The sequence below is a fragment of the Centruroides vittatus genome, unplaced genomic scaffold, assembly GCF_030686945.1.
Source record: "Centruroides vittatus isolate TY-2023 unplaced genomic scaffold, ASM3068694v2 contig_941, whole genome shotgun sequence".
Taxonomy (NCBI): domain Eukaryota; kingdom Metazoa; phylum Arthropoda; class Arachnida; order Scorpiones; family Buthidae; genus Centruroides; species Centruroides vittatus.
Window position 1 is genome coordinate 724,162 of NW_027122625.1, and position 122,435 is coordinate 846,596.

At 32.9% G+C, this 122,435-nt stretch overlaps 1 protein-coding gene across 1 annotated transcript; it reads right to left on the reverse strand.

The window, feature by feature from the left end:
- Window positions 1-22,529: 22,529 nt before the first annotated feature.
- Window positions 22,530-113,313, reverse strand: LOC136984942 (phospholipid-transporting ATPase ABCA3-like). The gene is given in 23 exon segments (XM_067282087.1): window positions 22,530-22,834; window positions 22,907-23,120; window positions 23,194-23,367; window positions 23,459-23,646; window positions 30,847-31,352; window positions 36,242-36,368; window positions 36,370-36,479; window positions 41,473-41,598; window positions 42,078-42,941; window positions 44,943-45,028; window positions 55,180-55,426; window positions 55,510-55,720; window positions 57,149-57,304; window positions 60,549-60,703; window positions 61,509-61,638; window positions 70,279-70,404; window positions 73,228-73,412; window positions 74,466-74,657; window positions 77,145-77,382; window positions 80,255-80,410; window positions 85,766-85,884; window positions 89,876-90,076; window positions 112,845-113,313. Coding segments are annotated over 23 exon segments (5,022 nt in total). The 5' UTR covers window positions 113,176-113,313; the 3' UTR covers window positions 22,530-22,654.
- Between the last annotated feature and the right edge of the window lie 9,122 nt (window positions 113,314-122,435).

Genomic DNA, 122,435 nt, shown 5'->3' on the forward strand with positions numbered 1-122,435 from the left:
TTATTTAAAAAAAATTTCTATTATAAATAGTTTAAATTAGAAATTGAAAGTAGTTTTTAAGGAAAATCCGCAAGAAAAAAAAAGCAGAGGGCGTTAGTTGTTCTTCTTTTTCGAAACAAAGAAGATTGCCAAACAAAGAAAGATGCCTAGTCATTGTGTCTAAATGTAACTGTTGCTTTTTGACTTACAATTGTTTTAAATATAAGAGGCAATCGATAGAATTATCCGATGCATCGCTATCGACCGCGTCTATAAGAACCGCGAAGGTAAGAAGTTTAAGATTGAAATTATAAAAAAAGCGAATTAAAACCTAGAGTATAAATACTTTCATTTTTAGCCAATTTTTTAACCCCAAGATGAGATCTCCTTCGAATGTAACAATCTTAGAAACAAGTATTTTACCAAATATACGTTAAATTATGATGGACATATCTACACAAGTAATCACATAGTAAGCGAATCGTGGGATTCGGTACATATATTGCAAAATTTCGAAGACGAGGAGCGGAGAATATGTATTTGTATTTGTAATTGTAATGTAATATAACTTTTTTTTATTTGCAATAAAAATAGAGAGAGAAAAGTGTGTCAAATTAATTTGTCGACAGATGGCGCCGGCTTAACAAAAAAACTTATATATAAAAATAAAATAAAAAATATTGATTCTTTTAAGATGAGTTAACAAAAATGAGTTATGAGTTATACCCATAAAAAAAAGAGGAAAAAAAATATATATATATATATATCATAAAAGAATCGATAAAAACCAAATTCGCGTTTTTCATGAACTATAGAGGGCGCTGAATTTTTACAAAATGGCTACTTTATCTGGGTCGCTTGTAACTAGTAATGTAAAATTAATCATATATTACTGCCCGATATAATGATATATGCTGCTTGTAGCTGTTTATCGACAAATTTTATAGTAGAACAATTGTTGCTAGCGGGATACGTCATTATGTGGTATCGAAGCAAGTGAGCGAGATCGTTCTATGCATATTTGTGCCCTTTGTGTTAAAAACATCAGCTTTGACATTGTCCTATCAGGGTTTTTTTTTTTTTTTTTTAATTCTTTTCGCCCTGTGGGCACTAAGAGGGCCTCTTTTAGTAGGCCCATTATGGGTTCGGCCAGGCCCACAATGAGGCGACCGGGTGGTGAGGGACGGGGCCCGACATATCCGAACGGACCACCCCCCGAAAAATTCCTGGGATTATTCGACCCGTTCGGATTCGATCCCGGGTCCCCAGAGCGGTAGGCTGCTACCTTTACCGCTCGGCCATCCGGCCGTCGTCCTATCAGGGTTAGATTTACAAGTAAAAAGCTATGTAAATTGTTGCTTAGGCTTCGACTTTCAAGGAGCCTCAAACATTTGTACAAACAAAAAAAAAAAAAAAAATTAAAGTCGAATTTTGTAATAAACATTTTTTTGCAAACCAACAAAACATACTTTACTTTTTATTTTGTGTAGTATTTCGTTAATTTTTTTCTAAGAATTAACGTAAGGTTTTTTTTAAAAAAATGATAAAACCAATTTTAAAAAGATTTTTAAAAAATGGGTATAAAAATTTAATTAAATTCAGTTATAAAACAGAAGATTAGTGAAACCTCACATCTTTTTCTTCCAATAACCATATTGAATCAGAGAGATAGTCTGATTTAATTTTTTTCTTTTTATGATTGACTTCTAAAATTGTGAAGGGTTGGTAAGGGGACTTACATTCAGCTTAAGGCTTCGAAATGCTTAAATCCGACCCTGTGTCCCACACAAAATAACTGGCATTTTAATTTTAAGAAAATATCTTTTAAAATTGACAGCATAACTTGTTCGTGTAAAGTTGGACAATCGGGAAACTGCCAATCTTAAGTGTAATTCACTCTTTCACAATTCGGAGAAGCTCATAAATATAACCGACCGATTTCCGAATAATCATCTGTTTTTCGTGTGAGAATAGACGAAAACTTATATTAGGCTCCCGTAAATCTTTGAAATTGCAATTTGGAACGCAACAGAAAGCTTTGCTTTTTCTATTGTTATTCATATTTACTGCTGATAATACGCAAGAATTAATCAAACGACCCAGATAGAATAGTTTTGTTTTTAAACACCAGAGGGCGAGCATCCGGTGAAAAATGCGAATAGCAAATGGCACGATCCATTAGCGACGGACGGTTCGTGCTGTTTGTTAATTTTTTAATCACCTTCGTAATTTCGAAAGACCAAAAAAATAATTAAAAAAATGAAGTTTAATATTTTGCCAACAGATGGCACCAGCTTAACAAAAAAAATACTTTTATATAAAAATATCTTAAATATTAAAGTTATATATATATATATATATATATATATAATAATATTAATTCTCTTAAATAAAGAAAATATTGATTCTCTTAAGGTCTATATATATAAACAAAAACATATATACAGTCAAACCTGTTTTTATGCGCTCTTTTTATGTGCGATTTTTTTTAATGCGAATTTTTAATTTGTGCGATTTTTTATTTGTGCGGTATAGTTGGCGACTAGTCTCGTGCGATTCGTCATGTCTCACGTTGACTTATTATAGCTAAATAAACTTATTATAGCATAAATGCACTTATTATAGTAATATTATTGCATGAATATGCGAAAAATGAAATAATTTACTTTTTAAGTCAACAAAACACCACCTGGACAAAAATATGTAAAACAGACGATAGACCAGACGATGCAGTCAAGTGCTGACATCTGTTGTCAATAAATTCTATTTCGTACGGTTTTGAGTTATTTTCTATGTGAGACTTTTTTTATGCGGTCCCTGTTGACCGCATAAAAAAAATAGTTTTTAATTGTGTTGCGAAAACTATTATTTACAGCCATTCGTGAAGTTTCGTGAGATTTTTTTTATGCGTTTTTTTTAATGCGGTCCCTATCCCCCGCATAAAAACAGGTTTGACTGTATATCATATATATATATATATATATATATATAATCTCTTAAAATTTTATATATATATATATATATAAAAATATTGATTCTCTTAAGATTATTTCAAAGTCCTATTCTACAAACGCTTGCTCAAATTTCGCGGTGAAGTATATCCGAAGGGGCAACAAAAATGGGCGTGGTTTTAATGTCTATGAGAGCTTTTGGGATTCAAATATCGTAGAACCGCTCGAGTGATTCAACGGTTTTTGCGATTTTTAGCCCCTGGTCGACGTCTTTCCCCGGAATGTTGAGCGATACTGAAATAAAAGTTATAAAGTCTTGAAAAGTTTAACAATTTATCCCAGAGTCTCTTATTTATACTACTACCGTACGACCATTGACGGTCATTACAATGCCGGCTGGGGACACATTAATTGCCAACGTCCTCCCAAAGGCACTCAACCGGCCATCGCAAACCCGGCAAGGCGTATATATATATATATATATAAAGAAACAACAACTAACCTGTTATATATAAAGACCAACAACTGCCGAATTATCGGGCTAGCAAATGGCTATAGTAATATTAATAATTTAAGTTAATTTGGTACTAGAGTTCGGCGTTAGGCGCCATCTCTTGCTAAATTTAATAATTAGAATTTTAATTAAATAATTTAAATAAATTTGGATATTATATTGTAAAATAATTAGTAGTCTTATAAATAAATACTAAAAGTTTGACCCATTAACTGGATTGAAAACAATTAGCTTCTTCCAAATATTCCACTGATAAAGGTGCAGTAATTAATCTATGTGTTTTATTTAAAGAGAGAATAAAACCTTTCAGCCTGCCCCCATAATTTTATAGAGCTTTTTCAAATATAATAATGAACATAGATACTGGATTGATATTTTTTACTAACCTTGAGGTTTTGCTTGCAATTGACACTAATCATAATATTTCAGTGCAATGTCAAGTTACTGGCCATTTTGACTTATTACAATATATTTATTCTTTAGTAATGTTTATATTGAGTTATTTAAAATACATATTTTTGTTTTATTAAATATCTACTTTATCTTAATGATGATAATTGTAACAACAATGAATTATGGTAAAAAAATTCAAAATTGTGAATCAAACTTGTCCAACTGCTTTTAATTTCTTAAAAAATAGAAAAGCATCAATAATGTTTAATTGGGCTGTTTATAATTATTAGGTAAACATGTCTCCAGTTAGTTAACTTATGAAAGAAAATTTTGTGGCTATTTTTGTTTCCTGTGAGATGAAAATCTGAATTACATTATGTTCCTGAAATTATAAAACAATAATAGGACCCTGATGAGGCCTGTACGAGGCAAAATGCATATGGATTAAAAACGTAAAAATAAATGTTTAGTATTTAATTGTTATTTGGTTCATTTTGCTGTAAGAAATCTCTCAAAGTCAAATTAGAACTATATAGAGTATAATATACTTGTTAAATATTCTAAAAATGTTTTATTTTTAGACTTATATTTTTTTTTAGATATACTTAACGTGACCATTTATTTTTTGACTCAAAACGGGACATTGGTTTATTTAGGTTAATTAACAGGTAGTCAATAAAAAAAACACTTTTTTAAAGTTATTTATTCAGAAAAAGTCAGTTAGCTTAAAAGTTACGAATTAAAAAATATATATACCCGAAACGTTTAGTTATGTTTATATTTATCAGAGGAACAAATTTGCTTTAATATAGCTGGTGATGATTTTAAGTAAGAATGAAACTCTTGGCACGTTTTTTTTTTTTATATTCACCTTAATTATCAACATCGCCTTTAGAACTGAAATTTGTAACTGGGTCTTCTCAGATGGCCACAATTTGTTCATCATAGAAAATACTCTTTCTACTGGAGCATTTGTAGCAGGCAAACGTAAAATATATTCAATTAAAATAGAAAAGTTTTCATGCTGAAGAATTGTTGACTTGAAGAGGTTGTTAAAGAAAAATATTTAATTTTTTGTTATGTCGGGTTCCACCACCAGGGTGCGCTATGTAGTCTACACACCGGCAACACTGCCACGTGTTTCTTACCCTTTCTCTTTTGTTACTGCTTTCACGCTGTATAGTCTGTTAAATAAAACCTCTCTTTGTCTTCCAGTTTGGAGTGTCTTTTATCAGGTTATGGGCCCAGGCTACGTCAGAACAAGTCATTTTTAATCGAAGAATTAAGTATCTGAACTTTATTGATCAAGCCGTCTTACTGAAAATGGAATCTGTAAGTAATAATTTTACTATTGCTAAACTGAACGGTGCTGAAAACTGGAACTTATGGAAGTTTAGAGTAGAAGTTCACATGCGGTCCAAAGGATGGATAGACGTGTTGCGTGAAACACCGACAGACAAAGAAAGATTGAGACTAGACGAAAGAGTGCAAGATGTTATTGTATCTCTTGTAGAAGACAGAGTTTTGTCCCATCTAATAAGTTGTAAAACAGCATCTGAAATGTGGAAGAAATTGACTAGTCTATTTGAACCCAAATCATCTATCGGAAAGTATCTTTTACAAAAGGAATTCTTTGACTACGAATTTCAAGCCAAAGGACTAGGAACGCATATCTCTGATTTAGAGAATATTGTAGCAAAATTGAAGGCACAAGATGATGAGATCTCTGAAACCATGCTTATGACTAAAATAATTTCTTCCCTGCCACCTGAATATGCACACTTTGTAACTGCCTGGGAATCTGTCGTTGAAAAAGAACGTACTTTGCACAATCTAACATCCAGACTGCTTCTTGAAGAGAGTAGACTTACAGAGAATAACTCCAACAAAGAAAAACTGGACAATGTTGCACTTCCATCTCATAAAATCTACAATACCAAAGCCAGGTCGAGCAATAAGAGATTTCCATGCCATTTTTGTGATAAAATTGGTCATTTCATAGCTCAGTGTCCAGCTAGACTACAAAAAGAAAAAGAAAAGAGGACAACAAGAAAGAATGATAGAAGGAAAGCAGCATTCATCGGTGTGAATATGGCGGAGGTAGCACCAAGTGAAAACTCGTGGATTGCAGACAGTGGAGCCAGCGATCACATGTGCGCAAAGAAAGAATGGTTCCTTAGTTATTCAGAATTTGATAAACCAAAGTTGATAAAGATTGGTGACGGATCATATCTGAAAGCTTATGGATCAGGCAAAGTCGAACTTTTAGCTAACAATGGCAAATCAAACATTTTATCAAGTCTCAACAACGTCCTATACGTTCCAGATCTGAAGTTTAATCTATTCTCAATCAGCTCAGCATCAGACAGAGGCTTCAGTATGATTTACAACAAAAGAGGTTGTAGACTTGTTCGAGACAATGAAGTGTTTGCTATCGGAACAAAGAAAGAAAAGCTATACTATATGCATTTTGAAAAATACCTGAAAAACACAGCTTTCGTTGGAACACACAGGAAGAAGGAAAACATAAGAAAATTCCATGAACGATTAGCTCATCAAAACATTAAACGAGTTCGAGAAATTTTAAAGAAATGTGGAATAGAGTACGAAGATGACCCTGACTTCTTTTGTGAATCCTGTATGAAGGGAAAACAACATCGAATTCCCTTCAAGTTAAGTACTTCAAGAGCAAAAGCACCAGGTGAATTATTACACATCGATCTATGTGGACCTATGGAGGCAGAATCTGTAGGAGGAGCTCGCTATTTCCTGCTTGTAAAAGATGACCTAAGTCACTTCAGAATTGTATACTTCTTAAAAGGAAAGAATGAAGCCAAAGATAGAATCCGAAAATGCATCAAATACATCAAAAATAACTTAAACTACAAAGTCAAGATAATAAGGACAGACAATGGTAAAGAAGAAGTTAACCGTTTAATCAAAGAAACCGAAGAAGAAGAAGGAATTGTTCATCAGTTATCCTGTAAATACTCACCACAACAAAACGGCAGAATAGAAAGAGAAATGCGAACAATCGTTGAAGCAGCTAGAACAATGATCCATGCAAGAGGATTATCCAAGTCACTTTGGGCAGAAGCTGTAAACACAGCTGTACATGTTATAAATCTAACCGGAAGGAGTAGTGTTGAAGGAAAAACACCATATGAAGTATGGTATAACAAAAGTATAGATATAAGTCAATTACGTGTGTTTGGAGAGACTGCACATGTCCATGTACCTAAGGAAAAGCGTTTAAAGTGGGACGCTAAGAGTAAAAAAGGTTTGTTTGTGGGCTATGGATATAACACCAAAGGCTTCAGAATCTACTTTCCCGAAGATGATGATGTCCAGATCGTTCGTGATGTGGAATTTAATGATGAAAAACAAACTGGAAATTCACAGTCAGATAAAATACCAACTGAAGAGAGCGTAACTCTAGATCTTAATGAAGAAAACTCAATCTTTGTTAAAAGCGATACTGAAGAAGAAGAATCTGAATCAGCTTTAGAAGAAGCATGTGAAGAAACGGAACAGGAAAATAGAGAAAGTCAAACAAAAAACAAAACGTACAACTTAAGAAGTAAGAATGAAATTAAACTGCCATCAAGGTACGATCATCATGCAATGATTGCAGATTGTGAACAGATATCTGCTTCAGAAGCCTTAACTCAACCAAAGTGGAAGAAGGCAATGGAAGAGGAAATAAATGCCTTAAATAAAAATAATACTTGGATCTTAGTAGACCTCCCTGAAGGTCAAAGATCTCTAACAACCAAATGGGTATTTCGCACTAAATACAGGAAAGATGGCTCAGTCGAGAAGTACAAAGCTCGCTTAGTAGTGCGTGGATTTCAACAAAAACAAGGAATCGATTACACAGAAACTTACTCCCCTGTAGCGCAATATGATTCAATCAGATTTTTATTGGCCTTTGCAGCAAAAGAAAAACGACAGCTACTTCAATTTGATGTGAAAACCGCCTTTCTGCACGGTGACCTAGAGGAGGAAATCTACATAACACAGCCTGAAGGATTTATTAAGTCAAGTCAAGCAAACAAAGTATACTTGCTAAAGAAAAGTCTATATGGCTTGAAACAAGCCCCCAGAAAATGGAATGAAAAATTCTCGGAATTCCTTAAATCTAAGAAGTTTATAGCTACAGAATCAGATCCATGTGTATTTGTGAATATGAAATCTAAAGTAGTAGTTGTCCTATATGTTGATGATGGATTAGTGATTGGTGACAACCTTAAAACAATGAAAGAATTGATGGAAGAATTAAACAGAAAATTTGAGATAACATGGGGAAAAGTCAACAGATATCTTGGAATGGAAATAGAACAACACACCAACGGTTCTATCTTTATCTGCCAGTCCCAATACATTGAAAAACTACTTAGTTTGTTCAATATGGATGAATCAAACCCTACCTTTACTCCAATTGAACAATCAAAGGATGAAACAGCTGACACAAAGGAAGCTAAAGGTATGCCATACAGAGAACTAATAGGTGGCCTCCTATATTTGTCCACTATTAGTAGACCGGATATAACGTTTGCTGTAAATTACCTAAGTAGACATGTAGAAAATCCAAAACACCATCACTGGATTCAAGCTAAGAGAATTTTAAGATACTTAAGAGGAACTACTGATTATGGAATCTTATACAATGGCAATGAAAAACTAGCTCTTTATAGTGATGCAGACTTTGCTGGAAACTTGGAGGATAGACGTTCCACATCAGGATACTTACTAATGTATTCAGGAGGAGCAGTATCGTGGCACTCCAGAAAACAGAGAACTGTTGCATTATCCACTGCTGAAGCAGAGTACGTTTCTGCCAGTGAAGCTATTAGAGAAATGCTGTTTATGAGAAAATTCGGATTAGAACTAAAAATGCTAAGTAAGGAACCTACAATAATGTATGTTGACAACAACAGTGCAATTCACATGATTACTAAAGATGATAAGAAAGCTTCTAAACGAACCAAACATATTGACGTTAAATACCATTTTGTGAAGGAAAAGATAGGAACAGAAATAACGGTAGAGCACATAGACAGCAACGAACAGTTGGGTGATATATTTACAAAACCACTATCTCGGATTAAATTTGAGTACTTTAGAAATTGCATAGGAGTCTGCAAATTTAAATGAAATCGCTCCTATGCACTCTGGACCTGTCTCCTAGTTTTTTTTCTTTGTGTCTTGTTTGTAATGAGTGTAACAAAAATGTAAAAATTTAGGAGGAGTGTTAAAGAAAAATATTTAATTTTTTGTTATGTCGGGTTCCACCACCAGGGTGCGCTATGTAGTCTACACACCGGCAACACTGCCACGTGTTTCTTACCCTTTCTCTTTTGTTACTGCTTTCACGCTGTATAGTCTGTTAAATAAAACCTCTCTTTGTCTTCCAGTTTGTGAGTGTCTTTTATCAAAGTGTTTGAATACTTCACCCAACGAGTTTCCGTGGAAACATTTAGATTATTCCATTGTACTTTCTCCGATGTAATGTAGTTACAAATTAACGAAAATTCGTCAAAAACTTCTGCATCTTTATTACAGTCAATATATTCCTTTTCAATTAATACATCCAGAGATTTTTGAACGTCTTCCCATGCGGGAGACCTTTTTTAAATCTGCCCAATAAAATATCTCCATTTCTTTGGTAAGAAAGCAAGTCCACTGTTCCAGATATTCACGGCTTGTTTGATAAAATTCTGTAGCCGCCCTTTTCACAAACTCTTCATCTATGTCAGTAACATTATCTTTCGATTTCACTATTAATTGACGGACCATAAATGGAAGAAACTGATTGGTCTGTTTCTGAGTCAAATTGTCTTTTAGTTGATTGATTTCTCTTGCAGCTTCAATTGCCGATACAGTCTGACCTTCCAGTTTCAATACAGCTTGATGAAAACTTGCTGACAGAGCGTGTAAAAAATAAAGCCACAATTCGGATGTGGGATCTTCAAAAAAGTTTTTTAGTAACAGGGAACATTTTTCAATACTCAAAAAGTAGTTTTTTAATGGCTGATACATTTTTAAAACCCTTTCCAAGGCAGGCATAAGAGCAAGCCATCTAGTTTTGCTATAGCCGAGCATTTGTTGATATTCTGTTTCAGTTTCGGCGCAAAACTCCTTTAGAGCTTCAACTCGAATCGTGTAAATATAAAAAAATGAATATATCTTCACAATAATGCTTTGTAATCTAAGGTAGCCTGTCTGCAGCAGATTTTATTGCATTGTGAATTACATGGGCTCCACATCCAATACCTATCAATGGCTTTTTCAGTGATGATTGCAATTTCGTTAACACATTGTTAGTTCCTCGCCTAGCCGCACCTCCGAAATTGACGTTGGCATTGTCTCCGCAAAATGCCACGACTTTTGCTGTCAAATTATTATCTGTCAACACTTGGTTTAAATAATAGACAATGATGTCAGAAGTCTCACCTGGTTGGTCTTAGAGATCTTTTTTTTTTTTTTTTTTTTTTTTTTTAACTCTTTCCGCCCTGTGGGCACTAAGGGGCCTCTTTTAATAGGCCCATTATGGGTTCGGCCAGGCCCACAATGGGGCGACCGGGTGGTGAGGGACGGGGCCCGACATATCCGAACGGACGACCCCCCGAAAAATTCCTGGGGATTTTTCGACCCGTTCGGATTCGATCCCGGGTCCCCCAGAGCGGTAGTCTGCCACCTTTACCGCTCGGCAATGCCGGCCCTGTTGGTCTTAGAGATCTAAAATTTTTACTTGCACACCTACGTAAGGTTGAAAAAAGCGCACTAGAATAGGGTATATTTTCTTGTTACCGTGGTTTGAAGCGTCGTTTAGTATTGTAATACAATTGGACTTATCAAGATCATCTTTTAAATCTTTCATTGCTGTAGGCGTCAAAACATTTACTACAATAGCTTCTGATTTCGTACGCGTGCATGTAAATTTGGGATCAAAACATGATTGAATTAATTTCGACGCACAATCATTAGAGCGAAAACTGTGGTTTTCTTGTATCGTGTGATAAGCCCAGACGCCTTCTGCCGCGGCGATATCCAAATCCTTTAAAGTTGGTACAGTCGTCCGATTTCTTGAAAAAGATTAACATCGAAGAACTCGAAGCGGCGGTACGATCAGGGCCGGATTTTTAGGCGATTGGAGCGATTGGTGCCAATCGGGCCCCGCGCTTGAAGGGGCCCCGCATCACGTCAAAATTTATATATTTAAAAATAGTGCATGTTACAAAAATAAATATCTAGGTATATTATTATTAAAAATAAAACAACATATTTCAATATGTAAATTAACAGTTAATTAATTTTGTTATTTAAAGTTTGAGGAGCCCCGCAAAAAAAAATTCAGTCGGGCCTCGCACCTATTGGATCCGGCGCTGTGTACGATCGGCATTTTTATGTTTTTCAGACTTTAAATGCTGTTCAATATCACTGGCACCACCATGGGAAACGCTAAATTCTGTACGACACTTTTCACATCTCACATCTGAGGGAGTATTTATTTGCTTGATAAACGGATATTTTGCTTGTAAGTTAACATTGAACGTACACTTGCGTTTCGGCATTTTAACTTTTGATTCCAAAACAAAAGAAGTTTAAGTTATTTACTAGGTACACGAGCATCAAACAACAACAAAACAAATATCGAGAACTGGGCGAACGAAAAATCTGCCAAACAATTAGTCAACAAAGCGCGAGCGATGACGTCTTCGCCACTCTCGGCTATCGTCGCGTCAACTGACGACGCGGTTTGCTTTCGCACACCGATCGCGTCCGGCCGGCTCGACTACTCAAATTTTCGCGCGATTTCAGAAAACGGACAGTTTTGCGTCCCAGAGTTTATTTCGGGGACACCGGACTCGTAACTCTAAAAAGGGACAGTCCCGTTCAAGACGGGACGTCTGGTCACGTTAGATATACTGCAACCAATCCCATTGCTTTTAAATTTATTTTTTAATATATATTTTATAACTTTTCACTTTCTTCACATTTCTTAAAGTTGAGGCCTTGTCACGCTTTGAAAATTAGCTCAGAAAATCACTATATACATTAATTATATTACTATTGTTTTTAAATTGCATTTACTTCTAATCGTCATTCAATTTTTTCCGAAAAGTGTAGTGGGTCATATGAGTCTTAAATTGGAAAAAATACAGTACAGGTATACCTCGAGTTACGTCGTTCTCGACGTTTGTCAAAAAAGTATATGGACAAATAAATATCAAGTTTAAGTCACTTTATTTGACTTTACATTCGTCCGCCACAAATATTGAAGTCGTAATATCACTAGAAAAGCGTTAAAAGCACAAAATCATATTAAAATATGTATATTTACAGTAAATGTTAATATAATCATCATAAATCCTAGAGAATGAAACATGAAAACATCTGTGTTTCTGTGTCGTTGTCTTATTTAGTGGTCTTTAAGTGCTCATTATTGGCATTTTCCACCGCAAGTTTCGACTTACGTCGCCTCTCCTGGAACCAATTACAGACGTAAGGTGAGGTATACCTGTACATAAACTTTTAAAATTAATTACATAAACAAATTCTATACTTTAATCGTAATCAGCTTACTAGGTCTAAATTTGCATTTTCAAACTACTTAGATGTTTTTCTATCAACCCTTATAGAATGTAATAAAGTATTTCAAATGATTGAATACATCTTTTCAATACACTCTTAATTTTATTTAATAAAACTAAAATATCTTTTAGAAGCATTGATTACTAATACAAGTTTTATTTGTCTCCCCTGCCATATAATAATCTTTTTGGTCTTCCCTAGCTGGCTATGTGGAGTTTTCCGGGTTTCCTACATTCTTACACCAAATGGGAGCCAGCTCCCCCAAAGTCCTCCTGGAAGGCTGCTTTAACAACTCTCATAGGATGTTGCATTTCTCCCCCATCAAATTTCTCTTCCAAATTTCTGTTGGGCACTATTATCGCTGGACTGCTCACTGCTGCTTCCTTTCCTCAGCTGCTTTGAGTCATCCAAAATACAGGTTAGGTCTGGTTTGGTTAAAACTGCATGCTGCAACTTTCCTATCAAACTTTCTTTCTCCTTAACTTCAAAAAATCTCGGTAAGTTGATAGCACAAACAAAATACATGCAGAATAAAGATAACACATAACATATAACACGTAAATTATGAGCCCTCACAAGAGACTAGTTTTTCTTACGAGCCCTATACGGGACACTAATGAGCCGCCTAGGACACCATCTACTAACTCATGCAAAACCTACCTCTCACATAACACTCTGGGGCCTTTTTATGCTCTCTTTTGAGTGGGAAAGGGCCTAAAACCACAAAGAAAAAAAAAACCTATTCTAATAATTTGGCTGCTAATAATTATGGTAATTTATTAGAATAGGTTGGTTAGAACATGCGTCCACTGTTTCCTTGCTGGAATTAGAGACGAGCCGCCATCTTGGCTATCTAAGGTAACATTAACCAAAGTGAGTATTGTTTCTTTCAAAGTTTCTTGTAATATTAAACAATTTTCTTTTATAATCTATTCCATAAATTAAATTGAAAATATTTATCTGTATTTATGTGAGGTGTAACTGAATTTGGAGCCAATATTTTAGGGGGATAGATTTCTGTGGTCAAAAATAAGCCTAAAATCCTCTTTAAAGGTTTTTCAAAATCCACTTTGTTTGAGATGTGGACCACCAAAACATCATATTGGAAGTCAATTTTAAACCTCTTGCCAAAAAGATTACACTGTTTGTTTTCCATGCTTGTGTTAACAACACATACAAACTAAAGCTTCTCATTTTCAATGTTGAAACTTCTTCTGAATACATGTTAGTCGGTGTGTCCAATTATCTGGTTTGTTGCTTGAAATTATGCATCCAAATCCACAAAGGACATTTTGGGCAGTTCTTGTAAATTATTATATTTAATTTTGTAAAGACCAAAATGTTATTCAATGTAAATTTACAATGAAAAACTCTTGCTTCCCAACTATTTTTTTTAACAGAAGCTTAAAAAAAAAAAAAAAAAAAATACAAAATTACTTTACTTGACAAAGTTGACAATTCTAGTGTTAGTACTCTTGCAGGAAATCTGAAAAGTACTTTTTTTTGACTTTCATATCTTGAAAGTGAAGTAGATTTTGAAAAAGCTTTATAAAATATCCTAGGCTTAGTTTTGACCCTAAAATATTGGAACTGAGGTCACATGATCTAAATCGCAGTAAAATCAAAGTGAAAGATAAGTTTGTATGTTTTTTGAAATTTTTATCAAAAGAAGCTGTGACTATAAATGGTGCAAGCTAAAAAGGTCACATATATGGATGAGTGTGTTTGGGATGAAAGATGATTTGTTACTCAGTTAAAATGCTGTTTATTGAAAGAATGATGTTCCCACCAGGTACAATACCTGATTGTCAAAACAGTACAATTTTGCACGAAAGTTCACCAATGCTGTTTTAAATTCCGACGAAAAAGTCCAATAGAGAGAGATAGTTAGTTGGTCATCCTCTGGAAGAAGAATGCTATGAATATTCAAAACAATATACTGTAAAGTTTGACATGGTACTCAAAGACAGTCTCAAGAAGGAGACATGTATACATATTGAAGGATTTTTTCTTCAATAGTCAGTGGTGACAGAAAACATAGTGCAAATTATCCAAGAAAAAATGCACACTAAACCAGAGAGAGAACTGAACAAGGGGGCTTCCTTAACTACAGTAAAACTGATTAACTGAATAACCAGTTATCTGAAATACTATTTACCCTCTTTTCTTTCTCCCATTGATGTCACACTACAGTTCTCCTCTATCAAGGTGGTGAGCCTATGGCATGCATGCCCAAAGTGGCATGTAAAGAGAAATCCAGCACATAATAAATCAAAAATATGTATGTTATGTTATCTGTCTTTTTCAATCATCCTTTTGGTTTATCGCATAATCATCCTTTTTCAATCAGCATTTTTTCATTTATTCTAATTATACCATATTTGTTTAATTTATTTAAATATTGTTATTAAAGTTTAAACTATTAGCATGCATAAACATCTTTAAAGCTAAGTACACTTACTTAAGGCATGCAGGCTCAAAAAGGTTCACCATCCCTGTCCTATATCATGTGACTGCATGATCAACACCTATTTACTGTGACAGATCCAAATGATCAATAGTATTCACATTGATGAGTAAATAAATACAGTACAATACTGTGCTGTTACCCTATAATTTCATTCTTTACATGTTAATGTATTTATCTGAATCAATTTGGATAGAGTTCTACTGTATATGAAAAGGAGTACTTGACAGCTCTTTCATAAATAGACAAAAATCTTTTGAACTAGTAACCAAATTGATCTCATATTCTTATTGTTCTCTTGCGACTCAATTGGTTTCTCACCCATTTCTAGGAGACATTAGAAACCTTCTCAGACTGAGAAAAGACTGCGTTGACAATCAATTTGATGCCAAATTCCATCCCAATCAGAGATATCTGTTGATTTTATCACCCTCATTGTCTTAAATCAGACGGTGTGTATATTTCTCCTCAGTTATTGTCAAAATTTTTTTACAATCCTTTGTAAAATTATTCAGGGACAGGTGCTAAAATGAGTGTCAAGACATCCTGCATCATACAACCCCACATAACTTGTAATTCACTTCCCAAGATAAGCATAGTAAATTGCAAATTCCTATATTTATTGGCAGACATAAATTGGAATTTATCTGTAAATAACTGAATGTGAGTACAATTAAATATAGATGAGTTTAGGTTAGGATTCTTCTAAATTTTGTTGTTATCCAAAAATTTAACTATTACAAAAGATTTAAACACAACAAGATTGCAGTTTATTTATAAATATATGCAATAATGATGATTACGGTTGGCATATTTCAGGTGTGCGAGGAGTTTTCTCTTCATTCAAATCCAACGATTTGGTGGTGGTAATAAATTGTACTACTTAAAGAAAGATAGCTGACAATGGTATTTAACACTTATTCTGTTTGCCCCACAAGGAAAAAACAATCCTTCCCTGTGTGCTGACTGATTTTCACTATTTTACAGTATATTCTACTGTACATTAAAAAGAATTAACTAAAGCTAAACAAACAGTGAAACACTTTCTGATTATTATATTTCTGAAACCTAAGAATATTTTTATATATCAAGAAACATAATAATACAGTTGCTTTAGGTTAAGTGTTAATCTCTTCTATTATTACAGATTAATCTGTTAAATAAAAGTCAAATTTATGTAAACTCAAATTTTTGGCAGAAATATTTTATTCACATTTAAATTACAAAATCTGATAGAATCATCTGTTTTTTCACAGGCAATACATTCGACATATCACAAGATAAGTATTCAGTATTACAGAACAGTGCATTATTTGTAACTTGCGCAGAACAAAACGTTTCAAATATACAAAAACAAATAACTATAGCACAAATACTGAATTTAATGCTCACTTAACTACAACATTTGCAAATTTTTAACTAGTTCGACAGCTAATACTAAATGTTTTTCTCTACTAATATAATAAAATATTTTTTGTATACAAAAACTGCTTTGTATAAAAATATAACAAGCTTTCTTGTACTTGAAATTCTTTATATTTTTATATATACATAACAGCATATTTTTTTATGTTAAAATTATCCGCAATAATAAAACTTAATATATGCATAATGTAAATTTGTGCAAATTGCATACATTTGATTTTAATTGAGGTATAATTCTCATCACTTCGACTTTCAATGCTGTAAAAAGCACACTTGAACATCACTGATGTAATAATAAATTATCAGATGCAATTACTTCATATAAAAATTCAAGGATTATAGCTTGATTACATTAGCTTTTAGCTACACTACTTATGTCACATTATAATATCAAGAAATAAAAATTTACTAATTATGACTGTTATAGTATGTAATTCTAAAATTTATACTGATCTTAGATCATCATAGAAAATAATACTTTCGGAATAAATAATATCTGGTAAAACAGAAAAGTTTTATATTTAACTTAACCATAACATCACTTATAAATTAGTATTCTATTTTTAGAATACTTTCCGTATATTTAAATAAATGCAATATTGCCATTCATAATTAAAATAAAATGCAGGCATTATGATTATGACATTTGCATTAAGTATAGGCTAACCGTATGTACCGTTTCCAATGGGACGATCACGTCGTTTTAATAAAATTTTCATTTGTCTAATTTTTTGAAAATCAAAAATCTCAGCTCTCCGGTTTGTAAATAAAATACATTTGTATATCATATTTCATGTTAATAAAAGTTAGACTTGTAAATTTGAATGATATTCCAAGGAAGGAATGGCACGAAATATAGCTTACCAAATAGTTCTGACAAATTTGATGAACATATTACACGAAATTATACGATTTGATAAAGACAATAATAAACAAATACTTGAACAAAGCAAATTTATATGTATTGTATTATACAAAATGCAATGACACCAGCAAAAAACTTTTTGATTTTCATATTGCATCAATTTCTCCATATAGCAAAGGGGACACAAAAAGTTTTATCATTGTTCGCAGTTAGTATACAATGGTCTTTTAATTGAGGAATAAATATTGGTATAGAGACAATATAAAATGACTAGACTTTTATGCTCCACAGCAGGAACCGTCGAGATACATTAACTAGTAATTAATTAGAAAATATCACAGTATTATACACAACATTGCAATAAGCTCTTTAAGTATTCTTGTCAAATAGTGAATAACAACAGGTTATATATGAATCTTTTTATATAGTACTGGTTATATATGCAACAACAAAATTCTTTAGATATATATTTTTATTTGAGATCAAGTTCTATCTAGTCTAGTATAAGCAATTTTACTTAAACAATCATTTATGATGCAAAACACTAATCCTATATTTTGATACTTTCTACCAAAACTCACTCTTTACATATCTGGGAGTTCATTTATATGAAAATTCTTTTAATTAGCAGCACAACTGCCAGAAAAAATTTGTTTTCTCTAATTTATACTCCTTTATATAATGGGTCTGATCATTTACACTAGATATAACTTTAAGATAACACGATTGCCTTCTATTTTTTCTTTCCAATTTTTTTATCCAAGGCAAAGCTAATTTAGATTGACAGTAAATGATTTTTTTTTTAAGTAAAATATTAAAAGAATCACTACTTACAGTATTGTCTTTATTGCTCTTATACATGCATTTTGATCTAAAGATCCTCTTTAGTATAATATATTGATAGTATAGAAAATATGGAAATGCTAATCAATAAATTAAGTAAAATATCAATAATGCCTCAATTTGAATTCATAGCACTAGACATAATTTCTACGTATCCTTCAATAATGAGAAAGAAGATTTATGAAAAACTGAAACAAGATTGGGAAATGAACCTAATAAAGTTGGTCTTAGAAAGTAATTACTGTATTTTCAAGATGGTTATGATAATTTCTAAATCCGAGCAGAACGATCAAAATTCACAGAGATAGTTACAAAACAGATTGAAGAAGAAATAAATAAAATTAAAGGTTTTATCCATTGCTCCTGCTACCTAGATGATGAAATAATACCGTACAATACTAAATTAAAGAGGTAAGTAAATAACCATATTAAATTTGAACTCGAAAAAGAAAAGGACGTTTCAATAAATTATTTGGGTATTAACATAAAAAGACAAGATTATAATTTAATATTTAAAGCATGTAAAAAGAAATTACAATACGGAAAAAACTACAAATTATTAATCATATTGTCCAAAATATGTTAAAAAGAATGATTTTATAACAGAATTAAGAAAAATTTATTGCCATACAACTTATCAAGATATTGTACATTCTTTTTATATCTTTTGCTGTAAGTATTTACTTAGTGATTATCCTAAAATTATTCTTAAAAACTGGCACAAGGAATATGAAAAAAATTGAAAAATTGTTAAAGATAAATTTTAGATTTCCATAAATTAAAGGATTATTTGAAAGACGAAAAGAATAGTTTAAATGGGTAAGACTCCAATTAGTACCAATATTAACTAATAAATTAAAATTTACAGCTAATAAAGAAAAACAAAGTAAAGAAGAAGAAATGAATTTGATAGCAGTAGTATGTAATAATAATAATAATAGATTTTACACAGGAAAAATGGGTCAACAACTGAAAACCAGAGTAAAGGAACATGTGACGGCATTAAAATTAAAACATCAATAGTTACTGTGGTTACATCATCAACAAGAATATAATTGTAAAATATAACAAAATTTTAGTATTATCTTTTTTAAAGAAAGAGATGATAAAAAAAGAAAAAAATTCTTAAATTTTTCTTTATAGTAAAATATTTAATAAAGATGTAAAATTTGGTTAATGTAAAAGTGTATCTCTGGAATGGTGTATTTGATTTGATGGAGGTGTCTGTGAAAGAGAAAGTAAGGAACTTTGAATGTGCAAAATTTTAGGCCGATAATTGTAAGTTCACTGTACATTGTTGGATTTTAATCTTAACTTACAGTAAATATTGTTTTTATTTTTGTATTTTTTTAGAAAAATTGTCCTATTAAATGTGTTGTTATAATGAAAAGATTGAAATGCACATATAAGAGCAATAAAGACAATACTATAAATAATGATATTTTTATATTTTATTTAAAACTGTTTATTGTTGATCTAAATAAGCTTAGCCTCGGATAAAGAATCAGAAAGCAAAAAATAGACAATTGTTTTATCTTAAGTTTATGTAAATAAATCTACACTACATATAAATGACTTGTATGTGACTAAATTTAGATTCCTTAATTAATTGTGGTTATGATAAATGGAACAAAAATTATGGTTTAAACTATAAAAAGGTTTTATAATTAAACTTACTTATGCAGGCAACCTCTGATTTGCAACAGGGATAGCATTTTTTTTATATTTTGGTGAAACTTATTTAAAAAGAAGAATATTTACTGGAATTTTTACTTTTCAAACAATTACATCGAGTTGGAGCCTTTGTCAATTTAGTTTGATGGCAGTCCATCATCTACTAAGAGACGAATGCATTTTTAGAATTTTCTTTTTGCAAATCATGGATGCCCATATAGGGTTGAAATATTATCTTAAAACTTCATAAGGATATTGCACTCATTTTAAAAAGAGCATTTCAATATTTCTGTTTGGTTCAAAATAAAAGTTAAAAAATTAACCAAAATCTAATAATAGTTTCTACTCTGAATATCTGACGAAAAGCTCATTTTTAATATTAGTTTGAAATATCAAAAAATACTGGTATAAATAACATAGTACAAATTGATAATTTGTCCGATTAAATATTTTTTTACTGGTTTCGATCAATGACAATAAATTTAAAGTATAAAATTTTATTTTACAAAAAAGTAATGTATATAGCTTCATAAATAAATCTATCAAACTATTGTCTCTTAGAGATAAATTATGGTAGATTCCCATTTTTGTGGCCCCGAAAGTAAATTTTTAATTCTGTTATATTTTTTTCTATTGGCCATTTTTTACTTAAACGTGGCATTTCGTGCAGTTCTATAAAATTTATACCGGTTGTAATTTTGAGATTGTAAAATGAGTGGAAGTGTGGGAATCTACCGTATAACGGAAAACTTTTTTCCCAAAAGTATTAATTGTAATATGAAAATATTTTGATTATATGAGAACATTCCTTTTTTTCCGTGAAAAAATTTGAATACAGTGCATTGTCACTAATGTGAACTCTACTAAATGAAAATAAATTGGACAATTATTCAAATTTATCGTATGTTTAAATATATATAGCGATAGTAAAAAGTAACAGTAGAGTCTCTGTATTCTGACATATATCAGATTACTGGATTTTGTACATACATGTTTATACATACTGTGCAGTAAAAAAAAAAATGCACTTAGTTTATTGTATTAATCATGATTGTGACTGTTTTGCCAACTGGAGATGCAACAAATGACTAGCAGCTGGCAGTATATGCATACATTGGTCTCTCTCTGTCACATACATCAACGAGGGGTGACACAAAAATGTCATGTGCAATACCCTGCAGAGTGTTGGACCAGAGAGACTAGTGTACTTTGAATGTAGTTTTTTTTTTTATTTTCTGTTTTTTATATGCAATGTTGCTAATCCAAATGATCATATACAGTAATTAGATTAGAAAGAGTGCATCATATTTTAGCATGTTTGAACACTAACAATTTTGTTTTTATATATTGTGTGTGTAATTTTACCAATACACAAAATTATGTTCCAAAACGTTCAAATATACTATTGATAATTTTATTTGTATACAGTAGAGTCCCGAAAACTCGGCCTAACGTGGACCGAAGGGTGGCCGAGTTTGTGAAAATGCCGGGTTATCGGGAATGCGGTTAAAAAAGAATAAGTACGAGTGTTTCCTCAGAAAATACTGTACTGTACTTGTATGTATTGTTTGCCTGAGAATACAACAAAGAATAAACTGCCCAAATACCCTTAAACAAAGGAAAAATATGAACTTATGAAGGCATAGAGCCTTTACTACATGAAAATGAAAATTAATGAATTCAGTCATTCACATCAAGTTATGCAAAGGGGTTAAGAAATCGACTAACCCTGGCAAAGGCTGCAGGTAGACTGAACGGCTGAGTGCGTGCCAGCGCCAGACACGTGGTGGAGGAGTGGGAGTGCGGCCGAGTTATCCGGATTGCCGGGTTATCGAGTGCCGAGTTTTCAGGACTCTACTGTACTAGTAAAATTTAAGATAAACTCTAGCACTTGCTAAAAATGACAGTAATTTATAATCTCAAAACAAAAAATGACATTAATATTAATCAAGTTATTGGAAGCTATTTAAAATGAATGAAAATTTTAATATAATAAAAATTTTTGCTATAACTGAAAAAATATACTTAATGATATTTTTAATTTTTTTATTTTTAGGTTGCAAGTTTTTATAATTTCTTTATTAATGTATTTGTGTAATATAAATATTTTTTGTATATTATTATTAAATTTTTTTTTTTGGAACATTATTTCTTTTTCCACATTATATAATCATCAATTAGTTTTGCAAATTTTTTACAAAGTATTAATTGGAAAATCGTTAAATACAGGTAAATTAATGTACAACAAGCGATTATTTATTGTGACGTCATCACAATGCCAGGCTGCAATTTTTAATCATCTTTTAATTTTAAAAAAAATCACTCGTCTTCCGGTCCTGACCGGAAGTTTGCATATAGTTAATTGGGGTCCCTGGCCCTTAAGCTTTCTCTGTCTGGTCTTGAGATTAACAAAGAATAGATAGTCAGACAGATGGGTGACAGTGAGAATGTATAAGTCTGCAGTTTCAAAATTGCAACCCAACAATTCAAAAATAATCCTTAATTTTGTGTTTTTGGCAATTAGAAAGTGACATAATATTATCTCACTTATTAATTAATTAATAGTAACCTGTATAAACAGTAGATTCAAATTTTGACTTATAAATCTTCAACTTTTTGAATTAGTTTGTTAAAACTGATAACAATATTACTATTCATTAAGGCTTTTTTATACATAAAGAATTGCATCAGATATATATGATTTACACGACAATGATATAAGGCAATTTTTAAGGCAATAAAAATAATTACATTGACAGAAACATAAATGTGTGAATATACTCTTACCGAGTCAATTGTTTGATAGATCGTCAATACCGATTCACTAGATTTAATATTTTTTATTACAAGGAATTTTTGAAAGTACAAAACCAAAGATATATATTTTACATATACGATTTCAATATATTAATATTTAAAAATTACTTTTTGATCCATTTTATAATTTATCCAGTCATGTGATGTGTTTCCATTTGCGTTCTTGCAAATGCCAAAAAGATCTGCTCTAATGTTGTATCACTAATAAGATAATCTTCGACGGGTAATATTCGTTTTGCTTCTTCCATCTTAAAAAACATTTTGCTCCATTTGACAGAAGTATCGGTTATGTGATAATGCAAAATTTCCTGAAAGTGTTAATGAGTTTGATGTGGATGATTTCCAATTAAATTTAAATAATTAAAAACAATAATGCTTACCTGATGGGAATCTTTCAGTGCGGAACTCGGAAAACTATTTGCAACAAATGTCTTCACTTCCTGAATTTCATTACCTTCTGCCCTTTTGACTTTGATGATGAGGGTATAGCCCTGACCGAATTTAGTTTTGAGATGTTGCATGTCACCCAAACAATGAAACTGCCCATTTACCATAATAACTATTCTCTTGCATAAGGCTTCACACTCGTCCATTCTAAAAATATTGAAAATTTTTATAAACGATAGTTTGATTTCCTTAGTTTTTATGCCTGTCTTATTTTATTTACCCATGTGAAGTTAATACAAATGACACTCCCAATAACTGTCTCATTGTAATCAGAGTTTCCCACATCTTCCTCCGAGATACAGGATCGACTCCAGCCGTCGGTTCGTCCAGAAGAACTAATGACGGCGATCCGATGAGAGCTAATCCGAGCGACAATTTACGTTTTGTTCCTCCGCTGTATTAAATAATGTTTGTAAATTGTTTTGTTTACACCAGAAACAAGTTATAATGATAGAAATTTCCAAAATGCTTTTCAGAAATGTTACCTGTAAGTTTCGGTTTTCTTATCAGCATGTTTAATGAGATCGCACATTTCGATTAATCTGTTGACGACATAATCGATATCTAACTTGGGAATACCTCTCAAATTGGCAAATATTGTCAGCATTTCTCTACCCGTCACTCCGTCGATTAAGGCGTCAAACTGGGGACAATAACCAATGGCTCTTTGGAACTGAAATATAGAATTGAATCTTCCTTAAAATTTAATATTTTATTCAATAAAGATTAATTATTAAACCTTACAAAAACTATGCAATACATGGAGTCATTTTTAAAATGTATGGTCCAACTTTATAAAATTTCAGTTCACATTCATCTTAGTATTTGATTTAAAAAAAATAATTTAAACTATTATTTTGTCAATCTAGATGATGCAATAATTTTTTTATTACTCTTATACAATGTATTTTGTAATTAGTCATTTAAATTGAATGAATTCAAAATAATTCCTTAAAAAGACTGAATTTCTATCCACTGATGCACCCAGAAAGTTTTTGATGGAGTCACGTCCATATGCTAAAAGTGTATCATGAAAACCCAGATGAGGGAGGTAACCCCAACTCTAAATAAAATGTATGTATTGTGGATGAGGGGGGTTAGAAGTTCACACCAAGCTGAAATATTTTTTTATTAATATGTTTGTTTCTATAACTTTTTAAAATGACTCAACTTTTAGAACTCATAATTATTTTCAACAATAAAAATTGTTTTAAAATTAAGTTAATTGCACTCAATACACGTTCTAACAATATAGTGTACTTCTTTCGATGTATGTCTAGGGATGTATTTCATGCACTTTGTACAAGATTTCATATATTTTCCGTCTTCTGATCTTAGACATAGAAAGCATCTCCCTTTTTAGGAATACTTTTAGTAGCATTCCTTGTTGCTTTGGTTCTATTTGCAGTTTTTTGGTTTTCAGTTCTCCGGTTCTTTTCCTTGATTTAAGGCCTAACTGTGAACTTAACCGAAAAGGCTGAAGAAAAACTCAGAAAAACCAAATAAACAAATGCAGTAAAACCATAAAAATTTGAAAACTAGTTGACTGAGATAAATCAAAATTATAGCTGGAGCTAAACACCTGAAGACCTAACTAACTACAAAAAGAGAATTATCAGACCTAAACTAAGACAAGACTAACTAACTAAGAAACACCCTAAAAACTGAAAATTTACAAAAGCCAGCCAAAAACAAAAAGGCAATTGAGTGGAAATTGAAAAGGAGTAAATTTAACTCGATTAAATCACAGAAACTAACTGTTTCTGCCTGGCAAAGCCAAATAGAAACTGAGCTAGCTAAGCCTAACAAATTAAAAACACATGAAAATGAAAAATCTAGCCTATTGAGAATGAAAAACTGACTCAAAATCTAAGCAGTAACACAAAAACTAACTAAAATGACAAAAAAAAAGAAGGAAAAAACACTCAATAGAACCAAAGAAACACGACGTAGACCTCAGCAAAAAGCTCACCAACACAGGCAAGCTACTGTTGCCACAGCCAAAATATAATTACACACTATCAATTTGCAAATTATTAAAATGTCATAAAGAACATGTTCTCTCTCAATTTACATGGATATTGTATTTGGATACTAAATATACAGACTAACTATTGTTAGATATAACAAGTATTTTAACAAAATTAAAATGTTTTGTATTTTTATTCAATTATTTCTTGTGACACAATCAAAATGATAAATGAAATCAAGGCACAGTACAATAATTGAGACTAATTAAATATCAATATAAAGTCAAATTAGTTTTTTAAAGACTATTGTGTTTAATACTAATGATATAAAATCAATATCCAACATCTGCAATTGTTCTATCAGTTTATACAACTGTAACTGTGTTAATCAAAATAATTATATTGTTTATCCAATAAAAATAAACAGCTGGAAATATTAAAAACAATTGAAATAATCTTTTTTAGATATTACTTTTATATAAGGAATAATTATATCGGATTGCAAAACAATTTACCAGATTATCCATCGAGTTCTTTAAGGCTAGTAAATAATTAAATTCAAATCAATTTGGCTGGAGATAGTCCTGTTACAACATCATTTTGTGTTGTATTTAATAATTAAAAAAAAGATCATTTGAATTTAGTCTAGAGTGGGACTTGAATCCACAACTCCTGTTTACTGTGCAGTTGTGTTGCCAGTTATGCTGTGGCCGTCGGCCATATTGTATATACGTCTTTTATTGTATATAGTTATAATTCTATTTTATTTTTGCAATTTTCTCTATTTCCTTTGTCTATCCTTTCTAAAACCTTCCAAGATAACCGTTATCGCCTTTGGGTGGGATTAGCCATTCTGAGAATCAGTAGAGACAATAGCGATAGCGATAGCAGACAGGGGATGAAGATCCAGGACTACTCAGAGGTATTGCCTGGGTGTGAAAAGAGGGGAATAGAAAAGGGCTTAAGATAAGAGGTGAAGGGGAAAGGTAAAGTGAGATAGGAAAGGGGATGAAAGGGAAGTATCATGGCGTCTGCATCAGCATTTATTAACAAAAATAAAATAAATACAAAGTTGTTCATATATACAGAATCTTCCTGACACTTTCAGGAATTTACAATAATATAATACAGCCATTTGGTTGTAAGCATTAGGTTTATACCTAATTTAACAGAAAACAGATCAAAATAAGGAAAACACAAAGATTACAATTGAAGAATTCTGGAATGAATGTAAAGTTTACAGAATATTGCGCAATGAGGTTTTTGGAAATGATTTGCCAAGGGCGCACACACAGTACCAACACACACATTCACGTATTTACAATGAAATGAAAGCCCGACAATGTGTGAAGCAATAAAAACAGAGTACCCATGCCTTAGGCTGAAACCAAGCATATCACTTGTGCACAATGTTGCTTGAAACAGGAATACAACATAATAATAATTAACAATTTAACAGAATGGAAAAAGATTTACATTTGTATACAAGTTGATGTAACATTGCAGAAACTTACTGCTGTCTTGAATGACTATAAGAACATACCAGAAATAGTTTGCAAATAACAAAATACCATTCACTTTAAAAAGAGGGCAAACCAGTTCTAAGATTTACATACACTAACATCCTTCATGACTTTCAGGTCTTCCTAAGTTTGGTTGAAGTTTGCTTTGAGAGCGCCTGTCTCCTCGATGAACTTCATTAGTCTTTCAAACATTTGCTTGTTTGTGATCAGCTCCTGAAGGGGACAAGGCCAGTTGTATCCATTGTACAATGTGCAGTACTGTAGGTTTTCCCGTTGTCTTTTGAAAATCTCACAATCGAAAATGAAGTGTTCAACATCCTGTGTCGCTGTGTCACTACACTGACATGTGTGTTTCACTGTCCAAATCTGTGCAAATAAGAATGAAAGTTACGTGACCAGTTAGCACTTGCGCTGAGAAAAAGTTAACGTTCAAGTTTTTCATAATAAGGCAGTCCTGAATGTTGGGGAGGAAACGATGGGTCAACCGACCAGTGTTCCCATCATTTCACTCCTGCCAGGAGGTGTATAGCAGTCTGTTCCACCATGTGCCTGATATTGGTTCTTGTGATGTCAGTATATATTTTATTTTCAGATGAGTTGGCGTAGAGCTTCGCTATCTTGTCCGCCTCCTCATTTTCCTGCACACCTGTATGCCCTCAGATCCAAGCAAAAGAGAGGTTTACACTGTTCAATTGATTGATAGTGTCATGAATCAGTTTTGTCATCTGGCATTTGGTGTGATATCTGTTGATTCTTCGCAGGGCTGTTTGACTGTCCGTATAGATGTGCAAGTTGCCCTTAATAAGCCTTGACTTCTGAATATATTTTAGTGCACGAGAGATGGCAAACAATTCTGCCTCCGGCACCGTACAGTAACCGGCCAGCTTGAAACCCTGATGGTGATTAAATGTTGGGTTGCCATGAATCATATGTACAAAAGATGCACCTACTCTTTCATCCCATTTGGACCCGTCCGTAAAGATGACATGGGTCGGAATTGGATCCGCCTCAATGTTAGTTATGGTTATCCTGTTATTTCTTGCCGGGTGCACACTGGGAGAGATCTCTTTAAAATTACTTTGATCCAAAAACGTTGTGAGGAAGTCTTTGTTAAGGTTAGGTAGACACCCGATCTCCGCATATGTACTAAGATTTTTGAAACCTGTGCTGTTACACCTGATGTTGTCGAGTGTCCAGATCCAGGCAATCATCTTGGCCCTTATGTGTAGTGGCTTAAAACCAGATAGCACTTGCAAGGCAGCATTTGATGCCGTGCGATAAGCCCGACATGTCCTGAGCATTATTGGGCGCTGTGCAGTTTGAAGTTTCTTTTTAATGTTAATTTTCTGCCTCAAGCCCCCAGAATGGAGCCCATAAAGAATTATAGGTTCTATACATGCTTTGTATAATAATTTGATAGCTTTTTCATTGAATCCCCACTCCTTGTGGGCAATGCTGAGAAGCATGTTGGTTACTTTGTGTGCCTTGGTGGTCACATACTTCATATATTTGGTCCGTGTGAGGCTGCAGTAGAGACAATAGCAGGTAGGGTGGCCTGGGAAAAAGCGGCTAAGAAAGGAGTCACTTTTCGACCAGACATGGAGGAAGTTAGACATGTGAGAAGGGGCTCTGAAGAAAGTTTTGGTAGAGAGGAAAGAAGATGGAGATAGTCCAGCAAGGGACCGAGTCGGATAGTTTGAAGTAAGAGAGAACCTCGATAAGTGATAGAGAAGTGAGGATCCGAAAGACAAAAGCCACCATAACAGAACTGAGGTCCTACCCAAGTGCATATCATCCTGATGTAGAGACCCCGGGTGAATCAACTCTTCATTTCTTATTCCATCCCACTATCTTATATCCCTCATTATTTTCCTTAGTATTAAGTAGATTTAACTTAGAATTAAGTTAGGTTTAGTTACGCGCTTACTAGAAATTAATTGTCACGCGATCAGGAAAGAGATGCCATCGTGCTTTGTTTGGAACAAAGAGTTCTTTGTATAAATCATACCGGATTGTAAGTTATCACAAAACCAGTTGGGATTCCTTATATAACCTTTTTGTTCAAAGTGGAATAAAGGGACTGTGAATATTGTTATAATTGTTGTGGAGTCCTTTCCGTACTTTTCGTTCGCGGATCATACTGTACCACTTGTATGAACACCACAATGCTACCCATACTGTCTAATCTTTGCCTCCGGAATTATTTATTTGAAGTGTTTCCTAAGGGAAGAATGTACACCAAATACCATGAAATTAAAACAGTCGATACGTGATAAGTTTTTCTCCAAAGTTTATAGTTATGGTGTAGCTATACATCATGACGATTTTAGTCTCTGTAATCCAAATTCTTGGTAGACAAATCTCACAGCAATTTAAAACTTATTGGCAAATTAAATTTATTTTGTAAAGACTACATCAAATGCATTTTGGGCTGGTGTAATATCTTCCAGTCCCTCTTCAGTGCTAAAACAATAACAAAGAACGTAAAATGTTTAACTAAAACATGACATGGATGTATAGCTACACCATAACTATAAACTTTGGAGAAAAACTTATCACGTATCGACTGTTTTAATTTCATGGTATTTGGTGTACATTCTTCCCTTAGGAAACACTTCAAATAAATAATTCCGGAGGCAAAGATTAGACAGTATGGGTAGCATTGTGGTGTTCATACAAGTGGTACAGTATGATCCGCGAACGAAAAGTACGGAAAGGACTCCACAACAATTATAACAATATTCACAGTCCCTTTATTCCACTTTGAACAAAAAGGTTAATACCTAAATCAATTAATTATTTAATAGCTCTGGAAGCAAAGATCGGATGGCAGTCCAGGCAGCATAACTGACAATGCATCTGTACAATAAGCAGGAGTCATGGATTCGAGTCCTGCTCCAGACCTATTCTTTTCTTCTAGATCATTCTAAATTAATTTTTTCTTGAATATTAAACTTACCACAAGATGATGGCATAATTGCCTACCCACTAGCCAAATTGATTTGTATTTAATTATTTACTAGCCTTAAAATAACCTGATGGATAATCTGGCAGGTTGTTGTTTGTTACATATATAATTAAATTGGATTGATCAAAACATTATTTTTGTCTAAAAAATGTATGTTTAAATTATATATGCACCTTTGATTTCTAATTTTTAAAAAGTTCTTTTTTATCACTAGCCCTCCTGTTGGTCAGATCTATTATTTCATTTTGCAAATAATTTTTAGAGACTTTTTAAGAAAGGCCCCAGAAAGAAGATTTTTCACATTGTCTAAGTTATCAAACTTCTTTCCCCAAAAACTATTCTGAGAAATTGAAGTAAATGATAATCTAAAGGCACAAGATCAGTAGAATATGGAAGTGGCACAAAATATCCCATCCAAATCCCAATAATTTATCTTGAGTGATCTAGAATGCAAGAGCAATCTAGCATTGTCATGCCAGAAAACCACTCTTATTGGTAATGCTGGCCATTTTTCTTTGATGGCTGCTTTCAAATTATCAAGTTGAGACAGTACTTCTCATATTAATGGTCTGATTTTGAGATAACAGTTCTTAGTAGATAATTCCCTACCAGTCTCTACCATAAGCTTGGCATAACCTTTTTATTTTTTGGACCAACTTTTGACTGTATTGCAGAGAGGTTGATTGCCTTTCACACATTAATGTAAACAATCCCTTTTTCATCACCAGAAATTAGTTGTTTTAAAAAGGGGTCTATTTGATTATGTTTCAGTAGCATATTACAGGTAGATAGTCTATCAGATTTTTCTTGCTCAATTGATTGTGGTACCCAAACATTGTAGCAAGATATGTATCCTAAGCTGTGTCAATAGTCAACAACCAATCCAAGTGACAGGTAATAGGTAACACTTTGCAGCAGCATAATTTGGGTTCTCTTATATTAATGTACTGATTTGACAAACAAACTGTTTGATCAATCCAGTATATACCATATTTTACGGACTATAAGATGCACCTTAATTTTTAAACAATTTTAAAAAAAAATACCTATAAGACGCTATGGACTATAAGACGCACCTGAATTTTGGAGGCAGTTTTTCAAAGAAAAAACTGTGTCTTATAGTCCGTAAAATATGGTAACAATATTTTTATTTTTCTTTTTTATAAATTATCATAGTTACAATTTAATAGTCTTTTCTGTTATATGATTATTATAATAACTTGAACTTATGATTATTATCAATTTAATAGTCTTTTCTGTTATATGATTATTATAATAACTTGAAAAATTGAAATTGTTAGTTAATGACTAAAAGTAATTAATGAATTTCCTCCTAAATATGCAATATAATGCAAACAAGAGAAAATTTTATTCTCAAAAGAGAAAATTTAGAAAGAAAAAATTTTAAATACCATTTCTGTCTGATTCTGAACATCATAATCTCCAATAAAAGCATTTCCTTCTGAAGGAATCAAATCCCCAGTCAGCATTCTGAACGTTGTTGTTTTTCCGGCGCCGTTTATTCCGAGTAAACCGAAACATTCTTCCTTGTGCACAGAGAACGTCAAATTATTTACGGCACGGAAGGAACCAAAGTACTTAGTTAAGTTTTTCACTATCAAAGTTTCGTCATTTCTTTCAGGTTGGTTAAAAATATTTTCTATTCTGATCCGTTCTTGTGTGACGTCGCTGTCTTCGTCGGGATAGATACTATTGTTTTTTACCATCCAAGATTTATTTTTTTGTCTGATCTTTGTCATGATTTTGTGCCATAATTTGGGTAAGATTGTTTCAAGCATAACTAAAAGTGTAAAATAAAGTAATCCGTCAAAAGATAAATATGCAAGACCTCTTCCGGATGAAAATTTCCAAGACAGATAATCTTCTTTCTCAAAACATTCGTCTTTACAGATTTCTCCTGAAAGTATTGAAATATCATGTCATAAATTTGTGGATTAATTTAATTTTCATATTTTGTAACATCTATAGATATAAAAATTATCATTTAAATTTTTTATATACAAAAGTTATTAAAACAATATTAAATATTACATAATAAATGTATCGTAAGTATTCATAAATTCATTTTTTGATGAGAATTATTAAAGAGTAAACTACTAAAATTTCAGTTTCTGCAATTTCCATAATTCAATAAGTTTCTTTAAAAGAAACTTTTCACTATTATTTTAATGATTAATAATAATAGTATTTATGAAGGCTGTTTCTTTTTCAACTTGCAATGGTCCATAAAACAAAGACAAATGTAAATAACAAAAAGTTAGGTACAAACATGGTTACTTCGACATAATCACCATGAAGATTGAGGCATTTATCATATCTGTGGACAAGCTTTTCCATCTCTCTTCATATAATGTTGCCACCAATGAATTGAGATGGCTTTAACAACGTTGTTTTGAAGATCATCATTAGTCTCAAACCTCTGCCCTCCTAGCCATGTTTTTAGTTCAGGAAAGAGGTATAGGGATCTTCATATGCATGCAGGAAATTTTCCCACCAGCAGATACTGGCAATAAAAGTGTGATTCAGTGAATGTAGTACATGCCCATCATATAATGTTGCTCAAGTCAATGTTGTGATGATGAAACCATTCAGAAAATTCAGCAGGTTTTTGGTGATGATGCAATAATGCAATGAGCCCACTTTAAGTAAGTACTTTCGTTTCAAAGATGGCACACATTGGTAGAGAGTGAACCATGCTATGGTAGGCCCACAACAAGCCAAAATGAGGAGATCATTGAGCAAGTGCAGACTTTGGTCATGAAGGACCATTGTGTCCAGTGCCAGTGCCAGGTTATTTTGTTTACAAGTGTGCCTTTTATTTCACAAGTTGGATATTTTTTAAAATAAAATTTTAAATATAAAAATATAAAAATTATTTTGGCCAGCTTTATTAGTAATGTACAAACTAATATACAATATATAATCCATCTAAAAACAGCAATTTTTTAATTTTCTTTTTAAATTAATTTTAAGATTTTCTGTTATAATTAATTCATTTACAAAAAAAAAAAAAAAAATTATAAAATACTGAAATTTAATATTTTCGAAAGTTACTGCTATTTAAAATTCAGTTAAGATTAAAATGTTAAGTTCAAAAATCATTTAGGTAAAGAACAAAAAAGAACCAAGAACTAAATACTAAAATAGTGTGGTATGTGAAGGATAAAGAAAAAGAATCAATATCTAAATCATATATCACTATTTAATTTAATATTTTAATGCAGTATGAGTAAAGCAAAGCACCCCTTTATGGCTTGTGCTCTAGGCGGTTGCCTAGTTTGCCTAAATGGTAGCACCAGCCTTGATTATGTCATCATCTGAGAACTTGTAGACAAGGTGGAGATAAGCAGTGGTTCAGTCAGTCAGACGAATGGCCAAGTGGTCAAGGTGACAACCTGGGGACCTCGGATGGGTCAAAAAATCCCCAGGAATTTTTCGGGGTGCTCCATTCGGATATATCGGGCCCTGTCACCTCCCAGTTGCCCCATTATGGGCCCCCAAACCCCACATGGGCTTGCTAAAAGTGGCCTTCTTAGTGCCCACAGGGCAGAAAGATTTAAAAAAAGAAGTGGTTCAGTATATGCCCTTTTGAAACAATTTCATCATCCCAAGGCCAAAACTAGCATGGCAGGTGCATATCAATGTCAAAGCCATGTTGACCATCTTCTTTGACTACCATAGTGTGTGGTGCATCACAAATACACACTACAAGACCAAACCACTTACAAAGAGTTTTATCTGATTGTCCTCCATTACCTTCATGATGTTGCATGAGGCAAATTACCAGATCTAGCAGCAGGAACTTGGCAGCTTCATCATAACAATGCATCTATCTATTCTTTGCGTCTGATTCAAATGTTCTTTGTTAAACAGAACATTTCTCTGCTTCATCGGGCACCTTACTCTTTCAATCTGGGCTCTATATGATTTTTGACTGTGCCCCAAGCTGAAGATGCAACTGAAAGGAACACAGTTTGAGTCACAAGAAGACATTATGAGAATGCAATGGTGCAGCTGAACACTATTCTTAAAGAGGCCTTCCTGATGTGCATTGTTCCAGCAGTTCCTCAACAATGCATTGTTGGAGGAACTGCTGGAAAAAGTGTCTGCAAGCCCAAGGAGACTACTTTAAAGAGGATTAGGGTTTCTGATCTCCAGGTGGATAATTGTATTTTTCCTGGTTGAATGATCAATATTTTTTGAATACTCCTTGTATGCACTACTATATACATTAAAACAGTATTTTTCCTACTTAATACTCTCAGTTTAATTTTCTTCAATTCATCCTTTTGTCAAACACACTATCAAAGAGCAATCAGTTATGATCTGACATGTAAAAATGGCACTCTCTATCAAAATTTCTCACTGTATACTATCACGTGTCTAGTAGAAACAGAACTTTTGTGAAACCTTCAATATTTTCTCTCAAATCAAATATTGGGAGTAGATTTCTGGAAACTTTTAAGATTGCTTTAAGGACACCAAATTGAGCTACAATTCACATAAATATTATTGCATTATAAGATGCACTTTTTGTACCTGGCATTTATCTGAAAATTAAATGCATTCTTTAAACTGAATGCACCCTATACTGTGTACATTTTCCTCCCATAAAGTCAGCATGAAAAAATGTGGTGTGTCCAATACAATAGAGTGCATCTTATAAGGTAAAAAAATATATCTGCAAATTTGTACAGTATTGTAACACTGCTCTCTTCTTCTACATCCAACCAAACTTCTCTTATCATTAAGTATAAACACACATTTAGTTTGCTCTGATCAAATTCTTTTTGGAATGCATGCCAAAAAGTTTTATTTTTCACATACCACATACAATATTGTCAAGCAAAGCATATAAAATTAGATGTGGACTAAAGTTATTGAAACTTTCATTTTGAGTTAGAGGAATGTGTCTTCCAAAGAATTTGAATTTAGGAGAGACAAAAGAACTCACAAGGTTTGTGTCAGGGAAAACAAAATTTGACTAACAAAGAACATAATTCAAGTGTCATTCTCTCAATTTGATGATTCTCCTGTTATCAAACATCGCAAAAGGTATCCTGCTCTCGGCTTTTATTTGTAGAAAAATATTTTCAGGGGTGAAATCAGGCCTCATACTTGGGCATTATTGTTAAACCATTCCAAGTTGCTGGAAAAGCAAGTAAGGTGTGAATTCTGTTTGTATTACTTCTTCCAATTTGGATCTCTTAATTATTATTATTAAATATTGGATCTGCATAAACAAAATTTTATAAACATGAAATAATAAAATTTTTTATGAACTAGTATATTGAAAGACTTAATTGACATATTCATAATCAATATACATTTTTAAAGATACTTTGTACTTCCAAAAGATATGGATGAAGGAATAGTTTACCACTCTAGGAAGTGTTGTGGATATGCACATTGCAACGTGCATTAACTATTGATATCTATCAACATATATTTATCATTTAAAAAAATGGAACTGTTGCAAAGATTATTTCAATATTGCTGCTACCTGATAGCATTGTAGGAATTATTATCTTATATAAGTTGTAGAACATCAAAAACTAAGAATTGTCAAAATTGTCAGTGGAAGAGATTTCCTTGCTAACAAGAAGTTTGACATTTCTAAGCAAATTTAACTTATCAAGAGTTAACTGCATATGTGTATATGTCACCATGAAAGACCGAAATTAGAGGATGTCGATATTCTCCAGTGAATACAGTAAAATAACAACTTTTTTTTTTCCTGTTCCAGCAATATTTTAATTACATAAAAACGTTTTCAAACGTTTTTTAACTGATGATGGCTGCTTAAAGCAGTTGAAAACGTTTTTACGTAATTAAAATATTGCTGGAACAGAAAAAAAAGGTTGTTATTTTACTGTATAAAACAATTCCAGTAAGCTTTGTTTATTTATTCTCCAGTGAATGTTGACACATGCAAAATACGTTGGTGAAAAACCGAATATTTGGTTATATTATTTATTATACATTCGAACAATTGCCGCTGTATGTCGACGAGCACAGATAAGCACTTTGGTGGAGGTCAAAATGAAAAGCTGCATCTATTTGTTATACTTTCGAACACTGATGTTTGTCAGTCTTATGCAAGGTTTGTTGGTGCGTGCAATGTTAGGTTAGGTAAGATTTCTCCGAGAGAAGCAGCTGCAACTAATTCGAGAAGTGGAAGGCAAGGCTGTACATGCTGTAATTGCAAAAAGAAGTGTTCCATGACTAAATGTAGTTGTAAAAGCAAGGGAGTCTTGTGCAATTCAAAGTGTCATAACAGTTTAAGTTGTTGCAATAAATAAGATTGTAAGATGTTAATCACATAACTTATGTGTAAGTTTATTAATGGTGGTATTTTTCTTTTCTGATTAAGAATATACTGTTCGTCTTAGGTTCAAAAGTTTATTTACATGTGCTGTTACTTATGCTTTCTCCTATTTTGACATATATCATATATTAAAAAGTTGCATTTTTGACTTAATGTAAGAAAAATATTTTTATTCAACATTCAAATCAGTGCATGCTGAATGTCGACATTTGCTGGTGTAAGTGAGAAATAATGATATTTAGCAAATATTTCATACATACATGAAACAACTGTGTGAATGCTGACATTCACCAGAGAATCTCGACATTTGCTAGATATTGGTCTTTCACAGTAACATATACACCACTTAATATAATTAATTTAATGTGTAAAAATACAGAATATTAAAAATTATTGAAAGTTATTCAATTAGCATACTAAAAAAATACCATAACTACATTAAAATTTTAGTTACGTACGTGGACAACATTTAAATAGTTCGTGTCTTGCTCTGCTTTCACATATAGAATCTATGACACTTTTATCAAACTGGTCACACATAGTATTGTATAAACTAGTATTATGAATGTTGCTAATTGCCCAACTAGCAGCAAAAAATGGGTGACAACTGTAAGATTGCTAATGTTATATCCATATCTTCTTCGTCCATAACTTTTGCATTATTCAAAGAAGAAACAATTACTCCTGCAATCAGGCCTTTAAAAATAATAATAATATGTTCAGAATCATTAAAGTTTTTAAATTCACAAGATATAAAATTTATTATAAATATTTTTTATATCTAAAGCTGGATTATTCATGAGTATTAATAATTAGAATAGTTATAGTCTAGGATAGGTTGGTTTGGTTTGGTTTGATGAATATGGCAACACAATCAAAGTTCCCTCTAAGCTGTGCGGCCACGCACTACTCAAATTGTTGCCGCGCAGGTGAGCATGCACACTGATATGAACTGGTTATTATTAGATAAAAATGAACACTACAAACACCTAAGATACCAGCGAGAAAATTAAACACGAAGTGCGAATGTGTTCGCCCATGTTAAACAGATATCATCAGGCAAGCAAACTGCTGAGAAAAAACACCAAGGGTTGTGAAGGGGTGGGGCTGTTGACGATAAGGAGAGGGAAGAGGGGTTTACATTTCTTAGAACGACTTCCATGCAGAGGGGAAGGAGTCATCCTAGCTGCATTCCACAATTTATTCACGTTCAAATTGGCATCGTTCAGATCATTAATAGAGATTAGTAGATAATATTTTGTATGGAAGTATGTTTTAAATGTGAGTAATGGTTTTAATTTACTAGATACTAATGTGATTAATTTTTTTGATAAGAAATTTCATTTGTTTTAGTGGCAACTGTCAAACCTATCAATTCACTTTTCACATATGTGTATGTGTAACTAAACTACTTTGAATAAGTGACAAATAAACCCGAATTTTGAATTGATCATTATTTGGTATTTCAAGGAATATATTCAACTAATTATGTAAGTTTATAAATGTTATTTATTTTAGTATTTTATTTATTATTGTTATGCAAGTGTATTAAACTTCTACTATAATAACCATGAAATAAAAAAAGTGTAATTTTATATTAAATGTACTGTACATAATACATAAACAAATTAGAACTGATCTAAAAACTATAATTAATAAAATTTAATATATTTCTAGATTTTTAATATTGGTCGGTGTTTAAAAAAGTTAAAAAGAAAAGAAGCAGAGTTAAAGAATAAGGCTCGAAAATCTTTTAAAAGAGAATGGCTTTCACACCTCGTAAATACTGATGTACCATTTCAACCAGAAAAACAAAAGACAAAAATTGGAAATATTTTTAATTATCATGAAGATATTGGCGAGGTTGTGTGCACCATTTGTGCTTAAAGCAAAAATTGGTGGTGAATTCGCTAATGGAAAAAAATGGGAAGAATGGAAGTTAGATTATCTAAAATGACATTTAAATCAGAAAATTCATTTAGATGCTATTACCACATTAAATAATCAAAACAAATTTGGAATAGAACGTATTTTAAGTGAAACTGTTGAAGATCGAAAAGCAAAAAAGTAAATTAATCAGAGACTAAAGTCTAATCCTGAAATGATAAAAGTGCTAATTGATAATGCACTATTGGCAATTAAAATGGATGCTTCTATGAATTCTGTTCAAGAAATCCACGGCGATGTAGCAAAGTATGTAAAAAATACCAGAATCTTGGCACAGCAAAACTTCATGCATTTGAATTCATTGAGTGCATAAGTTTTGTGCTTAAAAATGAGATTATGGACACATCGAGAAAATTTACTTTTCATACATTAATAGTTGATTAAAGTACAGACATTTCTATTCAAAAAATGTTATTATTATACTTTAAATTTAGAACAGAAAATGAAACATTTTATAAAACAGTGTTTGGAGGTATTCTAAAATTAAGATCATGTAACAGTGTGGCTATAGCTGAAGAAATAAAAAAATTTTATGTTAAGAATAATATTGATATGCAAGAAATGGTGTTGACATCAGATGGGCAAGTGTTATGCTTGGGAAAAAAATGGTGCAGCTGCAATTCTTCAACAGGACATAAAACATTTAACTGAGCAGCACTGTGTGGCACATAGAGAAGATCTATGGAATAGACAATGCATGTCGAAAGGTCTCAATAATGCAGGACATTGTATATACAGTTTGAAGCAATTTTTCAATGTTCAGTCGATCACCTTTAAAAAACAGAAATTAGAAGAACTTGTTCATATTTCCAAACATGATGTTGTGTCCTTTAAGCCACTGAATGAGGTGCATTGGTTATCAAGGCAATTTGCTGTGACTGCTTTGATGAGGAATTATGATGTTTTAATTGAATATTGTGAAGAACAAGTAAATAATTTTAATGATCCTATTTGCAACTACTGCATAACGATTTTGAAAATCCACAGTATCAAGTGGCATTAACAGTTTTTAAATATGTTTTAGTTGATCTAGCATCTCTTTGAAAATTTTTACAAAAAAGTTGTTTAACTACAGTTGAAGCATTTGACTATGTTAAGGCAAAAATTAATAAATTAAAATCACAGTATCTTGGTAACAATTTATTGGAGTGAAAAAGTAAAAAAAGTTTTTGAAAAAGTTGGATATGATGTGGATAACGCATCTATTATTCGATTTGTTGAACATGTATGTAATCATTTAAATAACAGATTTCCAGATGATGAGTTAAAAGAGTGGCAAGCATTTAATCTTAATGCCATTTTAAATGCATCGAGTTTTGAATTTGGAAATGAGAATGTCAAGTGATTGATTAGAAAATATTCAATAATTTTAAATGTCAATAACAATGAAAGTGCTGCCTCAAAAATATTAGAACAGAATTGTAATTTTAAATTCATTACATCCCAAAAATTGGAAAATTGTTCAATTAAGACATTCACTGATATGTTAAATTATGTACGTAATGATGATAAGTTTAAAGAACTAGCAGTTCTTACCAATATCATTGAAACATTTCAAGCATCTAATGTTGACTGTGAACGTGGATTTAGTGTTACGAATTCAATTGAGTGTAAAATCAGAAATAGACTCGAATTGGAGCATTTACGTGATTTAATGAGAATTCGAATGCATCTTTCCCCTGGACAGGAAGTGAATCTTCAATCAGTCTACAAATACTGAATTTCAAAAAAAGATAGGAGTGAAAATATTTCTTTGCGATTAGTATGTGACTAAATAATTTAGATTAATAAAAGTTTTTTACAATGAAATAAAGTTTAATCTTTACTTCATAATTAATTATTTTAGTTTTTAAAGGAAAAAAATAAGATTGTCTATGTAACTGCTCAGCAGAAATTTTTTGCTCAGAGAAGTACATGTTCCGCTCAGCTACAAAAATTAGAGGGAACATTGAACACAATATGTGGGCGATGCCTCCCGGGAAGACTTTCTGTGAGAAACTGTCCCGTTTACATGTGAAGAAAATCCACAAAACTTTACACGACCTGCTCTTTCGTAAGGCATGAATCCACAACCAATGTTTGGTGGTTTTATCCACTCAGAAACCGGTGGGCTAATGACTAATCCACTCTGACTAATCCAAGTTCAGACCTTTGGATAATTGATTATTTGGCTATAGTTTATATTCATATATTATCAGAAGAATTAAATAAACAAAAATATCCTTAAACTGAAGAATCTGAATTAAGATCAAAATAATAAATTGTAATTTTTATTTCACAATTAATGATTATTTTTTGATTGGAACAAAAACTTTTTAAAATTATTAATAAATTTCTTGCATTAAATATCCAATTAATATGTAAATAATTAAAAATCAAATAAAGCTTTGTGCATTGATTTATTATTGGACTACATTTTGGCTAATTACACATACAAATGCTACATAATTTTGGCTAAAAGTGGGCCATTTATCCAAAATTAGGCTGTATTAATTTAGAATATTCTGGAAGAAAACTCAACCCAGAGTAGGATTTGAACTTATAAGTCTTTGTAACTTGATGATAAACCCAGTCTCATTTCTTATATCAGCCAACTTACTGTGAGGATATAATGTATTATTTTTACTTATTTAATATGTTTCTTAAATAAGTACAAACAATACAAATATTTTAGAATTTTAAAACATCAGCTAATTTTTAATGTTATTTCATGTGATAGAAACATATTTTAAAGTCAAATAATACTGTCATATTTATAAACATTTCAAAATCCGATGATGATAATCAAAGTCAAACAATTGCTGTAAGGCTATTTTCTTGCTGCTATTAATAATGAAATTTTAAGTAATTTGATATTAGAGGTAGACATTAGGTGCCATCTCTTATCAAATTTAATAATTATACCAAATTACTTAAAATTTAATTATTAATAGTAGCAAAAATTAGCTTGATACATTACAGCAATTGTTTGGCTTTTATACTGTTGTATTATCACAAATGTGTTAAAAACTAACAAAAAATAAATAATCAAAACAACAAATAACATTTTAAAAATATTTTAAATTGCTTAATAATCTTTAAATTTAATTTTTTAAATAAATTTTTAAACTATCTTATAGAGATGTAGGTAAAAACACTAATCCAGGCTATCCTAGTGCAATGTTTTTGTCTACGCCCTGTACATCTCTCAATGATATTTTCTTCCATAATTATGGTAATATTATAGGTAACAGAGATAGAATATGTTTTCATAAACAGAATTAATTATTGAATGAATTAACAAAAATCTATTATAAATAGATTGTATAAAATTTTGAATTTTTAACAGTGTATGCTATTAAAAAATTAGTTTCTTACATATAACTGTAGAAATGATGCTGCATTCAAATATTTATTTAATTTTGAATTCAGCATCATTTCTACAGTTATATGTAAGAAACTAATTTTTTAATAGCATACATACACTGTTAAAAATTCAAAATTTTATACAATTTATTTATAATATGTTAAATGGCACAACAGTGCCTGTTGTCTGTAAAAATTGTATCTATTTATTAAATTTGAATAAACTTTAATTTGAGTTTATTATAATTGTTTTTTTTTCCTACTTCATTATTTTAAGTGATTTAAGATAGTGTAACCAATTTTAATTAAATGGTTGGAAATATACATTAAAACTTCTTATAATTTATAATGAAATCTTACACTAAATAAAAATATTTTGAAAAAATTATTACAATACCTGTTGTAATACCAACAATTGTGAATAAAGAGAAACCAGTTGAAGATTTATTTGGTATAAATGACATAAGATATATGAGAGGAAGAGATGCCCAACCGTATATTACGAGTACAAAGAACATTGCACCTGAAATAATATATATATTGTATAGAATTACGTGTTTATTGTATCAAATATTCATTGTATTAAATTTAAACATAATTACTAACATATCTAAACTAAAAGATCGATTAAATTATTGCCTGACAAATTAAAAACATTTCTGAATGACAAATGTTTCAACTTTTTAATGATGATTGTAAACATTTTAAAGTTTCTGAAAATATTCATGGCCAATACATTCACACTTCTTAAGTTTATCCTTACCTTCTGTCTTACAGACCATGCTAACAAATAATAAACCTTAAATTTTGTTTGATTAACTTAAAAAAAAAAAAGCAGTCTGTAACATTTTTAACTTCAAAATGATTATGTACCAATTAAAGACATTTATCTTTTGTTTTGCTTGATTAACAATTAGAAGTTATACTTTATATTTTAAAGTTTGTGTGTGTTGATCAAAAACTTCTGAAATAAAACGTAAAAAGTAACAAAATTATACATACCTATAGCACATCCTTCCAAAGTACTGTTGATAGAACTGTAGATAAAGAATGGAATAAGCAATATAAAGCTACAAAAAACGTGAATTAAAAAATCCCACAGTAAATGAATAAGCCAAAATACAATTGCATTAATTCCACACATTCTCTGTAATAATTTACACTTGGTAACTCTTTCGTGAATTGGGAATAAGATAAAGCTTGAAGTTAAGAAGGTTAATGCCAAAGCTACAAAAATATTATAAATAAGATGACTTGCCATTTCCACTAGAACTCGATATGAAAAAGACGATGTACCAGGAAGTGGATGATTAGTAATTTGTATGTCTGATTCGTTGTTTTTGCTAAGATATTTCAAAAGAGACGTTGTCATCAAATTTAATGATATCGCGTCTAAGTGATAAGGCACAGCATTAAACCAGGATGTGACAGTGAGATTTCCATCTTCTTCAAAAATACTTGCTCCTACCAAGTCTGTTTCGATGTATCTTTTGAGGTCGTCACTTCTCTCTAACTGATATTCAGTAGTATCGTTGGTATTAAAAATCGTTGCATCTTCCTCTTTCAATTTATCTTTATAGTAATGTAGGAAAGGAGTTTCTTTTTCATTTATCATATTGTAAAATGCATTCGTTGAACTGTAAAGCCTTTTCAGATTTAAGTCTAGAGGTTTCACATCAGTAGTTCTATTGAATTTATTAACTAACCACATCAGATTACTTATTACTAGTATGGGAATAATTAATTGGAAAATTAATATGACGTAATCACGTTTGGCATAATGGAATCTTTTCAAGAAAAGACCTTTCATTTGTTGTACTATTAACTGTGATCCGGTTGCTCTTGATGAATTAGCAAGTTTTGAATCTAAAAATAAATAATAAAGAACTAATTAAAAAATATACAAAAAATAAAGTGCCTTCTATATCAAATTAATATTATGTAAGATGAATATTTGATTTTGATTTATTTCATTCCATTATATAAGACAATTCACAAAATTTTACCCACATTTGTAGACAATTCCTGGGGACATTTTGAGCAAAAATTGTCAAACACTGTTACACATAACTGTGAACTTAGTTTGTAGCTTGACTCAGCAAGCACTTTCTCAGCATATATAACCACGTCAGGCTGTGTATGTTATTGTTATGAATGTTGCTTCATTGATCGGGTTTCTGATCAATGCAGCAACATTCATAATTGATAAACACTGATTAACATTGATCAGCGTTTCTGATTTCAGCTATGCTGAAATCAGAAATACAAATGCATGCAGTTCAGACACACCAAAAGATTTTTTAAAGTGAAAGGCAAGATCTTTGAAAAATCACCTCTAAACATTGTATAGCATTTGTGATTTCATCAACAAATAACTTTCAAGCATTTGATCTGCATTAGATACGTCGTTGTGGTTAAAAAGCTCGTAGTTTGATCTGCATTTTTCATTGATTCTCTTTCATCCTAATTTGAAACTACTACTTCACCTTAGTATACAGTCCAATATACTGAGTTTAGTTAGTTCATTTAATTATATAGATTTCATCCAAGTTTTTCAGTTCTTTGAAAACTGTCTGGTTTTTCAAAGAACTGAAAAACTTGGGCTCATAAATAGAGGCTGTAACACTTATTTGTGGAAAAGTACATGACTATTAGAGGAAGGCAGACAGAAGATTATTATTAAAAGAAAAGAAAGCCAAATTTTTAATTTTGTCTACACTATGAATTCCAAAAAAATGATTTGTTTCATTTGCATGACCGTCATTACATAGTAAACTGAAGAGAGAGATCTTTCCCTCCAAATTACTTACAGAGCAAGATTCAGAGAGATGATTTGGGAGCCAGCATCTGCTTAATAAATACCTGAAAGACTGAATGATCTACTTAGACAGAAGCTAAAAAGGATTAGAAAGATCCAATAAGATTGGACAAGCACAACCACTGTAGTTCAAGCTTCTCAACTTGTTTTTCCTCCAAATTCCCAGGACATTTCTTACAAACTCTTTGGTAGACAGTCAACTCACCCTGCATTCAATTGGATCTCCAAAAGTTTACAAGGATTAACTTGGGATTGAGCCTTTTGTCTAGGAAAAGCTTCCAATTTGCTTCTCTCTCTCCCAGCACATTTATTGTCTCAGCAAAAGTCAAGAACATCTGACTACAAATACACCATAACAATACCTTGATCTACTTCAGCAACTGGTTATTTCTCATTAAAAGCAAACATTTTTGATCTTCTTCAGGTATTATTCTAAAATGGAATAGTCTAAAGAACGAGATGTACTTCAAAATTTGAAACTACCAATCAGATGCAAATAGATGGTTGACATAATTAAATCATAAATATTTATCAAACCATGCTTGATAAGCTATTTATGATTTTAAATTGAATGTAAAATTATCAGTCTGAAATGTACAGATTTAAGGAGTCAAGCCTGATAGCTTTATTTAAAATGTATAAATGTTAATGTAGTATTATTAATTTTTATTTTATGTTTTAATAATTTCATTTTGGTAAATCAGAATTTCCAATTTGAAAGAAATGATCTCTAAAATTCTGTATTTTATTCTGATAAATAAGACTTATTATTGAAATGATCTGAAAGTATTTTCAATTGAAAAACCTTGCTGAAATTAGAGACATTGTCATTGAATTATTAATTGTTTAAATTTAATTTTTCTCAAATGTTATTTTCATCAGAAGTGCAACTTCGTATTTAATAAATATTTTACATTTTATTTTAGAATATGTTATACATTATGTGAATTAATAATAATGTTAATTGTATAAATGCATTTTTATATGACTAAATCTTAAGATTTTATTATTAATAATAATTTACCATTGTAATCATTTAAAATATTTACCATTGTTATCATAGGAATTAATCAATATTTCTGTTTCACAATCATCTGCTGGCTCTTCCAAATTATTTTCACTCATCTTTCCAACTCTAAAATGTTATAAATACAAATTATTTTATTAATATGAAAATTTTTAATAAGATAACTTATATATATATACTATAATACATTTTAAAGTTTAAAGAAAGTCTTCTTTCGTTATAAAATAAAAACATACAAAATACCATATTTCCATACAAATAAGAGCATGCTTTTATATGTGAAAATTGATTGTTTTCATGTTTATGAAACGCATGTCCTGCTTTGCTTATAAGAGCATACCTTGCATATAAGACATGTTCTTACAAGTGTGTTTCAAAACTTGTTTTTGCCTATAAAAGTACTGCACTGCTTTGTCGATGTAAATTAAATGTAAATGTACAGACACTAACTATTCAATGACATCTCTGTAACAACCATTATTAAAAATAAAAAGTCAAAAATAATGCTTCTGATATCATAAAAGCTGTAAAATATTCTTCTATAGCTTTTCTCAAGTTTCTCAGATACTATACTTTGCAGAATATAGTGCTAATTTGTCTCAACTGTAAGAGGTTTTATATACATGGAAACATTGTATACAGAAAATGAAACAGTAGGCTATTTTTAGCACTATCTATTTTATTAAAATGCTTAGATTTAATTTAATTAAGCTAAATTCGCCAAAATGAAAAAAATATCAAGTTGTTATTATACAAATATTTTCTCTTAAAATTATTTTAAATAATTTTGTATTTTAAAACTTGGAAACTAAACATGAAATATATAATTATGCTTCAACATTTCATAATTTTCTACATATCAAAAGGTTTGGAAAGAAAGCAAAATTTATGAATAAAGGATATTGTAGTGATTATCACTAATTGTTGTTAATATTGTTGATGTATATAATTACATTCCGTTGTCACATATCGGTTTGTCGTGCTTATATTCGTTCGTTATGTATCACATCTTGTGGTGTGGTGGTGCAAGCCTGTGATTGGTCCCTTTTCTCGTTGACGTACGTTACCACGTGATACCAATGGCGGCACATATAAATGTTGCAGCCACGTGTGAGAGACACCTTTTCATCTTGGGGATTTTCAGCTTTGCTCATCGTCGTGCACCAGGGTTGGAGTAAAGGAAGATTAGGAGAGTTAGAAGCCACAATTCCTATTGTCGGTTTTGGTACTTGCTACGAGGTAAGACTTTACGATTCAAATGAGGAAAGCGAAGCTACTGCGTTGTGAAGAGGAAGACCGGGACTGAGTTATAGTGCTAGTTACGAGAAGATTTTGATATTACCGTAACAATAAGTCAACCTAGAGATTATCTGATTATCGTCCTGTAAATTATTGTAAAAATTTCGATTCCACATGTTCATGATTATTGTCGTGTCGGGTAAGGTCAGTGTCAATCATGTAGATCGGGGCCGTGTATAGGGAATCTCTTTGTTCCATAAAAAAAGGGGGAGAATCGATCATCCCGTCAACTGTGTAAAACGTGTAAAGGAACCTCAGAAATATAATTTTCGTTCAGATTATCATGTTCGTGTCTATTTTATTTTTGTACAGTCTTTGGCTTATCTTACCCCATCTTCAAACTGTATACTCCGGTAGACCACAGTACTACAATATATATGTTAATACAATCTTTTAGAAATAAATTTTTAAAATAAAAAGTATATTTTGTCAAATAAACATTTTTTCTAAATTTAAAATTAATTAATTAACAACCATTTTCACTATTAAATTTTTAAGTTTAACATCAAGAATTATTTGCTAGATGTTTTTATCTTTTATGCAGTCTTTTTCACACCTAAGTATACAAGTGTATATATTTAATAAGAGTGCACAACTTAATCTTATTCAAATGGTTCTTTCTTTAGAAAATATGACAATATATAAATTATTATTGTTAATTATTAAACCACAATGAAGAAACTGAATGCTAACCATTTTAAAATGTTTTGACATATTTATTATATTATGCATTTTAAATTTTAGTCTAAAATGACTAAAAATTTAGACCCAAGAATCCACAAAGTGGTTGATATCAACTCTCAATGATCTTAAGGCATTTTTGGGGATCAATTAAAAATGATTCATTAAAAATTACTAGTTATGTTATGTATATGTCAGTTCAGGAGTACAAATTTGTACACTGTAAGTAGCCTACAACTTTCTCTGAAAACAATGGATTATTTATCACATCATTATTATTATTAACTATACTAGCAAGAAAGAAGAGGAGTTGACAAAAGATCAAAGGATCCTTGAAAGACTTGGCAATGAAAAAAGTTTGGGGACTTGATTTAGACAAACAAAACAAACAAATATTAGAAACTAGCAGATGAGCCCGGGATGGCTTGGGCAAAGAGTAATGATAGCAAAGATTATGTTATTAGATTATAGCCAATTTTACCTGTTTTTGCCGGGTGCAAGAATTAGGTCTTCCCCTCTTCTGAGACAAATTATAAAATTTTTAGACGAGTCTAAAAATATGTTCGAATTCTCACAAAAACACGAAAAAAACCGCATCTAAAATAGTACAATAAAAGCTGAGTTCTTCAGAGTAATCATTAACCCTTTCCCTCTCCCTGTGGGGGAAAATTTCGAAAAATCCCTTCTTATTGTGCATTCTCACGATGTACCCTAACTGTGTACCAAATATATACTTTCAACTCCTAACCATTTGGGCTCTGTGCTTATTATTTTTATTATCAACTCATCTCGATTATATTATAAGATTAGGGTCAAATTTATTAGAAATTTCGTTTTCACTATTCTTTTTATCAGATATCTAATAATAAAAAAAATTATTAAAATCATTACTGAATTTTAACTGAATAAATCTTTATTATTTAAAAAGATTTTTTACTTAAGTAACCTAAAAAAATAAATAATTAAATAACCTATGAAATAAAAAATATTAGAAAATTTTTCATTATAATGGGGAATTAACTTACTTGATGAAAACCTTACTTGAATTAAATGATTAATTTTAAATTCTAAAATCTAAAAAAACTTGTTTGAAACATATTTCAAATTCAATATTTCGAACTTTCAAATTTAGAACAAATTCAAATATTTATTCAAATTGTTTATTTTGGATTTATTGTTTTTGGGTTACCTTAAAGGTGGAAATTATTAAAATATTTATTAACTAGCAGATAGGCCCGGCGTTGCTCGGGCAAAAGTAACAATAGCGAAGATTAAGATTATTACATTATAGTCAACCTTTTCACAGAATGCAAGAATTGGGTCCCCCTGTTTCCAGACTAATTAGAGAATTTTTAGGTGGGTTTAAAAATATTTCAATTTCCCTCAAAAACGAAAAAAACTGCATCTGAGTCTTGCACGTCGCTTTCTCTTAACACTTCCATTGTTGATGGAAGTATTACGTAACAATGATTTTGTTACATAACATGTAACTATATATAGAAGAAAAAGAGTAATTTCATCAACAAACTAAATATTTCTAAAGAAAGGTCAAATTTGAAAATCAAATATTCTAATATTGTTCGATTTTCACGATGTGTTCTGATTATATCGTTCGATTTTCATCAAATGTTCTAAAGAAGAAAAGTCGAGAAAAACCAAACTAATCTGTTTAAATTTGAAAATCGAGTATGTTCTAACATATTAGTCTTTCTTTTTTTTCCTCCAGCACCCATAAATCTTGCACGTTGCTTTCTCTTGTTCTCCATTGTTACTTAACACTTCCATTGTTGATGGAAGTGTTAAGCCTTAATCCTGTCCCTCTCCCCGTGGGGAGGAATTTCGAAAATCCCTTCTTAGTGTGCGTTTTCGTGACGTACCGTAACTATGTACCAAATTTCAATTTTCAACTCTTAACCGTTTGGGCTCTCCGCTGATTATTATTATTATTATCAACTCATCTCGATTATATATATAGATTGCCAAAATGTATACTATATGTGCCATTATTTATTTTCCTTATTATTTACACTTTATACTGACTAAAACTGTCTCTCTTCTTTCCTCAGGGAATGGAATTTCCAAAAATCCATTCTTAGTATGCATTCTCATGAGGTACCCTACTAAAACACAGTCAAAAACATAAAAAATTGCATCTAAAATAATACAGTAAAAGCCAAGTTCTTCAGCGTAATTCTTAATCCTCTCCTTCTCCCGCACAGGAAAAATTTAAAAAAAAAATCCCTTTTTAGTGTACATTCTCATGACGTACCCTAACTGTGTACCAAATTTCAATTTCAACTCCTAACCATTCGGGCTCTGCACTCATTATTATTATTATCAACCCATCTCGATTATATTACAAGATTGAAGTCTCCTTCTAATAAAATATTTATATTTGATTATTTTAAATTTATATTTATACTAGCGGGTGGGCCCGGCGTTGCTTGGGCAAAATTAAAGATTAGTGAAGATTAAGATTATTACATTATAGTCAACCTTACCCGTTTACACAGAATGCAAAAATTGCATCTGCGTCTTGCACGTTGCTTTCTCTTAACAATTCCATTGTTACGTAACACTTTTATTGTTGACAATTCCATTGTTATGTAACACTTCCATTGTTGATGGAAGTGTTAAGCCTTATTCCTGTCCCTCTCCCCCGTGGGGAGGAATTTCGAAAAATTCCTTCTTAGTGTGCATTCTCATGACCGTACCCTAACTGTGTACCAAATTTTCAACTTTCAACTCTTAACCGTTTGGGCTCTGTGCTGATTATTATTATTATTATTATCAACTCGTCTTGATTATATATATAGATTTAACTCTCAGAACTAATTTATTTTAAAATTTAAACTTTAAATATATGGATATAAATTCAAAATTTATATTTCCACTTGTATTTAATATCTGGAGACTCTAAATAGTTTACAATACTTCCTTAAGTGTTAAATATCTGTCTACAGAAAGGCACCAGAACTCTACAAGATAAAAATGGTAATACATTTTTTTGTAACAATTAGAAATAATACTACAAAAGGTACATGGTTTAGTAATATTTAAATTAATATATTTATGAAGAAATAATAAATGATATTCGTTATATTTTAGTTGTAAAATTAATGATTTAGCATAATAATTTGCTTCATGTGAAAGATATGATTATGGAGACCAGGATAAAGATGGATCACAGTTTAACAAGTTACTAAACATTAACCTTTCCTGCTGTAATTTTTTAATGATATAAGTCTGTATAATATCCGCCGAATAACTTTGAATGAAATTAGTAAACTGAGCATTAAATACATATGAAAAACCCAAGCCATCCATAAATTTTTTAAAAGTAGTAAATCAAGTATAGTATTTTCTTTTGGATATCTCCACAAGTTTGAAAATTGTAAACTTTTCATTGTAAGTTATCCTCAGATAGTCTCAACAAATAAAGCCAGAAATTTAATAGTGATTTGAATATCAAATTATAATTATTATAATATACATTTTGGTCTCAGATATTAGAGAATGTATCTAATAATGTTTCAATGAGTGGCAATTACACCCATTGCCATAAAAATTAGCGCACCAAGGAGGAGTTGTGTGTATTGCTGCAAAATCTATCATGCAGATAAGACTGAAGCAGATATGGAAATGATTAGTTATAGCATGATGGCTTGTTGCATAATGTTAGCAGAAGGCATTAAAATGCATCTTTCTTGGCCTATAAAAAAAGCACACAGTCATTTTGTCTATAAGTTACCTGTTCCAGAGGAGCATTGTATCACTAGATTTGACTTTACATTGCAATCAAAGACCATATGAACAACTAACTAAATTTGAGAGGAGAAGGATCATTGGATTGAGAGAAGCCAGATGGTTATCTTGCCAAACAGACTGCCACCTAGGCTGTTCTAACAACACTGTGAGGTGGTGTTGGGACCAGTGGAGGAGAGAGAAAACTTGGACACATGATGCCCAGGCTAAGGACATCCTTGGCAGATTACTAGCTAAAAAGACTGCTTGGTCCTCTGACAAGCATGCACACAGCTCACCATATTGTTGTCCACCAACAATACAGGCCTGTGTCTGTCCATACCACTTCAAGGCACCCGGGTAAGGAACATTTGGTATTGCGGTGCCCATTATGTGTGCTGCCATTGACAGCCACCCACTGTTGCCTCCATTTGGAGTGGTTCCATTTTTGCAGTTCCATTCTGTTGTGCTCCAACAAGATTGGACCACAATAGAATGGAACTGGGTCATCTACAGCAATGAATCCAGATTCAGTTTGGGTACAAGTGTTGACCTCATGGTGAACACTTCAATCCTGTCTACGTTTTGGAGCAGCACACTGCCCACACAGCTGGTGTGATTGTTTGGGGTGCCATCACATACAACAACCTGTTACCTCTAATAGTGATCCAAGGGATCATGATAGCCCAGTAGTATGGTAGTGACCTTCTGTAGCCACATGTGTTGCCTCTCATGGCAGGGCTCCCAAGAGCCATTTTCCAACAGGACAATGCTCGACCACACACAGCAAAGGTGTCACAGGACTGCCTCCATCACATTGCCACACTTCCCTGGCCTTCCAGTCCCCTGATTTGTCACCAATTGAATATGTCTGGGATCATTTGAGATGCCAAGTTAGACAGCCTAGGAATTTGGCCAAACTCCTTCTAGGACTGCATGCAACAACTGTGCACTGAGATGCCACAGGACACTATACAGCATCTGTATACCTCCATGCCCACCTGTATCACATGCATTCACGCTAGAGGTTGCCAAACAGGGTACTAGAACCTCCTTTTATTTGTAATTTGTCCTGCAATAAATGATCCTTTCACTTTCATTTTGTAATCACTTACTTATACCACTGGTACACTCACACGTACAGTTTTGTTTGATTCCAACAACTCCTTGGTGCACTAATTTTTATTTCAATGAGTGTATAACAATCCAAATATAAATGATAGATTGGCAATTCCAATGGAAGTTTATCAGTACCGTAGGAAAGACAAAAGTTTCAATTGCAATTGATTACAACTAAAGATAGTTAAATGAATTTATGTAACAAACTAATTCTCTATTAGTTTGTCACACTTAGATATGTTTTGGGGCTGCAGTTTTTAAAATTGTAGACCTATAAATTCCCACTGGCATCCATCTGACTTAATCTTGAGAACAGAGTTAGATAGATGAAAGTTGAGACCAGATATAGAAAGCCTAGGAGCAGGAGGTCCCGATTAACTATATAAGAATTTAAATACATTATTCCAGTTTGAACCAGAAATCATTTCAATTCAAAATTTTCTCCTGAGCAGAGTTAGATAGATGATTGGCATCACTTCATGTTACAGCAGAAGTATGATGTACAGGAGCAAGACTAAAATTGAGAGCAGTGAGAGGAAAAATTGCAGTCAGGCATTGGGACGAGGTCACAATAAATAACTGCTCGTTAAAATATACGTATTTTCAGAATATTTTTAAAAAATTGTCATAGCATAAAATTCTAATCAATTATATTCAGTTTTAATAGGTGGTTGTCTCTTTAATCCGAAAACATTCGGTAGACTAACTTACAGCTGAACAGGCTTAAAACTTTTTTATTGGTTCTTCATCAAATGCATTTCGGACCAGTTTTATGAGTCCTGGTCCCTCATCAGTGCTACAGGAAATCAAAGGTTTTTTATTAACATGGGTGACGCGAGTGCGTACATAATAAGATTTACAAAAATTCTTTAAAAAACGTTTTAACTAAATATATTTTTTATACCTTTTTCATATACTCTTTATTAACAATACATTGCTTACTGGTACTGTTAAAAAATGTATTTAGTTAAAACGTTTTTTAAAGAATTTTTGTAAATCTTATTATGTACGCACTCGCGTCACCCATGTTAATAAAAAACCTTTGATTTCCTGTAGCACTGATGAGGGACCAGGACTCATAAAACTGGTCCGAAATGCATTTGATGAAGAACCAATAAAAAAAGTTTTAAGCCTGTTCAGCTGTAAGTTAGTCTACCGAATGTTTTCGGATTAAAGAGACAACCACCTATTAAACATATATACAGCGACTAAACAAATTTAATTATATTCAGTTTCTCAATAAGATGCATCATCAATTTCATTAAACATGTTAAAAGATCCATGGTTGTAAATGATCATTACCATGGTAATATAAATTGCCTATTTCTGTATGATTTAAGCATCAATAATTTGGTCATTGGGTATCTTGTGGCCGTCGGCCATGATATTGTATATTTTGTATATTTTATATTGAATTAGTCTTAGATTTTCTTTGTTCCTTTGTCTAACTCTTTCTAGAACTTTCTTTGTCTAACTCTTTGCCCTTGGGGGAGGATTATCTTTCCCTCAATAGTAAGAACAAAAGAGGGAGTGAGGCCCTGAAGCAAAACAGACAGAAAGAGTGCCAGTCTGGGTTGGAATCCCGAAGAGGTAGGAGCTGAAAAGGAGTGCTCCAGAAAGGGAGAAGGGTGATCTAAGAGGATAAAGTGCAGAGAGAGATCATCGAGGAAAGACGACTCAGTCTGAAAGAAAAAGATTATAGACGAAAGATCTATAAGGAAAAGGGCTACAAACGTAACAAAAGAGAGAGATCCGAAGTTGTTCCCCACCAAAAGACACATCGCAAAGAAACCCGGGTATTTCTACTACTTTTCTTATCTTTCCTTATTTCTTCTATTCTTCCAATTTCTTTTAGTTTTAAGTTAGTATAAGTTAGTGTAAGTGAATACGGTCCTCGTCAGATTGTCGCGTGTGTGCAAGATAACTGTTTTTTTGAGGACAAACATTTAATGCCTATATATATATAAATTCTGGAAGTTGTAAAGTTGGGATCCTATGTAAAGAACCTGTTCAGAGAGAATAAAACTACTTTGTATTAAGTTTTATTTTGTACCATTTCGCTCGCGGGATCGTGTACCTCTTGTTACGAACACCACAATCTTATATTTACAGTAGTCTTTTGTGTTTGTTGTGTTTCCATGCTGTAACTAACAAGGAATCTATGGGGGCCAGGAGGGCTATTCCTTTGCTTTACTTCTTTCCTGTTTTTGAATAACCTATTTTATAAAGCAAAGGCATTTTGTAAAAAGTAAATTTATTCTAATGATTGTTCACTAAAGTAACTACAATATGTATGCAATGAGATGGCTCTTCTGGTTTTCCATAAAGCCATGTATGCAAGTTTTATGCTGTTTAGAAGATTCCACATTTTACAGTTTTGCTTGTCTTTACATGTATTTATTATTCACTCTCTCATGAAGATAGTAAAAATAAATTTAATAAATTATCTGATTAAGTGAATCCTGATTTTGGTGAATAAACTGGTTAGTTAAGACCATTTGATCTTATATACAAAAAAACGCTACCATTTTAAATTACTGTAATTATATTAATTATTACCCAAGAAGTATGCAACATACACCAATTGATAGAGTAATTTTGCAAGTTTCATCTCCTATGTGCATTCAAACTTCTTGTTGTCCACTGCCTCTAGGAATTCCATAAATAAAAATGGTGATTTTACCATAGAAAAGGCATTTTGTGTTCTGCAGTTCACAAAATCGGAATCATTCATCATTGTGCAACACGAGTAATCTGTAGGAGCTGTAGAATTGTGGCTACTTTGGGAGGAGTGACAACAGATATGCTGTAGCAAGCATAGGAAGAATTTGAATGTCAATTGCATGTGTGCCATGACACAAGGTGCACATATTGAGAGATTGTAATGGGAAAATGTGAAACTTGGACAGTTTTTCAATATTTTAATATACATTACAATGTTCTCAAATAATAATTAACATAATTACAATAATTTAAAATGGTAAAATTCTTTTTGGAAGACTCTTTATACTGATTTTCTCTGAGAACAAGTTCTGTATGCTCCCTGGATAGCTAATCATTATGTAACATTAATGTACTACATTAATATATAAATCAGCTAATATTCTTAATAATGTTTCAATAGCATGGATTTCTGTAATTATCTCTCTGATGAAGTCTCTAATGTTAAATGTTTTAATGTTTATGATCTGTACTAACAGCAAGAACCAATATTTATATTTGTAAGATCTGGTCTGATATTCTCAGTGCCACATGTTCACTTGCATGAGCTATATAACATTTTATTTAGCAAAATGATACGTCCTGTAATATATTGAGAAGGCAATGTACAAACAGAATAATATTTAATTTCTATCAAATTCATTTATTCTAAGAGAAATAAATATCTTAAAATTATTTTTAAAAAATTAAATTACTTTAGAAATACATCTTCCATAGTTGTGACACTAATTCCACAAGAAACAATTCCTAGTTCACTATATGAATTTTCGATAGATTCAAATAGCAAACCAAAAGACTCTGATACTGAAGAAAGTGAATATACCAGCTCTTGATTTATATTGCTAACTATTTTAGCTTCTGGTATAAGTCTGTTAATTCTCCGTGTTATGTCATCAACCTTACAGCCTTCACCTTTTGCAATGTGCAGATGATAACCAGTACCTTTTGAAATATAATGACAGGTAATTTGTCAATTTAAATTGTAAAACACATATCTGTAAACTTATATTTTAAAACTACAATACCAAATTTTCCTTTCAAAAATATAGACGATCCACAACATTTGACGGATCCCTCTGCCATGATTGCTATACGATCGCCGAGCGCATCAGCTTCTTCCATGTAATGAGTAGTCAAAAGTACGGTTCGATCTCCACGCAATTGTAGTAATGCATCCCAAATTACGCGTCTTGCTTCTGGATCCATCCCCGAAGTTGGTTCATCTAATATTAAAATCTTAAAATAATAAAACAAATGTCATCATTACTACACTATAGATTGAGTTACACAGATGATATGATGTGAACTTATACAGTGATACCTTGGTTTTCGTCGATAATCCATTCAAAAACAATCTGCAAAATCCGAAACCGATGAAAACAGAGGCAATTATTTCCATATGAATCAATGTATCTAATTAATTCATTCTAGACACTCCAAAATACATACCAAAAACACATTTTATAGAGAATTGATACAGTGTTAAATACTAAAAGCAATAAGAAATTAACATTAAAGATAAGATAATTAGCATTAAGATGAAAGCAATAGAATTGTTCAGCTAGACACGTGGGGTAATATCTTGTCTTGGAAGCTAGTTGGACATGAACTTCTACCCTATATCGCCTCGTGGTAAAGTGTGACGTAATTGTCGTGTAATAGTAGTTGTATGCATTTATGATGGTCATATCAAGGGAAATAATGCCTTCTGGGAAATCCGTTTAAGGGTAACTGGCCCTATTCAGGCGTTACAGACGTGGAGAAAACCCGGAAAACTTGACGTGGCCAGCCCGCCCTGGCAAAGCACGAACCCATGACTGAACTCCAAGTGTTCAGGGAACGGAACCATTGGCCAACTGTGGGCCGTCGCGGGGTAATGTTCACACAACAAGAAATAATGCCACACTGCGCCGGAAAATGTGTGGGTCACCCTTTGTTTTTGCAAAATTAGCAGTGAGGTCACTTGAGCACACTGACAAAATCTGAGGCAATTGACTAAAACCGAGACAAATTTTTTGTGAAAAAAAATCGACAAAAACTAAAACAGACAATAACTGAAGTCAACGAAAACCGAGGTATTACTGTATAATAGAGCAATAAAGAAATGCTTCTAACAATTAATCACTCTGTACCATTTAGTGTGAGTTTTAGTTAAAAATATTTGTGGTTGGAGTGTTACACTCCAATCACAAATACTTTTAAGTAAAAGTCACATTCAATGAATTTATCTAATTTCTAAATTTAAAATTGTAATAATAATAATATATGGCTAATATAAATTTAAAAACAATTTGAAACTATTATAAAGAAATTTGTTCACTGAAGAGATATAAATACTGAAATATTGTTATATTTTGAATATTAAATACATCTTAAATAAAATCTAAAAAATTATTACATTCATTATTAAATTCATTATTCCTGTTCCTAACAAACTTAAATTAATATTAATAGTTAAGTAATTTATTTTATTTATATACAATAAGAGTATTACAATACAAATAAGAAATCACCTGAATACGTACTTTCAGAAAAAAATGCTTTTTTCCTGAAAGTATTTTTTTATATAAAGAATTAAAATTTTAAGTTGTATGATTATTAGTGGTTAATTTATAATATAAAAATCAAATAAGTAGATAGCTGTTGCCAAAAATGTTAACATACTCTTGAACCCCCGATGATTGCGATTCCTAATGACAATTTACGTTTCATTCCTCCCGACAGATCTTTCGACAAAGCATTTTGCTTGTCTGAAAGTTGAAGAAGAGATAATATTTTTGCTATTTCTTCTTCCATTTCTGACCAAGGCAGACTCTTAAGCTGAAATTAACAAAAATATATCTAAATTAATTATGATGTAATTAATGATTAATATAATAGTACATTAGTTATGATCAATGACTATATTTATCTAAAATATACAAACATTGAATTAATATATATTAATATAAATTAATTATATATATTGCTATTTCTTCTTCCATTTCTGACCAAGGCAGACTCTTAAGCTGAAATTAACAAAAATATATCTAAATTAATTTGATGTAATTAATGATTAAAAATAGTGGACATTAGTTTGATCAATGACTGATTTTATCTAAAATAACAAACAGAAATATAATATTTTTTAATATGAAATTACACTTAAAAATTTGTATAATTGTAGAACTAAAAATAATATAATTTTGTACTTTGTTGAATAAAATTTCTTAAAATGTTTCTAACTTTTATAAGTTTACTCTTATGTAAATGTGATGATGCTTGTATGGTAGCAGTTCCAGCAGAGAAGTGACCCCGTAAAGAGAATTAAAAACTCCAGATTTCGATAGTAGTCTAAGAGAAAGATATGTTGGAGTTATGTCTACTTTGTCATTTTAAGCAACTTTATCAAATGTTAGACTTACAATTATATAATTTTACATAATTAAAAAAATGTCTGTTTTACAATTTTTAACTATTTAATATTTAATTACTTTTTATATTTATTAATTCAAACCAAAATTCAGTCATTGACAAACACTGCACATATTTTCAGTGCAATTAGAACCAATGCAATCAAAACCAGAGTTGAAAAATCATCAACAAATTCAGATTGCAGATTGTGCAAAGCAGCAGCAGAAACAGAAGACCATGGACTCAGTTCATGCAAAGATTGCACTAACTGAATATAAACAATGGTATAACAATTGCTAAAATGATTTACTGAAACATCTGTAAATTTAGCATCTTTCATTAGCTAAGAATTGGTTAGAACATACTTTGAAAAGTAGTCAAAAATGGGCTGGTTAAAATACTATAAGATTTTTTAACCCAAACTGACAAAATACTGGCACATAATACACCAAAATTGTCAGTGGTGAAAAGAAAAAAGTGGGATAATCAATGTAGAAATATCTGTGACAGTTGAGTCGAAAACAGAACTGGAAAAGATCGCAAAACACCAAGATCTAAAAACTGAATTGAAAAGATTATGGTACAGACTAGCAGTTGTGGTTCCAGTGGTCATCAGTACACTGGATGCCATTCCAATAAACCTTGGATGCACTTGGAAATCTGCATGTTGACAAAATTTCCAACTGTCAGCTACAAAAAGCCACACTGCTAAGATCTATACACATATTATGCTGATATATTACAATATTCCAGGTTCTTGGGAAGAACCTAAAGATATATGTTGACCAATATGAGCTGATGAACTGGTGGCTGTGATTTCACAATGTTGATGAATATATGATAATACCAACAACAACAATAATTATATTATAATCAACATCATCATCACAAATGCTACTACATGCTGAAAAAATATTACTGCATTTACCTGAATGTAAGATGCACTTTTTCAGATTTTAGTATCTCTGAAAATAGGGTGTGTTCTAGATTCAATGTAAGTAACAATCTGTAGTGCCATTCATTTTATTTCTCTGTCACTAATTCTGTAGTATCATTTTAATAATTTTATTACACCAATATTCATAATAGAAAATATTTAAAAGGTCAACTTAGCTATATTAATCTATTATACTAACAATGTAAGTACTTGGATATGCAGTGTGTAAAGGTCGCTTTTAACGTCCTGGTCGAAAAGCCACACGACAGAGATAATTAGTCCCACCTGGCGCTGGGGCCATAAACGGCCGGAAGGATCAAAGGAGTAGCGTCTCCGCTTAAGGGTCATGTGTTGGCCACGTGCCGGCCGGCTTGGGAAAAAAAATGTAAATAAAGCACGGACGCAAATGTAAGCTACGTCGGCGGGAAATAGGGCGGACGTCTTTGAAAGCTCTAAGAAAGGGAAGGAACTGATTGGTCGCAGGAGGTAGTAGCAGGATCCCTTAAATTGGTAGGGTGGCGAGAAAAACAGGGAGAAAGGGCGAGAGACCGGATACGTGGTGATCTCTGACACTAGGTAAGCCTTTGAGGTGTATAGAGAGAGCATTCTCCTCTTGGAAAGTCCTCCGGAAAAAGGTTAGTGTAGAGACGGACGGCCACGCGGTTGAGCCATCTCCGGAAAAGCGACTTGAGTTCCCCGGACAGACAAGCCGACATGCGACATCACAGCTTTGTTACATTAGCGTATGTAATGTTGTTGAACATTGTACAGACTTTGTAAATATTTGTAGTGTAAATAAACTGTATATAACTACTTGTTGAGTGTGGAGGTGTAGCTTTCCTCAAACCATCTAACAGATATTCTCGAGTCGTAAAGAACAACTCGAGACGGAACATTCGTAAAGATCGTGACGGATAATAAGGATCTTCACTCAGTGGTCTTTTAAGTAACATTGCATTTTCTGTTTTTTTAATTGGTGCCAAGTATAATTGTATGTGAACATCAAATCCAATGTCAATTAACTTAGTTTACTAAACTAAAACTACACAAATGTGATGACTAAAACTAATACCCAGGAATGCAACTAAATAGCATTTTCAAACTGTCCACCACTGTTACTATTTTTCTCTGTCTGATTCTTTATTTTTTTTTTTTGCATTGTTTGATGCAAGTATTCCTGTCAGAGAAAAATAGCAAGATATGTAAGCAACAGAGAGCATGAATCCTTGGAGGAAAGTTTGGAAGCAGTGGAATGATTTGAAACTCAAATGAAGACAATTATGTTAGAGTTGATTTTCAATTTTGTTATTAAAACAGCATAAGCGTTGATTCAGAAGAACCTAACATGGCCAGTGAAAAGGTTTCCAATTTCAATACCACAGAGGACAAACTTCAAAAATGTTCAGTATTTATTACTTTACATGTAATAAATACTGAACATTTCTGTTGACAACATGAGACAAATTTATATTTGTTTCAACTATTAAATAAGTTTAATTATATGAAACTGATTTAGTTTCTATTGAAAAATCTATATGAAAATAATGCATCAATATTTAAAGTAATCACAATTGGTTTGCATTCTATGAAATAAAAACTGAAATAAATTCATCTTCAACAGATATTTAGTAATTTAAAAAATACTTTACCCATTAAAAATATTTGAAATTTTTTAAATTTTGCATTATGCTTTAATAGCGACTAAAATATTTTAATACTTTATTGAATACTTACACCACCAAAAAATTTTAAATGTTCTTTTACAGTAAGATTATCATAAAGAACATTATGTTGAGGACAAAGTCCAAGAGACTTTCGAGCACTAGTTGTTTCAGTTAAGATATTATAGCCATTGACTATAACTGTTCCTGAAGTGGGAGGAAACATTCCTGAAAATAAAAACATTTTAATTTTTTTTTTGTGTAATCATCTGTAGTATCGTTGTCATATAAATTAATTAAAATTTTACTGTAAACATGTTACTGAATATTTATGTAGTATTAAAACACAATTTACTGTTTAAAAATACAAATAGTTTGATATTGCAAGTGAACTTACCAACCATTTTAGTCAACTTAAAATTTAAAAAGAAAAGTAAATACTGTATATTTGACCAATGTAAAAGGAAGGTCAAGACACAGCTTGATGTAAAATATGATGATTTCGATTTTGTGGTGTATTAGACTTAAAAAAGAAGATAAAGAATATACCAAAATAAAAACACCATCAAGAACAAAATATCATACAATAGTGTATGTGAGGTAGAATTAACTTTTAAAATTTAAAACAGTGTTTGGTAATTTAACATCAATTTTTATGAATGTCTTTTATAATTGTTTACATAGGTGATATAAATGTTGGTTTATCTGTATATTGTATTCTCATTTATTAGATTCTTTTATATATATTTTAATTATAATACCAAACTGTCAAAATGTATATTTCTAACCTGGCTGAAGAGGGCTGTTATAAGAAAAGCCAAAATACATTCTAGAATATCATGCATTAATGAGTAAGAATTGGAAAGGTGTGTGATGAGTCTGGAATTATAATAATGAGGCCAACAGACTTGTAGTTATTTACTCCTAATTAAAATTTTTATTATTCATATCAAAAATATTTTGAATTAAATAAATATGTTAAATAAATAAGAACTTTTATAATTTGCATAAAATAATGACTTCTCTGAAATACCTGTAAGGATACTCATTGTAGTTGTTTTTCCAGCACCATTATGTCCTAATAATACAGTGATTTGGCCTGGATATAAATTTAAAGTGACATCATTTACTGCATACTTGTCAACATTTCCAACTTTAAATTTCTGAAATTATAAACAAATAATTATATTTATGGTTTTATTATTTAAAGGTCTACTAGGACAGATCATATTACTAGTATTTTTATATCAGTGTCCAAGTGCTGCAAAATGAGGAAATGTATCCAGAGAAAAAAGAAAAAAATCTTTATTGTTGGCCTGATTTACCTGTACACAATTTACACACTTTGTGTTTTGGACCATTTGGTCCCTCAGCAGGTTTACCGCAACCATGTGCCAAAAACAAGATTTAAAAATGGGTTACAATAATGCTACAATAATTCACTATACAATAATACTATTAAAATGACTTACATTATTATGGTCTGTAATAACATCGAATATAAAAATAACAACATAAAAATCCATATTATGTCTTTGATCTTGTATATATAAATCAACAATTTTAAGAGATATATATTTAAAAGAGGATTGTGAAAACATTTTCCTAAAACCATATCCAACACCTCCCTTTGCCTGGACCATTATCGTATTTCTAAGTACGTTTCCTTTACAAAAAGAAAATTGAAAATATGTATAAAGGGAACACATTCGTGCTATTAAAGGTAATTATGCATATTCTGTTCAAGTTTTTAATGCTTTAGGGACAAAGAACTAGATTTTATCACTTTAGTATAACACTTTTATTTAGCACATGTCTTCTTTTACACACAAAGGAAAAAAGGGGTCAGCTACAACAAAGGGTTCTGTTTTTATACATAGAACCAGAGCGCCATCTGTGGGGAAATACCCACAACACAAATAGCAGAATTAAAGAACATTAAAATTACCTAGATCACAACAGTAACAATGATAATAATAACAGTAGCAACAACAACAACAATAATAATTATTATTCCCCTTTTTTACTATCTTAACACTTTCCCCTAATTTTAGAGTTTTTTAATTCTTCAGTTGACTATTGCTGATATTTGTGTCTCAAATTTAGTCTTACCAAGGGGTTTAGTGAGTGCATCTGCAATCTGAGCTTCAGTGGGACAAAACTTCACATCCACCTCACCACTCAGAAACTTTTCATGAATGAAGTGATAGCGTACATCAATGTGCTTGCTGCGTCTGTTTATTATTCCAGTCTTTATTAAATGGATTGAGCTCTGATTATCTATGTTTAATTCAACTTTTACTTCCCTGCATATAAGTTCTTGGATGAGGGATTTTAGGTATAGCACTTCTTTGCAGCAGTCTGCAGCTGCAATGTACTCAGCTTCCGTGGATGATAATGCAACAATAGGTTGACGCCTTGAGCACCAGCTGATTGGTCCTCCTGCATACATTACTACAAATCCAGTAGTGCTTCTTCTTGTTTCATCATCTCCAGCATAATCAGCATCACAAAAGGCTTTAATTGTTTCTGCATCATGTTCTCGATTATATTGTATTCCCTTTTCTGTTGTCCCTATCAAATATTTCATTATTCTTTTTAAAGCAATTACATCTTCCTTTGTGGGATTTTCAATGTATCTACTTGCTATGTTAACTGAATGAGCAATGTCAGGACGTGTTCTGGTAGCAAGATAGAGCAAACTTCCAACAGCTTCTCTGTATGGGAACTTCTTTTCTGGTTCTATGCCTCTATCAATATTTTTCAATCCTGGAGTGTTCACTATTTTTGCATTTTCCATGTTGAATTTTTCCAGTGTTGTTTTTAAGTATTTGGTCTGAGTCAGTCTTATTCCATGTTCATTTTTATGTATTTCCATTCCCAGAAAGGTTGTTGGATCATCGTCTTTTTTAATTTCAAATTCTTCTTCAAGACTTTTCACTAGGTCTCTTAACTCAGAGATGTCTTTTCCTATTACTATTCCATCATCAACATATATTGCTAATATAATAGAACCATTGTTATTCTTAAAGATGCATTTTTCTGTAGTTATTGGCATCAATCCTTTAGTTTTCATAACTGAGGTAAATTTTCTGTTCCAAGTTACAGGTGCTTGTTTGAGACCATACAATGCTTTGTTCAACTTGCAGATCTTTCCTCGTTCATTATAGCCTTGAGGTACTTTCATAAATACCTCTTCACGAATTTCACCATACAGGAAAGCAGTCTTGACATCAAATTTGATCATTGAGTAATTTTTCTGGGCTGCTAATGCAAAGATAACTCTGAGAGAGCTCGCATTCACTACAGGACTAAATATTTCTTCAATATCTAGAGTGTTCTTTTGCTCACACCCTCGAACTACTAACCTTGCTTTGTATCGTCCATCTTCTTTTTGTCTAAATATCCATTTGTTTGTTAAGATTCGTTTTCCTTTGGCTTCATTTTCATTAACTAGTTCCCAAGTATTGTTTTTATTTAGCGATTCCTTTTCTTCCTTGATTGCTGCAATCCATTTTTCTTTTTCATCTCCAGCAATTGCTTCTTGATACGTCATCAGAACATAATCATGATACTTGCTGGGAATTTTTCTTACTCTTTTTGTCTTGCTCTCTTCAACTTCTATTTGTTCAGGGATTTCCTCTTCAATTTCATCATCTTCTGTCGGTTCTTGCGTTTCCTGCACTTCCTCTGTATCTTGTCCTTCTTTATTTTCTGCTTCCTCCCTTAATCTTATGTACACCTCTTTATTTTTTTCTTCGGCTCTTTCTCTTCTGTGTTCATTAAACACTACATCTCTAGCAATAATTACTTTCTCTTTCTCTGGATCCCACAGACGGAAACCATTTGGAGCATATCCTATGAAAATCAGTCTTTTACTCCTAGACTCGAGTTTTTTTATGTGTCCTAGCACTTTGGCGTAAGCTTCACAACCAAATACTTTTATGTTTGACACATCTGGCCTTCTTTTATACCATTTTTCAGCAGGTGTCACTTCTACTGTGTCTGAATGGCAACGATTAAGAAGATAAGCTGAGCTTCTAACAGCCTCTCCCCAGAGCCTCTCTTCAGCCCCTGATTCATACAGTAGTGCTCTGGCTTTCTCCATAATCGTTCGATTGAGCCTTTCCGATTTTCCATTCTGTTGAGGGGTATGGGGAATGCTGTAGTCAAGGACAATTCCTTTGTTTTTGCACCAATTCTTAAACTCATTACTGGAGTATTCTCCTCCATTGTCACATCTCAATTTTGACACTTTTAGATTTTGAAGAGCTTCTGCTTCCAGTACAAATTCTTTAATGTATTCAGAGGCTTCAAATTTGTTTTTTAGTAGATATATCACTGCATAATGGGTGTAGTCATCCATAATCGTTAAGAAGTATTTCTTTTCATCCCATGTTTCTGGTTCTACAGGGCCACACACATCAGTATGCAGGATTTGCAGAGCTCGTTCTGCCCTTTGTCTTTCCTTAACAAAAGGTAGTCGCGTTTGTTTGGCTTTGATGCAAGTTTGGCATGTATGATCCAGTTCCTCGCAATCTCTCCCTGATATGTTCATTCCATTGACTAGGTTAATCGTTTTCTTTATGCTGCTAATTCCAGGATGTCCCAATCTTGCATGCCAAAGTTGAGCTTCAGTTTTTTTTGGTATACTTCTGTTACTGTTTGCTTTAGTCTTGCTTTGGACTATCATAGAGCTATCCTTACTTGTCGTTTTTAGGGCAACTGTGTAAAGTCCATTTTCCTGCTTTACACCTTCACAGATAATATCATCATCTTTTGTGATGATAACTTTATCTTTAGTAAATGTGACTTCACCATCATTTTCAGTGACAGCATTAACTGACAACAAGTCTGCACATAAATCAGGCACATATAATGTCTTTTCGAGTATAAAGTCTTCACCTTCAATTCTTCCTACTCCATATGCCTTCATTGATTCACAGTCCTTTGCTACCATCACACTTTGTGTATTTCTGGAAAAACCTTCCAACAAAGAGATGTCATTTGTCATGTGTGTTGTACAACCTGAATCAACCACAAATTCTTTATCTCTTAGGATTCTATTTGACTGTGCTAAGAAGGACACTTTCTCTTGGCTACTTCTTCTGTTGAATGTATTATGATCAATTTTAGGTCTAAAATAACAGTCCTCTTCAGCATGGTTGTTCTTCTTACACACACCACACCACTTAGATCTTGCCCTGAAGTAACAGTCTTTGTCAGTGTGGTTACCTTTTTTACATATTTTGCATGTTATTTGTGATCTGGTTTTGTTAGGACAATTTATCACTTGGTGGCCTTTAGCATTACAAATAAAACATCCTTTCTGCGAGAGAGGTCGTCGTTTCGGGCAGGATTGAGAGAGATGAGATATACTTTTGCAGACAAAGCATCTTTTTTCTGTTGATTTGAAGGCAACAGCATCTAAAATTTCATTATGTTTTAATTTCTTTTCTTCTGCCATCAATCTTGCTGTTAAATTTGTCAGGGTTCTTTCTTCAGATGGGGTCGATTCCCAGGCTGTTCCAAAGTATTTGAAATGGTCCGGCAATGTTGATAAAATTTTTGAAACTATCATTTGATCATCTATTTGCTGATTTACAGACTTTAATCTAAAAGCAAGATTTTCAAGATTGCTTATATGTAAAGCGATATCAGTTCCTCTTTCATAAGTATATGAGAAGAATTGTTGCATGAGCTGGCACTTCTCTTGTTCAGTGTCTCTACCGAACAATAAACACAGTTTCTCAAACATCTCTTTTGCTGTGGAACAGTTTATGATATGCATAAGTAGTTTTTTACTAATTGTAGTAATTATAATCTTCTGAGCACTTGCATCTTTTTTCAACCAATTTGACTTTTCTTCAAGTTTTTGATCTTCAAATTTTACATCCCCTGATACTATACTGTAGAGCCCATTTGCTTTAAACAAAATAGTTATTTGGAATTTCCATACCTGGAAGTCAGAAACATCAGCCAGCTTTTCAATGTGTGTAATGTCTTCAACATTCATGCTTGCTCCTGCCATTTCTTTTTTCAATTATTTTACTTTTTCTTTTTCTTCCTTCTTCCTTTCTTTCCTTTTTTTTTCTTCAGCAAGAGAAACCTGGGCCCATAACCTGTTCAAGTTTTTAATGCTTTAGGGACAAAGAACTAGATTTTATCACTTTAGTATAACACTTTTATTTAGCACATGTCTTCTTTTACACACAAAGGAAAAAAGGGGTCAGCTACAACAAAGGGTTCTGTTTTTATACATAGAACCAGAGCGCCATCTGTGGGGAAATACCCACAACACAAATAGCAGAATTAAAGAACATTAAAATTACCTAGATCACAACAGTAACAATGATAATAATAACAGTAGCAACAACAACAACAATAATAATTATTATTCCCCTTTTTTACTATCTTAACATATTCGGCAGTGGCTGAACACTGGAATACAAATGGATGCAAAATAGATTTAAATACAGTCAAAACAAAGAGAAAAGAAAACAATTATAAAAGGCAACTATATTAACGTATGTACATTAAAAGAAAAAGCAATAGAATTAACAACTTGGGGATGAGAAATCCACCAATTGTGGGACAGTATTATCGACAGGAGTGGTGAGTTTACACATTTATAGAGGAAACATACTTAGAAATATGATAATGGTTCAGGCAAAGGGAGGTGTTGGATATGTTGGTTTTAAGAAAATGTTTTCACAATCCTTTTTTAAATATATATCTTTTAAAATTGTTGATTTATATATACAAGATCAAAGACATAATATGGATTTTTATGTTGTTATTTTTATATTTGATGTTATTACAGACCATAATAATGTAAGTCAGATTACAGATCAAAATAATGTAATGTAAATTTAATAGTATTATTGTATGGTGAATTATTGTAACCCCTTTTTAAATCTTGTTTTTAGCACATGGTGGCAGTAAACCTGCTGATGAGGGACCAAATGGTCCAGAACACAAACAAGTAAGTAAATTGTGTACAGGTAAATCAGGCCAACAATACAGATTTTCTTTTTTCTCTGGATACATTTCCTAGTTTTGCAGCACTTGGACACTGGTATAAAAATCTTAGTAATAAGATCTGTCCTAGTAGACATTTAAATAGTAAAATTGCATAATAAGGACACAAAGGCTTAGGAATAAATTATATTTATGGTAACAAACACTTCAAAATGAGTTATGAGCTATTATAGACAATTACAACAAAGTCCAAAAATATATGTTTTTTCCAAGAGAATTGTTTTTCTTTATTAAAATGATATTTTTGGCTATTTTTAGATAACTAACCCCAGATTAACAACAGAAAAATAAGGCATTCTAACATTATATTTAAAATTTTTGTTCTACATAAATACTATAAAATTACAAGAAAATATACAATACACTAAAGTATATACACTATAATATATAGGAAAGTTATTAAACAACAGGAGTTTTAATCTAAAATTTGTGAAGACATGCAGTGTGAAAAATCTTATTGTGGGATACAAAATGATTTTTTAGCAATATGCCATAAGTACATGTACTGTACATACAGTGTCTCAAAACTGATATCATACACAAAGGTGAAACAAACCAATATCCAGCACAAAAATGTAAGACAGCTATTGTTTTCACTCATGTTAACTGGGCACCTTCAGAGTAAGGGCTGTTTCACACTATGACCAACTGAACAGACCAAGTCGTGTTGCCATGGCAACAACAGTCGGTCGACCGACTGGTCGTTCCATTCGGACAGGTTTAAAAAGTTAAATATTTGTAGTTGGGTCAGAGCAGTTGGTTAGCTACAGCCAATGAGAGCTTCGAAGCTATAACCAATTAGAGTTTAGATTTATCTGAAGTTAGAAAATGGCGGAAGGTACAGTTTTCTCAGAAGCTTTAATAAACAAAGTCAGAAAATATCTGTGGCTTTATGATATTCGGCGAGCCGATTATAAAAACAACATTAAAAAAATAATTCTTGGACGGAGATTTCCAAGAAACTAAACGTTGAAGGTATGTGATTGACTATAAAACATTCCACTGGATATTGTTGCCAAAGATATGGCCTGACAATAAATTGTAACATATTCAGAACTGCAATTTCTGGATACGAATGAAATATGTTTTAAAACAATTCGAAATGCATGATTGCTTTCCATGATGGCCATGTTTTCTCTGTTTAAATTGAAAAACTTACCATGATTGGATAGTGTTTTGATCTGTAACATGCGTTCCAATTGGTCCTTACGAGTCGGCCACCGACATAATCGTACTCAGTGTGAATGCTTTTACTACTAGTCAGTCTGATTATAGGATTGGTCGGATCAGACCGGTCGGTCGAGTCGATCATAGTGTGAAACAGCCCTAACTGACTACTGCAGCTGTTAAAACAACAAAGATTGCCATACATATTAAGAAGGGTGATGTGAGAGAGAGAAAGGGAGGGAGAGAGGCTTGGAAGTCGAAACTGTAATCTTACAGTTTCGACTTCCAAGTCAGGGGAAGGATTCTATATCTTAAAAGTTTATAGTGGCATTTTTTCTGGCGACCTTTTATATTTCTAACTGCTCCAAATGCCCAAGCTGTTTCTTGTGTGTGGTGCTATACAGGGCCGGATAAAGGGGCGGGCAAGCCGGGCGACTGCCCGGGGCACCAAATTTTGAGGGGCGCCAATATAAAAATAAAATATTTTTTTACATTCATTATTTTTTTAGATTTTATAAATTAAAATTGATCATTTTTCATGAGACATCGAAGCATTTTTTTAGCAAGCAATAAATTGTTTTTTCTTTAATAATACCAAATAAAGGTCACTTAAATTTTTTGAAAAATTTCAGAAAAAATGCCACGAAAATAACCACCAGAGGGCTTCTCACAGAAGCCAGACGTATTCGTTGTGGAATTAATTAATTTTTATTATTTTTACGTTACATACACATTTTTTACACAGTTCTTTATTGTGTAATTTTGATTTTTTGCCTTTTTTTACTATTTTTTTTATTTGCAGTAAATTTGTATATTCTTGTATAAAAGGGCGCCAAATTTTGTTTTGCCTGGGGCACTCAAAACCCTAGAACCGGCCCTGGTGCTATATACTATATATGAGGCACACATGGTCAAACTGCACATTGATATTGGGATTGGAGGCAATGGTGGCCAATGTGGCATTGGTCAATCCCTTCATGATAGAATTCCAATGTTCTTTGAGGCAAGTGTTTAAAGGGAACACTGTAGCACCTATGTATTCCAAGTTGTGGTTGGTTCTGTGATCCATAATGGGGATAGTGTATATGCCAAGTTGAAGGCACATATCTGTACAATCTTTACAAGCTGTAATCTTACATCCCTCTCTCCTTCCTTTTCTCTCTCTTATATCACCCCTCTTAACATGTGTACATCAATCTTTGTTGTTTTAACAGCTGCGGTGGTCAGTTAGCCAGAAGATGTCCATTTATCACATACTAAAATTGTTAGCTGTCTTACATTTTTGTGATGGATATTGATTTGTTTCACTTTTATTTATTAAGTGTAACCAGTTCTATGTGGTTATTATTATGATACAGTTGGGTTAAATCATTTAAAAAAAAAACAAATTACAAAATAGCATTTTTTTTAATAACATTTTTATTTATATTAAAAAAACTATTTTTCTGAAATAATATGTCATAGTTCTCTAATAATATGTATATCATATCTGAAATATGCACGCAGATTCTTTCTATAAAGTATGTAAAACAACATAGTCAATTTTTTACTAACTGCACTCCAGTAATTAATAAGTTCTAATAAATTAATACAACCTTTATTAGATGAGATATTGCTACTGATGGTGTGATAGTTATTGGTTCTTCTTCAAAGTAAGATGAAGGACAAGTCTTTACAATGGGAAAATCGGCTTCCTCGTGATAATTCGACCAGTAAGATTTCTGTAAGGAAAAACAAAATTGAATATCCTAAGAATAAATTAAATATTTCAATAATATCAAAATAATAAAAATTAGTTAGAAATCTTTTAATTTTAAATTATAGTATTTACATTTCCTAAATAGAAAATGTAAAAGCAATGATATTTTAGATCTTAAGTCAAATATTAAATCAAAATATATAATATATGAGAACTCCACTTTCAGGAATAGTACTGTCTTTTCATGAGTGTAACCTGAAGAAAATTGTTAAAACAAAACTAAAACTTGCACAATCCACCTGATAATATATCCTACATCTAGGCAGCAACTATTGCTCTACAGGTACTAGTTTGTAATTACAATTAAAAATCAGTACAAAACTCACAACTCATTCAAATTGTCTTTTTAAACATAGAAAACCTGTGGGTTACAAGAACAAAATTATGGTAATATATTGCATTTAAAATTTTTAAAGCACTTGTGCCATGGATTAAACTTGAAATTTTACAAACATCTCTTTAGTAGAAACGAATATTCTACTAAATATGAAAAAGTGCTTTAATGCATCTGTATTCACAGCTAATCAGAAACCAACTAATATAGTCCTAAATTACAATATTTAAAAACAGAGAATATAAAATACAGTATTAAAAACAGCAAGGATATGAAAATATTTTAAAAATTTACTATATGAATGAATGATAAAAAAAGAAAACAAATAAATATAAATTAATTGCAGAGTTTGCAATTACTCTGACTAAAACATAGTTCAACAAATTAACAAGTTTCAGGGTTTTATTTTAAAATATATTAATTTATCATTTTAAAACTCATTATAAAAGATTAATACAGTAGAGCATCGATTATCCGACCCCTGATTAACTGACTTATCGGTTAACCGACCGCGTTCTAGTCGGCAAATTCAAATGTCTGCTAGTGATGTGTGATGTGGCGCTACAATATTTGGTTATGTCTTGGCTACTTTAATATTATTTTTGTTAAATTTTTGCATGTTTTAGCTGGTAGCACTGGCTTGACCATGAAAGGGAGGCTAGTATTTAAACCAGGCCTAATACACTATACTAATAATGTATTTTTTCATACTTTTCGGTTATCCAACTTTTCAGTTATCCAACCAACCCCAGTCCCCAATTAAGTCGAATAATCGACGCTCTACTGTATAAAAATTTATGCTTAGAAATTAAATTAATAATACTACTTAATTTAAAGAGAAAAGAAAAAAACAATGTTAATAATAAAGTTCATCTCAAGATGAATAGAAATAATTTTTTGATGGAGACTCTTACTGATGAGAAAATAAAAGTTTAACAAATTCTAATGAATGTCATTTATCTCATTTTTCTCTCTAGTTCATATTAAAGCTTTAATAGTATCCAACCTCCATCTTATTCAAGGCTATTAAACCTTTACTATTCATCATTCTTCCAAACATTTTAATGTGACTTTTCTAAAACAGTTGTTTTTTTAATAAGTTCAATTCAATGCCTATTGGTTTTTCCTTATTTTGTTTCAAAAACAAATTTTGACTTTCTCTTTCATTGTAATTTGTCTTTATCAACTGCAATTTATCAACCTGCTGCAAGAATATTTTCTCTTTCCAATTCATTTTTCTTCATTGGTTACAATCAACTTCCAGAACCACTTTTTCTCTATTGTTGATTCTTATTTAAAACTTGTTGCAATTCTTTTTTTCTTTCGTTCATTCCTGAATAGAAGTATCAACTAATGTCATTTGACATTTAAATAATCCAAAGGTATGAATGTATATGAGATGATATGAATGGACTTGTCAATAGAAAATATGAAATCAGTTAACTTGTAGACCTATTGCAATCATTTAATTTTCAATGTTATAGATTTCAGAAAATGTTTTCAACGGCTTGATCAACTTTATACAACTAAATCTACATAGAAACATTCTAAAGCTCAGAAAATACCCATTAGTGGTCTAAATAAATACAAAAACAAAATTTTTGGATGTAAGGATTAAAATTATAATGATGAACAAATGAAACTAATGTTTTAAGTATTTATGAACAGATGTGTTGAATTCAGATACAATAATGCTATTAGAATGTTTATCAATTTTATTAAATCATAATCAATAAAATAAAATTCAATTAATTACCAGTAATTATATTAGAATTATTCTGATGAAAATTTATTCTAAATACTAGTTATTTTAAACAGCATAATTCTAGTTTACAATCTTTTACCAAGATTGCTTATATTGCAAAACTAGTAAAAATTTGATTTGCCAATATGTGTTATGATTGTACTGATGTTACAATTGTGTACCCTTTCCCAAGATAATAATGTTAATGTGATTACAAAATTTAAACTTTATTTTTTAAATATGTTTAAAACCTTGCTACATATTCAAGAAATTATAACTTGAATATGAAGCAGCAATCTTGATAAGTTAAATACATCAAATATTTTCAATGACATAATCAGGGTTGCTTGATATCAAATTTTTACACTAGAAAGCATGTTGTGTCTATCTTTCTAATAATAAAAAATAAATTTATTTAATTTTAATGAAAATATAAATTTGAAGAGTTTTTTTATTTCAATTTTTGTTAAACCTAAATATTTTTTAAAATGTTTTCAGCAATGATCTTTTAAATAAAACAAACTGCCTTATTACTTCAAATTTAAGCCACACTTATCATTCCAATTTTTAAGATGTAAAATTAGGGTGCAGCTTAAATTCAAAAGGCAGCTTAAATTTGAAGTAATACGATATTATAAATATAGTATTGACAAATCAAATATCGTATGATATTAACAATAAAAATTTAAATTTTTAAGCTGACTTACAAGAAAACAGAAGTAAGGAGATTTCGGCACACCTGGTTGCCAAGGCCAAACTGAATCCAAATACCAAATTAGAAGACTATATAAAAAGCAGGACAATAATAACATGCCAAATATATGTCCTAAACTAAAGCCATCTCCTCCTTTGTATGGTGCTTCAAATAAATTGTTCCAATGAGATCCAGTATCTAAAATAAAAAGAGAAACATTTAAGATAATTAATTTTATATATACATATAACAGTAAATTGATAACTTCATAAATATTAATTTGATTGGAAAGTAAATTTATTTTCTGTATATTCTGTTAATGGTTTAAGAATTTATATTGTTACAATAATGTATTTGTATTTTAAAAAATTTTATCATCACTGTAAACTGTTATAAAACTTTGATGAAGCTTTTAATTTCATGAATTGTTTCTGAAAATAAAAATAAAATTATCAAAAAAATAGTTTAAGCTATCAAATGATTATTAATCTGTCTTTATAATCTTTTCTTTCATACAATGCCAAATTATCAAAGATGGAAAAAGACAAAACTTCATACTTTTAACATCACTTTTGTTTTTAAAAGTTTTTCTTACACACATTTCTTAGCATTTGATTTATCTTTATAGAGTATAGGCATCTTAGCATTTGATTTATCATGATTTTACATAGACTCGGCCTATTCTGAAACTAAACTAACACACATTATAATATTGTTTTGTCATTTCATGATTTTCCTGAGTGAAGACAGTGTACAGGATGGAAAACTGCAACAAACTGCAGTAATTTAATGATTTTTGATCATTAGTTATTAGAAAGCCCAATAGTCTATTGAGCCTACTCTACTAATACTTTACTAATAGTTGTTAAGACCAATACTCTACTAATTGAGCTAACCTGATAAATGCCAATAAAGAAAAAATATTTATATGATAACAAGTCATATATACTTTTCTATTTCATCTCTCAGAAACATCTGAGACAGATACAAATAAATTAATTTGAAAATAAATGAAAGATTCTGTTTAAAGTCAATAACTAAATCCATTTCTATTATCATTGTATTATCAACAACATGTCTTCTGTATTGTCATCATATAAATTATTTAATCTTTATTAGTAATACTGATTTATTTTCCATATTATTAGTGATTTAAATTTATCACATGAGAGTTATTCTTTTTCCATTTCTAATAATTTTGCAACAAAATTTAAAAATAGGCAATTTTCAAAAGCATTTAATAGTACTTACCAAATTGTTTGAATGTGGACATTATTTTACTAGCCCAAGTGAGTGCCATATTTGGTAAAAGACAAGATAGTAATTTATCACACAGACTGACGGTTACAAAGAAATCATTATCTCCGAAAGGCATCAAAATAGTACTAGGTACAGCATAACTGGTTATCCAAAGAATAATTGTGGCTATTACAGCTAATGCAGCTACAAAGAGATAAAAAGAGAAATTAAATAATTATACTTGTGTTATTGGATAAAAACTACAATAAAAATAAATAAGTTTTGATTTAAGTAAAAACATTATCATACATTTCAAAATGATCCAAATGAATTGACTGAAATATAACTAATCAAGATTGATTAACTGAAAATTGTCAGATTTTTGTATTAATTTAACTCTTAATAATACAATCTTTCAGTTAAAAATATCTCAAATTCTGAAATATCAAATTTGAAATTTGTTATTCAATAAACAAGGCAAACAAAACCAATTTCCAGCACAAAAGTTATGAGAAAAGGATGTTTTTGATTGTGTTAATGGGCATCTTCAGGCTAACTGACCTTTGCAGTTGTTAAAACAAAACCAAACAAAAAATTCATTATTCAAGAACTTCATTTTGTTAAAGTTTCACAGGACATATAAATAACTGATATTATAAATTATAAAATGTTAATCATTTAATGTGTTTTCACTACAGAAACCACGTGCTTGCGGAGTCCACAAGTGTTTATTCTATTTATATTTCTCTCAGTGAAATGCAATTTTATACCTGTTGAAATAATTATTTAATATCATAAAATAACAAAAAATTCTGCAGTTTATGACTAGAGGCAACTGAATCCCTGTTGATAAAGGTTTTTGGTAAAGAAATGTTGGAATCAACGATCGCGATGTTTTGTAGATGTTCTGACGTAATAAAAGGTTGGTGGCGTTGTTGACCCCTCGGGGAAAGTGACCTCATTTCACTCTCCCCTTTCCAGCGCTGACCTTCCGTGAGTTAAGACCGTGTGTAATCTTTGTGCATTCTTTGTTCTTTTCTTACATAACCGGTTACGCTAGTCCAACTGCCTTTTTACCAATCTTTCCGATAAGCGCCAAGTCTAACAAGAAATACATGCATTAACAATCTTGCTTTTTGTTTATATTTTATATCTGCCTGGAAAAACATTTTACATTCAAAAAAGAAAACATCTCTGGGGAAAAAAAGGATGCAGGCAATGGTAATCCTAAATAATGTTCATGATTTAACCAGATTTTAGGAAGTTGAAAATAGAACTCATCTCCCTGTAACATTTCAAGCATACTGAATAAGATTTAGAATATCAGGATATAAGGAAAAAAACCTAAATGTTGAAAAAATTTCCATTAATTTATGAAAGTCACTAAATCTTGTAATTCTTTATATATGTTAGTTTATAAATGTGAGAACCCAGGCTAGTATTTTATGTAATTTTAGCAATCTCAATTATTTAAGTTTTGTTCGAAAGTTATTCTGTTTAAATCCATATTGATAAATACTGTGGAGGAAGTTTACAAGATTTTCTCACTGATAACACTTCCTTCATAGGTGACATATCTTCCGATAGAAAACTACTCATCAAAGAAAATATTTTGAAATATCAGAGATTGGACCAACCACCAGCTCCCTGTACACCTTTACCAAATATGGGCATTAAAATAGCAGGCCCAAGACCCAGAAAAAAAGCAAGGGAAAAAATCACAAGAGAGAGTTTGCCTGCCTGCACCCCGCCTGGTCTGGTTTCATTATGAAGTGTGTGTTTATCTCCACCATACTCCACTGCCAATCTTTTCAAACTCCCACCACTTTCCCACCAGACCTTTGCTGCTCCAACTAATGAACAATTAACTGGACTTATTGTGAACATTACCATTGCAGACTTTTCTGAATCAAAACTCATTGTAAACAAGCCTTTCACTCTTCAGAACATCAATGATCATCAAACATTACTCATCCAGGTATTTATCAACTGGCATACACAACTGTAAACACACTCTTGTATAGGCGTGCATAAGGATTTAGAAACTTCTTGTATCTCTTTTTTTTGTACCTTTTGACTCGGGAAAATAAATATTTATTTTTGCTGGCTTCATAGTGGAGTGCATTACGTCTGAGCTTTCCTGAGTTCTCTAAAATTTCCTTCGTCATCCCTTACTCCATAAAAGTCCTACATATATGGCTGTTTGCATGGTTTGAAGGTTAATGTGAGCCAAAAAGTCACAGGTGGTGTTATACCTGACGCTGGGTGCTGCAATGAAGTGTGCAATGGTATAATGGTGTAAATGCCAAAAAAAAAAAAAAAAAAAAAAACTTTTCAGGAGACATAAAAAAATACACTTTTTCTAGTGAATGAATTCCTTCAAGATCTTGAAGGAATTCATTTCAATTTTATGATAACATGATAAAAAAAACTCACTAGGTTACATATTCTCTGGAATAACAAAATGATGTAAACATAAGCCATAAATGGAATTGCATGCTTCATATATTGCCATTGTTATATTTCAATACGTTTTTAACATTAATTTTTAATTGCCAAGCTGATTTAAAGATAAACTTAGGATTAACGAATACATAATGATTAGAATTTAGTTCTGTTTTTAAAAAATTATAAGTTTAAAACTGCAATTGCATTTTTTAAAAAGTTAAATATAATTACTTGTATTATTACCTTTATTAAATATAGTAGTAATCACAAAACAAAATAAAATAGCAGCTGCACAGTAGAGAAACATAAGCATAAAAAATAAGGTACTTGAAGTATTTCCAATTACAGATATGCCATCCCCAAATGCAATTGAATATAAGATTGTGATAATAAGAGATAATATTGTCATTAATATCAAATTGCTGACAAAAACACTTCCCCAGTAACTTGCAGTAGTCATACCCATCATTTTCATCATTTCCTACAAGATAAAAGTACTTTAATTAATGAAATAATAATTATTAATTTTAATGCAGTAATAATGAATATTTGGATTAATTACTGATTTTAACTTAGATTTCTGAAGCACAGTAATTAATCATACAAATATCTGTTATAAGATGTATAACTAATAATAATTAATAGAAATATAGCAATAAGAAAAAATTTCTCTGTTAGAGTTTTTAGTAATTGTTACAGTACATTTTCTAAAAGAATTTGCAGCTGTTTCTCATTAATAGTATATTAGATTAATTTTTTTCACATTTGAATTCTGACTGTAGATACTGATATTATTGATACCATTAAAAATATTAATGAGAAACAGTTTATGCATTACATCATTAAAATAAGCTATTAAGCTTATAAAAGTGTCTCAACAAGAAATAAATTACATTCGTTTTACATTTGCTTTTATGAAAAGTTAATGTTGATGCAAACATCAACACACATTAACCTTTCATTAAACATCCTCTGATAATGCTGTGAATATGAAATGAATACAATTTATTTCTGTAATCTTCTAACAGCAAGGGATTAATCAACATAAACAAAACTCACTAACCTCATATGAGTCTTGCATTTAATTGTGAAAAATGTTACGAATGTTTTCAGTCCACACTTAGGATTTCCCTAAAAAATCTAATCTCTCTGGTGCTTGGAATTCCAAGCTAGAATGCTAGCACCAGAGAGATTAGATTTTTTAGGGAAGTCCTAGGTGTGGACTGAAAACATTCATAACAATGTTCGGGACAATGTTCGGGATTGTATTTCTTCACAACTTAGAATCAAAGTGCGTTCCGTTAGGGGATTGTTACCTGAAGAAGAACTGTCAAGGTTCGAAAACGTTTGTAACTAATTGGTTTAGAGTGATGATACGCGCACTGGTAAAAAGCTTTTAGATACGGGAAACTGAACATTCATAATATTTTTCACAATTAAATGCAAGGTTTCACATAAGGCTAATGAGTTTTATTTAAATTTATTTCTGATTGAAACATTAAATAATAAAGTATAAAATTATTTAGTAATAAATAAATGAATAGTTTGAATTATTAATTGATGTTAAGCATTTTTTAATCAAGTAATTCTTATTGAAATTAAAATTGTTGTTAAGAATTATCAATTTCAATAATCAATAAAGAATCTGCCAACAATTAAAACTGAAATTGAAAATCTTTATTTACAGTTCATTTCAATTGTATGAATAATATATTTTTGCAAATTAAAAAAAAAAAAAAAAAAAAATTCCACTAAATGGATGATAAAATTTTGCAATTAACAAGAGAAATGGAATATCTAATAATGATTACCTATGTTTTCATCTTACTAAAAGACCCACAATAGCATCAAGAACATTTATTCAAATTTTATCACTTGTTTTGGTGTATATGCTCTGATCAAATAAATGAATGGAGAGAGACAAATATTTTGACTAATTTATGTTACAAAAAGTAGCATTTGGGCAATGTTTTCTATGGTTACAGTCATCGTACATTTTCCGCAAAGCCTCCACAAATCATTATCTTAATGCATGAATAAAATAGAGGTTTTAGATGTAATTACATAATCAGAATGCCAGTAACATACTGTAATGGTGAAAGGATGTCAATGCAAGATTGTAATGGTATGATGATGTTCTTGAAATGAAGCCATAGTGTTTGATTATCTTAATGTCTATATTCACACAGAATATAGACATTATACAGACTATATGAGAAAATGTAAATCATGGACCTATCAATGTGCAAAGGATAAACGAAAAATATATTTGAGTTAAAAGTATCATCAATTTTGACTTGGAGACCATTTCATATGGAAAATCCTATATGTTGTGCTTGGGACAAGTAGACAGCTTCAAGTTGACTCAGTTCTATTAGGAGGTTTACTGTATTTTACAAGAATAAGCATTTGCAAGAATCTATAATGTGCAAGTTTATGTGAGGTTAGTTGATTTGGGTGAGAAAATTTTGTCATGACAGTTGAGTGGTCAAAACGGTCGGGTGGGAGCAGAAAACTCACCAAGACAGTTTACCATTTAAAAACTGTTTAATAAAAATATAAAGATCCTTACAAATCTTTCTTGTGTGAAGAGATTCACAATCCGAATTGCAGGGAATAAAGTTCAATAAAGTTTGAGAATTTTGTCTTTGTCGCTAGCAGATCGGTGTGTCGGTGAACAATCCATAGGCCCCAGGGCATATAACACAGTGCTTTCGGTGGCTTTTCCTGGATGAGCCGACAAATCTGGAGATTGCTAGGAGACACCGCAGTTGACGATGCTTCCATAGGGTACAAAAGGTTCTTTTTCCAAATATTTCGGGAGCACACACGACCAAGAGGAGAAAACTATGCTCCAAGAACCAAAAACGTCCTTGAAACAATGGTTTTATACCGTTTTTACCTAAAGTCACCTCTCCATTGGTCTCTCATTGTCACCTGGTGACAATTCAAAACCATATGGAGGGCGCAGGAAAGGTCAACATCGCGACTGAATATGATTCCTCTTCAGTCGCATTTTCCTCAACTTTATTCCTTCCCATTGTTTAGAATAATTTACACAAAAAATCTATTGTTCGATCGAGACATCTAATTTCTCCCATTCATGTTGGGAAAGGAGCTCTTTAAATTCTTGATTGATATCCCCCTTTCGAACCCCCCGACTGACCTTTGTTCAGGTCCTCACATTTATTTAAAATTACAGCACAAGAAACATTATGTTTGACCGATATTTTCTACTGTTTTATAATTTTTTTTACAATTTATGTTGTTAGTTGTTTGAAAATATGACCATATTTTTCTATTCATTCTAAATAATCAAGTCTAGGTAATCAGTATGTCAAATTCATAAATACCTTTGCTCTGTTACTCTTTTCATCTATAATTCTTTTCACCATCAATGGAACAAATACAATAAAACCATAAATAATCATCATTGGAATAAGATCAATGAGAGAGAAACTCATATCCAAATAATTGTATGGTGGATAAAGCATACCTTGAATAAGTAGCTGTAATTAAAAAACAATAAAAATTAATTAAATTATGTTATTTTATAACAATGTAAATGAAAATTATGCTAAAAAATTAAATATAAATAAAAACGATATACAGTATATATTTGTATTTCCCATTTTAATTAGCTCCAATTAAAATTTTCTATTTGAAATATCACTGACATAATTTTGAAATATCAATGAAAAAATGCAGTTGAAGTTAATTCTTTTATTAACATCTGCTTAGCAGAATGAAAGAAATGAAAATTATTTCTAATGCTAGAATGTTCTTAACATATTGAGAAAATTCTTTTTTGAAAAGACGACCCACTCTCACTAATCCGAACTAATTACTGCATGGGATTGTTTGGATTAGCAGGGTTATACTTATATATAAAAAACACAAAGCCAAATAAGGCTATTGATATGTTTAAATCTATTTATTCTATACTTAACACACGTGTTTGTGTTAAAATGTATAGGAAATATTTTAATTTCTTAAATTTGATACATTTTTAAAAATATGTATGATTTTTTCTTGCTTTGGCTGGAAAATTTGGTGTAGAAATAAATAAAATTAGTTTAGATTAAGCAGAGTTTGACTTACAAATAATTGAATCAATTGTTCCAGTTTTTTATTTTTATCTGCATAAAGTCTATACCAAATTTAAATTAGGTGACAGAATTACTAAGAAACCATCACTCAAGATTTTCTAATTACAAAGTTTTAGAGTCAAAAGCATATAATTATTTGAATAAATCATAAAAAATAAACTGTTATTTAAAATAAAATAGAAATATATTTAAATAAAATAAAATTTAAATATAATTATTAGGACTGAATAAATATATTCTATTTTATTTATTATATATTTTTACTGAATAATATATTTAAAGAATAAATAAGTAATTATCAAATTATTTTAGTATGTTTGTGTTAAAACATCACCTAATGTCAGTGGCATAGCATAGTGGGGATGGCAGGGGCAGCCCACCCCAAGCGGCACTTTTAGGGGGCGGCAAAATTTCACAATAAATAATAATATTTTGTAAAAATTTGAACCATTTTATTTCATATTTTTGTCGCACCTACGATTTGGACCGAATGAAATGAGCATAGAATTTTTCATTACTTATACCTAAATAAGGGGGTGGCGAAATTTTCCTCTGCCCCGGGTGGCTGACACCCACTTTACGCCACTGCCTAATGTAAATGTATGTCATTCATTCATAAAAGTTATAATCAATTATATAAAAAAGTCAGAAAAAACATTAGTCTGATTAAAATCTTAAAACTAAATATCTTAATGTTTTAATATCCTAAACATGACAAAAATCTCTAAATTCTTGAAAATTGAAGTGTTTTTTAAAAAAGTATTCTAAATTATAGATTATGGTTCTTCAGAACAAGTGCATGAAGCGATGAAGTGGAAAATCACACACATTAATCATGGTTCTAAATAAGTAATCATCCAAAACAGACTCAGCTTTTATAAAATCTGTGCGAGATGTGTCCATAAACATTCTCAGAATCACACAATTATTTTGACATTATCAATGGCTTATGGATTACTATGCTAATGATGATGATATCTTGGAAACAATCATCACTAGGGATATAAAATGTCGATTCACTATGAGATGGAAATTCACAGCAGAGCATAGAATAGAAATATGGCTCACCAGTCAAGAAAAAGTTCAAAACTCAATCAACAGTAAGAAAAGTGATGCTAACCATATTTTAGCACTCCAAAAGACCAATACTAGAACATTACCAGGAAAGGAGCACAATGGTAAGCAATGCTTTTTACATCAGATGTGTAATCAACTAAAGTCTGTTATTTGAACAACATGCCAAGAATTGTCCTGTAAAGGCAATTATGTTACTATATAACAGTGGCATGCCGTGACATTTGATGATAGGGAAGCTGTGTTTCTGTAAGAAGCCGACTTACAGGGGCAATCAATTAATTGCGTGTCAGGGCCCGTTCGTATTCGTTTGTTCGATAAGCCAGTAAAAACCGTATACTTCTTTAAATGTATTTTTAATAGATTATCTGACGTACTTAATAAATAACAGAGGTAATTATATTGAACTTTCTTATTAGATTCAATAAATTCCCTATGCCCTCTATGTGCCAATTCTTGCTTTGAGAAAAAACATATAACATCTATTAATTTAGATATATCTATTAATCGTAATTATCTAGTTATAATTTTCAATATTTATTTTATATTGTGTACCAATGTTAAATTCTATTCTATTTTGATTTCCAAATTGCTTCAATTTTACGAAAGAATCGTCATTCGTCATAAATTTTATCGTCAAAATGTCGAAATTTTTTTGTTGACGTATTTATTTAATTCAGGCATTGGTTTTTCTCTTTTAAAAATGTTTTCTTTTTCATTATATGGTCTTGAGCCAAAACTTTTTTAAAATTAATTTTTGAATCACTAGCCACGATATAAGGGTTAAAATTAAGATTATCAAAAAAACTTACTTGGTAAAACAAAATGTCTAATGAATATACATACCTAGTACAAAAAAATTCTTCAATTGTATGAATACACTTTTAAAGAAACTTATAATTAAATATAACTTTGTGAAGAAACGTACATAAAAAGAACAAAATATTCTTTACTTTTTAAATCTTAAAACAATCCACTTAGTGAAATAGCTCCCTACGAGTGGCTAATGAATGGAATCAGAGACATCCTGGTAGGTGTGCGGCACAAGCATGCACGCAGGCTGCCAAATCCCGAGGGTGCCAATAACGGACAATGTCAAATGCCTCTTTTGTCGCGTCACTAGTATATCTCAAAGGACGCCACAGGGCTGTTGTAAATTTTAAACATTTCTCACCATAGATGTAAATATGTTAAACTTAATAGTCATTTGTTTTCTAACTACTGTAATTCATTTTAGTACCAGGTGTACACGGAAATCAGTTCCCCGCTGTACTGAGCTAGTAATTGGTTCGATTAAGCTTTTGTTTAAGTAAAATTCTGGCTCTTTTGGCAGGGTTTTATTTATGTCCCCATTCCCTAATCTCTTAATTATTTAACTACTTCTTAGTAGAAATAAGTCAAAACCAGTTACTTTGTATCTGTAGTCTTGGGAAAACATTGGAAAAACAAATTTTTATGACAATGGATATATAAATCATAAATTTAAGGAAAATAAATTCTAGACCTTTTTTTTTGTATCATTGTATGTCTCATTCATTAAATTTGGTTGTAAATGATGCTGCCAAAATAACAGTTAATTTTTTAGCACTGTACTAGAATTGTACATGCTTTTTCTGCATCCCCTTACAGATGGGACATACTAAATTGTAATATCACCGGTTTAACATTGAAATCCGTAAGCAATATAAGATGGGAGACTATACAGAACTATCATAAAAACATGCCAGTAAACTCCTATCAGTTGGGTTAAGTTATAAATCTAGTCTAGGGTGGGCAACCTTTTTTATAACATGGGCCAGAATAAATTTTACGTTTTTTCCGCAAACCATAGTAGTTAATTGACACCTTCTTGTGACTTGTAATTTTTTTAGTCTGCAAATATGAAATAAATAAATAAAAACTTAGTTACTACAATTTATTTCTCTTATCATTTTCGAAAATTACAAAGAATTGGAAAAATAAAAATAATACTATTAATTAGATATTTTTCCAATTTAATAGGATCTCGCGGGCCGGATAGAAACTTTTCACGAGCCGTAGCTGGCCCGCGGGCCGTGGGTTGCCCGCTGTCGATCTAGTCTGCTCATGATTCACATAATCGGGCGAGGGTGGCCGAATACCTAGCAGGCGGCTAACAGCCCAAAACTGCTCAGGGATATAAAATTGGATGCTTTATGTGTGTGTTGTTTCTACCAGCAAAACAAGTGACATTGGTGCTCTGTAAAGCGCATGTGCCAATGCCTATAATCTGGCTGCTTGAAAGTTGACAGGCAGGCGGCTAACAGCTCAGAACCGGTCCAGGATATAAAATTGGATGCTTTATGCGTGTGTCGCTTCTACCAGCTAAACCGGGTGAGGTTGGTGCTCTGTAAACTGCATGTGCCAATGCCTATATAATCTGGCTGATTGGAAACTGACCCGGTTTCAATATTCCTTCCGCCACCGAATTATTTGAATATACAATAGCAATCTTATCGTTTTTTTCACATGTAAAATAGAAATTTGTAAAAGATACATAATGAGACGGCCGGATGGCCGAGAGGTAAAGGTGGCAGCCTACCGCTCTGGGGACCCGGGATCAAATCCGAACGGGTCGAATAATCCCCAGGAATTTTTCGGGGGGTGGTCCGTTCGGATATGTCGGGCCCCGTCCCTCACCACCCGGCCGCCCCATTGTGGGCCTGGCCGAACCCATAATGGGCCTACTAAAAGAGACCCTCTTAGTGCCCACAGGGCGGAAAGAGTTAAAAAAAAAAAAAGATACATAATGCAGTTATAATAAAATATTAATTTTTATTAATTAAAAGTATGTTAAAATATGAAAATTTATATTTTATAAAATACAAGGGAAGGTCATTGAAAGGTGGAAGCGGCGCTTCCATCGCTTCCAATGACGACATGCCACTGCTATATGACAATGCTTATACTTATTCTGCTGGATTAACTGTTGAAGTGCTCCTGAGGCATTGGAATATTCCCATTGAATCCTGACTTCATCATCCCTTCAGATTATTCATTCAGTCTACTCATTCCTAAAAGGCAGAAGATTTCCCCTATATCAATATCTAAAGGAAGCTATGCATACCTTTCAAATCAAACAATTTTTTAGAGGGCATAATGACATTTGAGCATCATTGACCCAACTGTGTTGGAAGCAATATTGAAAAATAAAGTACAGATAAATTTCTATTAGGCTAGTGCTTTAAAGCCCACCAGTGGCCAAGCGGTTCTGTCGCTAAACACTGGGAGTTCGATCGCGGGTTTGTGCCGCGCTCGGACGGGCTGGCCTCGTGGAGTTTTCTGGGTTTTCTCCATGTTTGTAACGCCTAAATCCCTTACAAGACCTCCCAGAAGACATTTTCCCTTGTGTAACATCGTGCACCGGAGACAGCAATGGGAAACCACTCTGATTGTAACTTCCCCCAGGATACACCTTGGTGCCTTAACTAACCACTTATTAACCTGTTGCCAGGTGCTTGCCAACGTCAGGATTTCTGATATGGCACACAGAGAGAGAGTGCTTTAATAAATTTTATAAATACATTCTGGATAATTATTGACTCAGCTTCATATAATTTCAAATAAAATAAAATAAGAAAAAACTTGGATAAATAGTTAATTAATATAAATCTTATTTAATTCAAATTAAAAAAGTTTTAGAACTGATAAATATATACTTACCATGATATCTTTTATACTTTTTTCTTTTTTATGCAAATTTATAAATGCTAAATCAATTGCAGCTTGAAAGTTAAGGAAATTTGATCGCAGATATTCTGATGCAGCATAACCTGAACTAGCTAAAATTTGGGTGTAATAAAAATTAAAATATTAGAAATTTCAAAAAAATCTTACTGATTGTTTAGTAGACAATTTTGTTTACTCAACTGTTTATTATTTAGTTTACTTGTTTAAAAAATAATTTTATTTATTTATTTATTTACAACAAGAAGTTATCATGTAATTATAACACTTACGTGTTGTGGCGTTACAGGAGTAGTCTTGGAGAATAAACTCGTCTGCTAGCACTTTCAGTAGTGTAAAACTTCAGTAGTGTTTCATAGTTTTACACTATGAAAAAAAGAGCCTATTTCATGCTTGCACTAGGCTGTTTTTACGAGCCTAGTGCAAGCATGAAATAGGTTCTTTTACGGCCTTATTTTACTACAACAAGCTTAATTTAAAATTATTTTCCCATCCATGCGCTATGATGCAAAAATTTATTTATTTAAAAAACATTAGAAAACAGAAAATCTGTTGAACAGTTGCAAACATCGTTTGATATACTCGAAAAACTGATCTTTATAAAATCGTCAGAATACAGTTCGAAAATCTTAAAATATTGCATTTGATAGACCGCCTGAGGATGGTAGTTTTACACTACTGAAAGTGCTAGCAGACGAGTTCATTCTCCAAGACTCTACTCCTGTAACACCACAACACGTAAGTGTTATAATTACATATTAAATGTTGGCGTGAAGTGGAAACGCATTATATCAAAGAAGTTCTCAATTCTTAAAATATTATAAATTGCAACACCATAAGGAAAACAGCCCAAAATTATGCAATTCACAGGCAAGATAAAAAGGTAACTGAGATATACAAATAATCAAAGTTCTGTGGTGATTGGTGCTATGGATAGCACCTGAAAAAACAGATAAGTAACTTTACAGAACAGTGCACTATTGTCTTGTGAAATATAAATAACTGTAACAAGGCTCTTTGGATGCTTGTAACATGCTTAGACAATAACAACATAAAGTATTAATAAGTATCACTCTAAGCCTTTGGATTTCCGGTACAGTTCAAATATAATAAAAGAACAAACATCTTCGATTCTTTATCTAAAATCTGCTTCAGATTCCTATCGTTCCAAAAATTTAAAATGCCAAGAATTACGAATGTTTTCAAATACAAATTGCTTAAATAAGTAATGCATTAATAGTACAGATTTGAATGACTATACCTCATAACTGTATTTTAATGCTGTGGCTGATCATTGAGGGAATAATATGTAATTATTGATGCAGATGGTCTTCACAGGCATATTGCCACACCTGAACATCTGTAACAAGATACCAGGCTTCTTGGTGCAAGGGTACGCCGACGACATGGTGGCCCTTGTTTCCGACAAAAACTCGGACAATCTGGCCTCCCTATGCAATATCATATTGGACACCATCTACAAATGGAGCACTGATAGTAAACTGCCTATAAATTACAACAAGTGTAAGTACATCATATTTCCAAAAAACACTAGCCTTCAAAAAAGCCCAACCATTAAAATCAACAATACAAGAATCTCTAGGATGAAGGAGTTAATGTATCTTGGGGTAACCCTGGACGAAAAATTGCACTGGACAAAGCACATTGACAACATTTGCAAAAAGGCAACAGTTGTCTCTAACAAACTGATTAGTATAGTAGCCAATAACTGGGGGGATCAGATGCAATGCTATCAAATATATCTATTTGGGTGCCATAGAGCCCATTATATTTTATGCTGCCCCTATCTGGGGAAAGGCCACCTACAAGCAAGCAAATATCAAAAAATTTAACAAAGTCCAGAGAATTGCAGTATTGCAAATTGCCAGGGCTTACTGTACTGCACCCACTTCGGCCCTTCTGGTCATAAGCGGACTCTGCCCTCTATACCTTAAAATTAGAGCAGCTATATGGTCTTGGAATCTCAAAAACATGATTGACCTCTCTAACTGGAAAGATAAAATTCAGCACAAAACCCTTCCAAACCTTACTGACAAAATCTACCAAGACCTCATTACCAACGGTATCAAGAAGAAAATTCCAAACTCCTATATCGATATGACTCTTTCCATGAACATCCAGGACCTCACTTACCATGATGAGAATGACCATGATTATAAAATCTACACGGATGGTTCCAAGTAAGAGGATCAAGTGGGCACAGCTTTTATCATGTATAACAAGGTAGGCAATATTACTCACTGGTCTGCTTTCAAGCCCAGTGAATACTGTTCCGTCCCACAGGCGGAGATCTTTGCCATCACCAAGGCATTCCACCACATCAATGAAGACTGATTCTCCCATAAAAAGAAAATAGCCATCTACACAGACAGCATTACAGCTCTTCACTCAATTTCCAACACCAACAACAATGGCTACAATGTTACCACCATTCAGAAAATGCTTATCAGTAATAACCACTACCATCACATCACCCTTAACTGGGTCCGTTGGCCACTCTGGAGTGGAGGGGAATGAGGCAGCTGACGCTCTCGCCAAAAGAGGTCTCGTACCTTCCTTGTTCTTAGAGTAAGATACTGCCTTCCACTATCCATAAATGGATCTATAACCAACTTTTGCAAACTCGGCAAGAAGACTGGAACAACTGCACTACAGGTCATCCCACTCATGTCAGACATTTCTGTCAGGCTGAGTTGCAGGCATCTTGTTCCCAACTTTGCCTTGACCCAAGTTCTCACTGGTTACGGGAACTTCAACGCTTACCTCCACCGGTTCCAGCTATGGGACAGCGAGACCTGCAGATGCAACACAAACACCAAACAAGACTACCTTCACCTATTGTTTGACTGGCCACTCTTTGACAGCAACAGAGATAGACTCATTGAGGCTGCACTTTGTAACAACCGTAACTAGCCATGTCCTCTACAATCCCTAATATATGAGAAAGACATGTATAATCATCTGCAGAGCATCAAAGTGCTTACAGAGAGGACGAGAAATGCTTAGTCAGTGGCAGTACCCTCGTAGTCATGCAAATCTACTGAACTACGATGTTAACACCACATCACTGTCTATGCTTTTAGTGTAACCCTAGGAATGTCAATTGTAAATACGTTTGTAACCTGATAATTTGTTTGGGCTACCTGTAATCTGGCACCTAGCACCCACCCTGTATCTAGTTTATGCACAGTTAATCTGCATACTGTTCATACGTTTGTCATCTGTTTTATGTCTGTACTATCTGCAATTTGACAAACAGCACTCAACATGTAACTACTTTGTACCAATATTAATCTGCATACTGTATATATGTTATTACCTGTACATATGTTAGTGCTATTTGCAATCTGTAAAATAGCACTCCCAACTTGTATTCCTCTGTAACATTCTTGTTATTGTTATTGTATTTTATATTGAACATTTCTTTATAAAACACCATCGCAGGACGCCCATGGATCCCAACCCTTTTTTCATCCCCTTTCCTTTCCCACCCCCACCTTCCCCCTTTTCCATAACACAGGTTGTACCAAAGAGTGATACCTGTCTTACTACTACTACTACTACTACACTTGAGATACCATGTTACTTTCCTTGAAGTTTACACAGTTCCCCAATTTGCTTGTTTCATAAATTTTGAGTGTTACCAAGGACCTGATGTGGTCTGTCTAGAAGGATTTCTTTATAATGCTGGTGTTGTCCAAGTCAGCCTCTACATTGGGGTTGGTGGCATATATTGCCAGGGAGGTGGTGTATCTTTTTTTGGTGACCACATGTTCCAGAGAAATTTGGTATATATTGGATCGACCAAACAGTCTATACAAAATAGGATTAAAGAACACAAATATGACATTGCCAAAACAAGATTGTTATTAATTTAATAATAGAATATTGTATTTAAGCAATTCTTTCTTTTTGGAATGATAAGATTTATATTATTATAGAATAAACAAAACTGTCAGTTATAAACATATTTTCAGTATTATCTTCTCAAAGATAATTTTAAGTGAAAGACATTATTATAGACCAAAATCAAAAAGTAAATATTTGATATTTTATTTAACCTACATTTACGTAATCGAGGGCCTTTACGACTGCTAATATAATAGGTCTGTTCTGTTTTAAAACCATAATATTCTGATATTCTCAGTTTATATTTCAACACAGTTGAAGATTCATCAAAATCTAAGAATATAGCAGCTCCTATTACATCATCTTCTGTTGTCACAAATGCTTCAAGTAGCTCTTCGGATTCAAATCCTAAGACATCTATCAAGAAAAAAATTTACTTTTAATTTTATATAAATAATCTATTTCTTTATTACTAACATAATTCAACTTAACTTTATTATTTGTTCTTAAAGAGTATACCATTAAAATTGATTAATTTATAATTTTATTCTGGACTAATTCCAATTTTCCTAAGTGGTCTCTACAAGTTAATTTATTGTTTATAAGAATCAATTGTCTGGATTTTAGCTATTCCCACACAACAGAATTTAAAATAATACTTTCAATAATTGGAAAAAAACACATTCATCTAAACATTTAATATACAGTACAAATTTTTCAATTTATTTTTATTATTATATTTGTAAATTTTACATATGTTGAAATTTAAAAAAATATAACAATACAATTTTTGCATTCTTTGATAATAAAATTTTGTTGATCAAACAATTTTTTTTCAAGAATACAACTTCCTCCCCCGTCAATTTTGTCCCGCTTCACAAATGTTAAAATTAAAGTGGCTAGAAAATATAGTGTCATAAGCGCTTATATTCCTCCATTATAACTGTTGGGTCTACACATCGAGGTTAGTGACATCATAGAAAAGGTGGCACTGATGTCAATCACAGTGCTACTTTCGCTATGGCTATGTAATATCCTTTCATACAACAGCATTGAAAGTGATTAAATTTGTTTGTAAAATAAATAAATCCATAGGAAATGTCAGTGTTAATCAGTGTTAAATGTGAATTTCTTGGTGACATTTTTAAATTATATAGATGAATGGGAGAAATACACTGGTAGTAGTGATGGTAAAGGATTTTTAAGCAAAAGCCCAGCTACAGAGCTCAGAGTGAGCATTAACAGTACCCTTTCATTACTCCAATACTTAAATCAACAGTTCAAATATAGCTACATCCTAACGTTTCGTTTAATTAATTAATTAAGCCAGGACAAAATAAATAATTTCTTCGGTATTGTCCGGCAGTATGCAGGTTGCAATGACCATCCTAATGCAAGTCAGTTTTTCACAATTATTGATTGCCCGAGCTTCTATAATTTGGCCAGGTCACCTAAAACAGGTAATGTGCAAGAAAATATATCAAGTTCTCTTATCTCTGTACCAAACTTACCATAACTTGATAAAACAAATATCCAGAAAAAAATTGATGAGCTACTTGATCCTGGAGACATAGATGCTGCAGATAAATATATTTCTGGTAGCAATTGGGCAGTAAAAGATCATTACCCATATATTAGAAAAAAAAGTGACTCACATTTAATTTATTTCTAGTTGACTGCAGTGATCATAGAGAAATTGTCACTAAATATATTGTAAAATTTTACTTACTGAATAGATTATATTTCCTCATAAAGGGTCTGAATACATCTAAAGAATACACTAGAAAGCAAAAATTCTACCTAAAGCACAGGCAAATCACATAGCCTAATTCTGCAGTTGCAGTACAGTAGCTAAGAATAAACAATTTCATTCAACTTTCTGACCAAATTTTTAGTTTATATACATTACTCCACTGTAATTTTTAATTCTTTTCTTTTTCTCGAAAAGGGTGAGAAATCTACATGCATATTAATCTGTAATTTTTTAAGATTTTTTCAAATATGCAGTGTATGAATAGTAGCATGAATTTTGTACCGTTTTCGAGAAACAGCTGCACATTAAAAAGTTTAGTTTATATGCGTAGGTACTTTTGGCAGTAGGCTAGTAATCGTTTATTCATTAGTACTTAATTTTATAATTTTATATTGAGACAATAAAGTAACATTCTGCATTTATATTTTATATACAGTCAAACCTGTTTTTATGCGGTCTTTTTTGTGCGATTTTTTATTTGTGCGGTATAGTCAGCGACTAGTCTCATGCGTTTTGTCATGTCTTACGTTGACTTATTATAGCTAAATAAACTTATTATAGCATAAATAAACTTATTATAACAATATTATTTCATGAATATGCGAAAAATGAAATAATTTATTTTTTAAGTCAACAAAACACCACCTGGACAAAAATATGTAAAACAGACGATAGACGAGACGAGGCAGTCAAGTGCTGACATCTGTTGTCAATAAATTCTACGTCTCTTTTAATTACGTTAATTAAACCTTCAAAGTGCTTTCACATTCCTGGACCATTAACATAAGATTCATTTCAAAGCGTAAATTGAAGGTAAATATACTGTATTATTTATGTATTTTCTAAATCAGATTCCAAATAGCTGCCAAGCCTCGTCCTGATTTCGTTTAAAAAAGCAATTCCTAGTTATTTTGTACGGTTTTGAGTTATTTTCTATGTGAGACTTTTTTTATGCAGTCCCTATTGACCGAAAAAAAAATATTTTTTAATTGTGTTGCGAAAACTATTTTTTATAGCCACTTGTGAAGTTTCGTGCGATTTTTTATGCGTTTTTTATGCGGTCCCTATCCACCGCATAAAAACAGGTTTGACTGTACTGTGTACAATCTAATTGAAATTTTATATTGCTTTATACCAGTGTTTCTCAAACTTTCTCGTCCGCGACCCCCTTTTGCACTTAAAAATTTCAAAGGACCCCGAAGAATGAGTATGTGTAGAAAAACATTCTGGAGGGAGGGGGGTTAATTTAAATTCAGGACGAGTTAATTTCTTTTGTTTAATTAATCTATTCCATGTTGAAATTTCTCTCCATTGCGTGTCGCTTTGCGTTGAATTTTTGTCAATGTTAAGACTAACGAAATTTTTTTAAAAATTATTTGTTTGTTTTTCACAAACAAAATAAATGTATTGAAAAATATAAAAACAAAAAACATTATATTTCGGAAGTTTATCTAGTCTCAAAACGTTCCGATTCAGCACAACACAGTCCTCAGAAAAACAAGCATAACTTACCATTCTAGATGGGAAAAAGTCTCGTTCAAATACTGGCGCGTCCTTAAGTATCCTCTCATGGTCGCGCCAGGCTGCCAGCTAAAAACGCATATCAACTAAAATAACATCGGAGTATCCCAAGACATAGCCAAATATTGCAGCATCACAGCACTAGCGGAAATTCAAATTTGCCGACTGAAACGCTTTCGGTTGATCGGTTTTCGGATAATCGACGCTCTACCTAAGTCGACTTGCCTACAGACGCAACGCTGCTAGTGAACATCGTTCCAAATGACAACGCTGTTCTATCATAGTTTAGGCGGAGAGTGGAACTCGGGGATTCCCCAATAGCGCACAAATTTATGAATATTATATTTAGGCTCGTATTTAAATATTTATATGGTTTTTATTATTTATATGTGCAATTTATTTAAGTAAAAATTATTTTATATATTTTTTATTTCTACTATTTCTAAACATGAATTTATAGTAAATGTTTAAAATATTTGAAAAAAAATTGATTCGGCATCAATTTTTCAGCGACCCCCCCAATATTTTTCACGACCCCCTTAGGGGTCGCGACCCCCACTTTGAGAATCACTGCTTTATATCAATACTATGTCACATAATACTGTATGAACGGTATACAGTATTATGTAGCTGATGGTATTTGCCTAATAAGTTCTATTCTAAGTGGAAGAGGTTCACAAAGCCATATAAAAGTATCATATTTTTAATAATAAAATGTAAAATTCTATTTTTTAGTAAATGTGAATAAACCTTGTTGGTAATAACAAGAGTAGATTATTCTTGTACTCTAAATAATACTTGTTTGTACAGTACTCAACAGTTTTTTTTTTTTTTTTTTTTAACTCTTTCCGCCCTGTGGACACTAAGAGGGCCTCTTTTAGTAGGCCCATTATGGGTTCGGCCAGGCCCACAATGGGGCGACCGGGTGGTGAGGGACGGGGCCCCGACATATCCGAACGGACCACCCCCCGAAAAATTCCTGGGGATTATTCGACCCGTTCGGATTCGATCCCGGGTCCCCCAGAGCGGTAGGCTGCCACCTTTACCGCTCGGCCATCCGGCCGTCACATAAAATTGTTTAGAGAGGTTTTAAAACAATTTTATGTTTGCAAAAATCTGTGATTTAAAGTTGGCTGAAGAGGGGCGTCAACAGCCCGAAACGTGTACAAAACTTAATACACGTATCAACTGAAGAAAAATTAGTGATGAAATTTGCCATGTGTCCGAGAAAATACACCATATAGTTTGTGTTCAAGTTGCAGAACTTAAATTTAATTACTCCATACTTTATACTCCATAATTATTTTATACTCCATTTACACTCATTCGGAAATGGATCTCCTGCTGGACTGTAAATGGTCAACTACCTAAAGAGAGAATTACTGTCATATATGTCATTTGTACAGCTAGAAAAGTGATAGTTAACGAAGATTGGCAGGGAGCTATGGGGGAGGGTAAGGAAACAAATTATTTTTTCAAATAATTTCAAAAGAAAATATTTTAATTAATCCAAGCAGACGATATTGTTATTACTAGTTACGCCCGAAATATTCTGATACCAATTTCATCAAAGAATTAACTGACAAGAAATACTATACACGTAACGATCGAAAATAAATTACAATAAAATAACGAGGTTGAGGCATAAGTATTAAACGCGAAAACGTGTACGTCGGACATTCGGCGCCGCTTTCCTGTAAGCCTAGAAGTTTGACAATGGCGTTTGGAAAGTCAGTGGAATCATGCTCGACGTTCCAAACGCCATTGTCAAACTTCTAGGCTTACAAGAAAGCGGCGCTGAACGTCCGACGTACACGTTTTCGCGTTTAAAACTTCGGCCTCAACTTCGCTAATAAATATTATACAATTTTATTTACGATATAAGAGATTAGGCCATTTAAAAGTAGATCAGAATTATTAGTTATTTATCGCATTATCATACGTTTTTATATGTTAATTTTAATCCATATTTAGAATAGAATGAAGTTTTAATATTTCTATTAATGATGTCTCCAAAGTTCAGCGAATTTTTCGCAAAAAGAGTAAGTTGTCAGGAAACGCGTCAGAGATGAGTAATCACGTGACCGAATAGCACCGACAAATGTCACGTGACACGTCCTCCGTCGATGTGCTGTTCCGCGACGAAAACAAGCTTAAAGCAATGGCGTCTTCGAACGGTGCACACTCGGTAAGTATTCCCACAATTTTGTGTATAGCATATTTTATATGGATTATTCCTAAAAAATTATACGTGTTTTGGGAATGTTCGAGTCAAATTAATCTAGAATCGATTAATTTTATGGAAGAAAACCTTTCAAACAACAATACCCCCTAAACTGCGCAAGTGCCGACAAGATTTCGAAGTGTGCTTATTTGTAAGATCCTTTACACTCTTGCCTTAACACAACGTCGGGAACATTTCGTTTGATCCTCGACACTACATTATTATTATTGTGCAAATTGGGCCAGTATGCTAAATGTACCTCTACCTCACAGGTACATTGTGCAGCCCAAAAAAAATTGCCTCAGAAGTCTAATATCTTTAAAAATCCTTCAAATGACTACTGTCTTTTTTAAAAAAAAGCTGAGTGATGTCACCGGGGCTTAGAGTGGAACCCAGATGAAGAAATTTATTCCAGCAAAGATCTGCACACTCACAAATGAGATGCCAAGGAGTCTCATTAGAAGATCTGCAAAAGTGACAAAAGAACTGAAAAGGGTTAATGTTACTTTAGGTGCCAAGATGGCGGCTCGTCTCTGATTCCAGCAAGGAAACAGTGGGACGCACGTTCTAACCTAACCTATTCTAATAAATTACCATAATTATTACCAACCAAATTATTAGAATAGGTTAGGTTAGGTTAAAATGTGCGTCCCACTGTTTCCTTGCTGGAATCAGAGATGAGCCGCCATCTTGGCACCTAAGGTAACATTAACCCTGAAAAGAAATATCACTGGTGAAAAGAGCTTTAAAAACATATTTAAAACGGAATTTTAACATTTTACTTGCTTTTTCATTAAGTTTATTCAATGTTTCTGGCCTGAAAGCAAAATAATTTTGTTACATATAAGAGCTTATTTAACTAATTTAAATATAATATTAGTTATGGAGAAGCATTTTATATTCATTGTTAATAGATTAAAATAAATCCAGCTATATTTATGGAAATAATAAGAATATTTATAAATTCAAATAAAAATATTTTCCGATGAATGAATCTGTTTGACATAAAAATGCCAAAATTTAATATAAATTTTGGAAATATTTCTAAAACATAAGAGCTTATTGGATATTTCGAGAAGAGTATGGGCTATTTATTTTGAATTTAAATTAATGACGTAGGAACGAATACGTTAGAAACGAAAAACCCTCCAGGGTTTTTGATTCTACGGTAAACGTTATATAAACATAAAACAATACACTTCAAGAATTTTTATTGAATTAATAGGGTCGTTCCTTTTAAAAATCTTGTAAAATTTATTAACATTACAAATTGCAATAAAAAGGGTGAGCAGTTGAAAGCTTTAAAATAAATGAAATTTCAAATATTTAGGTGCTTTAAAATTTTCTAATTATATAAAAAAAAAATCTAGCAACGAGTTGTGTAATTTTTCCGGCAAAAAAGTTAAAATTGTGTACGGCACCATCTGTTATGGGACTTTATTTTTTTTAAATTTTTATATTATTAATTATTATAAACTAGCAAAAATACGTCATTACAAGTTTTAGAGCACTTCCATGTAAAAATGTAATAAAAATGAAGGACTCAGATTAAACTCAAAAGATAAAAAAGTAATAATTTTGGAAACGCTCCAAACCTACGCTAAAGTCAGATTTTGTTAAGATGCAACCGTTTACTAACACATAATATTTATACGTGTAATCTATTATTTGTTGATTGCATTACGCTTCGATTACAAAATAAAAGTTGGTGATTGTAGTAACCATCCCGTAGGAAACAGCCACAACAACCTTCGGTTTACTCTCCTTTCTGGTGCCAACTTTCTTCTGAATAATCTTTTTGTTGTCTTGTTCTTTCTTCACGTAATCAATTCTACAAGGTCCAGTGTCCGAGTAGATAAAAACCACTAAAAACTAATGTAAACAATGACAGTTGGTCCTGGATCTGCTCCCGATTTCCTGTCACGCGGAATTTTTCCGAATTTTATAGCAGATTGTTCATGCGTCACGTTGCCTTTCAACTCCACATACTTTCATTCACGTGTTATCCTGTGATTTAGAATTAATTTTCCGCGCGGATAATTTTAATTACTATTCACATAAATTTGGTTTTGTTTTTTATAATTCTTTTTACTTTTTATATTATGTATGGTTTATAATATTGATGTCAACATAACCAAGATATTGACGTCATATTTTTCCCTTCCCCAAGATGAAGGACATTGTTAACACACTAAAAAATAAATATTCGTAAAGCTATAAATATAAAAGAGAAAAAACAAAGACTGGAAAGAACTTTTTGGCACCGAAGGTTTCCATTAAATAGGACACGTTTTATATTTTTAACTATATAAACATCATACAAAAATCGATAACCTACTTTACTTTTCACATTTACTTATTTAATATAAATTTACGAAATATTTCTTAAACATAAGAGCTTATTGGATATTTTGAGAAGAATGTGGGCTATTTTTATTTTGAATTTAAATTAAATGCCATAGGAACAAATCCGGTAGGGTCTACAAACCCTCGAATCCCTACCGGATTTGAAATTTTGTGTAGGCTTGTACCTCCAAACACATTGTGGGCCTGGCCAAACCCATAATAGGCTTCCTAAAAATGTCTCTCTTAATGCTCACAGGGCGATCTTAAGGGCTGACATTTTGCAGGGAGGTTTGTGTATTAGAAGGGATTGATGCTATTAAATTTTGGTGGTTAAAGGTCGAGGGATGCGGAGGGACTGGGGCATTGTGTGTTATATCTCGAGTAGGGTCGGACTTAATGACGATCTTACTCGTTATTACGCTGCAATCTGGAAAAAAAATTGTAGACCTATAAATTTCCACTGTCGCCGTCTGTCCGTTGTCCTTCCTTAATCTCGAGAACGGAGTTAGATAGACGAAATCGTAGCAGATATGGAAAGCATAGGGGCAGGAGGCCCCAATTAACTATACGCGTACTTTCGCTTTGGACAGGAAGTAACGTTATTTCAATTCGAAAATTTTCCCCTGAAAGGAGTAAGATAGATGACCGGCACGACTCTATTCGTAAAGGAAAAGTATGATGTACAGGGGCATGACACTGCTAATTTGAAGGTGGAGAGAATATATTTTAAATTAAATAAATTATAAATATGATTAAAATTGAATTATGACTATTTAAAAAAATATAAAATTTTCGAGTCTATCTTACATCCTTTTTTACTCCACCACAGAAGTAACAGTGTATTGACTTGAATAAACTTCATTAGAACAAATGGTAAATTATAAAAAATCTTCACACAAAGTTAAAATTGATCGAAACGCCGATCTTTTATTTGAGGATCTGGCGTCGTTTAAAACTAAAAACAATGGTTACAATTTTTGATCACAACTACCTTGTTCTTTAGCACAATATATTATTGATTCAGGTCCTCTGGTGATGGTTTCGGGTAATCATAAAGTTCATTTGCATAAAAGCACACGTGATAACATGAACAACCCAGGATATCTTCAATTAAAATTGAATTATGACTATTTACAAAAATATAAAATTTTTATTATTATTTTTTTATATTTTTGTAAATAGTCATAATTCAATTTTAATTGAAGATATCCTGGGTTGTCCATGTTATCATGTGTGCTTTATATAAATATGATTAAAAATTGCAGCCCGGCATTGTGACGATGTCACGATAGATAATTGCTCGTTAGCATTTACAATTTTTTTTAAAACTCCTACCCTCAAAATTAAGATTTTGCCATTTTATAATAATTAAAAATATAAAAAGTGGAGATTTTCAATAAAATATCGTAACAGATGGCGCCACCATAATTTTAAATGTTGCCGGTAAAGTTAAGCATTTCGTTGCCGGATTTTTATTAAATGAATAAATTGCATCAAAATATATATACAAATAGTTATAATCCATCACTTACTTCGAAAGATTTAAATTATACGTTAAATTTTAAGTTTTTAGTAATAGATACATTAAAAATAATAATTTAATAATAAGATAAATTAAAATTAAATTATAGTACATTAATTAGATGACGATACATAAAACAATGATAACTGAAGAAAAACAATTAAATTCACTATTAGCATCTAAAGATGGATGTAGTCGGTTCAATTGCATTAATCAATTAACTTGAATCGATTCGATCGATTGCTACATTGTAATCAAAGTTTGTTTGATTCAATCGTATTACGATTGAATCAAACAAACAAATCGATCAAATTGACAATTTGATCGATCAATATAATTCAACCGTATAAATGCGTTTGGGTATTTATGATTGAATCGATAATGAAAGCCTACGCAATATTTATTCTGACCAACAAAGAGCATTATATAACAAGACGTTACAAAGGTTCATAAGTATCCACGACTCGTAATGCACTTTAGTAATTTTATTAGCTTAATTAATATTTCTTTTTTTTTTCTTAGATAATAAAACAAATTTTGTGTAGGCCATTTAAAATTGGACAGATAAAACTAAAAAGTAAGTTATAGTCTCGAATCTCTGCTGAAAAATTAAGTTGACTCAAGTCAGAATGGAAGAGAGGTGATGTCAATTCAGATAAAGCATCTAGGGTGACGTTGAAGACACAACTAAAAAAAGGTCTGGCACTTCGAGAATCAAGGTCTGCTCGATTTCGGACGACGAGAAGCTCTGTCGTCCTTGAAATTCGGGGTTTTTATTATTTTCTGTCCTCGAACGTCCATTCCGATTGGTGGCTTTTCCTCGTTCTGGCTTTCTATGTTGTCAATCACTTGTTACTAAGCGTAACGAGATCTCAACTGGATCGCTGGATGAGTCAAAATTGACATTTAATTCCATCTCAATCGGAGATAGTTGATCTTGGGACTTACATCGTCTAGTTTTCCTTTATCATGTTTCTGAGAAAATTAATATATTTTTTCCTTTTATGGAAAAATATATTAAATATTAACGAATTTAGTCGGGTTCCGGGACATTTCCGGAGCTTCACACTCTCTTGATCGAAAAACCACAAATCCTGTTTTACAATAGTATTAATATTATAGTTAGTGCCATATACAGGGCCGTCGAGAGAGCTGAGGATTTTTCCCTTAGCTCAGAAAAAACTTACAGGCCCGTAAAAGAAAAACTCTTTGTTTATTTATTAATAAAAAGTATTCTACTTATTTCATTTGTTGAAAAAAAAAGATGGAAAAGGAAGCCCGATAAGGAGCAAAAAGTGGTTCGCGCTCTACCCTCGTGCCCCATACAAGTGAAAATAAACAAACAAAAAAAAAATAATAATGTATGTATGGATATTGTGTGTATGGTACAATTTTGTTCACCCTCTTTGAAGCTTAACTCCTGTGATTTTGTCGAAGATTTACGAAATTTTGCAGGAAGTTTTGGTTATTAGGAGGAATGGAGCTATTAAATTTTGGCGATTAAAGGTCGAGGGGATGTGGAGATAAAGGAGTCGTATGTATCTCCAGTGGGGTCTAAAAGTCTGCTAAAAGTAGTCTGAATAATCGAGTAAGAATTCTTACAGTGGGCGGAGTCAGAATTATTAAGAACATCGTTCAACATGATGGCAAAGCTTGACTATATAAGAATTCTGCATTACTGAACACGCCTCGAAAACAAGTATCCCTTTTGCGTCACAATCACTAATGTTGTTCCATATTTTTACACTTGTAAAGATTTTGTCCGGTTCTAATGTAAATGTAATAGTTAATCGATTTATTGCTTTTCATTACGAAATGTGGCCAACACTGACGTAATCGAGATGCATCACATGGAATTGCTAGTTATGTCAATGACGTACGAGTGTTAACATAACGTTACATAAATGTAAAGGTACCGTAACGATAGCGATATTGTGATGTAACAGTGTAAACTGGCAAATCCTCTAGAAGGAGAAATCAAAAAATCTAAAGATCGCGGACATTCCTAGGACTTATTAACAATTCATAAAATAGTGTAAAAATAATTTTATATAGACCTATATACAGTATATAACCTTCACACAATTACATATATTTAATGTATTTACCTGTAAATTTTATATATTAAAATCTCAAAATAAAAAATATATATTTAATTAAAGCGTAAAAAATATAGACTTATAACACACTTGATATATATATATAAAGACTACATTATAACACAAGCCTTTGAATAGTATACGGTGTGTACATTCATAATTTGCAAGACTAATGAAAACAAATTTACATTAATTAAGATGAAAAGTTAAACAGACAACTTTCTATTTTTAAAAAGAAACTAAAGTGTATGTTTTCACATAAGAATAAGATCGAAGATGACTAATATATCTAATACGTTGCTAAGTAATTCAATAAAAAGAATATGCTTATCATTATAAACACCTAAATTACCCTGTATTAAGACTCAAAGTAAATACATCTAATTAAAACTTATTTGGAGACAGAGGTATTCATCATAATGTTTTGTCCTCTGAAGATCAGAAATCGTGATTTTGAGAAAATATCTTAATGCTAATTATTTGATTATTATTATAAATTATAAAGGGTGACCCAAATAAAGCGTTACAACTTGATATCCCGTTATTGAATCGATAATTAAAAATAACTTTTTGTTTATTCAACTTTAGAAAAGGTGTTATGAAGAACCTCCATCCGATCCCCATGCGATGGTGTCAAGTCCAAAATTATAAATAGAACTATCAAAATGTTGTCATATTTGGCCCAATCTGCATATGACTTTTTGCACTAATTATTAATTCCACAATTCAAGCCAATATTTGTTATTAGGATAATACAATGTAAAAAACTCCTCATCACAAAATGTCCACAAAAATCCAATAGTTTTATTTATTAATCACTTACGGATTTAAAATAACGTGGAAGATTAGAATGTTCTTAAACATGTCTAATTGTATTCGGAATAAACTATTCGTGTATTTTGTTTTTATTACGTCTAAGTGTTTCTGGAGAAAATAAATTTTATACGAGAGAAATATTATTTATTTATTTATTGTCTGAATGTAGAGTTGCCGACAGGGTGCTGACTATGTCAAGAGGGTCAAGCGGTCGCGAAGGGTCGTATGTGGGCGATCGGCACTGAGACAGACTTTACGGTTACAAGAAACCGTTTATTTGACACGAAAGAAGCTTACAAGATTTCCGTGATCTTGGAAGTTCTAGGTCGGTAGCAGTCTCGGGGTCTTCCTCTCCTTTCCGATATAGTCTCATTTCGAAGGAGTGTCCCTGGGTCGCGAATGGCCTGTTCCCTCGACGACTCCGCGACTCCAGGACGATGCGGTCGACTTCCGTTGATGGAAAGTTGTCGATCCGAGGTCGGGAGACGGAGACGAAGATGGGCACGAGACACACACACAACAATAGATCCGTCGCTTGGAACTTTCGGGAGAAGAAGCCGTCGCGTCCTTGAATTCTCAGGTTTTATCCGTTTTCCTCCGATTCCACTTTCCGATTGCTCGCTCCTCGTCACCTGGTGACAATTCGAAACCTTTCGGGGGCGCGGGAGAGGTCAAAATCGAAGTTTTAATTCGATTCCCATTCGGAGATAGACGATCTACGTTTCTCCATTGTTCTATTGTTTAAAAGTTCGCGTCGTTTTCATTAAGAAAAACTATTTCTAACTTCTATTTTTTTTTCTCTAAAAAAAATAATTTTTTCCTAAAAATAAATGATTTTAACGCGAATTTCAGTGAGGTTCGGACCTATCCAGAGCCTCACATGAACAGTAGAGTACAGTAATAGCTTGGTTTAGTTTATTTGTATACCGCAGTGCGACAGGTGAGCGATCTGCCGAAGGAGGATGCCTCGCGGTAAATGAAAGAATTCTTTCATTTAGAAAATGAAATGTGATTTAAGAAACTTAGATGAACATTTTAAAATATTAATAAACAAAAAAAGTTAAAAGCTAATGAATTGAAAGCGGTTGAAACTGGTTTTGCATCTGATATAATTTAAAACAGCATCCTGTCGCTCTGGGGGACCCAGGATCGAATCCGCACGAGTCGAAAACCTCCAAAAACTTTTTGGGAGTTGATACAGTACGTCCGGATACGTAGGGTTCCATCCCTCACACCCGGCCGAACCCGTAATGGGCTTGCTAAAGAGCAGCGGCGGCCTTAATGATTGCGAGGCTCCGGGCAGCAGTTCTTTGCGAGGCCCCAGGCGGCAGATCTTTGTGAGGCCCTTGTTCTTTGTGCAAAGTATGTGAATTGAAAATAGATATTTCTGATGATTGACGAGAAATGCAAAAGTTATAAATAAATAAATTTAGAGTTTTAAAATATTATATTAGAAGATTTATAAAAGTTAACAATCATAAAGACGACAAATTAGTAATGATGATAAACTAAGATACATAAATGCCTTAAAAGATATACGCAGGGATTTAAAAACGATGTTTGCGGCTAAGGATAAAATAAAAAGTTTTAAATATTAACTTTTTCTACTCGAGTTGTTGCGCGAGGTCCCTGCAAGAGCGAGGCCCCGGGCGATTGCCCTGCTCGCCACCCCCTAAGGTCGCCACTGCTAAAGAGCCTCTTAAGCCCTGGTCACACTATGCGATTTCCAGCCGCGCAGGCGACCGCAACTGCAACAAGCGCGAGTCGCGCGCGTCTTCTCGTGGTCACACATTGTTCGTTGACGTTGCAACTCGGAACACCTGACCCTATAATAAACCAATAAAATTACAGCAGCTTGTTTTTATCTACTTTCGTGAGTTTACCGACATTTTTACGTTCTACTTCAGAGTATTTACGGAATTTTAGCTACTTTTCTTATTAAAATAGCAAGCAGTTCCTTTTCTGGAATGAATAAAAGAAAAAAGGCGCTAATTTTGTTAGAGCTGGCGAGAATATACGAAGAGAAAAATAAAAAAAAAACGTTTATGCTGGGTTAAAACTTGACGAAATGAAAATCAACGGGCTAAACAATCGTGCTTTCACCAGTTGATGAATGAATTAAGGCTTTCGGATGCCGTAGGTTATAGGGGATATATCCGTATGAATACCAATACTTATATATAATTTAGGCGAAACGTTTCGTAGTTTGGCATATCAATTTAGAGTGGCCCATAATTCGATATCAGTCATTATCCCAGAAGTTTTGGATGCTATTTATCAATCTTATAAAAGTGAATATTTGAGGGTAAGTGTTGTTTAGAGGAAAGCTTGAATGATTTAATTCATTTATAATCGATATATTTTTTCTTTTATATAAGCATTTATTTTATTCAATTGTATATTATTAAAAGTAATCAAACTTTTTAAAATAAATCTAACAAATAACTTTTATAAATTCAGATTTGATTTATATCAAATATAGCATTTAAATGTACTGAAACTGAGTTAATACAAATGTTATAATCAAGATATGTTGACAAATATATAACACAAAGTATGACGTGGCACAAAGACGTTTTCTGATTGGATGCGCGTTTGCAACCGTCGCCAGTAGAACAAACTTTTTGTTTCTAGTTGTGGTTGCAGTCGCGCCGGTTTTCGAGGGGGGATTACCAATTAACGGGAACAGCCGTCGCGGTTGCAGTCGCCCGCGCGGCTGGAAGTCGCATAGTGTGACCAGGGCTTTAGTGTCCACTGGACGAAGTTTAAAAAACTGGTTAACCGATTTTGAGATTTCCGGTTATTGTCGGCGCTATATAAAATGGCGCCTTTGAATAAATTTTCTATTAAAACATGGAATGAATTATACCATAGAATTACATAACTTTCTAACATATTTTGAAATACAAGTATCCCTCATATAACACAGTAGATACAGAAAAATTCGAAAAAGTGCCGTGTTATGCGAATCCGTACTATACGAAACAAAGGACTAATGCTAAACATAGGATTACATTCCAGAAGTTAGCAAAAGTATATTATTATTTTTCATTACTAAGAGAAATGTGTTTATTAAAGCAGTTGATAATTTATTTCCAATCAATAATTAACTAAAAATCACAATTAAAAGTACTGTATTACGCGAGAATATTAATTTTAGTTAAACGAGGGCGTTTTCTTTTTACAAAGTATCGTCGTCATTTCTGCTGTTTTGTTGATCTTGATCAGAAATATCAGAAACCTCTCAATTTTTTTTCATTTTTATCGCTATTTTCTATGAATGATGAAATAAAAATATGTTATTAATCCATAATTTGTTCTAGCAAGTCACGTTTGTTCAGTCGAGTACCGAGTGGTTTTTATACGAGAGTTTCCCGGATTTTCTTCACGTTAGTAACACCTAAATAGGAGCCAATTTTTCATAAAAGACCTCCAAAAGGCAGTCTCCCTCGGCAGATCGCACATATGTCGCATTGCCGTATGCGCATAAATCAAACTTAGTGTAAAGATATTAGGGGAGACCGGGGATAGTTGTCACAAGGGCATGTTGTCACCAGCAGCGCCGCTAGCTGTTTGAGCGCCCGTGTGCAATACCGATTATGCCTCCCCTGTTTAACTACGACTATCTACGCTGAGCTTGCCAGCAATACTAATTTGTTGTCCCCTGGACGTGCCGCCCGCGTGCGGTGCACGCCTTGCACGCCCGTTTACGGCGGGCCTGGTTGTCACAGTGCAAATATCGCCTATATAATCAAAACTGAATGGTCACGTCATCTAGGAGTGGGTTCATTTATCGCTCGCCTACATCATTACAAAATTCGAATAATATCTGTTGCATTATTTTCCGTTAATTAGCGGTTAAAATATTTGGGGCGAGTTGCGTAAAGTTTGATGCATCGTGTCTTGTGCCGTTTGAGAACTTGCAATTAGTAAAAGGGGAGTAACAACTGTATTTCCTATTAGATTGGTCCTTAATGTATATATACATTACCAGCAATTAAATTTTCTATTTTGAAATTAGAAACTATGAACCGACTTGTTAAGAAAGTTCATTTGGGACAACTTATCACTAAAACTGACTCGTCAGAAGAGGAAGAAAATCTTCCGTTTGGTTTGTGGTGAAAGTTTGGTCTCACAAGCTATGTACAGATGTAAATCCATATAATGTTTGTCACAACTGACTTTGAAGACAATATGTAAAGATACGAGTTCCAGAGTCTTTCGCAGAATAAGTAATAGTAAATTAGTAGTCTATTTTCTTTATAGAATTGACACAAGTAAATGTCATATTAAGCATAATTTAACATAACTAAAATAAACTCAGGAAATGTGAGAACTTAGACTACATATACTCTGTGACAGCATACTCTGACTAGGGGGATGTTGTTACAGGGTAACACAGTTTCTAAAATAATTAATAACTATGACAAAAAATTATTGAATGTTCATATATTTATTATAAACCAAATCAAAAGATATGTAGATGTACTTTCACTTAAACTAAATAAATTGATATTATAGACCCTAAAACTAGAAATGAGTAAAAACTGTGACAACTAGCCCCGGTCTCCCCTACATTGAAAGTTATATTTACAGTTTTATACATTTGCCATGATAGAAACTTCAGAAATCTTTTGTATGTTACTCATAATATCTAGTGTTTTATAAATAAAATTTGATGTTCTAATATCCTTTATATTTATATATTGGACACAAGGTTACATTCTGTTTTCAATTTCTATCGAACAAAACAGTGCATTATTCAACTTCCGCTTATTTTTTTTTAACCTTATATTGTTAAAGAGAAATATTTAATTTTTGTTATGCCAGGTTCCACCACCAGGGTGCGCTATGTAGTTTTACACACCAGCAACATTGCCACGTCGGCCATAGCGCATCGGAAGAAAAGCCGACAACGGCCATACCTTCCAACATAAACCCACGAACAAGAACAAGAACATTGCCACGTGTTCCTCACCTCTTTTTGTTCCCACTTTCACCATGTACTGTACAGTCTGTAAAATAGTCTGTCTTTGTCTTCTAATTTGGAGTGCTCTTTATCATATACGTAATAAAGTATACGTTTGCCGACAACTTATAGTAACGTTACTAAAATAAATAGACATACCATGGGTGTCCGCAAAAAAATTTTTCAGAACGACAAAGCTTAAAGACACAAATAATTACATGACTTAAAACCTTATTGACGTATTTCATTTTTGGGATGTGTTTGCACAAGTAGATTATAGAATACAATATTGCATCAACACAAAAAGACACAAAAGCTCCCATGGTCGAAAGTGTAAGGTTACGTATCTCAATCACTTTTTACAATTATAATTTGTGGTATATTTGATCCAAGAGAAAAACAAGTGCTCCGTTTGCCCCCTACTGCGGACGCCCATAGTTATAGTAGTAGACTATTAGGCCGCGACTCCACTAGCCGTAAAAAGCGTAAACCCTGCCGTAAAAGCTTTTAATCACGTGACCTATTTGCGTTTGCGCTCGGATTGCGGTGGAGGTCCGGCTAGCGAAGCTTTTTACGGCGACAGTACTATTACGGTGTATACGTGATATATCAATATAAAGACAATAATTATATTCTACGAGTTTTCTCTATACTATAATTACAAATATAGTAAAAGTAATATCTTTACTTTCATATATTGACTTTTATTATTATATTATTAAGATAATATACAGCATTTATAAGCTTAGCTTTTTTATTATATACTCCTCTAAATTGAAGGATTTTCCTTTGGCCGTTCATATCGCGTGTTTTAGGCATCCATTATTACAATAATCGGGATACCTCTTGTCGTAGATACATGAATACTTTCGGATGTTTTCGATAAATCTTTCCAGATCTTCTAGAGTAGCCACGAGAGGACGTACACAAAAGCTCATTTTCCACCATTTTCGCACCGTGTTACGATGACCTAGATTTAACTGACTTCTGATTGGTGGATGGTACCAGTTTACGGTCGTATTCGCTTCGAAAGTTGAACACTGCTCAACTCGCTTTTACGTTGGTTTTACGACCTGCTCAGGCGTAAAATAGCATGGTCACGTGATTAAAAGCTTTTACGGCGAGGGGTTTTACGACCCTTTTATGGCTAGTGGAGTCGCGGCCTTAGTGTAAGGGTCGCAAAAACGCGTAGAAGTGGTGAATAATTATAAAGTTCCAAAGTCGTATATTTCGAGAGTCAACTCGGGTCAGGAACGCGTGTTGGTGATGCAGACCAGACACGAAAAAAACTTTCTTAAAACTTATCCTAAAACAAACGCGACTCGATGACGAACGACCGAGGGGATGTCAACCAAGAGAGGAGCTTTGTCCAGGTGCTCGCAAACAAGTGTCGGGAGTGAGAACACAAAGGGGGGAAATTAGCCGCCAGAACATATGGCAGTATTAAATTTATCTTTGTATACTAGTACCAATTAACAGGACTTATTATACTGGAAAATTATGGATGCAGATATTTAGTCTTACAGTATTTTTTTATTTAGTTCACAGGTGAACTAAATAAAAAATATTATTTCTGATCTGTAAGACTAAATATCTGCATCCATAATTTTCCAGTATAATAAGTCCTGTTAATTGGTACTAGTATACAAAGATAAATTTAAGCTATGATAAAGGACACAAAGGCATAATAATTGAATGATATGGCAGATTGTTTGGAGCCATAACGGCGTGAAATACGAGCGCGAACTTCAAAGGCTCCGTCAACCCTCTCGACCCGGATCGGTCTCGGGTTTCGGGAAAATCTTATAAAACCCCCGGATCTCAGGGTTGAAGGCGGCTCTCCTCCGGACAGGCGGTTCTCCTCCAGACAGAGAGTTCGATCCTCCTTCAGTCATTCTTGGAAGAAGTGCGGCGGTTCCCCTCCAGTCGAGTCTGCACCAGTCAAGACTGTGCGAAGATCCCGGAAAAGGGGTTGCCGTCAACAGAGGCCGACAGAACTCCTTCTCCTCTACAACGGGACCACATCCCTTCATTCATCAGCGCCACAAGAAAACTGTCTCTTTGAAAACGACCTAGGAAGCCCGGAACGTTCCCAACGTCACCATACCTACATTGCCCTAACGATCTAGATCGTGTTGTACCTCAATAATATGTAAGTCAACTTAGTAGTTAGAATAAACGGTTTTGTGTAAGACACTTGTCATCTTTGTTTCCTACCGCCACCACCCACATACGATTTCGACCCTAGGTTTTCCTGACGCGTGATTAACTGTTTTCCCCTGGAAGTCGGCGACCTTACATTAGTTACTGTATCGTGTATAGCTTATATGCCTCATATATATACAGTACACTGATATAAGTTATACATAAAATCATGTTATATATATAGTGAAGTTTTATAAATATATATACTTATATACGATATGTAAGTTGCCGACATATGTGGGCAATTTGTTAATTGCGCGTCAGGAAAAACCCAGGGACCGATCGTACGTGGGTGGTGGCGGCAGAGGCAAAGATGACAAGTGTCTTACAATAACCGTTTATTTTAACATCAAAGCAAACTTACAAAGTACAATACGAGTTGCGATCTAGATCGTCTGCGGCAGAAGGAGCTCCGGATGACGGCGATCGGGGAGTGCTGTCGGAGTCGTCGTTGAAGCCCCGGGGCAGTCAGGCAGAAGAGTCCGAGGGGTCGGTGACGGACGTCGGTGAAAGAGTAGGTGGCTGTTTGGAGTCCCGTCGTTCACTTCCTGGTAGAAAGCTCCGTCGTCTCCCCTTCCGACCTTGATTCGGGGGTTTTTATACGATTTTCTCTCGAATCTTCCTCTCTTGATTGGTCTTGGGTTCCTTTTTCCTTTTCTCGATTGGTCAGTCTACTGTTTCTAAGCAAGACGAAAACCAAGTTTGGCCGGGGACAGCGCCCGGGCGTTGACAGCTACTCACATAATTTACACTGTTTGCCCCCCTCTCGCGGACATCTGGCTGAACCGATCAGCCAAACGTTCTGCGGCCGCCCTTCCTTTCGAGACGGTCCCGGGCTCACATGGTTTAACAGGTGTCCTTGACCATATGTCTCTCTTCTTTCTCCCCTTTTTGTTAATTGTTTACATCCCGACTCTTGTATACGAGCACCGCGACATCCCCTTCGTCGTTTATTACCGCGTTATGTTTGTTTTAGAAGAAATGCTTTACATCGGTCCGGTTTGTAGCCCGATGCGCGTTCTCGCTCCGATTGACTTTCCGAAATTTCCCGATGTAGCAATCTTGTAAACAATCGAATTCCCGGCGCGATTTTAGGATCTTCACAGATAGACCTACATGATATAGATATATACTGTTATATCAAACATAAGCTATATATGGCGTAGCCCTATATATACTGATCGTAACCTAACCTAACCTAGCTATATATGGCGTACCCCTATATATATACTATCATATATCATGTGACCTGTACACTCAAATTATCTTTGTTATGAAATTATTTGTATATTGTACAAATTTTATTAGATTCTCTATTAAATAAAAAAATATATGTATATTTATACATTTTGACGAATCCGAATGCTAACACGTGTTTCAATGTGTTATGTAAGGGCATGTGTGTGCGCGTGCGTGTAGAAGAAAACAGTTGCTGGCCACACAAGAAGGTATTCCTTACATTTGTCGACCACAAAGATGTGAACCTTGCACCTGCTGGACACGGAAGAGGCAATCCCTAAACTTGCCAGGCGCGGACGACGATCATTAAACTCTCTCGGCATCGATTGTTTTGTTCGTTTTTGGCATCAGGGAACATGGACATTGTCACGTTGACCCACTGTATCTCGAACACAGAATTACGAACTCGCATTTTTTATTACATCTTTGAATTTCATATCATCACAATTAGGCTAATGGAGAAAAGCAAAGTTTAACCAAAAATCGATCGATCAAATTTTGAGAACGAAACTGTTCTGTTTGAACAGTTCTGTAATGCATGTGTAAGAGACTTCGCTAACTCTCATCCTCAATAAAATAAAATAAATTACTATCGCACGAATTACGCGACTTTGTCGGGCGATGTCTCAAGATCGTTAGCACGTCTTCTACAAGCTTATAAAATTAAGTTCGTTCTCAAAATGAACCTATTTTGAGGAAACTTTGCAATTTTCCATTAATTGCGATGGAAAATTGCAAGAAATCCAAATATGGAATAAAGGTCTATGACAGGCATGGGCAAATGTGGCTCCTGCTGAAAGTGCTATCCTTCCCAGCTTTACCATACTATCCGCCACGACAGTATACAACTGCGGCTCCCATGCATTTTGCAAAACCTACATTTCGGCTCCCACTGAACTCTTACTTGCCCACCCCTGGTCTATGAATTCATTTTCGATATACAGTGGAGTCAAGGTGACAACATCCATGCTCCCTGGTGCGGTTGAGCGCTACTAACGGAATTTAGGTAAGAAAAGTAAAAACATTGTTGATGCGCCTTATTGATGATACGAAAAACGAACAAAACACAAGAATCGTCTCTCCATTCTGCCAGTAAAATGATCGCAATTCCCATGGTTGGCGTATACAAGCAAGGTCGTGGAAAGGCAAAGGCAGAGAGGTACGTGCCCGGGGAGTCAAGATAATGGAGCGCCAAAATTCCAAAATTGTTACGTGGGCGAACGAATAAATTCATAGAAAACTGTCACAAAGGTATATAAAAGTTATATTATAAAAGTGATTTTATAATTTTTAAATTTGTAATAGACTAATGAATAGGCTTATCCAAAAAGCGCCATTTTTTAGTTTGCCCCTAGTGCCAAATGCTCTAGCCACATATATAGATACAAGGGTAGCCTTTTTTGTGGAGGCAAGTGACCATCAGTTGCAAAGATTGCCTGTTCTGTGCATAATAAGAGTAAGGATCGCTTTTTTATTTCTTGCTCCACCCGAATTCTATCGAGATACGACAAAGTTGCTCGATGTCTTAGTTGTGACCTAGCCAAAATGGTGGACTGCAATTTTTAATCATATTTTAGTTTAAAAATTAATTGGAACCTCCGGCCTCTAAACTCAGTCTCGATTTTCATCTATCTCAAAAAATCCTTTCTCAAAAAAATTAACGAAGAGCAGACAAACGGACGACAGTGGGATTTTATAGTTCTGCGATTTGAAAATTACAGCCCAATAAAATAGAAAACTTAAAATTTTATAAATAATTTTAAAAGTATTTTACTTGTGCTTTGAAAAGCACATCAATAAATCAATTTATTGGAGTACTTTGAAGTACTGCAGCAAATTTATTCAAATCACTCCAATAAATTGCGTTATTGGAGTAATTTGAAGTTCTGATATTTATTTATTCTGGACTTTTCAACGAATTACATATTATAAAGGCAATATGACGAGTAAAGTATATATAAAATTGTTTTTAACAGTACAGTACTAGTTATGTACCGTACTGTATTTATTTTATTTGTATATACACATACACGATTTATCGATATACGTTTTCTGTAACGATATAAAAAATTTAAGCGGGTGAAAATAAATTATATGGAATTTAAACCATTTAAACTGTATAAGATATTAGCTGCATAGAATATTTTCATAATCAAGTTTATTTTATTAAATATTTTTACTAATAATAATAATAACAGTAGTAATAATAATAATAATAATAAACAATGCAAAATGAGGGAATAAGTTAACCTATTGAAGATAATTTATTCACGAATCTGTTTGAACAGATGGTATCGAACTAGATATATATTTGTTTTATTATTGACACAGTCAATCAAGTGCTACTTTTTCTAGTCTTAAAATTAGTTGTTTCTTTTTAATTACGTTCAGGCTTTATATAATTAGTAAAAATAATAATTAATTATTTTTTCTAGTTTTTAAATAGAATAAAAATTATTAAAAGGCAAGAAAAAGCGAAAAACGCACTTACGTAATTCTTTTTCTTTGAAAACATTTTCCATTAGTTCGCGGACAGCGCTGTTATTCGGAGTAAAAAGAAACTTATCCATTTTGTGAATTGTTTTATAATATTCTTGAAGGTTGTACGGAGAGTACATTGTCACGTTTACGTGTTTAACACCAGAATTGTCCGTATCTTCGCTTCTAAAGTCGATCGAAGTCGGTATTTTCGAAGCGATGTAAACAAGAATAAAAGAACACAAAAGAGGTAGAAGCAATTCAAAAATACTCCAAATATAATGCCGTTTGTGAATAATCCAATTTTTCCATATTAAAATCTGTAAAGGACGGAGGCCGGCCATAGTTTCTTTCCGTCTCCTCTCGCCGATTCGAATAACTGGATGGTGTGACGTCGCGACGTTTTATTGATTTACCTCCTCCCAACACGATACACACGATGTGACGTAATGAACAAACGTTACGTAAACAATAACTTTTTTTAGTCTAACTCACTCCCCGATGACATATTTTTTCTTGTGATGTTTTTACAAATGTTTATATTGTAATCATTTTTTAAATGTATTAATTGTTAACGAAAGAATATTTTAAATTTAAAGAATGACGTCACTAATATGTGGAATGCAGGGGGAGCTGCTGATATACAAACAAAATAAACGGTAATTTTGTTTCTAATGGAGAATTAAAATATTTTATTGAGAAATAATTAACTGCGTGTCATTACAAATTCCATAAATAATAAGCAGAATATAACGAAAATAATATATATAATTTATGAAAAAATGTCTTTTTAAAAGTTATAAAATTTCATAGACATCAGAATTTAATAAAAAAATTTTTTGTTTCGATTTATGATGTTTTTGGCATGCTAATTAAAGTGAATATACTAATGCAAACAATAAAAAAGAAATAAAATTATGATTTTTAATTATATTGTTACATATTTTTAAATTATAAGAGGCGATTATGTGCAATCTGGGACAGATGAAGTTTGACTAATATTGTAACTTGCGTTATAATTTCGATTAAGTATTTACGGCGAAATAATTAGTTCTCCTAATAGGCTCTTGATATCGATAATAAAGTTTAGAAATATAAAACTGGTGAAGCGCTAAAATACTAATTCCGATAAGTAATACGGTATACCTATTTTCGGAATGCATCCTAATCACTAGGTCGCTCCCACTGTGAATGCCTTCCGAAACTTCAATATGATCTTATTAAATAAAACATCTATATTTGTACCTTTAAGTTTGTCGAAATGTATCACTGATTTATTAGGCTGCAACTTATTGTATTATCGTGTGAAACTAGATATTGCTTAAGAAAACAAAATGTATTAAAAGATGAACTATGTACTGTATCGGTTGACTCGAAAAAGTATTTTATCGGAAATAATTTACCGGTATTTATTTTTGATAAACGCATACCTTATATCCTAGGTTTGGTCGCAATTAAACTTCAGAATATTATTTTATAACAGCGTTATTTGTGTGTATCTCAACTCAACGATATAAAACTTATAATTATAGGAAATAACCTAACTAATTAATTTTCTAAGTTATTTTTTTATCGTGAACTAATGATACCATTTAAAATTTTCAGGTTATTATTATTTTTTCCTCGAAGAACTTCAATTATCATATTTGCTATTTCTCGCCATTTTGATTTACAATATGAAATTTATGATATATTAGATACGATAACGGTATTAACATACTCAAATACATCGTAAATTCAAATATCGAACTTTATCGGCAATTTTCTCTTTAAAAATCTCTGCCAAGAACATTACTACTTCTAATTCCTACATGGCCGACGGAATCCACTAAGTAGCCACTTAGTGGGTACTTATTAGGTACTTTGTTTGGTTTGCATCGAGCGCCCCTTTGCCTATGAAGGCAAAGGGACACTTGATGCAAAGAGCACCAGTGACAGGGGCACCTCGGACGCAAAAAGAAAATTTTTAAATATTTTTAATCATACAGTAATACCTCGGTTTTCATCGATTGCCTCGGATTTCGTCGGCGTGCCCAAGTGACCTCGCTGCTAATTTTGTGAAAACAAAGGACGACCCACGCGTTTTCCTGCTCAGTGTGGCGTTATTTCTCGTTGTGTGAGCATTACTGCCCACGACTGCCTACCTTTGGCCAACGGTTCCGTTCCCTAAACACTGGGAGTTCGGTCGTGGGTTCGCGCTTCGCCAGAGCGAGTTGGCCACGTGAAGTTTTCCGGGTTTTCTCTACGTCTGTAACGCCTAAATAGGGGCCAGTTACCCTTAAATGGACCTTCCGGAACAGTGGCGTAGCTAGGTTTCTCTGGGCTCGGTGTTGAACCAGATTTGTGAGTCCGAAAAAATTTTTTGGGTCTTTATTCGTGATTTTGGGGCACCCGTGGGCCTATCGTTTTCCAGGGGCCCGGTGCGGACCGCACCTACCGCGCCCCCTAGCTACGCCACTGTTCCAGAAGGCATTATTCCCCTCGATATGACTATCATAAACGCATACAACTACTATTACATGACAATTACGTCACACTTTACCACGGGGCGATATAGGCTAGAAGCTCACCTCCAACTAGCTTCTACGAGACAAGACATTACCCCACGTGTCTAGCTACCCCACGTGTCTCAATAATTCAATTGCTTTCGTTTAGATTAGTCTTTTATATTATTGTCTTATTTCTTTTAGTATTTAACGCTATATTAATTCTCTATAAAATGTGTTTTTGGTATGTATTTTTAAGTGTCTAGAACGAATTAATTAGATTTACATTGATTCATATGGAAATAATGGCCTCGGATTTCGTGGATTTCTTTTCGAACGGATTATCGACGAACACCGAGGTATCACTATATTTTAAATTTATTTAATTTAAAATACATGATTAAAAATTGCAGCCCGACATTGTGACGATATCACAATAAATAATTCATATTATGATTATAAAATCAGATGTAATTTGTATAGTAATTTCTCCCGTTTAGCGTCTGCATAACATACAAGACATTACAAAGAAATTAACTTGAATAAAAAAAATATGTCAGAATGTAATACTGTAATTTAAAAAGAGAATTAATATTAGCCTAAATTTAAAAATTTACCGTCGAATTCAATTGCATATTTTCTTCCGCGGATAGACGGAGACGCGCATATTTTTATGTTAAATCATTTAAACTTTAAACATTTTTTTTATTGGCTAATATCAATAATCGAAAATGTGACGATGATCGTAACTATCGCTACGATTGGTGGATTACTAGGTTCGGTTTGATTGGTAGAATTTCGACTACTACTAAAACTGCTTGATTTGTTTTCCTAGATAGTTACTCTGGATGGCGCTAACCGAGTAAAAATTCAAATTATTCCATTCTTTTGAATATAAATCAAAATCAATTAATAAATTGAAAATTTTGTAGTGGATCAGTGTAGGGTTACCGGATACTTGGGGATAAAATCGTAGACAAATGGCTTACTCTGGAGATATGAGACGCTTCAATACTGGGACGTGCAACAGATTGTATTTTTATTTGCCAGTGGCATAAATACATTTGTGGTTGACTACACCTATAACACAATACTTATGGAAAAAATCATTTGAAACATTTGTGAAAAATATAATATCTTTATAATGAACACGACACCACTCCAGTCAGGTGAACATAACTTCTTCATACGTCACAACTAGTCAAACGACAAACGTTTAATCGCCCGTTTAAAGCGATTTATATCAAAGTTAAATACTTAATTCTCCTCACTTTAATTACTTTTGTAATTTCTGCTTTTATTGGCATGTTTTTATTCATTATTATTCAATTGAAAGGAACAAGCAGCTCTTCGCTTGCCTTCGTCATTTCCAGACGAACGACAACCCAGAACTCACCACGTGGAGGTGGCTGCTTCAGAGTTCCACCAAGAGTTCCACGAAGTTCCAAGAGTCCACGGAAAGAATGCTTCTCCAAGTGTTTGGAAATTGGAATCACTTGTCGAGTGATTCCAATTTTCATTGTGTGAGTTCTTCCTAACTCACACAATGAAAATATTTGCCGTCCGCGTCTTCTGTCTTCACCCAACGTAGCCTTAAATAAGCCAGACACAGAGAGCCTTCTCCGACTTTCGTCGACGTCTCCTGTCTTCTCTCCAGGGGTTTTATAGATGCGAACACACACTTAATAGAGCATTCCTTCGTTCCTGGTGCTTGGCCGCATCAGGAGTATAGGTTCTCTGTTTTATTCCAGTATATCCTGCTTGGCCAAGCTTTGCAGGAGTTTACAATTTTTGGAGCGGTCGCAGCCGCATTACAATTTTTTCCCGACATAAGTATGTTTTTTGTCATAACATTTTTCATACAGAGTTTGAATGAATTATATTACACACAATTAATGAATAATAAATAATGAAAAGGGAGATAATAAAACACAAATAGACTACCTATTAACAAGACGGACTACTCTAAAAGAGATTAAGGACTGTAAAGTGATACCAGGAGAAGACTTCACTAGTCAGCATAGACTTTTAGTAATGGAATTAAAGATTGATCTTAATAGGATTAAGTATAAAGATAAACTGATACCTAAAATTAAATGGTGGTTGTTAAAAGGGGAAAGGGCAATAGAGTTTAGAGAAAAAGTAATAAGTGTTATTAATCGGAACACGAAGTGCAATGACTCGGTAGATTAATGGTGGACACAGGTGGCCAGGGAAATACGAAGGATTGCAAAGGAACTTCTGGGAGAAACTAAGCCAGCTAGGAAAATAGAGAAGGAGGTATGGTGGTGGAATGAAGAAGTAAAGAAAGCTATAAGAGAGAAAAAAGATGCTTTTAAAAGTTGGCAGAAGGAGAAAGGAGATAATAAGGTAAGGGAAGAGAAAAGAGTGGTCTATGTGCAGATGAAAAAGAAGGCGAAGACAGTGGTTGCCATAGCTAAGGCGCAAGCCCAGGACGAAATGTATAGATCACTCACGGGAAAAGAGGGTAGAAAAGCCATATATAGACTTGCAAAAATGAGAGGCAGAGGGAGTAAAGATATGTCCTATATCAAGTGTATAAAGGACACAAATGGCAAAGTGTTAACTAAAAATGAAGAAATTAAGGCCCGGTGAAAAACATACTTTAAAAACCTTATGAACGTGGAGAATGACAGACAAACTAACACTGAAAATGTAAAGCCAAATATTGGCCTAGTAGGCATGGTAGAAAAAGGGGAGGTAAAGCTGGCATTGAATAAAATGAAAAATGGGAAATCAGTGGGCCCGGATCAGATACCAATTGAGGTATGGAAAGTCCTAGGAGAGGAGGGAACAGACGGGTTAACAGAGCTGTTTAACAAAATACTGTTAGAGGGAACTATACCCAATGAATGGAGGAAAAGCTATTTAGTACCCATCTGGAAAGAAAAAGGGGATGTGCAGAAATGTAATAATTATAGGGGAATAAAACTATTGGCTCACACAATGAAACTTTTTGAGAGGGTAATTGAACAAAGGATTAGAAAGGAAACTAGTGTCACTGAATGCCAGTTTGGATTTATGCCTAGGAGGAGTACTACAGACGCCATATTCGTGGTGAGACAGGTGATGAAAAAGTACCGATCTGTGAGGAAAAACCTGCATATGGTGTTCATAGACTTGGAAAAAGCGTATGACAGAGTCCCAAGAGAAGTCCTTTGGTGGTCCCTTAGAAAGAAAGGCGTGCCGCTTCAATACATTGCAACAATTGAAGATATGTACTATAGGGCCAGCACGCAGGTTAGAACTGCAGCCGGATTGACGGACATGTTTGAAGTAAGAGTGGGATTACATCAGGGGTCAGCACTCAGCCCATACCTCTTCCTATTAGTTATGGAGGCGATAACATCTGCTGTACAAGAGGACGTACCCTGGTGTGTGCTGTTTGCAGATGACATAGTCCTCATTGATGAGGACAGAAGAACTACAGAGACGGCTAAACAAATGGTAACACGTGCTGAAAAATGAGGGACTAAAAATCAGCCAAATCAAGACGGAGTATATGTTCTGTAACTTTGACGGTCTCCCTGGTACTGGTTCATTAAAACTAAATGGAAGACCATTGCCAGAGAGTACTGAATTCCGCTATCTAGGATCTCTGTTGCAGAAAAATGGCAACATTGATAGGGAGATTACTAGAAGGATCAATGCAGGGTGGTTAAAGTGGAAACAGGTGACAGGAATAACTTGTGACAAACGCATGCCACTTAAAGTAAGAGGGCTAATATATAAAACTGTCATCAGACCCGTGCTTATGTATGGGTGCGAGTGCTGGCCAACGACAGCCACCGACGAGAAGCGATTGCATGTGGCGGAAATGCGTATGCTGAGGTGGATGTCCGGGGTCACAAGGATGGATAGGATTAGAAATGACTACATTAGAGGAAGTCTAAAGGTAGCATCTATCTCAGAAAAAATAAAAAGCCATAGACTGACATGGTTTGGACATGTGGTGAGAAGGAATGAGGAACATGTAACAAAAAAGGCACTAAATATGAAAGTACAGGGAGATAGAGGCAGAGGAAGACCTAAGAAGAGGTGGATTGAGTGTGTAAAAACGGATATGATGGACTGGGGAGTGGATGAAGAAACAGTTAGAGATAGACCAACGTGGCGCAAATTGACATTCCGGGCTGACCCCAAATAATCTGGGATATAGGAAGAAGAAGAAAAGCAAATGAATAGTTGTCAGATTGAGAAGTCCGTGCAGAGTTATTATAAAATAGTCTTCGCACAGTTGTTGAAATCCCAGTTCTTATATAGTTGGAATATAGATGCGAACACAAAGAGCCCTCTTCATCTCCCGTCGGCCTTTTCGCTCGATCGTGTTTTCAAGAAACGGGACACAGAGAGCCCTGTCTTCCTTCCTGCCGCATCTTCTGTCTTTATCCCGCGGCATTAAAGATGCTTGGACACACAGAGCTTTCTCTCCCTCCCATACATTCCTGAAGTATTCTTAATCACAAAATTTCCGGGAAGGCTAAGAAAAAGGAAGAAAAAACGTGAAAATTTGGAACAAGTTGCGCGTTCATCCTTTCATTTCCCGGCCGTTTTAATATCGGGACCGACGGCCCAATGAAGCAGTCGCCGACTCGACAAGTCGTCACCCGGTCCTATGACCAGTGCCAGCCCGAAGCAAGTTTAAGGATGGTGCGAGATTCTATTATGGCGCCCCTTGGTTGCCCCTGATTTATACCAGTGATGCATGCAAGCAAATAACTTGGAATATCTGGACAACATCTTAATTATCTGTCTAATTTGTCGATTGAAAACAGTCGTACTCGTTGGCACTGCACTCCTCACAGTACCTATAGGAACAGTTCATAAAGAATGAAAAATATATATATATGTAGGATTAAGGTAAATTTCTTTATCACAAATTGCGTAGCGTAGTGGGGGCAGCAGGGGCGGCGTGCCCCGGGCGGCACTTTAAGGGGGCGGCAAAATTTCACAATAAATATTAATAATACCTAAATAAGGGGGCGGCAAAATTTTCCTCCGCCCCGGGCGGCTGACACCCACGCCACGCCACTGATCACAAATATTACTTTTATAATGAGATCACTCATTGGTATTATTTTACTAACTAGATAATGAAAATTCAGTCAATATTCATTGACAAGATCAATAAGCATTATCAACTTTGGTGCTGGTACTTATTTATTATGTTCACTAATTAATGTAACGATACTTATAAAATTTTTAACTATTTAGGCTACAGGCTCCTAATAATAACAACAATAATAAACTACTTAAATCACCTGGAGAACAAATTTTAATAGCTGCTTACGCACTTTTGCATTTGCAAATTTTTTTATGATCTCCTCATACGATAATGTCTGAGCTGATTTTCAATGGACAGCAAGGCTAGATCAGAAAGCTTGTCTTCTGCAAGAGTCGACTTAACTAATGTACTGTACAGTACAGTAGACCCCCCTAAAACACGATAGATTGTTCCGTGTTATACTTGAATCCGTGTTATAGGGGGGGGTCTACTGTACTTTATGATTCAATAAAGAAATTATAATTTTAAAAAAACTGTTTTCTATTTAATTCAAATCTTGCGTAAATTTTGGGACACCCTTTATAATACAAAGTAGGTACAGTACATCTCATAGGTATCTCTGTAAAGTATGAAAGAATACCTTAACGAATAAAAAAATATTTACTCACACGTCAGCTGACAAGTGAAATTCACGCAGAAAGCGCGGGAATACGCTCGGCAGTGCTGGTGCTTCGAAATGGACTAGCCAACTAAAACGGCAGCGCTTGTGGCGGCAACACTGGTGATGTAACTGAGGCGGGGATGGAACTTCGCCCATGCACTTTTCCCGCACGCATCTCAACAGATAAGGCCATTCACATACTGGCCACACGCTCGCAATCAAAATATCGAAAAGTGAAAAAAATATTTTTTCCTTTAATTTTCTTTACCATTGAGGCGCCCCCTAGGACTTAGCGCCTGGAGCAGCTGCTCCGTTCGCCCTATGGGTAGGGCCGGCTCTGCCTATAACGGAAGTTATTGCCACCTCCGAAAACGGATATACGATCGACTCTGACCCGGAACATTATCCACAACTGTTGTAACGCCTCAACCTCCTCGTTTATTAACCTTCCTAAAAGACAGACCTAATTCTCTTCTGCATCAGGTCAACAAACGGATCCTTCAAACTCCACGCGGATCTCATTTAAACTCTCTCTCTCTCTCACAAGTCACAACCACTTTCCATATAGATCAGTTAATTTAATACCTTACGAAGTTTGTATCATGTATTATTTTTCTGTACAATTAAACGGTTATTAGTTGTTAATCTGGCATCCGAGTGATTCACTTCCGACGCGCCGTCTCTCGCATCTCTTTCGTTTGCGTACGCGACCGCTTGTGTGACTCGACAACAATAACAACACTGACGTTTAAAAATCAATTTCTCTAAAAAAGATCTTTCTTTTTTAAAAAAATAATTGATGAAACTTCACAGTTAAGAACGATAAGTTCAACCGTTGTTATTTTATCTGGACCGCATTTCATCAGAGACAAAGACTACTGGGTTTTATCTTCGTTATTCTTTATTTTACTATGCATTTCGGGTGCGATGTTTTGGTGTAACTTGCACCCCTCATCAGGTGTTACATTTCTACAAGTGGTAGAAAACACATTTATTACAGTAATTATTGTAGTGGAATTATTACAAGTTAACAAAAAGATCTTTTTTTTAGAGAAATTGATTTTTAAACGATATAAAGAAGCCGCACCATTGATATTACATATCTGTTACTTATAGAACAACACTGACATTAAACAAAACAGTAAGCTGTTTTGTTTAATGTCAGTAGTTACTGTGCGGTGTCTTCTATCCTGACGTCAAGTGGTGCGCAAACCTAGTGGATGCTTGGCACATTATCACAATTATACGACTAAGTAATAAAGAGATGAATTGATGATGAAGACAGGTGTATTTTAAAACACTTCATCGAGTCGTCTTTGTACTTAATAAATGCTCAATAAAATGTAATGCCAAATCAAAATAGAGAGAAACAAATTTCCTTTTTACTTTTCCGGCTGTTATATAGAGGCAAAATATTAAGGTAAACAACCA